The sequence below is a fragment of the Pogoniulus pusillus genome, chromosome 18, assembly GCF_015220805.1.
Source record: "Pogoniulus pusillus isolate bPogPus1 chromosome 18, bPogPus1.pri, whole genome shotgun sequence".
Taxonomy (NCBI): Eukaryota; Metazoa; Chordata; class Aves; order Piciformes; family Lybiidae; genus Pogoniulus; species Pogoniulus pusillus.
In genome coordinates, this window is record NC_087281.1 from 8,821,338 (window position 1) to 8,953,652 (window position 132,315).

The 132,315-nt window shown below is 47.7% G+C and overlaps 1 protein-coding gene across 8 annotated transcripts; it reads right to left on the reverse strand.

Annotated features, from left to right (window-relative positions):
- Positions 1-31,598: 31,598 nt before the first annotated feature.
- On the reverse strand, positions 31,599-108,437 carry LOC135183393 (uncharacterized). Of its 8 annotated transcripts, none has more exons than XM_064158341.1 (5): positions 108,320-108,437; positions 75,552-75,627; positions 73,794-74,284; positions 55,212-55,265; positions 31,599-31,744 (listed from the first exon to the last, which is right to left on the reverse strand). In XM_064158341.1, exons 1-5 carry the CDS (start codon positions 108,395-108,397, stop codon positions 31,637-31,639), a joined length of 807 nt encoding a protein of 268 aa, XP_064014411.1. In that variant the 5' UTR covers positions 108,398-108,437; the 3' UTR covers positions 31,599-31,636. The 8 variants fall into 8 exon arrangements, with proteins under 8 accessions (XP_064014411.1, XP_064014409.1, XP_064014410.1 ...); XM_064158339.1 differs by lacking the exon at positions 31,599-31,744 and adding an exon at positions 34,166-36,476; XM_064158340.1 differs by lacking the exons at positions 31,599-31,744; positions 108,320-108,437 and adding exons at positions 34,166-36,476; positions 94,995-95,544.
- Between the last annotated feature and the right edge of the window lie 23,878 nt (positions 108,438-132,315).

Consider the following 132,315-nt stretch of genomic DNA (forward strand, 5'->3'; position numbering starts at 1 on the left):
CAGACATCACTATTTTTCTTTCTACAGCCAAGGATCTATTTTCTCACATTACAATCTTCCAATTAGTCTCAAACCAGAACAACAACTTAAAACTTGCTGGGTGGTTGTTTTTTTTACTTCTCAATGGGAAAAAAGCCTCCTGTTTTGAAAAAGAGAACTGTTTTCGCTTCTCCCTCATGAAGTTGCTGGAATACTTGGCTTAGACTGGAAATGGGAAGCATACATTTTTATAAAGGTGTGTTGTGGAGGCAGGGAAATTAATGTGGCCAAGTCAGGAATTTTATAGAAAAATAGAGTTATTTTGTTTTCCTGAAAACCTGCCCCCAAAGCTAGATACAGAAATTAATGTAGTTTTAATTATCTGATTCAGCTTGCTTTCAAATACACACCATGGGGACTTGAGAGGACAGCTTCACTACCATAAGCAGTCTAACAGGACAGTCTTGACAGCATGCTGGGTCTCCTCAACACCCTAAGGAAAAGGGTCTTATCCCACCACCCACCATTCTCTTTGTGTCACCTCCACATCAGCCTGATTTGCAAGGTCATCACTTTCCAGCTGCCCCTAGAGCTTGGTCATTTTACCTCCACACTGTTGCATTTCCTCTCCCAAGTCTTTCAAAACCACAGATTAAAGCAAGGAGCCTCCAGATGGAGCTCGTGGTGCACAGAACACACCGTACCTTGGGTTTGCTGTGCCTCTATGGCTATAGTCTCCCAGAGGAGCTTCCTCTTGGTTATCTAAGGAAAACTGAAGCTATATCTAACACTCTACCTTCGGCAATGGAAAGAACCGTGTGAATATATGCTGCTTCAAAGTGTTCAAAGGAGCAGAACATCTGTTTGGTTTCCTACTCATCTGACTGGGTTACAGCATTGTAAGAAGCTATAGACACAGATCACAGAATCATAGAATGTCAGGGGCTGGAAGGGACCTCAAAAGCTCATCCAGTCCACCCCCCCTGCCAGAGCAGGATCACCTAGACCAGATCACACAGGAATGTGTCCAGGCAGGTTTTGCATATCTCAAGAAGGAGACTCCACAACCCCCCTGAGCAGCCTGTTCCAGTGCTCTGTCACCCTCAGAGTGAAAAAAATTCCTCCTCATGGTTAAATTAAACTTCCTATGCTACAGCTTCCACCCTTTGCCCCTTGTGCTGTCACTGGGCATCACTGAGCAGAGCCTGGCTCCAGCCTCCTGGCACTCACCCTGCACATCTTTCTAAACATTGATGAGGTCACCTCTCAGTCTCCTCTTCTCCAAGCAGCACAGCCCCAGCTCCCTCAGTCTCTCCCTGTAAGAGAGATCATAGATTCATAGAATCAACCTGGTTGGAAGAGCCCTCCAAGATCCTCTTAATCATCTGTGTGGCTCTGTGCTGGACTCTCTTAAGCAGTTCTGTAGGCCATCCTACAGCCAGCTCACAAGCCTCCTGCAGCATTCAAGATGAGATTGTTTAAAGCTGCAGTTTCCTGCACAGAGTGCACCAGTAGTTGGTATTTTCTTTGCAACATGTGTTTACCTCATTATCAAACTTACTTTCCACTGCCACAAAACTTCCATTTCTGTTTTCACCTAATAAATGCTGTTAAATTTATGGGGCATCAATGCCCTAAGGCCCACGAGCACCTAATATTTGGGCAGCTGACTGCAAGATATTTGGGGCTGCAGTTCTATATGCATGAAGCAGAATGTACTTTGATACCTGTGTAGCAACACATTCTGCTTTCCTGGGGCACAGGATCACACTCAGCATAGCCATAGATGTGTTGCAGGGGGAATGGGATTACTTTTTACATTCTGAAAATAGAGAGCTGTCTTAGCAGTGCTTGGTTCCTTTTTCAAAGGGAATGAAGTAAGATGTGAGGAATATTCTTTGAAACAGAGGAAGGATCTTTGTACTAACCCAATTTTCCTAATTATGCTTTTAAATCATGGAAGTGCTTTGCTGTGTGCATTCCTTGAGTCAGAGGAAGGATCTTGACTATGCTTTTTAAATCATGGAAGTGTTTTGCTGTGTGGATGTGTATGCACACTTTCAGCCCTGAGTATAGTGCTCTGGTTTTCTGCTTCAACCTGTTAAACCACCTGAAACACAAATTCTGAATACAGTCCAGTGAAACTGCTGTCTTAAGGCATTCTGAGCGACTTGTCTGTTTGTGCTGAGTACCTGTTTCAAATCCAGTTTCTTCTAACACCTGGAAATGAGATATGCAGGCTACAAATAGCATATGATGAGTCCACCTGCAGGTGATTGCTCAAGGGAAGTCTAATTGAGATTAGGCTTATGCAACAACAGATCATGCTGGCTCAAGTGATGAGGGTACTTGGACACACTGTATAAGGCTCACAAGCTCCCCCAGACTCAAGGCAAAGGCACTGAGCCTCCTTTTTTTGTAGGCCTCCTGTTTATCACACAGTATCACAGTATCATCAGGGTTGGAAGAGACCTCACAGCTCATCAAGTCCAACCCTTTACCACAGAGCTCAAGGCTAGACCATGGCACCAAGTGCCACGTCCAATCTTGCCTTTTATACCCTAGTATATAGAATCATAGAATCATAGAATCAACCAGGTTGGAAGAGACCTCCAAGATCATCCAGTCCAACCTAGCACCCAGCCTTATCCAATCAACTAGACCATGGCACTAAGTGCCTCATCCAGTCTTTTCTTGAAGACCCCCAGGGACGGTGCCTCCACCACCTCCCTGGGCAGCCCATTCCAATGCCAATCACTCTCTCTGTGAAGAACTTCTTCCTAACATCCAGCCTATACCTACCCTGGCACAACTTGAGACTGTGTCCCCTTGTTCTATTGCTGGTTGCCTGGGAGAAGAGGTCACCCCCAATCTGGCTACAATGCCCCTTCAGGTAGTTGTAGACAGTAATAAGATCACCCCTGAGCCTCCTCTTCTCCAGGCTAAACAGGCCCAGCTCCCTCAACCTCTCCTCATAGGATTTGTGCTCCAGGCCCCTCACCAGCTTCATTGCCCTTCTCTGGACATGTTCCAGCACCTCAACATCTCTCTTGAATTGAGGGGCCCAGAACTGGACACAGTACTCAAGGTGTGGCCTGACCAGTGCTGAGTACAGGGGAAGAATAAAGATGTACTTGCAGAAGTCTCGACCATATGGTCGCTATGCAGTGTGCACAGTCCTTTGAAGGGTTTAAGTGCAGCACATGGACTCTTGACAAAAATTGATGCTTATGTGAATTGCAAAAATCCATAATGATTTCTGCAAGAGCTAATATGTGTTGTACAAGCAGAGCAGAGCAAGCTCCCAAGGGAAAGATTTACTCTCTGACTTCTTACACTTATGTCCAGGGTTAGGCAAGAGATTATTTTCTTCCCATGCAGAAGCAAGGGAATAGCAGACACCTTTTGAAGTTGTCTGCTGACAGCAGCTTTTCTTTGTTGAATTTGATCTTGTATCTTCTCTTTCACTAGGTTTAGTTTGCTGCTGCTGGCACACCTCTGTTCAGCCATTGCTTCTCCTCTACATTGAGTCCAGTTCAAGCTTCACTTATCCATATGGAACAGATCCAAATCGTGCTGAGCCTCCTCCTTTCTTCTTCATCATCATCATCATCATCCTATGAGGAGAGGCTGAGGGAGCTGGGGTTGTTTAGCCTGCAGAAGAGGAGGCTCAGGGCTGATCTCATTGCTGTCTACAACTACCTGAAGGGACATTGTAGCCAGGTGGGAGTTGGCCTCTTCTCCCAGGCAACCAGCAATAGAACAAGGGGACACAGTCTCAAGTTGTGCCGGGGTAGGTCTAGGCTGGATATTAGGAGGAAGTTGTTGCCAGAGAGAGTGATTGGCATTGGAATGGGCTGCCCAGGGAGGTGGTGGAGTCACCGTCCCTGGAGGTGTTCAAGAGAAGCCTGGATGAGGCACTTAGTGCCATGGTCTAGTTGAGTGGCTAGGGCTGGGTGCTAGGTTGGACTGGATGATCTTGGAGGTCTCTTCCACCCTGGTTGATTCTATGATTCTATGATTCTATCATCATCCTCAAACCCACCTTTACTCTACTTATATCCCAAAACATTCCCTTCATACTTCTCTCCCATTCCAGGAGTTGCACAAGTGGTTTTCCTCCAACAAGAGTTGGAGTTCACTGTAAACCAGCCTGAACAATTTTCTTCCTCCTCCAAGCAGAACCTGAATCTGTATTTTGAAATTTTGAGTGGGGCCTCCAGCCAAATATTAATTTGCTGGGTGTCTGTCTCCCAGCTGCTCCTTTCCTTTGGGAGCCTTTTTTTGGGAGGTCCACCCAAGGCAGAACAAAGTGGACAGTATGTCTAGCTAACCAGGATGTTGCCTGGTTCAGACCCAGCCCCAGTCTGAGTGTGTAGGCTGTGTGCTTACCCCTGCCAGGAGTCAGCTGAAGGGGATGGCTCACAAACTGACAGCTGTCCTATTTGCCACTCAAGCAGAGCTAAGCAGGCTGAGTTGGGAATGATCTGAGATTTGATCTTAAAAGTTTCTTCAGGGGGAAATGGCAGATTTGTAACCTTATGATAGGGTTGGATGATATTTCTTTGCAAAAAGCCAGAAGGAATACTGATGTGAAATAACTTATTCATCTCCTCATTTCCCCAACCATAAGGAACTAACTTCTCCATTTCCATTACACCTCTTCAACAAACAGCAATCCAGACTGCTCCATAACATCAAGGCAATAACATCCTAATTGCTCTTACATGCTAGTGTAATTATAATGGGCTCTGTGGTGAAAAGCTTATTTATTTTCAGTGTTGAAAGCCCAGCTGTAAGTACACAGACCTTCTCTGTGCTTCCTCCTGAAACAGCTCTCTTGACATCTCAGGTGTTTCAGCACAAAACAGATGAAGCTGTTTCTCTCTCCATATTAGCAGGTTTGACTAAGAAGAGTCATCTGCCCTTGTGAAGCAGTCAGACAAGGAGACATGCTGTAAATCACAGAATTGTCAGGGTTGAAAGGGACCTCAAAGTTCATCCAGCTCCAACTCCCCTGCCATGGGCAGGGACACCTTCACACTAGATCAGGTTGCTTAGAGCCACATCTAGCCTGACCTTAAACACTTCCAGGAATGGGGCTTCCACCATCTCCCCTGGGCAATCTGTTCCAGTGTCTCACCACCCTTATGGTGAAGAACTTTTTCCTGGCATCCAATCTAAATCTACACTCCCCTAGCTTGGATCCATTCCCCCTAGTCCTATCACTACATAACATAGTAAAAAGTCCCTCATCAGCTTTCTTGTAGCCCACTTCAGATACTGGAAGGCCACGATAAGTTCTTCTCAGAGCCTTCTCCTCTACAGACTGAATAAGCCCAACTCTATCAGTCTGTTTCCATAGGAGAGGAGCTTCAGCCCTCTGATCAACCTTGTGGCCCTTCTCTGGACATATTCCAGCATGTCCATATCATTCCTGTCATAGGGACTCTACAACTGGACACAGTACTCCAGGTGAGGTCTCACAAGAGTGATGTAGAGCGGAAAAACCATCTCCCTCAACCTGCTGGCCACACTTCTCTTATAAATGCAGCCCAGGATACAGTTGGCTCTCTGGGCTGCGAGTTTACACCGGCAGCTCCTGTTGAGCTTCTTATCCACTAGCTCCCCCAAGTCCTTTTCTTCAGGACTGCCCTCAAGCCAGTCACTGCCCAGCCTGTATCAGTGTCTGGCGTTGCCCTGACTCAGGTGCAGGACCTTGCATTTGGTCTTGTTGAACTTGATGAGATTGGCTTGGGCATACTGCTCCAGCCTGTCAAAGGTCCCTCTGGATGAGATCCCTTCCCTGTGAAATGCTGATGCTCTGCAGATTCTCTTCTGCTGCTCGGAGCACATTGAGAGGTATTAAACAGTTTAGGCTCATGCCCAAGCAGAACCAACTTCCTGAGGTTGAGTCCTGACTCACTCCCAACCTCTAACTTTCTTAACGGCATTTGCCTCTTACTGCCCAAGCTGCCCAGCAGTAAAAAGTGGCTAATTTCACAGAAGTACAGCTGTACTCAAGGGCTGGAATCTTGATCTCTCTGGAAGACACTGGCAAAGGTCTAGGACTTCTGAGAAGTGCTTTGTTGGTGTAGACTGAAAGGTGCCATCCTTCTGAGGATGTTTGAGGGTGGAAGAGCAGAGTATGACAGGATCTCTTCTGTGCAGGGAAAGGCAGAATTCATAGAATCATAGAATCAAACAGGTTGGAAGAGACCTCCAAGATCATCCAGTCCAACCTAGCACCCAGCCCTAGACAGACCATGGCACTAAGTACCTCATCCAGGCTTTGCTTGAAGATCTCCAGGGATGGTGACTCCACCACCTCCCTGGGCAGCCCATTTCAATGCCAATCACTCTCTCTGCCAACAACTTCCTCCTAACATCCAGCCTAGACTTTCCCCAGAACAATTTGAGACTGTGTCCCCTTGTTCTATTGGTAGTTCCCTGAGAGAAGAGACCAACCCCCACCTGGCTACAGCCTCCCTTCAATCTGTCCTTGAAATTACTATAGAAAAGCTTCCTAGATATGTGGATGGGCTGCTGAGACATAGCAAATGGACAGTACATACAATTCTATCATGCCAGAAAGTTACCCTGCTTAGCTGTTGTGGCACCTGTGTAATTAAAATCCTGCCTCAGATTAGGCCTAAGTTGTTCACCAAAGACAAAAGTGAAGACGTGCTCTTTTGACAACACAGAGCAAAGGTTAATGTTTACAGCTCTGGCTGTATGGTTGCTTTCATCTTGGGAGACAAGCATGGATGAATAAAAATACCTCTGACATCCACTATGGAGACAGCTGGCTGGGTGGTCCACAAGCACAGATAGTTTAATCTCTTTTACACTCTTATCAGAAATAGTTTCTATGTTTGCAAGCATTTGCCATATATTTCTTCCTAATCATCTTTCCACAGCTAGATCACAGCCGCTGTGGTTCTGTGCAGGGACAGACTGACTAAGAAATCTGGAGTGGCTTCCCTAGCAAGAAGATTGCTTCACAATCAAGCAGCTTTTTTGCCTCCATGCTGGGAGATAAATTTGGCTTCATTTTGCATATGGCAGTAAGCCCAAGATACATGCTGCTATGCCCAAGAAAGTCCCATATCCAGCAGCATTTTACAATGGCTTTTCTCCAGTCCTGTAGGGCTGAGCTGTGGTGGCTATAGAGAGAGAGAGATGCAGAGTAACTACAAACAATATTGCTATCCTGTTTAAAAGTGGTATATAATCTACAGCAAATCAGAGTGCATTACTATCTCTTGCCTTGTTCTCTATCTGGATTTAGCTGAAATGTGTCACAACTGTAGAGTTAACCCAAACTGTTTTAATAATCGATCATAGAATCAACCAGGTTGGAAGAGACCTCCAAGATCAGCCAGTCCAACCTAGCACCCAGTCCTAGCCACTCAACTAGACCACGGCACTAAGTGCCTCATCCAATCTTTTCTTGGACACCTGCAGGGACGGTGACTCCACCACCTCCATGGGCAGCCCATTCCAATGCCAATCACTCTCTCTGTGAACAACTTCCTCCTAACATCCAGCCTGTACTTCCCCCACGTTGTCTTTGTCTTTACTAGCTGCAAAGAATTGTGGTTCTTGCTCTATTTAGTATTTAGTAATGACACAGCCTGGTTCGGCAAGAGAGCAGGACCCAGGCTAGCTCAGCTGAAACGCGCTTTCTCGCAGCCTTTTTTCTCCTCTTTTCTTGAGGCTCTCTCGCTCTGAGGAGCCCAGAGGGAGGCAGGGAGCGGCAAGCAGGCGCTAAGTGCTCGCAGGAAGGTGAGTCAGAGGGCGGTGCCTGGCGAGCGGCACATTTAAACGAGGAGCGGCAGAGGCGAAGCTAGTTGTCTCTGCTGAGCCCAGCGCGCGCCGCTGGTAAAAAAAAAAAAAAAAAAAAAAAAAAAAAAAAAAAAAAAAAACCCACCACAGCTAACAACTCGCAGCAGACCTTCAGGATAGCAGACATGGTTCGAACTAGGTCCAAGCTGTATAATACTTGTAAAACTGTGGGCACCCAAACAGAGCCCACCTGTAGGAGTGCAGGCGTCCAGACGTCTGGATGTGAGGAGTGCTGGAGCCTGGCACTCGACACAGGCAATGGCTGCATTAGGTGTGAGCAGATTGATTGTCTGCTTACCCTGGTGGCTGAACTCAAGGGAGAGGTGGAACGACTGAAGGCTGAAAGGGAAGGTACAAAAGAGCAACATGCTCTGCAGTCCCCCTTGCCAGAGGGAGACGAACAGAGCAACCAAGAAGAATGGATGCAGGTGCCTGCCAGAAGGGGCAAGGGAAAACCCTTCCAGCCATCTTCACATCCCCAGCTGCCCTTACATAACAGATATAGGGCGCTAGAGGTTGAGGATGAGGTGATCCTGGAGCAGGCAGAAGCATCACCAGCTGGGAGGGCAACTCAGTTGCCCCCTCGCATCAGAACAAGTACCCAGAAGAAAAAGAGGAGGGTAATTGTTATTGGTGATTCCCTTCTGCAGGGAACAGAGGGCCCCATATGCCGACCAGACCCCTTCCACAGGGAGGTCTGCTGCCTCCCTGGAGCCCAGGTCAGGGATGTTACCAGGAGGCTGCCTACTGTAGTGCAGCCCTCTGATTACTATCCCTTATTAGTTATACAGGCAGGGAATGATGAGATTAATAACAGAGGGCTAAAAGCTATCAAAAGGGACTTTAAGACACTGGGGAAAGCAGTTGAGGGAGCAGGGGCACAGGTAATCTTTTCATCTATACCCTTAGTCACAGGCTGGAATACAGAGAAGAATAAGAAAGCATATTTGATGAACAAGTGGCTCAGAGGTTGGTGCATCCAACATAACTTTGGATTCTTTGATATTGGGGAACTTCATCTTGCCACAGGTCTGCAATCAGCAGATGGGACACAACTATCACAGAAGGGGAGAAGGACCCTGGCACATGAGCTGGCTGGGCTTGTTGAGAGGGCTTTAAACTAGAATGGAAGGGGGAGGGGGTTAAACATGACAGCACCAGAGATAAATCAAAGGGAATTGAGGAAGGTAGGCTAGAGCTAGGAGTAAAAGCAGCAGCCCAGCTGAAGTGCATGTACACTAATGCACGCAGTATGGGTAACAAACAAGAGGAGCTGGAAGCTCTGGTGCTGGAGGGAAACTATGATATTGTCGCCATCACTGAAACATGGTGGGATGGCTCACATGATTGGTGTGCTGTAATCAATGGCTACAGACTCTTCAGGAGAGACAGGCAAGGGAGAAAGGGCGGGGGAGTGGCTCTGTATATTAGGGATGCTCTGGATGTCATGGAGGTAGAAATCAGGGATGATCAAGTTGAGTCATTATGGGTGAGACTTAAGGCGAAGGCCAACAAGGCTGATATCCTGGTTGGAGTCTGTTACAGACCACCCAACCAGGAAGAAGAGGTTGATTTATTACTCTTTAAGCAACTGGAGGCTGCCTCAAGATCACCTGCCCTTGTTCTGGTGGGCGACTTTAACCTACCAGACATCTGCTGGGACTTAAACACTGCAGAGAAGAAGCAGTCTAGAAGGTTTCTGCAATGTGTGGAAGACAACTTCCTATCCCAGCTGTTACGTGAGCCTACCAGGGGGGCAGCCCTGCTTGACCTGCTGCTCACAAATAGAGAGGGGCTGGTAGGGGATGTGGTGGTTGGAGGCTGCCTGGGGTCCAGTGACCATGAAATTATAGAGTTTTCAATACGTGGAGAAACCAGGAGGGGCATCAACAGAACCTCCACACTGGACTTCCGAAGGGCAGACTTCAGCCTATTTAAGGAACTAATTCAGAAAGTTCCTTGGGAAATAGCCCTTAGAAACAAAGGGGTCCAGGAAGGTTGGACCTGCTTCAAGAAAGAACTCCTGCAGGCACAGGAGCAGGCAGTGCCACTGAGCCGGAAGATGAGCCGACGAGGGAGGCAGCCAGGCTGGATGGGCAGGGAGCTGCTGAAGGAATTAAAGATTAAAAAGAGAGTGTATCACCTTTGGAAAAGAGGGGAGGTGTCCCAGGAGAAGTTCAAGGAGGTTGCTAGGTCTTGTAGAGGAAAAATTAGAGAGGCAAAAGCCCACTTGGAGCTCAGGCTGGCCACAGCTGCCAAGGAAAATAAAAAGTGTTTCTTTAAATATATGAATAGCAAGAGAAGGGCCAAGGACAACCTCCAGTCCTTGTTAGATAGAGAGGGGAATAGAGTGACAAAGGATGAGGAAAAGGCAGAGGTGCTTAACACCTTCTTTGCCTCAATCTTCACTAGTGGGACAGGTTGTCTCCAGGACAGCTGGACTCCTGAAGTGGTGGATGGAGTCAGGGACCAGTACAGTCCCCCTCTAATCCATGAGGAAGCAGTAAGGGATCTGCTAAGTCACTTGGATCCTCACAAGTCCATGGGACCGGATGGGATCCACCCTAGGGTGCTGAGAGAGCTGGCAGCTGAGCTGGCCAAGCCACTCTCCATCATTTATCAGCAGTCCTGGCTCACTGGAGAGGTCCCTGAAGACTGGAAACTGGCCAATGTGATTCCCATACACAAGAAGGGTCATAAGGAGGAGCCAGAAAACTACAGACCTGTGAGCCTGACCTCAGTGCCAGGCAAGGTCATGGAACAGGTCATCTTGGGTGCCATCACAAAGCACCTACAGGATAGCCAAGGGATCAGGCCCAGCCAGCATGGGTTTAGGAAGGGCAGGTCCTGCCTCACCAACCTGATCTCCTTTTATGATCAGGTTACCCGCCTGGTGAATGTGGGGAAGGCTGTGGATGTAGTCTACTTGGACTTCAGCAAAGCCTTTGACACTGTCTGCCACAAGAAGCTCCTAGCCAAGCTGGCAGCTCATGGTTTGGACAGATTCACTCTGTGCTGGATCAAGAACTGGCTGGATGGCAGAGCTCAGAGAGTGGTGGTGAATGGTGCCACGTCCAGTTGGCAGCCAGTCACAAGTGGTGTTCCCCAAGGATCAGTGCTGGGCCCAGTCCTGTTCAATATCTTTATTGATGATCTGGACGAGGGCATTGAGTCCAGCATCAGTAAGTTTGCAGATGACACCAAGCTAGGAGCAGGTGTTGATCTGTTGGAAGGTAGGAGAGCCCTGCAGAGGGACCTGGACAGGCTGGATGGGTGGGCAGAGGCCAATGAGATGAGATTTAACAAGGCCAAGTGCAGGGTTCTGCACTTTGGCCACAATAACCCCAAGCAGCGCTATAGGCTGGGGACTGAGTGGCTGGAGAGCAGCCAGGAGGAAAGGGACCTGGGGGTACTGATAGATAGTAAGCTGAAGATGAGCCAGCAGTGTGCCCAGGTGGCCAAGAGAGCCAATGGCATCCTGGCCTGCATCAGGAACAGTGTGGCCAGCAGGACAAGGGAGGTTATTCTTCCCCTGTACTCAGCACTGGTCAGGCCACACCTTGAGTACTGTGTCCAGTTCTGGGCCCCTCAATTCAAGAAAGATGTTGAGGTACTGGAACATGTCCAGAGAAGGGCAACAAAGCTGGTGAGGGGCCTGGAACACAAATCCTATGAGGAGAGGTTGAGAGAACTGGGCCTGTTTAGCCTGGAGAAGAGGAGGCTCAGGGGTGATCTTATTACTGTCTACAACTACCTGAAGGGACATTGTAGCCAGGTGGGGGTTGGCCTCTTCTCCCAGTTAACCAGCAATAGAACAAGGGGACACAGTCTCAAGTTGTGCCAGGGTAGGTATAGGCTGGATGTTAGGAAGAAGTTTTTCACAGAGAGAGTGATTTCCCATTGGAATGGGCTGCCCAGGGAGGTGGTGGAGGCACCGTCCCTGGGGGTCTTCAAGAAAAGACTGGATGAGGCACTCAGTGCCATGGTCTAGTTGACTGGCTAGGGCTGGGTGATAGGTTGGACTGGATGATCTTTGAGGTCTCTTCCAACCTGGTTGATTCTATGATTCTATGATTCTATGATCATGTTTAAAGAGGGGAGAATTGTCATATCCCAAGCTATGAGGGAGGAATGTGTCAAAATGATACAACAGAACTGGAGCTCTACAACAGCAAGAGGAACAAAATGCTAGGTCTTTTCTGAAGCCACTCAGAGTTTTCTATAAATAGGAATAGCTATGCTGGGCCAGACTAAGGCTCTGCTTAGCTTGCTAGCTCTTGGATACAAACACTCTGTGTTTGTACACTTACATACACATGCATGTGTGTATGTACATATACACATATACATGTGTATGTCAGACTGTCCTCAGACATGCTCAGTGGTAGTACAGAGGCAACAGACACAAGCTGTGGCAAGAAAAATTCCAATTAGATATTGGGGAAAATTCATCACACCTGGAGGGGCTCAGAACTCAACTGGACAAGGGCTTGAGCAATCTGGCTCGAGCAGTCCAGCTGGCTTTCTGCAGATTAAACATAATCACTGCTAGAAATGTTTGCCAGCCTGAATTATTCCAATTCAGACAGAGATAGACACGGATATATATTAGACAGATATAGACATAGATGATATAGGTATAGATATAGCTTGAGAGCAGTCCTCAAGAGGAGAGGGACTGGGGGGTGCTGCTGGATGAGAAGCTCAATATGAGCTGTCAGTGTGCTCTTACAGCCCAGAAAGCCAACCAGAGCCTGGGCTGCATCAAGAGCAGTGTGGGCAGCAGGTTGAGGGAAGTGATCCTCCCCCCATACTCTGCAGCAATGGTGAGACTCTACCTAGAGTACTGCATCCAGTTCTGGAGCCCCTATTACAAGAGGGATATGGATGTGCTGGAAGGGGTCCAGAGAAGGGCCATGAGGATGATTAGAGGGATGGAGCTGCTCTGCTGTGAAGAGAAACTGAGGGAGTTGGAGCTGTTCAGTCTGAAGAGGAGATGGCTCCAAGGTGACCTTACTGTGACCTTTCAGTATCTTAAACGAGGCCTACAAGAAAGCTGGGGAGGGACTCTTTAGGCTGTCAGGTAGTGATAGGACAGGGGGGAATGGGACAAAGCCAGAAATGGGTAGATTCAGACTGGATGTTAGAAGTTCTTCACCATGAGGGTGGTGAGACCCTGGAACAGGTCACCTGGGGGGTGGTGGAAGCCCCATCCCTGGATGTGTTTAAGGCCAGGCTGGATGAGGCTCTAGACTGCCTGATCTAGTGTGAGGTGTGTCTGCCCATGGCAAGGGAGTTGGAACTAGATGATCCTCATGGTCCCTTCCAACCCTGATTCTATGATGTAAATTCAGGTACAGATGTAGGCATAGGCAGATAGATACATACCTACATAGCCACACATGCATATACACACAGACATTTGGTACACTCCCTCTTCGTATCCTACGTGGAAAGGGTGACTTAACCTGTTGCATTGCTGTCCAGGCTTCTCAGTGCAAGAGAGAGGACACTTTGGCCATGATGCTCCAGACATGCACGGCCAGCAGCGTTACTGGTGCGAGCGCCAGCGAAGCGCTCGTTCCCGCTGAGCAGCAGTCCCAGCATGGGCCATTCTCATGAAAGACTTTACCAGATTTGACTCACAACTGTAACTTAGCAAAAGTGTACTATAAAATCAGATGTCTGTGACCAGCTAGGCTGCTGGATCTTTCTTTTGTGAGGCTGTTTGGCCAGCACATGAGGATGGTTGTTGCGCAACTGAAAGATCAGCTATTTGGGGCAATTAGGACCCTTCTTCTGTAAGAACTGATAGCATGAAGTGAGTGCTGTGTGTGAGGGAGTGAGCAGGCTGTTGGCCCTTAAACTTGGGGGTTAGTTCTTGCTTTGGTCCTATTACCTTTTGCACAGAAAGAGTTTATTTCTGCATTCCCTTCAACCTAAACCAATTCATAGCTCGTCCTTCCCCTTGTGAGTGGGTGTGAAGCTCCTATTTCAGAATCCTTTAAATAACCAGACCCAATTTCACCCTCATAAATTTGATCTCCAGCAGACATCCTCTTACTAAATAAGCAAATATTTTTCCTAAAACCAGTTTGCCTTATTCCTAAGTTGACCTTTTGTTAACAAAACATGAAGATATTATCATGATTGGAAACACTTCTCTCAGGCCCATAAACTACACAAACAAAAAGAGGAGAAGAGGGGAAAGGCTGGAGCTTAAAAAAAACTCGGTTTGGAAATGTCAGCTGGGCAACCAACAGTGTGAATCATAAAACAGAGTGAAAGAGGCAGAGAAATGATGTGTGAGTAGTGACTGCAATGAAAAAGCTGGTAATTCATTGTACGTGTAACAAAACTCTCCATTCAGCTGGGAAACTATTTCACTTACACGGCCAGGGGTTTTCCACACAGCAAGCTGGCTTCAGATGGCACAGCCTCCTCAGGCAAGCCAGGGTGGAAGGAAGATGCTAGGGTACCTTGCAGAGGTCCTCAACTCATGAACTGCCACTAATGGCTCTCAAAGGCCAGGAACACCAGGGATTCATGGGGGCCCTCCTCCAACCCAGCTGTGGCTACCAGCCTGGTAGACAATTTTTATTTGCCACAGGTGATGAAGCAGCTTCTCCAAGGAGCCTGTCACCTTCTTTTGCCAGGGAAATTAAAGGTAAGAAGTGTTTGCTCTTCATTCTCCCAAAAGGAATTATCCTAGCAATGGATGCCAGTCCTGTGGTTTCTTCTAGATGTCCTCCACAGTATCACAGTATCACAGTATTATCAGGGTTGGAAGAGACCTCACAGATCATCAAGTCCAACCCTTTACCACAGAAGTCCAACCCTTTACTCCAGAGATCCTCCAGACATCACTGGCCCACAGAGGTTCAAGGGAATGAGTTTGACCCAAGCATTAGCAGGACCCCAAAGTAGGCAAGTGCAGTTGGTAGGCACAAGGCTGGTCTCTGGTTTTCTCCTTCGAGTCCAAGCCCAAGCAGGCGTCAAGTGAAGTGAGTAGATAGGCACAGCCTGTTCAAACAAGCTGCTTCATAATCCAACAAGTAAAGATCTCTCCAGAAGCTGAAAAATGCTGTTTCTATGACTTTGGCAGTTTTATTGAGAGGAAAGACCCAGAGCAAGCACAAGAAAAATGGTTCAGTAAACTTGAGTGGCATAATTCCTGCTAGGAAAAGCTTGCTACTCATCACACAAGTCTGCAACAGCAGCAGGAAAGGATGACCTATCTCAGTGACCTCTCTTGGGTTTGCCCTTTCACAGCTGATTCAAACTCTTCTCATCACAGCAGCACTACTGAGTCAAGAGGCCATGTGGACTGGTAATTATGTAGTGCTGGGGAACCAGAGAGGACATCACCCACCACCAAAAGAGATGGGAGTTAGCTAGTCTCTGATAGATCTTTTCCTTGCCCACTGCCAACACACCAGGCTTCTGGATCAGCCAACAGCTGTTGAGACTTCCTTTTCCCTGTGATACTGACAGGGTTGAATAAACCAAACAAGAACTTTTGGTGAACATGAGAGTCCAGTGCAGAATGTGAACTCCTGGAGCAATCTGTGTTTCATGTCTCTGCAGGGAGCCATCCTCTCCTGAGCCTTGCTTATGACTTGTACCCTCCCTTCTAGTGGCACATACTTGCTTTGAAATACACACACATCAGGCATCATCAGTCATACCACAGCAAGTGAAGGAGAAGGAAAGTACTGAAGTCCATTGTGGAGTTGGATTAGGTCTACTTCATAAGCAGAAGCTGCTCACTTGTAGAGAAGTGTCACAAGGAAGAGATGAGTGGGAAGCCATGGGGGCAGGCAGACAGGTGGCTGAGCCTGGAGAAGAGGAGGCTCAGGGATGACCTCATTGCTGTCTACAACTACCTGAAAGGAGGCTGTAGCCAGATGGGAGTCAGTCTCTTCTCCCAGGCAACCAGCAACAGAAGAAGGGGACACAGTCTCAAGTTGTGCCTGGGGAGGCTTGATAGGCAGAACCCACCATAGCTCCCAAAACATCCTCAACGCCCCACCCTTTGGCCATGCCAACTTCTCCACACACAGTCCTTCAGGCAGCTCCTTTGCAGCCATGTTTGAGGACTGAGATGGCATTTCTTCAGCCAGGTCCATTTTCAAAGTATCCCTGAGATGATATTTGACTGGGGCTTTCTCCACTCCTGCTCCCCACAGGCCTCTGTGGTGTCTCTGGGGATTCAGGGAGGTCAGAGCTCAGTGAATTAGAGAGCTGGCAAAAAGTTACTAACGGAGTCCTTGTGACCAGTCCACCTCCCACTGCAGAAGGGAAGTGGGGTCTGCACCTCCTGCCTCACTTGGTCCAGGTAACTGCACTCTGCTTTCCAGCTAGACCAAAGCATTTGGTTAATATCCAAGTTCACTCCTGTGTTTCCCAGACAGGGCAAAGGTTAGGCACTTGGAGTGAAGTATCCACTCCGCACCTTCCTCCCAAAGTACACACTCTACAAACATGCTTGCTCTTTCTTTTACCCCCTCCCTCCAAACACAACATGCATTCTCTCTCTTTTGCCTCCTTTTTCTGTTGTCTACCTCCCTTGAGTGTAGCTTTATCAGTACTAGCAGCATTGTCTTCTCTCCTGGTCCTCCCTCCTCTCCTCTCTCACTGCCAATTGCACAGATCACTCAGCTATGCACCTAGCAGGAGCTGGCCATCCTTAGGTCTCTTTAGTTAGAATGACCTTTCATTAGCTGCCCAGAGACATGCTGGAAGCACATTGCAGGCTGTTTTTCAGTGGTCAGACACTTTGATGGTGCCTTGGCATGAAGGTTGTCATAAATCAACAGGAGCAGTCTGAAAAATAAAGTAGTGCCAAATGCTGGAGATCTTAAGCTCAGCATGCAGGCAGGAGGGAGGTGGAACTTTCCAGTGTCAGAAGAACATTTTCCTTCATGTCCTCCAGCCTTTTGCTGAAGGAAGTGCTTATTTATTCCATGTCTCTGCATCACAGAATCATAGAATCAGTCAGGGTTGGAAAACACCACAAGGATCATCTAGTTTCAACTCCCCTGCCATGGGCAGGCACACCTCATACTAGACCAAGCTGTTCAGAGCCTCATCCAGGCTGGCCTTAAACACCTCCAGGGATGGAGCTTCCACCACCTCCCTGAACAACCTGTTCCAGGGTCTCACTGTCTTCATGCTGAAGAACTTCTTCCTAACATCCAGTCTGAATCTACCCATTTCTAGCTTTGTTCCATTCCCCCCAGTCCTATCACTACCTGACAGCCTAAAGAGTCCCTCCCCAGCTTTCTTGTAGGCCTCGTTTAAGATACTGAAAGGTCACAGTAAGGTCACCTTGGAGCCATCTCCTCTCCAGACTGAACAGCCCCAACTCCCTCAATTTCTCCTCACAGCAGAGCAGCTCCATCCCTCTGATCATCCTCATGGCCCTTCTCTGGACCCCTTCCAGCACATCCATATCCCTCTTGTAACATGGGCTCCAGAACTGGATGCAGTACTCCAGGGGGGTTCTCACCAGTATGGAGTAGAGGGGGAGGGTCACTTCCCTCGACCTGCTGGCCACACTTCTCCTGATGCAGCCCAGGCTCTGGTTGGCTTTCTGGGCTGCAAGAACACACTGACAGCTCATACTGAGCTTCTCATCCAGCAGCACCCCCAAGTCCCTCTCCTCAGGGCTGCTCTCCAGCCACTCACTGCCCAGCCTGCATTGGTGCTTAGGACTGCCTGGACTCAGATGCAGCACCCTGCACTTGGTTTAGAAGGTCTGTTGCCCCTTCCTGCCTGACTATCTCAGTGGATATTCATGCATTCTCAGAAGTAATTTCACCACAAAACCAACCATCATTTTCTGCCTTGTAGAGAATTCCCTGAGCAGCCTGCTCTGGTCAGTTTTCTTCTTTAATCAGAGGACAGCATGAATGGAAAGGACCTGCTGGCCTGTATCAGGTCCTTTGCAAACACAGGCAACTAGGTCATAAAATCTCTGCAGACAATCATAGAATCATAGAATCATAGAATCAACCAGGGTGGAAGCGACCTCCAAGATCATCCAGTCCAACCTAGCACCCAGCCCTAGCCACTCAACCAGACCATGGCACTAAGTGCCTCATCCAGGCTTTTCCTGAACACCTCCAGGGACGGTGACTCCACCACCTCCCTGGGCAGCCCATTCCAATGCCAATCACTCTCTCTGCCAACAACTTCCTCTTAACATCCAGCCTAGACTTCCCCTGGCACAACTTCAGACTGTGTCCCCTTGTTCTCTTGCTGGTTGCCTGGGAGAAGAGACCAACCCCACCTGGCTACAACCTCCCTTCAGGTAGTTGTAGACAGCAATGAGGTCCCCCCTGAGCCTCCTCTTCTGCAGGCTGCACACCCCCAGCTCCCTCAGCCTCTCCTCATAGGGTTTGTGTTCCAGGCCCCTCACCAGCTTCTTTACCCTTCTCTGGAGACTTTCCAGCACCTCAACATCTCTCTTGAATTGAGGGCCCCAGAACTGGACACAGCACTCAAGATGTGGCCTGACCAGTGCTGAGTACAGGGGCAGAATAACCTCCCTTGTCCTGCTGGCCACACTGTTCCTGATACAGTCCAGGATGGTCTATCCTGTTCCTGATACAAGCCAGGAGGCCTATCCTTAGCTCCATGGAGCTATTCTGGGGAATGTTTGGATAGCAAGACTAATATTTATATCAAGCATGGACCAAACTCAGGTTTCATTTCTGGTTTGGCATTTCCTGAGCCCAGTCCCAACAACACATGAAATCTCTCAAGCTGCAGGCTTGCATTTTACACTCTGTCTTATGTGAGTGTGTGCCTCCAACCAGGCTGTCTTGGCATTCTGCAGTGTTGAAATAAGAAGCTGCATTTAGCTGAAAGGACTCACATGTGTCACCCACTGAATGGGTCCCAAAGTGTAACATGCTACAGAAAGGTTTCCAGAAACCAGCTGGGGTCCTGCTGAGAAGCAGCCACCTCTGAACATATTGCAGCACTCCCTGAATGGCTTCCAACGGTGCGAGAGCTTCATTTGTGAGACTCCTGAGGAAACTGCACCCAGTTGGTACTGCAAAAGAGGGACTTTAAGGCATGCACAGCCTAATTATTCCCACTGGGAATTGACAAAACCAGTGAGGGCTGCTGTGAAGTAAGAAAACATACAAATAAATGCTGTAGAATATCTACTGCTGTATGTGGCCAGAACTTTGATGTTCCCATCTCCTCCTGAGCACAGCTCTCCCTCCATGAGCCTCCCAGGCCCTCCAAGTGCCACAAGAGAGCACCCACCAGGCTGGGGGCACACTCAAATGCCACCAAGCAACCACAAGCTATTTGGCTGCCTGCTATTGGAGCACAGACCTGCACTCTGACAGAGAAAGATGCCTCAGGGGTAAGCCATCAGGTAAGGGTTTGAAAGGTGTAAGTTTTGCTTACAACATGCTATCAGCAAATCACTTACAGTTGGGTAGTCATTCAGGTACTGAGTTCTCCTGGATTCAACTGGGAGTTGGATGTCTAAATACTTCATCTGTAAAATACAGATAACAGCACCTCCAATTTTCAGAGTTTGAGGAGACAGAAACTCTACCTGGTGACATGGGCAACACTGGCAGACACCAGGAGCTCCTGAGCCAGGACTAGAGTCAGAGGCTTAGTGCCAGCATGCTGCTTCCACCTTGCTGTCCAAAGGACTTCCCAGCAATATCCACAAACCACAAGGCTTTATGTTTGGGTAACTGTCTGCTTTTGCAGAGGTCCTGCTGCAGTTAGCCAAAGACAGCCATCACTGGGCTAGCAGACTGCAAAGGCCATGGAAATCACTCATCTATAGACTGTCCAGGATAGACAGCATGGATTTAGCAAAGGGAAATCTTGCTTGACTGACCTGATAGCCTTCTACAAAGGCATGACCAAGTGGATAGAAGAAGGGAGAGCAGTGGATATCAGTATCTTGACTTCAGCAAGGCTTTTGATCCTGTCTCACATAACAGCCTTGTAGGTAAACTCAAGAAAAGTGGATTAGATGGTTGGACTGTGAGGTGAACTGGTCACTGCCTTCACAACAGAGTTCAGAGAGTTGTGACCAGTGGCAGAGAGTCCACTCAGAAGCTTGTGGCCAGTGCTGTTCCTGTGTAGCCTGGCTTAGGTGATCCTGCTCTGGCAGGGGGCTTGGGCTTGATGATCTCTGGAGGTGTTTTCCAACGCCTAACATTCTGTGATTCCCAGGCTTTCCCACCACCCTCTGGGCTCTCCAAAACATCTTCTGGTGTCACCAGAGTTTGAGAAGACCTGGAAAGCAACACCTGGATCAGATCTAGGCTTCACTGATACATAAAACGTTCTTTTTTTCACTAATTCAAAGTCTTCTCTTCCTAAAGTACAAAGCAAAACATAGCAAAGAGCTCTGGGGGAGGCTGGGCCTGGAAAAGGCTCAAAAGAATCTAATCTTGTCTGCAGTGTGGTTTTGTTTTATATTGTCTTTTGGATATGCCTTTGCTCCAGATGTCAGCAGCAGAAGTAAGCCACCCAGCTGTGGGTGACAGAGCAGCTGGAGAGGCAGTTGGGCTGCCACAAGCATGCTGATCAGCTGGAGTGGGCACCCTGTGCCAAGGCAGCATCACCCTCTCTCTCTCGCACCCATGGCAGCACCCTGGCTTTGCTGACATGCAGCACTACAGACTACAGACTGGGGACAGAGTGGCTGGAGGGAGTTCCAGGCAGAGGGAACTGGGGGTACTGGTTGACAGCTGACTGAACATGAGGCAGCAGTGTGCCCAGGTGGCCAAAGAGGCCAATGGCATCCTGGCCTGTACCAGGAACAGTGTGGCCAGCAGGACCAGGGAAGTCATTCTGCCCCTGTACTCAGCACTGGTCAGGCCACACCTTGAGTGCTGTGTCCCATTCTGGGCTCCTCAATTCAAGATCACAGTGCCATGAACGAACTTCTCTCTTCCCACAGAACTGGTGGAAATAGCTCAGTGCAGTCAAGTAAAGGTGAAAAGAAGCTGTATTCCCATGCGTCTCATCTGTGCCCATGCTCTTTCCTTTCACACCCCATCAGCGCCCCAGCCACACTGCAGAAGGGATGACTAGAGACTGCCTGCTTGAGATGTGCTTCTCCAGCCTCAGCCCAAAGGTCTGTTGGGAAAGGTCAGTGTACAAGGTCTAACTGAGGGCTGAAGCTCTGGGAAACCCCCTGCAGGAATCCAGACAGAGGGTTTCCTTGGCAGTGTGGGTACATGCCATGCCTGCCTGTAGGCACCATCACAGCCAGCACCTGGGCACATCCTTGCCAGGGACATGTCAGCCCCACCTTGCCAGTCAGGTGGACACCACTGCTCAGACTCTGGACTGCATTGCATGAGCAACTGAGTAGAATCCAGATGACTGCTCCTTTCTTTAATATCTGTGTCAGCAAAGTAGACTTAATTTCTTTGTCATGTGTTGAGTAGATGACTTTGCTCTAAGCAGAGAGGAGCTGTGGGGAGACAGGCAGCCAATGGCTGAGATTAAACAGTACCTTCAGTAATAAAAGGGAAGCAGATTTGCCTGTAATGAGTATTTGTTTCCAAGAGCCATGCCTGGATAATCTCAGTTTCTACCTAAGAGATAGCAGAATTGTCAGGACATATGCCATGTGGCCACACAAGAAAACACAGGATTGACCCCTGGGCTCTTAGGAACAGTTGGAAGGAGGAGGGGAAAGCATTAGCAAGGGAAAAGAAAACAATAAAACCCAAATCCCTACAGCAAACAAATGTAAGAGGTCCTCAGTAATTTACACACCTAACCCTCTTCCTATTTTTGTCCATTTTTAATCAACAACAAATATCTCTGGACTGTGCTGAGGTAATAAATCTGGGCCCCTTTGAAGACCTTGGGCAGCATTGCAACCACAACACTCTTTATACACTGAACACTTTAGGGATTCACTTTCCCTTTGATCTGCAGCGTGGCACCCTCCTTGTGCACGCCAATGCACATACACAGCCTGCTGAACCCACCGTGCTGTGTCCTGTTGTTCCCCTGCCACCAGGGATGGACATCAGAGAGGTCATAGCTGGGTGTAATGCACAATATACAGCCCTGCAGAGATGCAAATCTGAGCAAAGCCTTTCTGGTAAAAAGAACATGATAAAAGATGTGACTACTCCAGAATCAGAGAACAGCAGAGTTTAAGGCCACAGTGGAAGAATTAATTGATCAGTCATGGGGGCAGGAAGTGGTTGTAAGCAAAGTTAGAGTTTGTTTATCTGTAAAGCACAGTGAGAGAAAAGAAACTTTATGGCCTGACATCTTTCTTGATGCATCATATCTCTCTCCTACCCCCAGGGACTGGCAGTGGGGTCATGTCCATGAGATCTACTATGGCTCTGAACTAGCAGAGCAAGTGAGGGCAATAGCTATTTGTCATCCTTTGTGTAAGCCTGCTCTGAACAACTTGCCTGTGGGTTTCACAAACAAGTGTTGACAGTGAAAAAATAACGAGGCACCAATCACTTTGCCACTCTAGTAGCTGTACATCTAAGTCCATGTGTCTCCCACCACCATCAGGCTGAAGGGATGCAAAGTACTCAGGAACCACATGCTACTCATCAGTGCCCCTGCATACAGTGCCAGTTAGGCTACACTTTGAGTACTGAGTCCAGTTCTGGCCCCTCCATTTAAGAGGGATGTGGAGGTGCTTGAACATGTCCAGAGAAGGGCACCAAGGCTGGTGAGGGGGCTGGAGCACAGCCCTATGAGGAGCAGCTAAGGACACTGGGGGTGTTCAGCCTGGAGAAGAGGAGGCTCAGGGGAGACCTCACTGCTGTCTACAATCATCTGAAAGGAGGTTGTAGCCAGCTGGGGGTTGGTCTCTTCTCTCAGGCACCCAGTGACAGAACAAGAGGACACAGCCTCAAACTGCACCAGGGCAGGTTTAGGCTGGACATTGGGAAGACATTCTTCACAGAAAGAGTGACTGGCATTGGAATGGGCTGCCCCAGGGAGGTAGTAGAGTCACCACCCCTGGAGGTGTTTAAGAGGAGGGTGGATGAGGCACTTAGTGCCATAGTTTAGTTAGTTAGAAGGGTTAGGTGATAGGTTGGACCTGATGATCCTAGAGGTCTTTTCCAATCTCGTTGATTCTGTGGTTCTGTGCATCACCCATGTACTGCCCAAATACAGATCTCCTGGGCCTGCAGTATAGTTTAGCAAGCATGTTTGGTCTCTAAGCACAGCAATTTGGGGCAAGAAATAAAGAAGTCCACAGCTCAGAGAAGCAAGCAACATCCAATGTGAGAGGAATGCCCAGCCCATACTTGTATTTCCCGCTCATGGTGATGTGAAATCCCTATTCTATCAGATCAGTCTCCAGTGCCAGGAGGATGGAGCCAGGCTCTGCTCAGTGATGCCCAGTGACAGGACAAGGGGCAAAGGGTGGAAGCTGAGGCACAGGAAGTTTAATTTTACCTGGAACAGGCTACCCAGGGTGGGTTGTGGAGTCTCCTTCTCAAGATATTCAAAACCTGCCTGGACGTGTTCCTGTGTGATCTGCTCTAAGTGATCCTGCTCTGGCAGGGGGGTTGGACTGGAAGAGCTTTCGAGGTCCCTTCTGGCCCCTGACATTCTGTGAGCACACCATGAAAGGAGAGGCACATCTGGGCTGGATTACAGGATGGTGCAGTGGCTTTCATAGCTACAAATTCCTGCATATGTTTCTGAGCAGGATGTATATATTCATACATCAAAATACAGAGCCCCCAGAGTTGAGGGCCCTCCTGTATGAGTTGGTCTTGTGTGCTCCCTCTTTGGAGGGCTCAGCTACAGAGACCATGGCAGGCTGGGGTCAGTGGGAGGAGATGCTCTGGGCTGCTGACAACCATCTCTCTCACTGGGCATGGAGAATTGCTTTCTTTAGACAGCAGAGCCCAAACAGAGAGATACACCTTTGAGGAGTGGGTAGAATGCTGCCATTTACTGGCACATTACAGCCACATAGACACTGACTTGGCATAGATAAGGACTGTGAAGAACACAAGGGAGAAAGCAATGAGGCTCAGAGAAAGTCCACAGTGATCAAAAAAAGTTATATCAGATTCACACCAGTTAGTAAACCAAAAGTTGCAGTCTGCTCTCCCCAGCAGTAGTTTAGCACAGCTTCAGATTTTACACCACAATCACCAACCCCAGGATCTGCTCTGTTTAGTTTTAGAAACAACCTCTTTCTCTCAAAAATATCTTCTTTATCCATCCGTGGGTTGAGAAAAAGAGGCAATGACGTGTGGATGGAAAAGCAACAAAAGAAGAACTAAATGAAAACTAAAATGCAGCAAGGCTCCAAATAATGTACAGATGTCTCTCCTCTGCTTCCCCCCATCCTGCTTCTCCATGGTCAGCTGTAAATATTTATCTGGCAGGCTGCAGTGAAAGGCATGGCTGAAAACACTTCATCACCATTTCAGTGTGGCTGCCCTCCAGAGTGCCCCCAACTTGGGAGATGGTAGGTTTTTTTCCCTGCAGCCTTGTTAGAGGAAGGTATCTTGGGCCTTATGAAGGCAGACAGGCACTTTCAAAAGCAATTCATAACGTCTCCAGAATGGGCTGCACTTTTCTTCTTCTTTGGAATTCTTTTCTTTCTTTCTGAAGAGTCTGAGATTCTTTTTTTACCCTGAAGGGAAGGAGGTGGGCAAGCCCTGCCACCCCAAGACCACCAGCCTGGTGCTGATTGCCATAGAGAAGTGAAGGGGGAGGGATGTGAAGTTGCACTGCATCAGACAGGAGCTCTGGGAAACCTTCCCCCGAAGCTAAGGGATCGTTGTAGTTCTGTGGTTCACCCCATTGTGTTTCACAAGTGCTGCTGAGGCATGGCCCCATCTCTCCTGGCAAGGATGGCTGTCTCTAGGGAAGAGTGTAGTAGATCCTGTGGGGGCTTAGCTCTCCTTAGTAGAAATTTGGGATAAATAGAAGCATTCCCAGAACCTGGCAACTGTAGGGGCTTTGGCTTTGAGAAACACCACTGACCTAGGGGGTCCTGTGCAGCAATAGGCTGCCTACAAAATCAGGAGCAAATTCCATGGAGACAGAGGTAAGTGAGGCTCGCTTCCTGGCTTTCACTCCTGTGGCAAGCCTGCCCTTCTGGCTCCAGCTTCTCAACAAGGCTATTAGGAAAATGTCCCCACTTGTTCCTGCTGTGGCAAGGGACCATGGGATTCTCTGGGACCAGCATCTCTTCCTCTTATGGCAGGCTTTTCCAAAAAGCTCTGTTTGCTTCGCCCAGAACGGACTGTGTATGTGCCTGAGGTGCAGCAAAAGGAGGAGCAGTGCCTTCACACTGCCCAGACCCAAAGTAGCTCAGTGATAAGCAGGAGATAGCAAGGAAACATGAGAGGGAGCTGAGCCTTTGGATAAAGTCCATGCAGTGTTAGAGGTCAGTTGAATCACAGAATGTTTGAGGTTGGAAGGGACCTTCAGAGATCATCAAATCCAACCCCCCTACCAAAACCAGGATCACCTAAGGTAGTCCAAACAAGAATGCATCCAGGCAGGTTTTGAAAGTCTCAAGAGAAGGAGACTCCACAATCCCTCTGAGCCTCTTCCAGGTCTCTGTCACCCTCACTGTAAAGAATTTTCTCCTCATGTCGAGGTGAAAACTTCTGTGTTCAAGTTTGTATCAGTTGTTCCTTATTACTGTGCACCACTGAAAAGAGATTGGCCCCATCCACCCCTCAGATATTTATAGACATTGATCAGATTCCCTCTCAGTCTTCTCTTCTCCAGACTAAACAGCCCCAGGTTCATAGTATCATAGTATCATCAGGGTTGGAAGAGACCTCACAGATCATCAAGTCCAACCCTTTACCACAGAAGGTTCCTCAGTCTCTCTCCACAGGGGAGATGCAGCATCATCGTGGCTCTCTGTTGGACTCTCTCCAGAAGATCCATGTCTCTCTTGAATTGAGGAGCCCAAAACTGGACACAATACACCAGGTGTGGTGTCACCAGGGCAGAGCAGAGGGGGAGAAGAACCTCCCTAGCTCTGCTGGACACACTTTTCTTGATGCACCCCAGGATACCATTGCTCCCCTTGGCCACAAGGGTACATTGCTGTCCCACGGAGAACTTGCTGTTCACCAGGACTCCAAGGTCGTTTCTCCAGGGAGCTGCTCTCCAGTAGGGCAGCTGTACTGGTGCCTGCTGTTATTCCTCCCACGGTGCAGGACCCTGCATTTGTCTTTATTGATCTTCATGAGGTTTGCTGTCACCCAGCTCTCCAGCCTGTGCAGATCTCATTGGAAGGCAGCACAGGCTGATGGCTGACACACTGCTGAATGAACTGTCCTGTGGCCAAGGCTGGACAGTCAGAGCCCCCCTATACCCTGCACTGAGGGCATCTAAGAGTTGGGAATTCTGGAAACAAATACCTTGTTTATGGACAAATGACCTTGGGAGTTAAGGAAATGCACCCTGCACCTTGGAGAGAAGATACTCCTTGCAGTGAGACCATCAAGATAGACTCTGGAGATGCAGGGCAAAGTCTTCATCCAACAGAGTTTCTCTAAGGACATAAATGATTTGTGTACTGTGGTCCACGTTTCAGAGCCAATGGAAGAACCTTTCCTCTGTGCACTGCCACTGCAGTGCAAAAAGCAGCAAGAAAATTCAGTACTTGGGTATGCAGAAGAAGTAAAATCCTCTTTACCTTGCATATGGTGCTGTTCCCCAGAGGCAATCACAGAGCTATAGCTTGTAGAGCAGCAGAGTGATGAGAGCCCCAGGACCACCACTGGAGATAGAAAGGTTATGAACCGTACAGGCTGCTCAGAGTTCTCTGTAACCCAGCTTCTGCATGTCCTCTCTGCTTTACAACAATGATGCAGCACCTCCCTTTCTCTTGCCTTTGCTGCAGGGAAGGAAGCTCCCCTAATTGCTTCAAATCCTCTCTGCTCTATTTATATTTGATTTTACCCAGTGGTTTCAAGCAATACTGATCCTGAATGACTGCTGATGTAGAGCTGTACACTAACATCTGCTTTGAAGGAGTTGTGTGGGGGTCTGTTTGGATAACATTACACAGGGCAGAGAGGATTTGGCTTTATAATGATCCAGTCAATACAAGGTTCTTCTTCACAGACAGAGCCATGTGGCCACAACTATTTTCCTATCTGTGTATACAATGCCAAGCTAATGTGTATCTTTCCACAGCCCTTGTGTTGGGTCCTTGCCTTAGCTACTGACTGACAGAGTTTCCCACTTGAAAAATTGTCTGTAGCTCCCCTTGCTTCAGCCAGGTTGCAGTTGAAACCTTGATAACCTCTGCCCTACCTGAAAAAGGGATCTTTCTTTTCCTGCTTGATGGAAGTATCTGCAGCAGGCATCACTGCTGGCACCCTGGCATTCAGAGGCCAGCAGAGAAAGCTGGCATGACTTGCTCTGTCTAGGCAGAGCAGAGTGGGGAACACCTGCACCTTTCTCTGAGCACACAGAAAACTCATCATGACTAAAGCAAGCTGATGCCTTCTCTCTCTGCTGTTACAAGGACAGAAGCATAGCTTGATCTGTGTGGTGTAGTGGGTGGAGGGCAGGAGGAGCACGGAAAGTAGACAGATGGCTACACAGCCAGCCCCATTACTACCAGAATAAATTGGGTAAATCACAGGCTAAGCAGTTGCTTTCCCTGTGGTAGAAGAGGAGCTGACACCACGATTGGAAATTAGCAGCATCTCAGAGGCAATCATAGCTGGGAAGCTTGCTGTGCTGGGAAGCTCTGCTCAACTGGGTGTTGCACTTGGACTGTATTACTACTGCACTTTAAACCACAGGAACAAAATGTCTGGGATATGCTAATGACACCAGGAGAAACAGAAGCATTTTGATTTGGTAGTAATTGCTGTAATTATTTGCTACCAGAGCAGACACAAATGTAATGTAATGGATCTGACTATTTATCAGCATTCAACACAAGAAAGAAAACAGTGCTGGTAAATAGCAGAGGGTTTGGTTTTAGGGAACTGTTCAAAGCCAGGAAAGGACAAAAAGTGTCTCTTCAAAACAGGGCCTGTGGAGGCTCTGTGCTGCAGATCTGACAAAGGCTTTCATGACTCAGAAGAGCTGTATATGGTTGAGGCTTTGCCCTGGTATATTTGGCTTGGATGCATTGACTGGGCCAGGTTTGCTGAGCAGCCTTCTGTTGGGCTAGACTCTCACAGACATCTTGCCAAATGTCACCCATTGGCAAGGAAACCATCCAGAGTGTAATGCTCTGGCTATCCTGTTTGGAAAATTTTGGCAAAGACACTTGAACAGTTTCCAGGACTGCCACGTGACTTTGTCTGCACAAAAACCTTCTTGCTGCTGACACTGAAGGCTGAAACAAGGTGTCCAAGAAAGAAAATGATGATGATAAAACTTGTTACAGACAATAAAGTGCACCAAGACTCCATCACCAAAGCCTCTGTACTGGCTCACTGCAAGGTCTTAGAGAAACCTGAAGCCATCACAAGGGGGTGAAGAAACAGGGAAGGCCTGGGAAAAAAATCACAATCAGGTGGAGGAGAAGCATGACATGGAGGCCAGGGGAAAAGAGGACTAGGCCAATGGCATCCTGGCCTGGATTAGGAACAGTGTGGCCAGTAGGACAAGGGAGGTTATGGTCAGGCCACACCTTGAGTGCTGTGTCCAGTTCTGGGCTCCTCAATTCAAGAGAGATGTTGAGGTGCTGGAACATGTCCAGGGAAGGGCAACAAGGCTGGTGAGGGGCCTGGAACACAAATGCTATGAGGAGAGGCTGAGGGAGCTGGGGGTGTGCAGCCTGCAGAAGAGGAGGCTCAGGGGTGACCTCATTGCTGTCTACAACTACCTGAGAGGAGGTTGTAGCCAGGTGGGGGTTGGTCTCTTCTCCCAGGCAACCAGCAACAGAACAAGGGGACACAGTCTCAAGTGGTGCCAGAGGAAGTACAGGCTGGATGTTAGGAGGAAGTTCTTCACAGAGAGAGTGATTGGCATTGGAATGGGCTGCCCAGGGAGGTGGTGGAGTCACCATCCCTGGAGGTGTTCAAGCAAAGCCTGGATGAGGCACGTGGTGCCATGATCTAGTTGAGTGGCTAGGGCTGGGTGCTAGGTTGGACTGGCTGATCTTGGCGGTCTCTTCCAACCTGGTTGATTCTATGAAATACCACTTGTGGTGAATATACTTCTTGTCCACTAGATGGACTCAAAGGAGCTCCTTTCTGTTTGTGGCAGAAGGCAACAGTGAATATTTACTCATGAAATTATTATCTCCCAACTCATAGGGCCAGCCACAGCTTCAGACAGTACCCAAATGCTTTCAGGGAATTCTGTTACTGCCAGCAGCTTAGACTTTGGATTCTTCCCAGGCTTCTGGGGAAAGGAGGCAGACAATCTCTGACCTTGTCCTCTGGCTCCTCTGGACAGTCTGTGTATGCAAGACTTCCCATCTTGGCAGGAGACTTTTAGGTGTAGGAAGAATGTCTTGCACTGCGCAGTCTCAGCACAATGTCACACTGGCTGTGCAGGCTGATTGTGAGGGGGCACTGAGAGCCTGTTTGTGGTAAACTTCCTGGCAGTTTCCAGGCAGTTAGGATGCACAGAGGCAGTAAGCAACAGCAGCAGGCAACAGCAGGCACAAATACAATGGCAGAGTGCATTGTGTTTACCTGCGTATCTTCTTTTATCAATGTAGCCAAGACTAATGGGCCTTTGGACACAGAATAGCCAATCAGAATGGCAGTTAGTCAAGCCTGGACCTATTAAGTGAAGTTGTAGGCTTGCTTTACCCAAACTTGGGAAAAGCATAGGCCTTGCACAAGGCAGGCACAAGCTAAGCGTGTGTACCTTGTTTAGCACAGGAGCAAAACAAGTCTGGGTGGGCCAGAGTCCTTAGACTCAGTGGCTCCAGGCTCTTTGTCCTCTTTCCTGAGGTTGCTTCTCCCCAAAACAGAAGGAGAGAAAGCAGAAAAACATGCCTGAGTGAGCCAGGACATGTATAAGCCTGTATCAGCCTACCAGGCCTACCGTGACAACATGCAAGCAGTGCTGGCCAACTCACCAACAGTCCAGCAGGCACTGGACTAGATGTGGTCAGCCACAAAACAGAAGACAGATCTTTGGGTTCCTTATGTGTCTAGAGCTATCAGCACATCCTGCTGTGGGTTAACTGAAAACATGTGGTCAAGTTCTGCCAGGCTGGCATGTAGCTACAGCCAGAGCTAGCTCTCAAAGCATCTGCATCTTCCTTTCCTCACCTCTTTCCTTGAGTAAGCTCACTAACATCTAGCTCAGGAAATGGTGCAATACCAGCATGCTTAAACATTCTCCTTGTCACTGATGTCACTTCTCCCACAGAGCCTTGCAGTTTCAGCTGCATTCTCTTTGGCTTGCTCACTCCCAGGCAAGGGTTACCAATCACTGGAAGGCATTTGCCTTCCTTATGTGTTCCTACATACCAAAAATACCTTTACATGTATAGTATACACAAAACAGTCCTCAAACCAAATTCACTTTGTCCTACAGCACATGGACATCAGCCTGCCACCCAGGTACAGACTTGACCTTCTTTGGAAACCCAAGCCCAGGCTATGCCCTTGTGACCAGCCTCTGCACGTAGCAACCACAGTTCAGGTTCAGGCTGGCTCTGAGAAGAGACATGATGAATGTCAGGCAGCTCTGATGTCCTCCTAGCAAGGCCTCAGCATCCACATGCTGAGAGAAGATGTGATCTGTAGAACGTCCACTTGCAGTCACGCAAATAGACCAGAGAGCAGTCCAGGCTTTAAACTGCTCCACAAACTACTCCATTACTCCAGCAGCTCAATAAATGCACCAGGCCACCCCTGACCTCAGGATGAGAGATACAAGGAGCAACAGTCCGCTCATGCCTTGTGCCACAGAGAAAGGCTTAGAAAAGTAAATGCAATGGGCAGGCATGGCAGGCAGTGCTGCTGTGACAGGGTGGTTGCTGGTGCATATGCCTGTCTTGAACTCTGGCAGCAGTGGGCTCTGCCACAGATTAAAATGAGATGGCAACGGCACAGAGCATCCCATCCCAGAAAATCCTCTCCTACCTCACCCCCTTGCTCAAAGGAAGGTGGCATTTGCGCATGTAGAGTTTCCTAGGGAGTCATTTTTTCTTCTCCCCTTCAGGTCTGAAGCTGTGCAAACACCAGTCACAGCACCCTGTGGCACGGCACAACCTCCCTCTCTGTACACATCTGCCACCGGTTGTTTGTTTTGAACCTGCCACCTGCTACTTTTATTTGATGTCCATGAAGCTCTTGCCTGAGAACGAAAAGTCTACAACCAGTCTCTGTTTTGTAATGAGGTAAGTTTGTTTTGACTCGCTGTTGTCCAGGTGCCTGCCTCTTTTCAATTCAATGGTAAAAGTTCCCAAGTGCCTCAAGGACACAGATCAGGCACTGGTAATATTTCCTTCACTTTTCCTGAACACTGCTAGTGTGATGCATTGCAAAAGTCTGCCAGCTGTTAGCACAAATGGCAGAGACTGCAGCAAGAGCAGAGAGATACTCACTGCCCTTTGCCTTGGCATATGAAACGCACCTGTACAACCTCTGTGCATCACCCTCTGCATGTCTGGACAATACAAGAAGAGCCAGCCTTGTGCTCTGCCTACAAAGGCACTGACCAAGGCTCAGGGTGCACATACAACAGCTCACTCTGCAGCTGCAAGCTTGCTTCCCTTCTATGGGATTTTTGTTTTAGTAAGGCCAGAGCATTAACATAATTAATTTACTTTAAGAAGCCTAAACAGTCCCACTTGGATCATAAAGAAACTGAGGCCAAAGTCCTCAGACAATTACCTCTCACTGTTCACCCTCCTGCAGATGGTTGACATGAGTTCACTGTGTCTGGGCTGCACCTTGGTACAACAGTTCTCCTTTCCTTCTGCTCTGAAGGGAAATGCCTGCACACAGAATCATAGAATCAACCAGGTTGGAAGAGACCTCCAAGATCAGCCAGTCCAACCTAGCACCCAGCCTTAGCCACTCAACCAGACCATGGCACTAAGTGCCTTATCCAGGCTTTGCTTGAACACCTCCAGGGATGGTGACTCCACCACCTCCCTGGGCAGCCCATTCCAATGCCAATCACTCTCTCTGGCAACAACTTCCTCCTAACATCCAGCCTGTACTTCCTCTGGCACCACTTGAGACTGTGTCCCCTTGTTCTGTTGCTGGTTGCCTGGGAGAAGAGACCAACCCCACCTGGCTACAACCTCCCTTCAGGTAGTTGTAGACAGCAATGAGGTCCCCCCTGAGCCTCCTCTTCTCCAGGCTGCACACCCCCAGCTCCCTCAGCCTCTCCTCACAGGGTTTGTGTTCCAGGCCCTTCACCAGCTTCATTGCCCTTCTCTGGACACTTCCAGCACCTCAACATCCCTCTTGAATTGAGGGGCCCACAACTGGACACAGGACTCAAGGTGTGGCCTGACCAGTGCTGAGTACAGGGAAAGAATAACCTCCCTTGTCCTACTGGCCACACTGTTCCTGATGCAGGCCAGGATGCCATTGGCTCTCTTGGCCACCTGGGCACACTGCTGCCTCATCTTCAGCCTACTATCTACCAGTACCCCCAGGTCCCTCTCTGCCTAGCTGCTCTCCAGCCACTCTGTCCCCAGTCTGTAGCTCTGCTTGAGGTTGTTGTGGCCGAAGTGCAGAAGTCCTGAGGCACCTATGCTCAAGCTGACTGTGCTCACAAAGTGCCTCAGACACACCGTGGCCAGCAGCCCTACATGCTCCAACAGTGGAAGGAGTGTCACACAGGTGTCTTGGAAGCCACAGTGGTGAACAGCCTTGCACTGATGTGTGCCAGAGGCAGCAGGGTGCAGTGACAACAGCAAGGAACAGCCTTCAGACAACCACATCTCAGCTCTTGTTTCCCTGGTTTCTTCTGACAGCTTCTGCAGTGGTGTTTGGCAAACTCTTCCCTCCATGCCAGGGTTTGGCACCCAAATGAGACCAATGTCCTTACTCCCTTTTAAGCTGTAGTTACCAGTGTGGCTGACAACTACCTCATAAGATTTTCCAGAGCACCACTAAACCTGCTTGCTTTAGCTTCATTCATCACATTTCATGGTGTATCATTGCACTTTACCACCAAAAATGCCCCATTTTGTTGTTTTGGAAGAAACATCACAGAGAAAAGCAACTCTGTACAGGAAATACAAGAGCAGAGGGCTTGGGGAATCCAGCAAGTCCACCTTACAACCCTTGCAAAACAGGCTAAGGCAAATTAACAATAAGCTGCAGCTGACAGAAGGGAGGATTTCAAGATAAGAGATATGGCAGGAAGCCTAGACGCGATCAGAGCTTGGAGGGAAGAGCAGAAAAGGCTTTCTGGGATTGAGACTAGGTATGACTGGTAAGGGAATTTAAGGTACTATCTCCTGAGTAGCCTTGGAAAAGGCTTTGTTCCATTCCCCCCCAGCCCTATCACTACCTGACAGCCTAAAGAGTCCCTCTGCAGCTTTCTTGTAGGCCCCCTTAACATACTGAAAGGCCACAATAAGGTAACCTCAGAGCTTTCTCCTCTCCAGACTGAGCAGCCCAAACTCCCTTAGTCTCTCCTCATTAGCAGAGGTGCTCCAGCCCTCTGATTGTCCTCGTGGACATGTTCCAGCACATCCATAGCACTCTTGTAATAGCAGCTCCTATTAGATAGGATGTTGGTTAAGATACAGATGCTAGGTTAAGATATAGATGCTAGGAGTGTGGGGGAGAGACAGGAATTAGCTCAAGGGGGATGTACGTTAGAAATAGCTGAGTTTGAGCTCTTAAAGCAAAACCCAGAGGAAGGAGTGAGTTAGAGTTACGAGATGGAGGAGCTTGAGTGCTCTGGCTGTAAGCAAAAAGGCTGCTGAGAATCTTGGGACAGAGATCTAAGACTCACTGAAGCAAAAATTAAGCCAAAGACCACCTATGTGGTCACCTACCCTTTTCTTTTGAGAGGATGGAGACAGTGAGCCAGGTCACATTCAACCCCCGAGCAACAGGCAAGTCACTCAAAAGCCAAAGCACCTTCTTCATGAGGAAGCAGCAGTGAGGGTCAATATACCATACCAAGACTAGGCACACAGGGAGCAGCTGCAGGGGAAGTTGCTCTTCCCCACAAAGAGCCTAATGTTTGTTTTAGCAATCTCTTGCTAGTTTCTTTTCCAAGTATTCTTCTTTTTGCAGACATGGCCTGGGGTTCAGAAGCCCTTGGGACTGGGAGTGCTGTGTCCAGCTCACTCTGATGTGTGCCCCCTTCTATGCCCCTGCCCACAAACACCCAGAAGAGCAGCAGGTGAGAGCCAGCAGAGGTGTGAACAGAGCAGCTGCTACACTTTATTTCATTCTTGCTTTTTTATTGTTTTTTTTCCTTCTGATTGAAAAAGAAAATAAAGATTGAAGTTACAAAAAAGTACTAGAAGGCAACAATACTGGTTAGGCTATCCATGTTCCCTATGCCCACCCAGGGGAAGGCAGTCTGCTGCACCTACAGGCTGGCTGAAACAGCTCTGGGGCCAAGCTCTTCAGCAGCTCTTGCTGAGCAGAGCCTCGGGGCACGGGAGCACTGCACCATCCATCTGCACTGGGAATGTGTCGCTTCAGACAGACACTAAGCTACAGCTGTCCCTTCTGAGCACAGGGATTTGGGCTGAAGAGGCAGTCCTGCACTGGTCACCTTGATCTGGCAACAGTTAAAAAGCCAAGATATGCCATCAAAACAAGATAAGCAGAGCTTCCACAGTGGCAGGAGAAATTAGAAGAGGAATCTGCATCCCTCAGAAGAGACTTCTTGCAGGGAGCTACAATGCTCTACCAAAAGGTACATCACCAGCAAGCACAAGAGACCCCCTGGAGGCAATGTTAGTGCAGGGGGCGAGTCCAGCTGTGATGGTCTGATGCTAAATAGCTGGCAGAGCTGGGGCAGCATCAGGACAAATGTCCTCTCACCACCTTGCCCAGCTGCTCTGCCTGAGTGAAAGGTAATTAGGGAGGGAAGAGGATAGGGCTAGAGGATTCAGGCCTACAGGCCTACACAGCTTTTGGGTTTTCCCTAAAGATCTCTGTCAAGAGCACAGAAAGCACTAGTAAATGCTGGTTCACTGTGTGGCCTTCTTGTGGCAGCTGGACTGGCCATTGGTCACATCCAAAAGGTGGCACCAAAGACCTCCAACACTGGAGCAGACATATATATATACATATGCATTTATCTTACTCATAGTTGCTCCTCTTGATCCAAACAAGAAGTAAATTACCTGCTCCCCCTCACACTCAGCCAGATACAAGCTCAAGATGGAGAACACCTAGACAAGTGTTGCTCTTTCCACCAGCAGTAAAGGGAAATGCCTTGACCCTCTGCCTCACCAAGAGAGGTTAGTGCTTGTTCTACCACTAGCTGTTACCTTGCAGCACAAAACACAAACTCCCTCCCTGTTTCTCCCACCAACAGGTGGCCACAAAAGAGACCTCTTCCTCCCACTCCATGCTCCATCTGGAAATGCTGTTCCACTGACACAGGAATAGTCCAGCTGAATTCAACCAGCAGCACAGTAGGAGAGTGGAAAGCTTGCTGGAGGTACTAGATTTGACTGAGTTTGGTGATACCAGTTCACTTCAGAGTTGCATTAGGGAGGCAGGGCGTTGGGACAACGCTATGGAGAAGTGCTGCATATCCTAGAACACAGCCAGGCTCAGCAGAGACGAGGCCCAAGAGCACACAGTTATCTCCACGTTCTCTCTGACGATGCTGAGAACTGAGGATGGTTGCTGCTTTTTTTTTGATGACTGAACACAGACCTTCCACTCCAGAACTGTACTCTAACCCCTGACCTACAAGTGGGAAGCTCATCCTCTAAGATGGGATTGGCAAGAGATGCGTATGACTGAGCTGCCAGCAGACCAGCTGGAACATGCAGCTAGGTGTGCCAGTTATCTCCTCCCACTTCCCTTTCCCAGGGTCTTCCACTCAAGAGAGCCTGAAGTGAATGTCATTACCACAATCTCAGACAAGGGTCTTCTTACTGCAGGCAGAACTGAACAGCCTCTGTCTCCACTCCTGAGTTCAATTCTGAGTGGGAGAAGTATCAGGTCTGTAGCAAAGCACTGCAGACCCAGGTATACTTAGGAAACTGACTGAACTTGGTTTCACACCCTGGTCACTTATCCCTGCTGCTATGGAAACCATGCTAGCCTCTGAACCCCTCAAGGATATCTTCAGCTACTACCATCCCTGGGTTGGACACTGCCTTGGTGGCTGCCCTTCCAGTTAGTCTGTGGACCTGACTGGTTTGTTTTGCCCTGAAAGACAAAAATCTCTCCCTTTGCCACTATTCAGATATGGCAATGGTATGAAAACAGGCACTGCTGCAAAGCCATATGCTTTCTGCTGCCAGAGAGGTCATACTGCAAATGTGTCATTGTCTCCTCCTCTCACCAATCCCCTTGAGCATCACCACCTCCCCTTTTCCATGCCAGGCAGGTGGTTGGTTGATAGTTCCTGAGTTCTTTGGAGAAACTCCTTCAGTAGGCACACGACGGTTCTTCCACTGGAGCGATCGGGCTCAGTGGCTTCAAGGTGCTGAGGGAACGGAAGGCAAAGGTGGATGGATCATACACAAAGTGGGGTGGAGGGCAGCCTCCAGTGATGCTCTGCAGGGGGATGAAAAGAAGGACAAAGTCAATGCTTGTACATGCTGCAAACAGCAGACTTCCTGCATCAAGTGCTTTGTCACAACTCTCTCTGGTACAATTACACCTCCTAAACTGGACAGTCATAGAATCAAGTGGGTTGGAAGAGACCTCCAAGATCATCCACTCCAACCTAGCACCCACCCTTAGCCACTCAACTAGACCATGGCACTAAGTGCCTCATCCAGTCTTTTCTTGAACACCTCCAGGGATGGTGCCTCCACCACCTCCCTGGGCAGCCCATTCCAATGCCAATCACTCTCTGCCAACAACTTCCTCCTAACATCCAGCCTAGACCTCCCCAGCACAACTTGAGACTGTGTTCCCTTGTTCTATTGCTGGTTGCCTGGGAGAAGAGACCAACCTCCACCTGGCTACAGCCTCCCTTCAAGTAGTTGTAGACAGCAATGAGGTCTGCCCTGAGCCTCCTCCAGGCTAAACAACCCCAGCTCCCTCAGCCTCTCCTCACAGGGCTGTGTTCCAAGCCCCTCACCAGCTTTGTCTCCCTTCTCTGGACACCTTCCAGCATCTCAACATCTCTCTTGAATTGAGGGGCCCAGAACTGGACACAGCACTCAAGGTGTGGCCTGACCAGTGCTGAGGACAGGGGCAGAATAACCTCCCTTGTCCACACTGTTCCTGATCCAGGCCAGGATGCCATTGGCTCTCTTGGCCACCCGGGCACACTGCTGCCTCATCTTCAGCTACTATCTACCAGCAACCCCAGGCAACTCTCTGCCAGTCTGCTCTCCAGCCACTCTGTCCCCAGCCTGTAGCACTGCTTGGGGTTGTGGCCAAAGTGCAGAACTCTGCCCATGGCCTTGTTAAATCTCATCCCATTGGCCTCTGCCCACCCATCCAGCCTGGCAAGGTCCCTCTGCAGGACTCTCCTACCTTCCAACAGCTCCACACCTGCTCCTAGCTTGGTGTCATCTGCAAACTTACTGATGCTGGACTCAATCCCCTCATCCAGATCAATAAAGATATTGAACAAGACTGGGCCCAGCACTGATCCTTGGGGCACACCACTAGTGACAGCTGCCAACTGGATGTGGCACCATTTACCACCACTCTCTGGGCCCAGCCCTCCAGCCAGTTCTTGACCCAGCACAGAGTGAATCTGTCCAAGCTACAAGTTGCCAGCTTTGCCAGGAGCTTGTTGTGGCAGAAGGTGTCAAAGGCTTTGCTGCAGTCCAGGTAGACTACATCCACAGCCTACCCCACATTCACCAGGTGGGTAACTTGATTGTATAAGGAGATCAGCCATGCTTGTACTTCCAGCAAGTGGCACTAGCACAAGCAGTGAAGTGCTTTGCTCACATCCTTGCTTCTATCCTTCAAGAAAAAAACCAAAGCTTGCATGACCCCCAACCCATTCCAGGACTGAGGCTCCTGGGATCCACATGACCAGGACCCATGGCACTTGTAGCCAGTATCCATGACACATTTGGAATCCCAGAGTCAGAATAGCATCACTGACAGAAGGTATCATGTAGAAAAGCTGAATTCAGATCCACTTGGCCTTTAAGGAGGATCTGCTACACTTGTAGAGCAGAGAGATAAACCACATTGTCTCTGAAGACTCATTCTTCAGTCCTATTTTTCAACAGCTCCCCAGTAAGGATTTACAAATCATCCCTTCTTAAAGTCCCAGACACACTGAAACTCTCCAGATTTTTGGCTCCAGACTCCACAGTTCAATGAGGAACGGCTGAGAGACGCTTAGAGGAAAAGATCCCACTTGAAAGCCTCACAGCCTGCTTTGTACCATGGCTAACAAAGACAGCCCTCTCTTCTTTTGCTCCTAGTGTTCACAGTACAATCAGAGCAGATTCAGGGTAAAGACACCAGCAATGTCCTTGCACTCCCTGCATTGCATGACAGGACAGCAATGTTGTTCCCCACTAGGCTGTACTGGGACCTGTGGATCCCAGAGGAAACACAAAGCCACAGAAGTGATTCCAAAAGTATTTTCCTTTTGTTTACCAAGAACTTGGCTTCATTTCTTTCCTTATACAAGCAGAAGCAGCAGTTGGGCAGTTGTTTCACAGGCACTGTTTGGCCAGGAGAGGTGGTCTCACTGCTCTGTGGGCCAGCAGAGTACTCATGATCCTGCAGAGTTAATTCTCCAGGAACAGGTAACCTACTGTGTGCCACATGCTGGAAGGTTCAGCAGCTTGTGAAACTTGTGCAGATGTCCCCTTCCCTCATCTCATTGCCATCAATGCTGGGAAGGGCTTTACCATTGGTTTCATGGTGTTAGAAAGGAAAGAAAAAACACAGTAAGAGATCTGGCCTGGGCTCTGGTGTTTTGTGCCTCTTTTAGGCATTTCCCATCAAGGTTCATGGTTTCCCTTGTTCAGGCTGCACTAAGGAATTGTTCCTCAAGGCTCCTGGGTGATAGGTTGGACTGGATGATCTTGGAGGTCTCTTCCAACCTGGTTGATTCAATGATTCTATGATTCAGGCTGACTTTAGTGTACACTTTCAGTATCTTAAAGAGGGCCTACAAGAAAGCTGGGGAGGGACTCTTTAGGCTGTCAGGTAGTGATAGGACTGGGGGGAATGGAACAAAGCTAGAAATGGGTAGATTCAGACTGGATGTTAGGAAGAAGTTCTTCAGCATGAAGACAGTGAGACCCTGGAACAGGTTGCCCAGGGAGGTGGAGAAAGCCCCATCCCTGAAGGTGTTTAAGGCCAGGCTGGATGAGGCTCTATACAGTCTGATCTAGTGTGAGGTGTCCCTGCCCATGGCAGTGGGGTTGGAACAGGATGATCCTTGTGAGTCCTTCCAACCCTGACTGATTCTACGATGCTAAATGGGCTTTTTAGAAACAATTACCAATTCTGCTGTCTCCTCTAAGGCAGAAATTCATCCTAGCACTTCAAAGTCCAGTCTATCAAACAGCTGCAATCACATAGCAGCACAGCAAGGTGATAATTTGATGCCATCTGCCTCTGTCATGGCTAAGTTCTAACACATCATCACAGGCCAAGAGCATGCAACTCTCCCCAGAAATGCACCCAAACTGTCACATCAAATCAGACAGCTACAGAAGTGTCCAAGCCAGGCTCTGGGCACTGTAGTGACTGCAGCAGGATCTGGAAGCCTCTGCCTCCAGGATCTTGGTCACAGCTGAGGTGCATGTGACAACCTCTCATATCAGGGCCTTTTTAAAAGCCAGCATGGGCAGCATGTTGCTGCCTAGTTGGTACCTCCTCTGCAAATTAAGATGGGCACTTGAGAATAGAAAGTGCCAACATGGTGCTTGGCATCAAGCTGTGGCTGGAGTTTCAGCCAGCAAATCATGCCCTGCTGCATCCCCCTGACACCTTGGTCAGCAGCATAAGAAATAAGAAAGGCAGATTTAAGGGCCTTTACTCAATAGCCACCTGCTGTGGGGTTATATATGGTGTGTGCTCTGGCAAGCCTCAGAGCTGGAGGGTAACATAGCAACCCCTATTCAAAGCTAAGGGACAGAATAAATCAGCACAATTGTCTTTCTGCAGAGCAGAGAAGGTCCCCTGCCAGTGCCAAGAGGGAATGGGAACAAAGAACCTGGCAGTCCCCTCCATTTTGAAATGCCAGACAGGATTAGGGAAAGCAGCTGAAGCAGTTAATTTCTGGTGGATGGCAGATGGAGAAGACGCTGCAGAAAGACAGGTCCAGAGGACAGACAAAAGTCATATACAAAGCTCATCAGGCTTTGGGTGAGAAGGTGGCCTGGGGTTCCTCTCTGAGCCTTCTTCTGGGGCCAAAGGATGAGGAAGATGCCTTCCCAGGACACCACAAGTGAGATGGCCACAAAACAAGGGCAGGGGTGAAGGACAGGGACATGGGAAGATACAAGGATTCATGAGTGGTGAGGCAGCTGCAAGTAAGACTCAAACTGCACCCAGCCCTGCCTCTTCATCACAGCGGCTCTCAAGCAGCCACAAGACAATGACTGAGCTTTCAACAGTGCAGCTAAACAGGCAAGGGCAGGGTGAGAATGGCCCTGTGTCCAACTGTAGGCAGTGACAGGAGAGGCAGCTGTGTGACTGCCCTCATTAATGGAAACACCCTGACCAATCCACAGTCATTTCTCACCCTGAGCAGTACATGTCTTGTACCTAACTCCACAACTGAGAGGACAGTACCTCTGCGAGCGGTCTTGCTGGAGGAAAGAAGGAGCACCAGCACCAAGTCACTCCGCTGTTTTTGATGAGGAACATGTTTTGTCTGGAGCTCCTAACCTGCTCCAGATCTGGCTTAGACCACACCACCATTTGGGATCACAGCATGCGGTGGTCTGGCTCTGACGAGAAGCACAAGGCAAAGCTCTGTAGATGCATCCCCAGAAAGAAGATGGATAGGGCTGTCTGCCAGACAAGGAAACACGTTCCTCCCACCCAGTTGCTCGGACCAGCTGCCTTCCTGTAATCCAGGCAAATGCCCTAGCTGCCTTGCCCTTCCCCCTGGCTACCTAGCACCAGCCTACAGTGCTTTCGCTAAGGAAGCCCATTAGAGGTACTGCTACTGAAGCAGGCCCCCAGAAGGCTTGCCACAAACCTGCCTGACAGCCCTTGCTGAGCCACCCCAGGCCAGCTCCTGCAAAGCCTCCCTGGAGCACAAACACTTCATGCTCAGCATTAAAGGCTGATGCATTCACTCTAATGGCATTCAGGCAGCTGCGCAGCTCACACAAAATGGAGCCTAATATGGGCCATGCACTAGAGGCAATCATTAACTAGAGCCCTCAATTTGTTGAGCAACGTGTTTACACAGCTGGAGGATGGCCTGAGATACGAGCACTCAGCTGCTGGCAGGAGGACACACACGCTTGGATGCACACTCTGTCACACACAGCCACGTTCGCTGGTGCGTGCTCACCTGCTCTCCCAGTACACATGCACTTGCCTGCTTACTTGTCCACGTCCCTCTGTGCATGCACAGGCCTCCTCCTGACTTGCAGATTGCAAAGAGAGCTGTACCTCTTCATATACACCTTGTAACTCAAACCAAGCAGCACCTGAGCTCCAACAGCATTCAGGAGACAATCCAAAGGAGCACAGCTCATCTCTGGCTCGTACAGCTACCCTGAGCAGGAGGCAGTTTCCTATGCCTAGGCACTCACCTATGCACTCTGCAAACCTCTCCTGGAGCCACTATTTGCATCATCACCATTAAGTACAGGTGGTAAGTGAGTGACTAGTCTTGAAGCCCATCAGAAGGACATTAACAAAGATGCACACCTGAAGATGGTACAGACAGCGACTGGATGCAGGTGTCTAAAAGACTAATGAGATTAAACACCACAGGAAGAAAAAATGCAGAGTTTCAATCATATCAGGAGCCCTCAGAAAACAGAAATGGGCAACTACTCCAACACAAATATGTTACAGGTGGATGGATGACCTCATTGCTCAGGTGTAACCTCATTGCTGTCTACAACTACCTGAAGGGACATTGTAGCCAGGTGGGGGTTGGCCTCTTCTCCCAGGCAACCAGCAATAGAACAAGGGGACACAGTCTCAAGTTGTGCCAGGGGAAGTCTAGGCTGGATGTTAGGAGGAAGCTGTTGGCAGAGAGAGTGATTGGCATTGGAATGGGCTGCCCAGGGAGGTGGTGGAGTCACTGTCCCTGGAGGTGTTCAAGAAAAGCCTGGATGAGGCACTTAGTGCCATGGTCTCGTTTACTGGCTAGGGCTGGGTGCTAGGTTGGACTGGATGATCTTGAAGGTCTCTTCCAACCTGGTTGATTTTGTGATGGTTCAGCAAGGAAGTAGCACATGGAAAGAAGACAGACAGGTGAAGAATAAATCTGCTAACAGAAAGCCTCCTTCCTCTTAGAAACCTGTCCCTTAACGCTACAGAGTCTGGGGAAACATCCCAAGTGCGGACTGTGAACTAACTCCCTTTTGGACACAGGACTCGACAGACGTACAGCTCTCTCCTTTAGAGCAGCAAGCACAGCTTCGAGCGTGCTTGCAGCTGCAGGAACGCAAATCCCCACAGGAGGGCGGACACGAAGTTGCCTAACGCAAAGTCTTAGAAGGGGCGACACAAAACTAAGCCCTGTTTAATACCCCCTTTCAGAAGCGCTCTAGTATCCTCATGTGATTCACATCAATCGGGTCACCTCCCGTGCTCTGCCACCCTGGCTCCTCCTCAGGGACAAGCCGGCACAGGAGTCCCTTCTTTCCTACTCTATGGCCCCGACAGTTGGGAAACTCTGCTCAGCTCTGCTTAAAGGATGCATGCCTCTCAGTGGTGGGTGAAATGATCCCTTTGCAGTCTGCAGACTCACTTGTTAAGTCTTCGGGGATGAAAGGCACCATGTAATTGCAAGTTGTAAAGGCACATCCGATTCCCACCACCACCCCGCGTGGAAAGGAATAAATCCCAAGAAGAGCCTTGGCAAAGACAGATGTCTGCCCACAACGCCTGTTTGCAAGGCAGCTGCCGTGCCCAGGAGAGGACAGACCCAGAGGCAGTAGTGATATTCAGGCAGGGCACAGAGTAAAGGCTGTCAAACTCCACAGTGGAGTACTGCAGGTATCTGCTTTTAATATCGCTTTGTCCTCCTTCCACTCGCTCCTACCAAGTGGTTAGAAAAGGCATCGGTGACACTTCAACTTGGATGTGTGAAACCACCATCTGTGAGCAAGGGAAGGAGACCTTCACGCCTGCTCCCAGCTACGTTTGTAATTTCAGACAGTCCTTGCCAAACTCCTCTCCATCACCCGTGCACCAGTTTCTCCTGCGAATCATAGAATCAAGCAGGTTGGAAGAGACCTCCAAGATCATCCAGTCCAACCTAGCACCCAGCCCTAGCCACTCAACCAGACCATGGCACTAAGTGCCTCAGCCAGGCTTTGCTTCAACACCTCCAGGAACAGGGACTCCACCACCTCCCTGGGCAGCCCATTCCAATGCCAATCACACTCTCTGTGAAGAACTTCCTCCTAACATCCAGCCTAGACCTCCCCTGGCACAACTTGAGACTGTGTCCCCTTGTTGTGTTGCTGGTTGCCTGGGAGAAGAGACCAACTCCCACCTGGGTACAGCCTCCCTTCAGGTAGTTGTAGACAGCATTCAGGTAGTTGTAGACATGCATACACCAATCTGTACCTGGGATGAGCTCATTAACAAGTAGGTGCTGCGACCCTCCGACGAGGGGCGATTTCCTTTCAGCTACAGCATTACTTCAGGCAGTTTTCAGCAAATAGCCACTAACAAGCAGCATCAGCTCCTCCAGTGGAGCAGCAATTCACATTTAACTGCTTCTTCATTAACTCCAACAGGGCCTCTGACAATTTATTCCACTCACAGGCTTGGAGTGGCTCAAAGAATAACTTTTCAAGAGCACACCCCTTCTCTCCTCAAAGTCTCTCCTCCAGCTTTAGGTTCATGTGCAGTTCAATTCCAGGGGGTAGCTAAGAGACAGATCACCACAGAACATTTAAAAGTCTACTCTTCTGCCTTCTCTTCCAAGAAAAAGAAAGATCAGCTCCAAGTGCTGGGGGATGACAGGGAACACAAAGCATTTAGCAGTGTTTCCCTCACCCTTCCCTAAGTGACTGAAAGGCTTGTCTTTCTCCATCATGGTAAGGCTGCCTTATGCTTACTTCCTTCTGTGTAACCACAGTGCAAAAAGCAGCTCAGTAGCTTACAAACAAATCCTTTCTCTGAAAGGAAAAAAATATATACTACTATTAAAAAAAATCTATCAATACATTTGCAAATGTGCACACAGAGTTGGCAGAGGGCAACTACCAGACTTAAAGAGGTGCCTCCAGACAGCCAACATGGAACTTCTTTGGAAAGCACTTCAAAGGGCCTGGCATATGCTTGCTGATCGCTTGCCCAAAAGCAGAGATAGGCCAGTTTCAGCTATGGGTCCTTGCTGGCACCAGCATGATATGTCCTGCTTTTCCTCTCTCTCACACATCTTTGAGATGAGTCTTTGTGCAAGCTGACAGCAGGCTTTGATTTTGCCTGCCTGACAATCAGAAGGAAGGAGACTGCATGATGAAAAGGGGCGGATGGAACATTTGGAGAGGCAGGTTTTGTCAGTGCCCCCTAGCCAACTTGAGGAACTCGCTGCTCTAGGGGTCCAGTGAAGATCATGCTCTGAAGGCTACATAAATCTTAAAAAGTGAACCCATATCCCTCTACTAGCAAGCTGTGTCTAGCTCTTGCTTTCTCTCCTTCTGAAACAAAGGCCTGCTTCCCTGCACACAGCTACGGCTGTGTGTGCACACACCACTGGGTCTGTGGGTATCTGAGAGCAGGAGTAGCTCCAAGAAAACACAGACACAGGCAAGGCACAACCTCACTCTAGATCCCTCAACTACATCCAAGTGGAGTCCTGAGAAGTTTTGATCTGTACACGACAGAGACTACCTTGTCTTCTCCATCCTCCTCACTTACCCCTTTCCAACCCTCCTTGTGTGGCCGGAACACCCTCCATCCAGAGAGACTGTAGCCAGCTGACCTCTTGGTCCTCCCTTTGAGCCAGGAACTTCAGACCCACAAAGCCAGCACATGGAGCATACTTGGGCATATGCAGCTTCCAGACCAGGGCAACCCAATTCCCTCTGGGCAGGCAGGCTGGCACAGAGCAGCAGGCTGCTTTCAACTTAGAGGGAACCCAAATTAAAACTGCAAAGTTGAGTATTAATCACCCTGGCATGAGCAGGCTGCAAACACATGCTGACACAGTGCACTTGCCTCTGGATAAACCACCCCTGCCATGGAAGCCAAGCGCAGGAAGTGGGTGCATTAGGGGAGAGGTGTGTGGGGGAAAGAGGATTACGACTCCGGGGACTGGGAGAGGGAATCAGTGCCAGGTTCCCACAGCCACGTGAACAGAGGGGAGCAGGGAGAAACCACGAGTGGGTCTGAACGCAATGGTAAGATGTGCCTGACCTGCTGTCTTGAACTTGGAGCTCCGACAGAAGAAGATGGCAGAGCTGCTGTGACCATCTGCCATATGCTACCCCTCTCCCACTGCTCCATCACCCAGGTGTGACCCAAAAGTCACCAAATCTGTCCTCCTCTGTGAATCATGCCTTCCCACTCTCCAGCTCTTTGAGCCACGGCCACCACCATCACCGAGGGCTGCCCCAGGAGCAGCACCTCAGTCGTAACTCCTTTCTATCCCTCTGCACCCCATCCCCCTTTTAAATCAGACAACTCACATCAGACAGCAAAGCAAGGGCAGTGCTGAAAATAGGATGCCAGCCTCCTGACTCAGCAGCTACTCACTACTTTCATGGTGCTGTCTGGATTGCAGACTTCTTGTTTATTCCACAATGTCTATTCTGCAAGCATTTACATGATTTGACTGATGCAAGGACATAGATGGGAGGAATTCATGAGAAGCAGGCAGCAGTAAAAACTCTTTTCTCTAAGGAAACAGGAGAGAGATACAAGAGTCCCTCTACTGGTTGCTAAGGACAAGCTGAAGGCTAGCTAGCCTATGCCACGAAATCCAGTAAAAGCAACGCTAAACAAAACAGTGTCTGGAGCCAGATGTCTGGGATAGTTGTAACTGTTAACAGAGGCATTCCCACCGTGGCTGAGAGAGTTGGGGTTAGATAAGTTTGGAGAAGAGAAGGCTCCAAGGAGACTTTATTGTAGCCTTCCAATATCTGAAGGAGGTCTACTAGAAAGCTGATGAGGGACTTTTTGGGTGCCAGGTAGTGATAGGACTAGGGGGGATGGAGCAAAGCTAGAAATGGGTAGATTGAGATTAGATGTTAGGAAGAAGCTCTTCACCATGAGGGTGGTGAGATAATGGAACAGGCTGCCCAGGGAGGTGGTAAAGGCCCTATTCCTAGATGGTTTTTAAGGCCACCTCTGGGCAACCTGATCTAGTTGAAAGTGTCCCTGCTCATGACAGGGGTGTTGAAACTAGATGATCCTTGAGGTCCCTTCCAACCCTGACAATTCTGAGATTCTGTGAATCCTTCCCTACACTGAGGACACTCTGGACAGTCTTTGTAAGTAATTACTCAGATCAAGGGCTGGGGTTCTCCACCAGAAGACAAGAGCCCACCTGGGAAACCAGAATGCTAAAATCTTCACAAAGGTCTCTGCTCAGCAAATAACCTAAGGATGCAACTGTTTTGCATTTGTTTGGGTTTAGGCACTTGATTACGTACCAAAGACAACCAGGAGTGTTCAACAGTTGCAAATTGCAGTTTGGGATCTCTGCAGAGCTGTTTGGACTTCGTGATATGGTATGAATAAGGTCACAGCTTAAAGGATGTGGTTTGAAGATCCCTGTCCAGACTTTAGTTCTCATTATACTGTCTCCAAGCAAGTCACATTCTCTGCTGCTTTCTCAATTTAACTTGCTCTGAAACTGCAATCATGATATTTATCTGCCTCTGGGATGTTATGTGTAGCAATGCTTGCATAGCACCTTGGAAGCCTTTCAAAGTTTCCTCAGTTTTTAAGAAACTTTACTTTGTGCTGTGCAGCCAGAACCAGAAGCTTGCACCAATGCTGCTCCATCACCTAGTATGCTTTGCATTTGTGAATAGCAAAGTCAGCTGACAAAAAGGCTCAGGCCATGTATGTCCTGCTCAGCTTCAAGCTGAAAAGGTCCCTTACTGTAGGAGAAGGAAATCCAGCACGTTTCTGCAGTGACTTTTTAGGATGCAGACTGTTGTGGAGGGCCTGTAGGCCCAAAAATAGGCTTATTTCTGCCTTGTCCTGCCTGGACATGTTTTTCTGCCCACACCAGAGGTAAGCACATAACGAGTACAAAGGGGCACAACAGACCTGGTGCCATGAAGTCTGGCCTGCCCAGGGCCCCTGATTGTGTAAGGTGGTTGTGTAAGCCCCCACACGCCCAGCTCGTGCCTGCCTAGTGTAAGGCCCCTGTGATTGCTATATTTGGGAAGTCCAGGCCTGTGGCTTTTGCCTGTTATGGTAAGGTTTGGCTGACTGCCAACCTGATTGGTCATTCTAGTGGCCAAGGGGCCGTTAATCTCAGCTCACATTTAATAAATGGGGGTACACAGGTAAACAATGTGCTTGCTCCCCCACATTGCTTGCCTGCCTGCGTACTCACTTGCAGAGCTCACTTAAGCCTGCCTGTATATATGTGGAGCTCAGACTCCATGCACCCTACTGCATGCCTGCTGCCTTATCACTGCCTGGTAAGCGCCACTGCTGCTCAGTTACCAGGAAGCAGACCCCAACTGTCTGCACATGATTGGCCTGAGTAGCCAGCATGAGACTGTGCTCAGACTGCACAGCATTGTACTGCCTCTGCACCTGAGATCCTGACGATGAAGTCAGCAGCACAAGGTCAGAGACTTCCTTTCCCCTGAAGCCAGAGGATTCCAGCCTTGACGTCCACAGGCAGATTGGACACCAGTATAGGCTGTGACGTAGCCCCGGAGGGTGATTGATAACTAACCAAAACTTGTGAGTAAATGCATTGCTGCCTCTGTCATTTCTGTTGCCTCCTGCCATAGAGCAGAAAGAGCTTTCAGCCCACCCTTGCTGGGCAAGCAGTATACTGATCCCAAGCGGCATTAAGCCATGGGGAAAATCCTCTCTCTGATAGTTTGAATGTATGCCAGGTATTAACAAGTTACTGTTTGAGATATTCCCAAAATGTCCTCCATGACCGTGTAGATCCATGTTAACATTAAATTCAGTGGCTGGGGTGGTGAGAGTTCAGAATATTGAAGTTAATAAAGATATATGTTTTTATGGAATACCCTCTCACATCAATTAATTTCTCCCCTCCGCCACAATCAGCATAGGTGGCAGAATACCCCTCCGTGACACAGATACAAGAGATAAGAGAGAGGGCAGTGATTCCAGGGATCTGGCCCCTGCCCAAGCAGAAGGTGTCCTCAATATCAGTAAGATCAAGACAAGAGCACTGTGGTTCATCTTCCAATTTAAAATGCTTACTTTTACTTTTACGTAGCAGAAAACATCTCTCTGATCAGTCAGGTTATCAGATTGGCCTTACTCCTTCTCTGATCAGCCAGGTCATCAGATTGGCCTTACTCCCTCTCTACTTGCCTTAACAAGAGCTCTTGAAAGACCCAAGGGCTTGCCAGTTATGTCTTCTACACACCTACTGCTGCTGCTGAGAAGCCCAGCTCCACTAATTCCATTCAGATTCTATGCAGGAGTTTGAGAAGGAAGAACAACAACAGTATAGGTGATGTAACCCTCATCTCAAGAGGGCTTGGACAGCTGAAGACTTGTGGTACTACAGAAAGCCTGGAAGATAGGTCTCTGCATTCAGAGTTGACTATAGCTGCCCAAGCCTGGTCCAGTGCAGAGGCACTTACACCCTGCGAACATGTGCATGAAGTCATCCTCCTTCCAACAACAAGGAAACGTCTCACAGTACCAGCAAGAGTGCTCTGGATGCTGAAATACCCACAGGTGTGTATCCCTTACCCACAGCCTAGTACCTTGCTTCCAGTTACAGACATCACACTAGGAGACACTTAGAGGCAGCAGCAACCAGGTCCTCACAAGCATACTCCCCACCTCATTGTGCAACACCCACGTATGCCCATATCCACGCCTCAGCTTGCACTAACATGTGTTATGCTACATGAATCTATTATGCACAAATCCATACTTCATACACAGCCTGCCACCTCCAATTGATCTCTGCCTGCAGAGGCTGATTGTTCTGTTTCATCTCCTTTCCTGGAAGGGAACAACAGGAAAGGTTTTTTTTAAACTATGTATTTTTTTAATGTTATTTTCTCTTCACTGCAGGCCCTGACCTCTCACAGCTCATTCACAGAAACATTTCAAACGTGACTGACCTGCTGCATATTTGCACATCTTCTGCCTAGGCTCTTTCACTTGTCATATCACAGTCTCACCAGCCCACTCAAGAACAACTGCTGAGCAAGTGGAAAGGCTATGGCCTAACATCACCTGATTTGACCTGTGTGAAGCTGAAGCACAGGAAACAAGAAGGTGGTGCCACTTTTGGGTTAAAACAGCACATGGAAAAGCAAAACCCAGCCTAAGTTACCTTCTTGAGAAAAACTCCTAGGAACCACAAACACTTCCTAGGGCTGAAACTGCTCCTGTGCCAGAGAGTAGTGAAGACTCTGCCCTTCCATTTTACCTTCCCATGGGAGACTTTTCCAGCATAAGAGGAAGGAAGAGTTCAGATGATACATAAATGCCTCGCTGTATGTCCTGACATGCCAGTAAAGCCCCAAGATGTCATAGCAACCAAAGTATCAGTGAGGAGGAAGGTACTTTTCAATGTACATGTTCCCTCACAGCCACAGCAGACACTGTTCCCAGCAAGAACAGTGCAATAAGGCTTTACTGATGTTACTATCAGGTCATTGCCATCATTCCCTCCTGGATGAAGCAGATAAGCATAATCCTTTCTCCTTCATGTGATCCAGCAGCAGGAGAAATGGGCGGAGGAAGCAGAGTTCCTCTGCTTCAAACTCCCAGCATAAACTATCAGGTATTCTGCCTGCCCCTCAAATCAGTTCACTCACTGTGTCTCTAACCAGCTTTACACTGTCTGGATGTCACTGCCCGCCTCAGTTCAGGAAGAGACTGCACGGTCTTCACCTATGCCAAAACAGGAGCACTCACACTTCAGGGTTTTCAGGGGTACAGCAACACGAGCAAACAATGTTTCCTGTTCACAGGATCACACAGGATGTCAGGGGGTGGAAGGGCCCCAAAGAGACCATCGAGTCCAACTCCCCTGCCACAGCAGAGCCATACAATCTAGCCCAGGTCACACAGGAACATATACAGACAGGCCTCGAAAGTCTCCAGAGAAGGAGACTGCACAACCTCTCTGGAGAGCCTGTGCCAGTGCCTGTGACCCTTACAGTAAAGAAGTTTCCCCTTGTGTTGAAGTGGAACCTTCTGTGCTGCAGCTTACATCCATTGCTCCTTGTCCTATCACAGGGAGCAAGTGAGCAGAGCCTGTCCCCTCATTCCTGACCCCCAGCCCTCAGACATTTATAGACATTTATTAAATTCCCTCTCAGTCGTCTCTTTTCCAGACTAAAAAGCCCCAGGTCCCTCAGCCTCTCCTCATCAGGCACTGCTCCAGTCCCCACATCATCCTCATAGCCCTCCACTGGACCCTTTCCAGTAGATCCCTGTCCCTCCTGAACTGGGGAGCCCAAAACTGAATGCAGTACTCAAGATGAGGTCACGCCAGGGCAGAGTAGAGGGGGAGGAGAACCTCCCTTGATCTGCTGGACACACTCTTCTTAATACACCCCAGGATCCCATTGGCCTTCTTGGCCACAAGGGCACATGGCTGTGCCATGGGTAACTTGTTATCCATCAGGGCCCCCAGATCCCTCTCCACAGGGCTGCTCTCCAGCAGATCACCTCCCAGCCTGAACTGGTGCAGTTTATTATTGCTCCCCAGATGCAGGACTCTGCACTTGTCTTTGTTGGACTTCATTTGGTTCCTCTGTGTCCAGCTCTTCAGCCCATCCAAGTCTCACTGGATGGCCACAGTGCCTTCAGCTGTATCCACCAAGCCTCCCAGTTTGGTGTCATTAGCAAACTTGCTGAGCAGACACTGTCTGTCTGTCTCCTCATCAATATCATTGATGAAGATGCTGAACAGCACCGGACCCAGCACTGATCCCTGTGGGACTCCACTAGTTACAGCTCTCCAGCTGGATCTGGCACCACTGATCACCACTCTTTGAACTCTATTTTGTAACCAGTTCCTAATCCCCCTCACTGCCTGCTCAGACACACAGCTGACTGGTTTCTCCTGTATAAGATCATCCACTCAATTGCTATCAGAGATCCATCCTTCCTTCCACCCTCACTACAATGCAAAGTTCCAACACTGACCCTGTGTCCTCTGAGCCTCAGCAATAGAATGCCACACCTCTCACCTTGCCTGCTATCATTGTTTACAAAAGGCCACATTCAGTTTGGCCTCAGAATGGCCCTCCCAAGTGAATTAAGGTTGCTAGTGTGCTCCAAATCCATTACTGAGTGTTGGACAAGAGTCAGAAATCACAGAATGGTTGACATTAGCAGGCACCTCTACAGAGGGGTTCAACCCCCCTCCTCAGAACAGGGCAGCAAAAACATGTTGCCCAAAACAGTGTCCTGGCATGTTTTGAATATCTCCATGGATAAAGACTCCACAATTTCTCTGGGCAACCTGAATTTCTTGCGTTTCAACTTGTGCCAATTACCCCTTGTCCTGCTGCTGGGCAACACAGAGAAGGAACTCAGTGCCAAGCATGTCTCACTGGCTGGGTTGAAGGTTCTCTTTATATGATGAGAGCACAACATCTTTTAGAAGTATTGGCCCCTCTTCAATTGCTTCCAGAGCTGAGGCACTTTGGCAAGGTATTCTCCTCCCAAGGACCCACTGCCTCCTTTCCAAGTCGAGTATGCAAAAGTGAGCACTCCTTTGAAAAATGGAAGCAAAAACTGCTCCTTTTCCTAACAGCTCTGAACCACGACAGCCCAACAAGAGATCATGAAGTGCCTTATCACCATGGGAAGCACACAAGTGCCTCAGGTACAATGTGCTGTCCCAGCTGGGCAAGGCTGGCCAGAGAAGCATGGATTCTGTGCCATCTGTCAGATGGGTGTACTCTCAGCTTCCACTGTTTATTTTAGCACACACTGACATGGGCTCAGTAGGCAGCAAAGGGATAATTCTACCTCTCAGATTCTTCAGAGACACAAAGGTAAGCCACAGTAATGAGCTCAAGGTGTCAGGGAAAAGCCACCCCACTGAGACATTGCTCAAATTCCAGGGACCAAGCACTGGAAATAGCTGCAGCCCAGGGACAGCAAAAAAACATTGGGCAGGAATAAAGAAAGGTGATCAACAAGTTGCTCTAAAACACTGCTGCAGTGTTATACTGCCAGCAGGCCTAAAGAGCAGGCACAGACTGGAGAGAGCTGGAGAGGCACTGAAGGAGAAAGTTCCACTGAAAACAATCCAGACAAGAGCACAAGATAATGCATACTCCTGACAGGATTAATTGTTCTGTCAGAAGTATCAGGTCATTATGGGGCTGCTGGAACGCCAGACTGAAGTACTCTAGCAGAGGGCATATAAGGAGTTAGAATCATAGAATCAGTCAGGATTGGAAGGGACCACTAGGATCATCTGGCTTCAACCTCCCTGCCATGGGCAGGGACACCTCACACTAGATCAAGCTGTGTAGAGCCTCATCCAGCCTGGCCTTAAACACCTCCAGGGATGGGGCTTCCACCACCTCCCTGGGCAACCCATTCCAGGGTCTCACCACCCTCATGGTGAAGAACTTCTTCCTTACATCCAGTCTGAACCTACCCATTTCTAGCTTTGCTCCATTCCCCCTAGTCCTATCACTACCTAACAGCCTAAAGAGTCCCTCCCCAGCTTTCTTGTAGCCCTCTCAAGACACTGAAAGGCAATAGTAAAGTCAACTGGGAGCCTTCTCTCCAGACTGAACAGCCCCAACTCCCTCAGTTTCTCCTTACAGGAAAGGTGCTCCAGCCCTCTGATCATCCTCATGGCCCTTCTCTGGACACCTTCCAGCACATTCATATCCTTCTTGTAATAGTGGCTCCAGAAGTGGATGCAGCACTCCAGGTGGGGTCTGACCAGTGCTGAGCAGAGGAGGGGGAATCACTTCCCTCGACCTGCTGGCCACACTTCTCTTGGAGAAATACAGCACAGCTCTGCACAAGGCTCCATCCAAATCTACCTGCTCCTTCTCCTCTCAAATTTCAAATTCACCCACAATGCTGTGAGAGGCAGGGGCACTAACAGCATGCTCATAAGCAGTAGCACTTCTGGGTATACAAAGGCATCAGTCCTATCTCCTGCTGAGCAAGGTATAAACCCTGAAGGATTCTGCCATTCATCCCTCTTGCAAAGCTGTAATTACTGCAGTGAAAGTAGCAGCTTTATCACCAAGGACATCAGTCTTCTTCCCCCTGGCCTGATTTATCATGTGTATCACAAACATGAAGGATTGTACAGGGCTTAGTGGACCAAGGCATTTGTTTTGGCTGAGGTATGCAAGGTCACACACACCTCTCTCGCAGCACTGGTTAAAAGAAAGTTAAGGTACCCACAAAGCAGACAAGTGTTGGCTGAAGAGTCAGGGGATGGGATACTAAAAGACAAAGACTTAGAGGTGCAAACAGCACAAGCAGAATTGAGCAAACCTACAACACCATCTAAGCAATCCACCTCTCATCTGCCACCATTCAGTCCCACATGTTACACACTTCTGCAGATTCCAGGGCACCATGTAGGTAGAGTCCCATTTCTGCAGCTATCTACCAGTACCTCTTCACTTCTACTGACCACTACCTGGACCTGAGACATTTGACTCTATCCCACACGACAGCCTGGTCACCAATCAGGAAAAACAGGGACTTGATGGGTGGAACACTGCTGGATGGTCAGATGCAGAGAGTGGTGATCAAGGTTACAATGTCCACCTGGAGACCAGGGACAAATGGCATCCCTCAGAGGTCAGTTCTGGGACCACTGCTGTTTAACATCTTTATCAGTGATATGGACAGAGCAGTTGAGTGCACCCACAGCAAGTTTGCAGACGACACCAAGCTGTGTGGCACAGTCAACTTGCTAGAGAGAAGGGATCCATCCAGAGGGACCTGGATAGGCTGGAGAGTGGGCCCAGGCCAACCTCATGAAATTCAACAAGGCCAAGTGTAAGGTCCTGCCCAGTCTCAAGCACAAACATAGGCTGTGTGGTGAATGACTGAGAGCAACTCTGAGGAGAAGGATCTGGAGGTCTGGGTTGATGAAAAGCTCAACATGATCCAGCAGTTCCCAGACAGGAACCGTGTGCTGGGTTGCAGTAAGAGCAGTGTGGCCAGCAGGGCAAGGGAGGGGATTCTGCCCCTTTACTCTGCTCTCATCAGACCCCATCTGGAGTACTGTGTGCAGTTCTGGAGCTTCCAACACAAAAAGGACATGGAACTGTTAGAGTGAGTCCAGAGAGGCCATGAAGATGCTCAGAGGGCTGGAGCAGATCTGCTATGAGGACAGGCTACGAGAGTTGGGGCTCTTCAGCCTTGAGAAGAGAAGGGTTTGAGGAGACCTTGTAGTAGCCTTCCAGTATCTGAAGAGGGCCTACAACAAGGCTGGAGAGGTCTTGTAATGGGTTTAAATTGGCAGAGACGAGACTTAAACTATATGTTAGGAAGAAGTTCTTTACAGTGAGGGTGGTGAGACACTGGCACAGGTTGCCCACAAAGACTGTAAATTCTCCCTCCCTGGAGGTGTTCAAGGCCAGGTTGGATGAGGCCTTGAGCAACCTGCTCTAGTGGGAGGTGTCCCTGCCTATGGCAGGGGGTTGGAACTGGATGATATTCCAGGTCCCTTCCAACCTAAACCATTCTATGATTTATTACTTCAGATCAGCACTTCCTTGGGTCAAGAAGGATGGAAATGACATCTCTGTATGAACTTACAGGAGGGGAGGCAGACTTTAACTCCAGGAAAGCTTTGAACCTGTGGTGTCCTAAACAGAAAAGCCAAACTGAATTGCAACTATAGTCTATACTTCAGACTAGCAACTTCTGTTACGCAGCTGATCAAGCCACAGGAAAACTCCATAAATAGTCTGGGCACAGATGTTAAAAGAGAATCCAGCACATTTAGACATATGTGGAAAGCTGAAGGAACTGCTGCTGAAAAGGGGAACTTACATGGATTTTAATAACTCTAGTCTTCGTTCCACAGCTCTTCTTAAGCAGCATTTTCTGAAAGAGAAACAGAATCCAGGGATTAGTGCAGTAGCACAAGGGAACAGAAAGAGGGATACTGTAGGGAATCTCTTTTCATCAGCACTTAATTAGCAAACAAGATGGAAGGGTGCTGAAGCAAAATATGAAAGACTAAGAATTACCAGAGGTGGCTACCAAGTAATCAAGTTGAGACTGTTCTACCCAACTTGTACAGTCTCTCCTAGCAGTAGCTGATTCCTTGGGTTTTGAAATAGTGTACAAGAAATCCCACAGAGATACAACAACAACCTAAAAGGAGGCTTCTTCCTAATTTCTGTCACTTAGTCGTTAGACTTTGCCCTAAAGCAGGTGAGTTCTCTAGTTTTTATGAAGAAAAATAATCATAGAATCAAGCAGGTTGGAAGAGACCTCCAAGATCATCCAGTCCAACCTAGCACCCAGCCCTAGCCAATCAACCAGACCATGGCACTAAGTGCCTCAGCCAGGCTTTGCTTGAACACCTCCAGGATAAGGGACTCCACCACCTCCCTGGGCAGCCCATTCCAATGCCAATCACTCTCTTTGCCAACAACTTCCTCCTAACATCCAGACTAGACCTCCCCTGGCACAACTTGAGACTGCATTCCCTTGTTCTATCGCTGGTTGCCTGGCAGAAGAGACCAACTCCCACCTGGCTACAGCCTCCCTTCAGGTAGTTGTAGACAGCAATGAGGTCCCCCCTGAGCCTCCTCTTCTCCAGGCTGCACACCCCCAGCTCCCTCAGCCTCTCCTCATAGGGTTTGTGTTCCAGGCCTTTCACCAGCTTGGTTGCCCTTCTCTGGACACATTCCAGCACAATCTATTTCATGTAAATGCCTCCATTATTCAACAGTTATTTTCATTATTTATTTAGAATTCAAAACCAAGGTAGGAAGCACCTGCTCACAGGCATAAAATCCTTTGCCATACACTGGAAGAGACATTAAAGTTGTCACAGCATATGAACCACACCACTTTGCAAACACAAAACAGCAACTACTGTGTAACAACAGAAATAGACAGGTGGGCTGAATATCTATCCCAGTTCTGAGGCACTTCTTTGAAAGTTGGCAAGTGAATGAAATCACTTTCCCATTAAACAAATTCCCCAAAAAACCCAACTCAAAGTAGAAAGAAGTCTTTAAGACAACACTTCATCTATTTAAATAACATTTTTCCTAGTGAAAAAACTGGTGATGGAGGTGTCAGGAAAACTTCTCCATAAGCTTTTGAAAGAAAGAGATTTTCCTAGCTCCTGTTTTCTACACTTTGGAAAGTTTTGTGAAGTGCAGGAAAACTCTTCCCCTCCCATGCTTTAGGAAAGCAACTGAAGTGTTTTTCATATCAAGTTCCTTACACAGAAGACTTGTGGAAAGGCATCCAACCAATTTACCAATATGGATGGTAAATAGTGAGATCTCTCTCCTCCCTCTCCCCTTTTGCTTGTTGCCTTCCTGCTTTTTTTCAGAAGAAGACAAGTTAAAAATAACACAGTAAAGGAAGTCCTGAGAACTCATTTAAAAAAACAAGCAAACAAAAAACCCCACAACAATAACACAAACAATGTCCCCCCCCAGAAAAAAACAAACCGACAAAGGGAACTGCTGGACTGAATTAACCCAATCCCAGGCTGCCCAATTAAGTAATTCCTGCAAAATAAGATGGGGCTGCATTCCCAGTCAGGCTGCAGGGCAGCCAGTTATTTGTAAGGCTGGTGTTCATTGTGAGGTTACTGCTTCACACAGTGAGGCAGCCATAACCACACAGCGAAAAGACTGAAGAGCAGGGAGAACTTGGTGGAGCTGACACACCCCAGGGTGCAGGGATGGGCTAAGTGAGGAGTTGTGAGGTCTTGTGAAGTTTTCATCTCACCATAAGCTTTTCTTGGACTGCTGTGAGGTGTTGGCTGGTGGGGACATGAAAGGGTAAGCTAGATCCCTTAAGCTCCCAGCCCATCAGTGGCATAGAATGCACAAGACAGAGCAGGGTCGAGCAACGAGAATCAGGACTCTGGATTTCATGCTCCATCCGTTAGAGGAAGAGCCCTGTTCCAGGGGGACATATCCTGCCACGTTCTGTTTGACCACAAGCTCCATGACTTCAGGCAAGATTCTCAACTTATCCAGCCTGCTATATGGCTGAGCTTTGCAATAGTACCTCAGCTGAACTTCCAAGGCTGGAGTGAAACCAAATTCCTCCATGCCTCAGTAGCACAGCAGGGGCCTCTACTGGACAGTGTAAAGTATCTTTAAGCAATTCTGTTGGCCAGGGAGCAAGTACACCACCTTTACAGTACAATCCAGCAGGTTCCAGTGGCTAGGGAGCTCCCTTCCACAGATCCCAAAGAACTCCATCGAGGTGCAACAACAAAATATTATTTCCCAAGTGCAAATTAGCAGAGGCAGCAAGGCCTTAGATTTACTCATCTTAGCTTTCTACTAAAGCACAAAGAACAACAGAAGCAGAAGTTACAAGGCTATGACCAAGACTGACTGAAAAGTTTGAACTGGCCTGTGGGTGGATGGACAACCAGCCAGATTCCACCAAGAGAAAGTCAAGTACTCAGCTGTACCTCAGATTCCAGGCATCTGGCAGAAAACAGAGGTGCTCTTTTAATGATGCTGTTTCAGTAAGTGCTAACCATAAAGCTCTTAATATTATTTACACTATTGTTGCATTTCAAAACAGTTGCATTGTGCAGCAAGAGCAGAACTCCCTACATAATCCCTGATGTGCTGCTTGAGCTTGGCAGCAAAATGAAGACATGACATCCTCTCATCCACAGACTGTAGACCTGGACCACAGACTTCAGCAGAGGAAACTCTGCAATGGCTAGAGCTTCCTACATCCACTTAGACTGGAAGCAGAGCAAGACTGTTAGTGCTGTAGTCTTCTAGCTTCATTATAAGGGTCCAAGACCATCAGAGACAAAACAAAGAGAGGGAGCACCATTCAAATGATCATGCAGCTGAGCATGAATAGCAGAAGGCCAGTTACCAAATCTTATTATATTTAAACAAACTGATTTCATCCTCCAGCCACACACTCCCTGCTTTATAAAAACTCAGTCAAGCATCTTTGCATAGTTTTTCCATCTCTCAGTTCTCCCTTTCCTTGCCATAACTGAGCACAGACTTTTGGACAGGGAAGCTAAAATGCAGCGCTGCCTAGCAACAGCCAGGGACTTTCCACAGCAGCTTCTCTTCATCCTCTCTGGAGACCTCCGTGTCATAAGCCAGCCATCAGACACAGGAACTCACTGACTCCTACTTACATAGATTCAAGGCAGAGATGAAATAACATTGATTTGGCTATGTGACTTGCAGTAGCCTAAGGCAGGGAGAATGGCCTGTAAGAAAGCTCACAATCAGTTTAGAGTAAACCTGGGATTATTCCTAACTACTATGGCAAGCTGGAAGTGCTGTTTTATTTCCTTACTTTTTTGGGAGCCCTGTACAAGAAGAGAAGAGAGAGATATGCTGATGGCCATGGAGAATATTTGTAGCAGAGCTAAGAATAAACCTTGGAGTTTGGTTTCTGAGACTCTTATTTCCACCTGCCCAAAAGGAAATGGAAGAAAGAGACAGCATCTGTGTTCTGCCTTCCCTATTTCCATTAAAAAGTCCCTCCTGCTGGTGACCAACAAAATCACTGGCATCAAAGCTGAACCCTACAGCTTGGGAGCACTATTATTAGTATGAAGCAAAGTTTATTTCATGATGTGTGGAGGCTTCTACTGAAAAGAAGGAAATTACATGACTAAGGAAACGTGGAAAGTCTTTTTGAGGACACAAGAGCTACACCTCACACTAGAAATAAGGCCAAACTGGAAGATTTTAAGGCTAAACATCCAGAAAATTCAGTACAAATCAGCAGGCTCCATGGAGTGTTACATACTGGTATACCATCAGCTTGCTGTCTGCAGCATTTTGCAGGGATTTTCACTTCTTTAATAAAAAATATTTCAAATTTTAAAAGAAGTCTGTGGTGAATAACAGTGCTGTAACTGAACTGAAAAAAACCCAGACCTACAGGAGAACTTCAAGTGGGCCAGAACCCTCCTTTTCAGGAGTTATGCCAAGGACACTCCTCAGAAGGGCAGGAGCACTATGACTGAAGTCATGGAGGTGTCTGCCACTTGTTTATCTCTCTTGACAGGATACAGAGATTCAAGCATTAACAAAGAGTCTCATCTCCATGAGTCTTGGTTTACTTCCATGCTGTTAACCCCATCAAGCCAGTTTTCCAGTTGCCCAGAGTCTTCCAGGAAGAAGGCAGATGAAGCTTGAATGCCTATCACAGAAAACAGATAAAGAAACGGAGAGAGCACCTGGCTTTGTTTCCCAGAAAATGAGCCCAGGGAAGAAACGTTACAAGCTGAGGAGAAGCTGCACCCCAGTCACAGCAGAAGGCTGATCACAGAATCAAGCAGGTTGAAAGAGACCTCCAAGATCATCCAGTCCAACCTAGCACCCAGCCCTAGCCACTCATCTAGACCATGGCACTAAGTGCCTCATCCAGCCTTTGTTTGAATACCTCCAGGGACAGTGCCTCCACCACCTCCCTGGGCAGCCCATTCCAATGCCAATCACTCTCTCTGGCAGCAACTTCCTCCTAACATCCAGACTGGACCTCCCCAGCACCACTTCAGACTGTGTCCCCTTGTTCTGTTGCTGGTTGTCTGGGAGAAGAGACCAACCCCCACCTGGCTACAGCCTCCCTTCAGGTAGTTGTAGACAGCAATGAGGTCACCCCTGAGCCTCCTCTTCTGCAGGCTGCACACCCCCAGCTCCCTCAGCCTCTCCTCACAGGGTTTGTGTTCCAGGCCCCTCATCAGCTTTGTTGCCCTTCTCTGGACACGTTCCAGTATCTCAACACCTCTCTTGAATTGAGGAGCCCAGAACTGGACTCAAGATGTGGCCTGACCAGTGCTAAGTACAAGGGCAGAAGAACTTCCCTTGTCCTGCCGGCTGCACTATTCCTGATACAGGCCAGGATGCCATTGGCCTCCTTGGCCACCTGGGCACAACATTGGCTCAGGTCTCTCTCTGCCTGGCTGCTCTCCAATCACCCTGTCCCCGGCCTCTCCAGTCACTCTGTCCCCCCTGCTCTAGCAGGGGGTTGGACTTGATGATCTCCTTGGGTCATTTCCAACCTCTAACATCCTGTGAGCCTGTGACCAGAAGCTTGGCTTCCTGGGGCTCACCATGAATTTTTCCCTCTACAATTCTGAGGACATTCAGAAGACTCTTTTTATGGTCAGCAGCTTGTTCTCCTGTAGTGCTGCATGGGGCTATTGTGGCCAAAGTGCAGAACCCAGCACTTGGCCTTGTTAAAACTCGCAGCACTGGACTGTGCCCATCTATCCAGCCTGTCCAGGTCCCTCTGCAGAGCCCTCCTGCCCTCTAACATATCAACACATTCTCCCAACTTGGTGTCAACTGTAAGCATCCCCTCGGCCAGATCAGCTATATCACTGCAGAGTGGGACCAGGCTGCTGGGCCTGGTCAATGGCTGCTACAGAGGAGTGTGAGCTAAATCTTGTCCAGCCAGGTCTGCCACCTAGCAGTGCACTTTGAAGCCCCACTGCTCTCAATGTCCAGAGAGAAGATAAAACTGTTAACATTGCAAGCTGCTTTTTGGTGCTCTCTGTTACTATCACACTAGAGCCACAGTTACTGAAGACACAGCCACCTACTTACACAGACACTCTAAGCAAACACTGCCTGTCTGTAGGTGACTGCAGTCCTCTGCTGCCTTTGTGGCATATGGTCTCTGGATACCCTCTGGACCTGTGAAGAAGCCACGTTTCCCTAGGCACAGATACAATAGCCCAGATTTGCCATGCCCCTTTCACCACTAGCACTTGGATTTGAATTTGGAGATGGAGGAAGTGAACGCTCTGTATGGAGTATCTCTGGCTCAGCAGCCACTGAGTCTAAGTCTGCTGGTCTGCAGGGAACATCTGATAGCTCGTATGTTCACTCCCTGCCATTCCCAAATCCTTTGCTGAGTTTTCTTTGAGGCCTGGAAAAAACACAAAGCACTGTGTGTAGGAAACAGACCCGACCAAAAACTCCAGCACCTGTGGAGCAACAAAAACAAGCAGAGGGGCAGGATTCATTCATTCTCTATCACTCATCTGCACATGCCAAAATTACCAAAGTTCAACTGCTCAGCTTGCCCCTCCTGCTCAGCAGAGCCTGGAAAGAGAGGAGGAGTGGCATGAAGGGACAGGAGGTCTAGTTTCACAGCTGGCAGGCATGGTAAAAGCTTACAAGGCTTTTAATTCAGGCTTGCCAATGTGACTGTTTCCTCCCTTCATTTCTGGCCTTGGCTCCAAAGCTGTCCACAGGGAGCATCCAGTCTAGCCTTAAGTATCATCTGATATCTCTTACAGTTTGTCTCCCTTCTGCAGTCCCAGCTTGTGACTATTAACCAAGGTCCTGACTCAGACATGACTCCAGAGCCTCCCCTCCCCACAGGCTTTGTGCTTCCACACAGCCTCCTGCACTTTATTCTGCTGCCCCACAGTACTGCTGCTGCAGCATACAGGAGATGGCAGTGCCAAGGGCTTGAAATAAGTAGACACTTCCACCATTTGCTGCTTAAACACTGCCACCAAGCACACCATGAAGGGCTTAAGATTTTAGCACAAGTCAGGTTAATAGATCAGTACAAGTCATGCAAAAGAGTAAACAGTTTCCCTTTAAGTAGAGAGACCCATCGAGGGCTCTGAAAGTCACTCAGCTGTACACCCTGGGAAAGAAGAAGAAGAAAGAAAAAAGAGTCAGTGAAAGCTGTCAGCTGTGAGGGTACAGGGACACAAAGAAAGGAATCCACAAATGGCTGATCCAAATCCAAAGGACACAGGTGCTTCCACCAGTGTGTGCCAGATTACCTTTGTATCATCCTCAGCTAACTGGAAAAACTACAAGACACTCTGCAGGCTCTCTGCAGCTCACAAGGCCTCATGCATACTAACCAGAAAGTGAACAGCCAAGCATCCATGACAACAGATTCCCAGGAGACACTGCATACTTGCCCAGGTTTGCCCTGGCAGAAGAAAGAGCAGCTGTAGACATGGAAAGCAAAGACAAAAAAAACCCAAGCAACAGCTCAAATTTGTTTCAAGTATAGTTTTTGGAGCCAATTTATTAATGGGTTTGAGCCAGTCTGAATGTTTTAGATGTTGATATCAAGTATTTATGTTTTAAAGGATTACTTCTTGGCCCTGAATACCATTTCTCAGCCCAAGAGCCTGTCCTACAGAGTACAGCTAGCATAGGTGACTTTCTCAAGAGGTATAAACCCCACACAAACTCTACCTAATTCATTACAGAAAACATCCAGTGGAGATCAAAGGGTTTGTCTGGGGAGAATCTGGAATAAGCACCTTTCTTTTTTCCCCCCACATTCTTAGCCAAAGAATGGGTCTTAGTGGGGATTCTCAAAAAAAAAACACCCAAACACAACAGACAAGGGAGGTTATTCTGCCCCTGTCAGGCCACAACTCCAGTGCTGTGTCCAGTTCTGGGCACCTCAATTCAAGAGAGATGTTGAGATACTGGAAGGTGTCCAGAGAAGGGCAACCAAGCTGGTGAGGGGCCTGGAACACAAACCCTATGAGGAGAGGCTGAGGGAGCTGGGGGTGCGCAGAGCCTGGAGAAGAGGAGGCTCAGAGGGGACCTCATTGCTGTCTACAACTACCTGAAGGGAGGTTGTAGGCAGGTGGGGATTGATCTCTTCTCCCAGGCAAGCAGCAACAGAACAAGGGGAAGCAGTCTCAAGTTGTGCCAGGGGAGGTCTAGTCTGGATGTTAGGAGGAAGTTGCTGGCAAAGAGAATGATTGGCACTGGAATGGGCTGCCCAGGGAGGTGGTGGAGGCACCATCCCTGGAGGTCTTCAAGAAAAGACTGGATTTGGAACTTAATGCCAGGGTCTATTTGATTGGCTAGGGCTGGGTGCTAGGTTGGACTGGATGATCTTGGAGGTCTCTTCCAACCTGCTTGATTCTGTGATTCTCTTCTCTTCTCTACACTGAACAACCCCAGCTCCCTCAGCCTATCCTCACAGCAGATGTGTTTCAACCATCTTTTTGGCCCTCCAAGAGCTCTGTGTCCTTCTTACGACGGGGATACCCAGAACTGGACACAGTATTTGAGGTGAGGCTCACAAGAATAGTGTATTATTTAATATTCATGCCATATTTACATTTGAGGGTGCTTCAATGCCTTGGGTGCTTGCATCTGGAATGCAAGTGAGCAATTCTATCAACTCCATACAGAGCTTTAAGCAGCAAGTTAAGCAAAATAGGCAAGGCTTATAGTTGCAGCAGTAGTTACTGCTCCTTTCTAACCCTACCAGCAGCCACATCAGGAGATAATCAGACTTTTTCAGCTTCTTGTGGTTTACAATTTCAATCCTCTCTAGGGTATTGCCATAGAATGTTTAGCCTAACTAGTCAGAGTCTGCAAAACACAGACCAGAAGAATTAGCACATCAAAACCATCACACTTCTTGTAGCAGTCAGAGCTGACAAGAACATTAAGTGTATTATGAAGAGGTACAAGAATACTAAGATGTCATACTAGAAGTCTATCTGCTCAAAAAAAAACCCAACATTTTCCAAGAGCACCATTTCTGCTGCTCCTAATTACACTCATTCCTCTGGCAACACTTAGAAACTAATAGTGCTGGTCTTGTTATTCAGGGGATGAGAAGAAATTACGTGACATCAAAAACAAATTAAGAGGTTGATTTGGAAGCACAGCAAACTCAGAATTACAATGAAAATCCAATTGCAATAGCAATTAGAGCTCTGAACAAAGCACTACAGCTTAGGTTTCAAGGCTTACATGAAGGTATGCTCAATGTGCAGTCTTATCTAGCCAAGTACACGTTGTGCTCTGTCTTCTCTGCACATACAGCAAACAAGAGCAGTAACACACTTTCCTGAACAAATCCAGGGCATTCCCTGACCTTTGACAGCTTCCCCAGCTGCAAACCACATCAGCTGTAACAAGTTGTGCTAGTTTGAAGCAGGCTAGAATGTTTTGGTGAGAAGAACTAGATTACAGGCTGTGGAAAGAAAACAGTGGTGATGTCTACTTCACTCACAGGCTTGCTGAGATGTGCAGGAACAAGAAATAAAAACATTAGATAAATGCTTGGCACCACTCTCACTCAGGCTGCTGGCTGAGCTGCATCGCTCTAACCTCACCCTCCATTTTGGGCTAACCCACTTTGCTTCCTAACCTCTGGCTGAACCTCCATTCTTCCTTGGGACTGGGGTAAGGGGAAGGTGAAGGAGTGGTTGAGAGCCCCTCCTGGGGACTCAGGTTTCTGGGAGGGCTGTTGTGTTTCTGTATTACCTTTTCCCTTGTCTATTTCTGTCTATGACTGTATATACTGTAAATATCTGCTTGTATATTGTGCTAGCTGTAAATATAAGCTTCATTCAATTTCCAGAGCTGGCTGAGTCTAGTCCGGGTGATTTCCAAAGTGGGGTGGGGAGGGAACACCCAAACCATCACACAAGTACCAAGTCTACAGCAGTAAGAAGATGAGACATCTGACTGGCTCCATTTAAAGATGTTTCTGACACGCTACAAACTGCACAGCCCCACTAGCTTTGCAATTTAGAAAACTTCTTAAATGGTTCCCTATTTCTTAACCATGACCTTATTGTGACCATCCACTATCTTAAGACAGCCTGCAAGAAAGCTGAGGAGGGACTCTTTAGGCTGTCAGGTAGTGATAGGACCAGGAGGAATGGTGCAGAGCTAGAAATGGGTAGATTCAGATTGGACAGTAGGAGGGACTCCTTCACCATGAGGGTGGTGAGACTCTGGAATGGATTACACAGGGAGTTGGTGGAAGCCTCATCCCTGGAGGTGTTTAAGGCCAGGCTGGATAAGGTTCTAGACTGCTTAATCTAGTGTGAGGTGTCCCTGCTCATGGCAGTGGGGTTGGAACTAGATGATCCTTGTGGTGCCTTCTAATCCTGACAGTTTGATTCTATCATTATGCCCTAACACCACAGCACCAGACAGGAGTGTCAGATGAGCTTCTGAAGTGATACACAAGGTTGAGAGGTATGCAATTCAAGAGTTCATCCTTTGTGTAAGTGCTCAACCTATTTTTTCCCTAACCAAATGTGAGAAGATGGAATCATAGCTTGGCAGGATATGCTACAATTTTAAAAACACATGCCCATTTAGCATAAGCATGACCACAACTTCTAATTGATACTAAGCTCTTAACACTCCAGAGGATCTGCAGTTTTCCAAGTTCATTCCTAGAGAAATCACTTTACATGAGCAAAGAAAGTCCAACAGGAGACTGAGAAGATCATTTTCAATTAGGAAAACCAACAAACTTAACTGAGATTCTCTTAAGTATCTTCATTCCTGCCTTTTAAAATTCACCTGTGGCATCCAGGACACCTATGACTCTGAAACCTTGAGTGGAGAACAATTTTAGCTAATTGGTCTTGGCATGGAGAAAAAGAGTTCATCTCTGATTCATTGATTGTTATTTCCTCAAAATCAACTGCTCCTCAATAATAAATGTGTATCTGAGAACACAGTTCTAGAGAAGAGCTCTGGTTTAACTCAGTCTTCGTCTACGTAAGAAGTAGATGCTTCTATTGAGGGCTTCCTCTTGCGAGATGAGCTGTGGACCAATGCCCAAAACTCCTATTCACATCAACAGGCTGAAAGAAAGCAGAAGCAGAGCCCAGCAGTACAGTTCTTGTGTAAGCCAACAATGGAGAGGCTATTCAGAGCTAAGGCAGAAAACCTGCACTGAAGTCCAGCCCACACCAAGGACAGCCAGGCTGGTAGCCATGCCAAACCTCGTTTCAAAACACACTGTTTCCTACAGCATTTACTCTAGTTGTGGACTTGGCCTTACAAGCTTAGACAGCTTCTGTCTATTGAAGATTAATGGCTGCCACATTTTCAAGCCTCGGATATGCTCTGGAAGAAGCTGCTCTCATTCACTCTGCTGTGGCAAAACTGGAGCACAAGTGCCCAGCACCAACAGTTCGGTCTGCTCCATCACACACCCACCCTGTTTCTGCCACTTCAGATCCACACTACCACCTCCCTCCTTTCTCACTCACAGGCAGTGCCCTATGAGGGAGCTACACAGTGCAAAGCACACCTGCATCACCTATCAAACACCAGTGCCAAGCCATGCTAGACAAGGAAGTTGCCCTGCCTTAGAAAATAGTGCCAGTGAAAGGCAAAGGCAAAAAAGGAATATCTTGTTTTCCATTCCTTCCTACTGTTGTTTTCTGTAGTGCTTTAAACAAGTTTCTTACTCTCTGACTTTTAAGCAGTAGAGGCCCCTGTTATCTTGTGGGTGCTGGCTTCCAAGAGATTGGTCACTTGTGCAAGTGCTTAAGCTGTGACTTCAACACTTAGTAGTGGTGGTGTATGAACCAAAGAAAAAAGCCTAACCTCTAGGTCAAAGCCTGAAATGAGCAGAAGAGATAGCCAGAAAAGCAAGCAAGAAGCTGCCATGACCATCAGACGCTCTCTGAGCTACCCAAGGAGTAGGTTCTGAATAGGCATTTACCCTTTCCAGTTTCCTCAAGATCACCTCACTGATACCCTGAAGTAGCAAAGTGTAAAGTTTTCTCCTTTTCAGAGGTTGCTACCTTAAGCAAAAGATGTAACCTGCAGGCCTGAAAAGAGATCCTTTCATCTGCAGACCAAATACAGCACGGGCAGTGATGGCATATGGCAAAGCTGCCTGCAAACTCCTTTTCTCCCTAGGCAACGATGAGATATTTGTATCATAACGAGCCACATGCTGAGGCAGGAGTGGGAAGGGCCAACTCAACAGCTACAATGGACCCAACCCAAGCAGCCCAGTCCAGATACACCAAGGCTGGGCAAAGCAAGGACAGCACTGCAGAGAAGGTCCTGACTTTTCAGGTCTTGCTGATATAAACAGCTTACAGCAAAACTTTTTGATCTGCCAGGCCCTCAAGGCTACTTGGGCTGAATTCACAGAGTGGGAAAGAAAATGTAGCAGGATTACCCTTCTGCACTGTAATGTGTCAAAACATTAAACAAAACAAAGTGTCCTTTGGAAAGTCTCCTTCAAAAAGAAACTGCAACAGCCAACACAAGAGAGAACAGGGATGTCCTTTGGAAAGTCTCCTTCAAAAAGAAACTGCAACAGCCAACACAAGAGAGAACAGGGATGTGCTGCAGGATGACTATCCTTGGACAGCCACCCTTAAGGGATCCAACCTGCAACAGCCAACACAAGGGAGAACAGGGATGTGCTGCAGGATGACTGTCCTTGGGACAGCCACCCTTAAGGGATCCAACCCATCATCCAGTTGGTGACTGCTGTTCATCTCACTTGAAACCACATTCTAACCAGTTGAGATGCTGCTGCAGTTAGGATCTCCAGGTTTTGCCAGGTGATTTTTGTGTGGCCTGCTGGTGATGAGCCAAAAATCACTGCTAGTAGGTACGGGAGACTGGCTTTCCCTTTTACTAGTTTATTATGGATTATTTCCCCTTGTCTTTTAAGAGAAAAAGGCTGGATGTCAAGACATCAATCTTACCCATTCACATGCAGAGATTCTGACAGGCACTTTCAGGTGCAGCACTTTCTTTTGTTCCTCCAAATTTTCTCCCTCCAGACACACCTCCATGTTAGAGTCACACCAAAAGCAGTCATGGCCTGGCATAGACTTGCACACCAATTCAGTCTGTATTTCAGCCATGTACAGAGAACAGACTCTCCAGAAAAGCTGGATGGTGATTATTAGTGGCTCCAAGTGCCCTGTAAAAGGCTAATGGACACCAAAACGCCCTCTGAACATCAAGGAAGCACTTTTCAGGATGCCCAAGCACTGCCACAAGTTGCTCAGGAAGGTTGCAGAGCCTCCACCCTAGGCAATATTAAAAAGTTATCTGGCCACAGTCCTAGGGAACTGGCTCCAGGTGACCCTGCTTGAGCAGAACAGTTCCCTTCCAACCACATTCTGAAAGCATCCTCTGACCTGTGACAAAGACCTTGAAAGTTTAGGGATAGGACTAGATTATCCTACCTGCCTTGCCCTTGGTGTTCACAGCTGGCACCATGGAAGCAGATGAGCCTTACCATCAGTGAAGTGAATCACAGCCAACTCATTTGCCTCCTTCAGGAAAGGAGCAAAAATCATTACCCTTTCCAGGAAGCACTTAAGCCAAGTTCCACATGGGTCACTGCTCTTACACTCCAATTCATCTAGCTCCACCAGCACCAATGTGCTATCACTACAGCATGTTTTGCATGGATTAGATAGCCACCCAGGGAACAGAGACAGAGATATCTGCTGCCTGGCAGTTATCACCAACTTGGGCAGGGTGAGGTCCCTCATCCCTACCCTTCCTAGTGGATATCTGCCTCCCAGATGGCACCCTTCCTTCATATTCCCCCTCTCTCTCTGCCACTGTCAAGACTACAAATGCCTTAATCAGTAAAACAGACATCATCTGGGTGGCACTGGGCCAAAAAGTCTTTGTAACAGGCATCATACCAGAAGAGAACATCTCCTCAACTCCCCTAAAGGCACAAAGAACAATAAATACACTTCTAAAATGCTCCATCACCCACTCATGGGGCCTGTGTCTCAAGCTGCAGGCCCTCCTGTCACAGAGCTAAAACCTTGCAGGCAAGTAGACTGGACTAACCTAATCTATCATGTTCAGCCTCAAATCTTCTCATGCTAGGATTGCCTCGCATCAGCCTGGCACAGCATTTGTTCTGCTGGCTGCCTCAGTGCCAAGTGCTGACAGGGGTGAGACACACAGAGGCTTCTGGGCAGAAGGAACAGCTGTTGTAGAGTATTTCTGGGGCTGAAAATAAAAGCAAAATTGCAAGAAGTTACTAGAAGCAAGACTTCTCATCCTATAATGGTGCAAGTGGCTTCTGCAACAGTTTCCTTAACTCTATTGCTTCAACAAGTGCTCTAGTGCACCCTGGGACAAAGAATTTCTATGGCCCAACTTTTACACCTGAGAAAGACAAGCTCTGGCACAGGGCCCCTTAGGAAATAGTGTGAGACATTGCATTCAGGCCCCTGAACTCCACACAGTCACTCTGGAGATCAAGGGCCAGGCCAGAGGCTGATGAAACTTTCAGCAGCACCAGGTTTTCCATCACCAAGAAAAGCTCTGATGGGCAAACATATGATAACAATTTTTAGGAAGTGACAAGGCCTGGATTCACATTGGAGATCAAGAGGTGAAAAGGTCCTATGAGCTCACACATTCTCTATCCAGAAGCTATTTGTCAAGCCCTGGAGAGGCAGGCAAAGCCCAGCTGTGCTAAGGATATGGAAATCTCACCCTGGAGCCAATAGCAGCCCAAAGTCCAGACCCCAGCACACCAGAGGCCACACACTGGTCCTTGGTTATATGTTGCAAGTGACGTCCCACAGCCTTTATTGATCAAATACCATCCCAACAGAAAGCTCTCAGTGTTGATTGCCCTACTAGACTCAGTCCAAACAAAATGCCAGCATTAAAAAATATTCAGAAGAGCAATTGTTTGGCTTGATACTACACAGCTAAGCTCAGATAAACATTCATGCTCACTTTCAGTGTCAAGACAAAGGTGCGCTCACTCATCATGCACTGAAACTACTCACACGACAAATGGGTGCAGTATCTGCAGTGATAAATCCAAATGTTAACACAACATGTTTTTCTCTTCTGTGGTGGTCTTTCTCATCCTAGCAACAAAAAGCATTTTGAGGAATGCATTAGGGCTCCCTAAGACAACACTATTGATATTATCTACTCACATACGCAGGCAAACCACAGCAGAAAGGTTTCACAATTTGCTCAGAACTACCTAACGACTTTGCAGCGTAACTGTAAATATGCTCAGGTACCCAAACTCCCTGCATTGTACTTTAAAATGATACTTTCTTACCACTCACCCACACAAATGAGGACAGATTCAACCCAAAGCTAGTCTCCTCCAAGAGATCACTTACGGTCTCTCACCCTGAAAATGCTATACTCTGACTTCTCAAGCTGTTGAAAGTAATTTCAAAGAGGCTCCAGGCAGTCTCACTGAACAGCACAGGAGGATGGACACTTTTTACTTCCTTTCTATTTACACAACATGCCAAGATCAATTAGTCTCATTCCCTAGGAATAAGATCAGCAGTTCCAATGAGTATTTATTGGAAGGAAGCCCTTCTGGACTTCCTTAAACTTTAACCTACTCCTACATTCTTGGTGCCCTCGTGTCAAGCCATCAAAGGATGTCCCTGCTCTCCTTAACTCTGTGCTCTTAATAGGCCAAACCCCCCAGATCTGCTGAAGTTAACAGGGTGGCAGCAGCCACAGCCTTTCTAGGAGATGCATAGGCTTCATTAAATAGCAAGCGGCTGGCAGCAGAGCCCAAGGCTGTCCAAGGACCACGATTAAGGGGTGGCTGGGACAGGGCATTCACTGCAGCAACACTAGTGTCTGCACAAGCCAGGGTATTTCCACTCAATTAGGGGAAAGAAAGGAAGAAGCCTTCTGAGCTAATTTTCTAGTCCTTTGGAGAAGTGAAGGAAAGCATGCACTGAATTGCCCTCTCTCAGCTTCAATAGAGAAGAGCCCCAGTGGCCAACTGACCAGCCAGCTGGGGTGGGAAATATGCCCACCAACTCTTCCAACTCACTGCTGGGGCACAAAAGGGCAGAATCATACTGCTCTGTGAAGCTGGAAATGCATGGCCTGGCATCTAAGCACCACGAGGCCTTTCAAACTTGCCTCTATGCAGCCTCTCCTGCTGAGAGAGGCTGAACTGAAAGGCCTAGGTGAGGAAGATTTTACTTTATCCACACGCCATAGAGGCAGAAGCACAGGAATTCCTTAACCCCTTAGAAGCACTTAGATTGCCCCAAACCCACCTGTGCCTCTCAAATTTGCTCCCCTTCCTTACCAAAAGGCATCAAATCACTGGAACGTGGGAAGACACTTAGACACTGCATGCCACTGCCCCAAACCCACCTGTGTCTCTCAAATTTGCTCCCCTTCCTCACCAAAAGGCATCAAATCACTGGAACATGGGAAGACACTTAGACACTGCATGCCACTGCCCCCAAACCCACCTGTGTCTCTCAAATTTGCTCTCCTTCCTTACCAAAAGGCTCCAAATCATTGGAACATTGGAAGACACTTAGACACTGCATGCCACTGCCCCAAACCCACCTGTGTCTCTCAAATTTGCTCCCCTTCCTTACCAAAAGGCATCAAATCACTGGAACATGGGAAGACACTTAGACACTGCATGCCACTGCCCCCAAACCCACCTGTGTCTCTCAAATTTGCTCTCCTTCCTTACCAAAAGGCTCCAAATCATTGGAACATGGGAAGACACTTAGACACTGCATGCCACTGATACACATGGCTGTTCTGCAAGACAAGCTTTGCCTGTTCAACTCTAAGAATAGTTTAAGCATGACAACACAGCACAGAGCCACTCCACAATTTTCCAAAGCAAGCAAGAAATCATCACAAAACTTGAAGATGTTACTGGTTAAAATTAACAAATTAAACCCATAAATTCAATACTAATAACCAAACACTGTTAAAATATTCATGCTGCATCTCTCTTTGTATGCTTCTCCTCTGTCCTGAACCCCCCAAAAGGGGTACATTTCTGTTTTACACTAAAACCACTAACTACAGAGCCTCTCTTTATAACAGGGATTCCACAACCCAGCAGTGTTAATAACAACTACAGTAAAAATGTTGTTTAAAAGGAAAAAAAAAATCACCCCCCTATCTCCACTCCAGATTTACAAGTCTTTGGCAAAAATCTTTCCCACAATTAATCCAGAAGTGCAGAGAGTAGACAGATGAAGCAGCAGATAATTTTCACAAGGTTTCCCAGGAAAAAAAAAAGCATGACTGTTAAGGAAGCTTACTTAAGTCAGCCTCTAAGCTTCACACCACAGTCTCAAAAACACTGTTAAAAGGAACTTTAGGCAGAGCAAGTAGATGCTATGACTGGGACAGAAATCAGGTGACAAACTTGGGCCAAAAGTGGCTTTATTTACTCACATGGCTCTGTTTACTCACATGCATTCCAGGGTGAAAAAGGAAGAAAATAAAGGGGGAAAAAACAGACCAGGCACTGGCTCACCAACTTTCTTCCCCTCTCATTAAGATGTGAGACTAATTAAAGTCTATAAGTAGAAGATTTGAGTGACATGAAATGCAAGAATATTCTGGGAATAAATACTTAGCTAGAGGGGCAAAGAGGGGATAAGGGAAAAGCGTACAGAGATGACCAAGCTCTGTGTTACGTATTCATGGGACACACACTCACAGCAGGACTGAGAACAAGCAGTAATGTAATAAAGAAAAGGAGAGGTGACACTTCCAAAGATCTTGGAAAAATTAATACATATTCCTTTCTTCTACTGCCTCTTGTAGTCTTAAAGGTGTTGTAAATGAGGTTAAAACTACACCAAGTACACACAGCAGTATTTTTCCCTAATGAAATCCAGCACTGAAAATAACTAACTGCAATTTACCAGGGTTAAACAGATGACTGCAGATACTCTTTCAAACTGACTCTACATCAGTGCAAGAAAAACAAATAACAAAGAGTGAACTGAAATACTAGCTCTACAGGAATGCCTGCTAGAAGAGAGGCACCAGATGGGCATGGCACACACTCCTCTGCTACTATGCATGCCCCATTTCCCAGCCTCTGCAGAGGTGAGGCAACTTCCTCACATTTACATACCTCAACTTCAGACCTCCACAAAAATTCTGCAAAGACACCTCAGCCTAAGGAGATCACCAAGAGTGGAAACTCTTATCAAGCTTACAACTTCCATGACAAAGTTGTTGCTTTATATACACCCAGGGAAATAATTTATTCTGGAGTCAATGGCATGGGTCAGACCACGGCATCAGGAGTAGCTTGACAAAAGTGAACTCCAGTGACTTTTTTCCTGTGTTAAGCACAGCACCCTGTAGAGGTGCTGCCTTCCTAAGAGGATGTCCTGTTTCTTAAGTACGTGTTCTAGTTACAGTCTTCTCAGCAGAGGGACTTACAGACTAGCAAAAGTTTGCTACTGTTAACATGGATAAGAACCCCGCTTAGAATCATAGAATCAAGCAGGTTGGAAGAGACCTCCAAGATCATCCAGTCCAACCTAGCACCCAGCCCTAGCCAGTCAACTAGACCATAGCACTAAGTGCCTCATCCACTCTTTTCTTGAACACCACCAGGGACGGTGACTCCACCACCTTCCTGGGCAGCCCATTCCAGTGAGCCACTCAACTTGCAGCAGCTTGACCTCCTGTCAAGAGACATATCTACACTTAGGCCTAGTTCACTCTAGACAGACAGCAAGAGTATGGCCCTGAAGACATGATCACAAGAAGCAACCCTGTATTAGTGACTTGCCCTCAGTAACTCTTCTCTGTCTTTGCTCACAGCACCATCTCTCAAGTCATACTGCTCTTCTCACATGAAGCTCCACCTTACCTGCTGCATTTTTTCAAGGTCAAGGCTGGGCCTGCTGACCTTATCCATGTATCCTTGTCGGTGTCTCTTACAGGGCATAACTTGCTCAAGGCCTGCCCCAACACTTGTGAAGATTAAAGGCCTGGAGGCTGGGCTCCGCACCAGGGGCTGGAGTCTCTTGGGAGGGGAGGCACTGAACAGCACAGGGCTGGGGCTAGCATGCAGCCCATCAGCCCGCTCTGTCCCAGGCTGGAAGGACATTGTGCACAAGTTCTTCACTTCTTCGTCGCTGGAGGAGGTGTTGTTGCTGTCTCCGCAGCAAGCAAGCCTGCTGACCTGGGACCACTTCCGCTTCTCAGCGGCAAACTCCCGGTTGATGCGCTCCAGCTCCTCTTCTGAGCTGTGGCGGTCAAGGCTGGCACGGAAGAGGGCTCGAACCTTGCAGCATTGGTTCTCCTGGTTCTGGAGCTGGTTGGTGGCCAAGGGAGTCAAGGTACAATTTCTTCTTCTCTCTGGTAGGAGGAGGAAATAGAGGAGTGGCAGAGCAGATCCGTCTCTCATACACTAACAAACTGGGCCTGCTTTCTCCTCACCTCTTTTATCTCTTCCCAGGTAAACTTCTGAGCTGTTTTTCCACCTTTTCATTCCCAGAAAAAATCCTCCTGGCTTAATGTTTCCCTTTGGAAGTTTCTAGACCTCTTTTTAGCCCAGACTCCTGGAGATCCTCTCACAAACTGTCACCTGAAGTCTAGCTGCAGAATAAAAGCATGTACCTGCCACCCACCTCATCCCTTCACCACGGTCTTGCAAATCTCTTGTTAAGCACTTGCCTCTAACCAAATGCTGTAAGCTCCAGTGACCAGCTCCCAGGGCAGGGGAGGCAAGTTAAGTCACATTATTCCAAGCCCCATGTCTGTAGCTCAAATAGAGATGTGGTTTCTGGAGGTTGAATTCCCCTTTCTATTACAGGGCACATCATACAAGAAAGCACACCTTCAGCCACAAGCTGGACACGTTCTACCTTGTTCTGCTGAGCTATTTCTGTGTTAAACTGTCTCTGTGTTAAGCATGTGGAGCAGGGATTTGAATTTTGACAGGACATGTTCTGTGGGTCAGAAATTTAACTTCTGTTTTTGCATAAGAATCCAATGGAATTTGGCTAAACAACAATAAAACACAGGGGATGCACAAATGGCAGAGACTTAGCATAGCTCAGCAAACACATTTACTACAGGTTTCAGCAGCAGCTCTAAGCTGTTTCATACCAGGTCAAAAATTAATAGCAGAGCACCTGTCTCATCTGTCAATGACCCTCAGCTAGACTCAAAAATAGGGCTGCCCCAAACCAACAGTAGAGGAGAAAGAAAGCAAGCTAAGCAAGCAATGCATCTAGGGGAAAGAGGAAAGTGAAGGTCAAAACTCAAAATGACAGGCAAGAGGAAAAACAGAACAAAGACAATGCAGGTGCTAAGCATGGAACAGAAGACAATTTTTTAGTTCCAACACTGCTGCTGGTCCAGCTGCATCTTTATGTGTCTGCAGCACTGGGGCCTTATCTTGTGGTTAACAACATCTACCTCTGGTAAGGCACATGCCAGCTGCTGTGTTTGATAACATCAGCTTCTCCCTGGGAGGTCTCAAAAACTTAAATATGGCTGATTTAACACATCTGGTTGTGTACATGGAGGACAATAAGGAAGGCACTTTCAAGAGGACAACTGAAAAGCGAAGTGGACTTCAGCTGTAGCATCCCAGGAACCTCCTATCTTGTCCTATTACCTCTGTCAATCTGAGCGAGTTCCTGGTTCTCTCCTTCAGAGTCATCACTGTCCTCATCACTTTGTGGGTAGGAGATCTAGGGGACAAGGAGAAAGAAAAGGTTTCATCGTGAACACTGCACATTACCCTTGCTGTTGTCCAAGTCACTTCCCCCCTCTCCCCTTTTCATATAACTTGTAGGCATCCACTCTTACCTACCATACACACAGCAACAGCACCTCTTCATCTACCAGTCTCAAACTCCCATCATATCCTCTTACTTGCACTTGCTAACTTTCCCCAGGCACAAAGAACATATATTTCCCTCAGCAAGTCTGCAGATGACACCAAGCTGCATGGCACAGTCAACTTGCTAGAGGGAAAGGATTCATCCACCAGGACCTGGACAGGTGGACCCAGGCCAACCTCATGGAATTCAACAAGGCCAAGTGTAAAGTCCTGCACCTGGGTCAGCACAATCCCAAGCACAAACACAGGCTGGGTGGAGAATGGCTGGAGAATAGCCCTGAGGAAAAGGACCTGGGGGTCTGGGTGGATGAAGAGCTCAACATGAGCCAGCAGTGTGCACACAGCCCAGACAGCAACTGTGTGCTGGGCTGCAGCAAGAGCAGTGTGGCCAGCAGGGCAAGGGAGGGGACTCTGCCCCTTTACTCTGCTCTTCTCACACCCCACCTGGAGTACTGTGTGCAGCTCTGGAGCGCCCAACACAAGAAGGATATGGAACTGCAGGAGCAAGTACAAAGGAGGCCATGAAGATGATCAGAGGGCTGCAGCAGCTCTGCTATGAGGACAGACTATGAGTTGGGGCTCTTCAGCCTGGAAAAGAGAAGGCTTCAAAGAGACCTGGTAGTGGCCTTCCAGTATCTGAAGAGGGCCTACAGAAAGGCTGGGGAAGGACAACTTACAAGGTCTTGTAATGACAGAACAAGGGGTAATGGGTTTAAACTGGCAGAGAGGAGGTTTAAACTATATGTTAGGAAGAAGTTCTTTACAATGAGGGTGGTGAAATACTGGAACAGGTTGCCCAGGGAGGTTGTGGCTGCTCCCTCCCTGGAGATGTTCAAGGCCAGATTGGACGAGGCCTTGAGCAACCTGCTCTAGTGGGAGGTGTCCCTGCCTATGGCAGGGGGTTGGAACTGGATCATCTTTGAGGTCTCTTCCAACCTAAACCATTCTGTGACTCCCTTAGCTTCCCAGACACACAGCTTATAACCACCGTGCCATACCATGTCTGCATCACGTGGGCAAGTGAATCTCCAAAACCCAAAGTAAATACACATCTGGTCAACAGCTCTATTATCTTGCAAGACACCCACACATGGAAGTGGCATGTTCACTTCAGCCTTCCTGTGCATGTACCCACACTTCTCCCTTGAAGGCACACACAGATAAGCCAAAGATCAGACTCATCTTGCTTTCTCAGAGGACAACTCTAAAAAATGTACTGGAAACAGAAGCAGCAGGACTTTGCAGAAATGCAGACAACACCACCACCAGCAAACACTCCTACAGTACCACTGAGTCCTCTTAAATGCTCCAAGGGTAATGAGTTCATATGCTTTGTCTAACAGCAATTTCCAGGAACATTTGCTCTGGACCAAGACACTTGTATACTCAATTACTCAAAACATGTTCTAACACTGAACAAACTTGGTAGTTTTCTCCTGAGAAGGGTTGAGAAATCTGAAACTGAACTTATGCTACCACCCTCCAGGGGTCTATTTGAGGGCTTTGTTCCCCCTAAAGCACATGGGCACCTTTTTTTTCCTCCTTTTTTTAAGGCTACCTTTTGCCTTTTTATATTTACACTGCCCTTTAAGAAGTCAGAAAATATTTTCCTTCTTTGCTAGTCATTAAACTGCTTTCCCAACTGACAAATTATGAACAGGGAAAGTGGCACTTCTGAAGTAAATGTCAGGGGTTCTCCTTCCCATTGTAACTATAATTTTCTTGAACATATTCACACACATGCATCATTTAATAAAGGCAGCTGGCACTGAGGAGCACTGCCAAATGAACAGGCATCTAGTTGTCCCTAGAACAGGTATAATACATAATACCTTGTTTGTGCCACAGTGGCTCATTGAGGGGACAGCTGACACTGAGGTGCCATTGTGCTAGCTGCTGCACAGACAGACAGTGGTGCTGTCTTCACTACAAAAGCTAAAGCTCCAATTCTAAACCAAGAGGTACTGACTTCAGTCTGTGGCTTATTCTCACATAAAAACCTTCCATTCAGATGTGGCAGGGTTTTCAGTGAGGTTTAACAGTTCTGTGAGGGAAAGCTATCAGTTCTAGGTTTTGTACCACATAAATGTCAATGACGTCCAACCCATGCAGGTCAAAGAGCTACTGCAAAACATCACTGGCTTGAGAGGCTTAAGAGTTGGACTTGGGTCAGGGACTGACATTTTGAAGATCTTTGTGTCTACTGGTCTGAAATACTCCTTTCTGTACAAAGTCAACTTTATTACCCTCTAGTCTCATATGGGTAAGATTCTTATTCACATGAACAGAGAACTCACTTCATTTGAGGAGATGACTCTGCTTTGCTAAGTCTTCCCCAGACTCAAACAGCCCAATACTAATCTCCTGTGAGCTGCCTCAAACACTTCTCCAGAAGCTTTGTTGAGAGCACCTGTGGGAAATATCTTTCAAATGAAAAGATACTGAGTCTGTGGATTTGGTCCCATAGGATATTCCAAAGAAATTAAAGTGGTAGGACAACAAGAAAGCCTTATTGGAAAGCAGAGGCTCCCAGAATCTCACTAACCTTACTTGCTCAACCTGCTCTTCTCACTTGCTCCCTGGGATAGGACAAGAAGCAATGGATGTAAACTGCAGCACAGGAGGTTTCACCTCAACACAAGGGGGAACTTCTTTACTGTAAAGATCACGGAGCACTGGCACAGGCTCCCCAGGGAGGTTGCGGAGTCTCCTTCTGTGGAGACTTTCAAAGCCTGTCTGAATGTGTTCCTGTGTGACCTGAGCTAGATTGTATGGTCCTGCTGTGGCAGGGAGTTTGAATTCAATGATCTCTTTGGGTCTCTTCCAACCCCTGAACCATCCACCATGGAAAAGTAAGCACCAACTCTTTAACTGACTATATTTTTTACAAGCAATGTACTAAGTTCTAGTGGGAGATGTCCCTGCCTATGGCAGAGGGTTGGAACTGGATGATCTTTGAGGTCCCTTCCAATCTAAACCATTCTATAATTGTAAGTGCTAAGCCACTCTAACACCCACCTTTCCTTTTGGAAGAAGAACATACCAGTAGCATGTTTCTCTCCACACTCAGACTGTTTCTCCCACTATTCAAAATGACATCACTGTACTCTTGTTATAGACAACACCCTCAGAAACTGGAGTTTTCATAATACACATCACAGGCCACCTGTTAAAAAAGCCTTGGACTCCAGCGATTGTGCATTGTGTGTGACTGAAATAAACAGAGTATAAGACTTAGGAATCACATTGTCTCTGATGTCCCATGACCTGTGCTGTGTGTCAGAATGCCTCTCATCTCCCACTGTGTGGGTTACGTACGTACACATAGCCTCCTGCTTGGTCTTCACATTTTTCACTTGGAAACATCATCATTTTCATTCCATCTGCCACTTCACAAGGTCTTCTATTTTAGTATTGTCACATTCTCTTTGTATTAGTAAATCCTTCCACAAATTATATCCTGGTTGTGGGAACTGAAGTCTCCCAAGCTTCTGTGTATGAGACCCTATCTCCCACATTGCCTAAGAACTATTGTTCATAGCAGACTAACATCTTGCAGAGTTGAAATTTTACACATGAAACCCCTTCCCATAATATACCACACAACAAAGACCAATGAGAGATCAAAACCAGGATTGTCTGTTAGTAAGGATAACAAGAGACCATAAAGATACAGGGAATCAAAGACTAAAGCTCTGACTAGCTGGAAAGAAGTGCTCTCTCCCCTGACTCTTCCCAGGCTTTAATAGTAACACTTTCCTGTCTTCAAAAGCATTCCTCTAAACATAGCAGTATTGCATTCAAGCCTCTCTTGCACAGTCCCTGTCTTACATTAGCCACAGATTTACTTCTGTCTGAGGCAGCCCTGTTTTCCTCTAAGTCAGAACTGGGACACTGCTATAGCAGAAAACTTGACCTCCATGTCAAAGATCTCACTATTATCACGGCTTCATCCACAGCACAGAAATCACAGAGCTGCCCAGCTTGGAACACACCTCTTGGTATCACCTGGGCCAAGCAGAGTCAGTTAAAACAAAATGCCCCAAACCGTGCCCACTATACTTGGAATAGAATCAACCAGGTTGGAAGAGACCTCAGAGATCATCCAGTCCAACCTAGCACCCAGCCCTAGCCAATCAACTAGACCATGGCACTAAGTGCCTCAGCCAGGCTTTGATTGAACACCTCCAGGGGCAGCCACTCCACCACCTCCCTGGGCAGCCCATTCCAATGCCAATCACTCTCTCTGCCAACAACTTCCTCCTAACATCCAACCTATATTTCCCCTGGCACAACTTGAGACTGTGTCCCCTTGTACTGTTGCTGGCTGCCTGAGAGAAGAGACCAACCCCCACCTGGCTACAGCCTCCCTTCAGGTAGCTGTAGACAGTAATGAGGTCACCCCTGAGCCTCCTCTTCTCCAGGCTCTGTACACCCCCAGCTCCCTCAGCCTCTCCTCACAGGGTTTGTGTTCCAGGCCCCTCACCAGCTTTGTCATCCTTCTCTGGACATGTTCCAGCACCTCAACTTAATGTGCAAAAGTAAAGAAAACAAAGTCTCTAATTCACACAGAAGTGTGAATATTTATAAGCTGTGGCACAAAAGCCAGAAAGAAAAGGACAGGTGCCCATCCACTCCTCAGCCCTTCTGTAGTAAATGCATCTGATGAGGAGCTCTGTCTCATACCTGGGTCCTTCAGCTCTGGCACCAGACATGCCTTCTGTCAGGCTAAGGACTCCTACTAAGCCAGATGGACTCATAGACAAGCTTCCCCACACATTTCATTTTGTATCAATCTTTGGTAAGGAAAGAAAGGCTTGCACAGAGTAAGCAGATGGTACTCACCAATAATCGAGCACAAAGCTTGTACCTTTGAGGAGCATTTACTACGAAGGAAAAGCTGGCAGGTAAGAAAAATCTAAAGACAGGAAAGTCTTTGTCTTTCTCATCACACTACTGCTTATCAATTGAGTAATGATAGCTAGCTGCAGCCAGAATTGCCCAGGTACTAAAGCCTGAAGTACTAAAATACACCAGACAATATTAACCCCCACTCTGTTAAAGTGAGTTCTTGCATATGGAAGAGAAATTAGTCTGTTATATAATCCAAAGTAATTGCACCAACAATCGCCTCAGATCATACAAAAGGCAAGGGAATCTCACTCTTAAGACAGAACAAATCTCTCACAGAAGGTTTCACTCATGTCTACATTATCCTAATAAAAGTGTTGGTTTGGTGCAGTGGAGGAGTCTGTGCAACAGGAGCAGGGAAGTTACAACTAACCATAGGCAAACCTTAATTCCCAGCTTGAATGCACATAGGTATCATTCCCAATCTCCCCCCAAGAAGGGAGGGAGTTTACCTCCAGGAAGGTGACTTGGTAATCCTGAGGGTCTTTTCCAACCTGGATATTTCTGTGACTTCTCCAATATAGGCCAATGCTTCCTGTGCTGCCACATATAAGCCTCATTCACCTTTGCTCTGGGACTCGAGGGAATCTCTGCACCTAAGCAAAACCTTCTTCCAAGAGCCCCAGAAAAGGCACTTTGCTGAGCTGATCTCACTCACTGGTTTCTGGCACAAAAGCAGAATGGAATGATGAGCTCACCAATGACTACTGATAGCTCTGCTATGGGGAACATGTTTCCATTTCTTCAGGCTGGAGAATTAAAACCAGTGCTCCCTTACCTTTCCTCACCATGCTACCTACAGAGCAGCTGCTAAAGATACAGACATATTACAGCACACAGCTCTGCTAGTGGCTCTGGAACACAAACCCTATAAGGAGAGGCTGAGGGAGCTGGGGGTGTTCAGCCTGGAGAAGAGGAGGCTCAGGGCAGACCTCATTGCTGTCTACAACTACCTGAAGGGAAGCTGTAGCCAGGTGGGGGTTGGTCTCTTCTCCCAGACAACCAGCAATAGAACAAGGGGACACAGTCTCAAGTTGTGCTGGGGGAAGTCTAGGCTGGGTGTTAGGAGGAAGTTCTTCCCAGAGGGAGTGATTGGCATTGGAATGGGCTGCCCAGAGAGGTGGTGGAGTCACCATCCCTGGAGGTGTTGAAGAAAAGCCTGGATGAGGCACTTAGTGCCATGGTCTAGTTGACTGGATAGGGCTCAGTACTAGGTTGGACTGGATGATCTTGGAGGTCTCTTCCAACCTGGTTGATTCTCTGATTCTGTGATTCTCTTCTCCATCTCAACTGCTCAGCTTTAGCAAAAACATCTAACTAAATTTCTCCAGCATTATTTTGCCAAGACAACAATTGCTGCAGTTGCCATGGGACACTGATCTCGAATCAGTGAGATGCCGACCTCTCAATAGGAAACTCTGAATTAGAGTAGGAAAATTAAGGAGATTGAGACCTTGAAAGGCAGTTTTGAGCCACAAAACATGAAGAAGGAAGGAATGAGTCAAACAGATCTTCAAATTAACATCTAACTCCTCTTTCAAGTTCTTCATATTACAGGGACAATTCTTGCTAGCAAAACAGGCTGTTAGGATTGCTCTCTCTTTAAGAAAAGCAGCAGAGCTGGAGACAAAGTTCAGTTCAGTCTTCAAACACTCACAAGCGAGACACGGCTGCCCAAACTAGATTTGGGTTTTACAGCTGGGTTCCTTCAACAGCAAAACTTACAGTCAGGACAGCTCTAGTTTGGAAAACCTTTCTAAACTATTTTTTCCCCCACTGTTGTTATTACTATTTTCCTTTTTAATTTTAAAAACAGCTCTGCCTTCAAAATCCTTTCCTCCTTTGCTTGCAAATGGCTACAATTCAAACCCAGGGTTCATAACCCTTGAACATTGTCCAGTTTCACAGAGCAGCTGTCTGGGTGACTCAGTGAAAGTAGTGATGGTCCAGTGAGACACAGCACTCCAAGGCCCTTGTTTTCCATGCCTGTCCCGTGCTAAAGACAGCAAAACTTCTATTTCTGTAGGAATGCTGCATGTTTAGTCAGACATGACCTTCATTATGGGCCTTGATTCTACTGAACTGTGATGGTTTCAGGGTTGTGAAGGAAGCAGAGTCACTATGCAGGCAAGTCCACAACATTTGAACAGTACAGGTGGCCACTTCTGTTGAACACTTACACAGATACAGGCAAACATAGCAACTTGCACCCTCAGGATGCACGTGGTGGGAGTCACTAATCAGAGTGAACTTAATTTCCAGAGGCATGGGCTTAAATTGGTTTATGTAGATCTTGGAAGGGAAACACTAGGCTTACACAGAGTAGTAAGGACATGAGTGGTAAGTAGGTGCAAGAAGGCACATGTGTAGTCTTCTGTAATTCCATGAACAAACATATGAGTTATTCATATACTGTTTGCATGGCAAGGATATTTCTCATCTGCCGAGAAGTTACAACTGTGGCCAAACCTGACCAGAACTACAGAGGTGACAGGGCACTGCCCTAGACCTGAACACCCTCATTTGCAAATGGAGTGAATCAGAAGAGCCTGTGCAGATACAGTGCATTAGGGCTGGCTTCAGCACTGGTCAAAACACATTTCAGACAAAACTCACAGAGCACAGCTGGGCTCTGCACCCTCTTACCTGAACCACATCAGTTTTCTTGTAACAGCCAAAGTCTGCACCTGACCTCAGGGGTAAAATCAGCAGCCCAGCAGAAGTGCATGTACACAGTATGAGCAACAAGCAGGGTGAGCTGGAAGTCTTGCTGCAACAGGAAGGCTACAATGCGATAATGTGATTGCCATCACAGAGACGTGGTGGGATGCATGGCACGACTGGAAGGCTACAATGGATGGATACAGGTTTTTCAGGGAAGGGAGAGGGAAAAGGGGTGGAGGGGTGTCTCTATATGTTAGGAAAGCTCTTGATGCCATGGAGCTTGTGACTAATGATGAGCAGGTTGAGTGCCTATGGGTAAAACTCTGATCATCCAGTCCAACCTAGCACCCAGCCCTAGCCACTCAACTAGACCACGGCATTAAGTGCCTCAGCCAGGCTTTGACTGAACACCTCCAGGGACAGCCACTCCACCACCTCCCTGGGCAGCCCATTCCAATGCCAATCACTCTCTCTGCCAACAACTTCCTCCTAACATCCAGCCTAGACTTCCCCCAGCACAACCTGAGACTGTGTCCCCTTGTTCTATTGCTGCTTGCCTGGGAGAAGAGACCAACCCCCACCTGGCTACAGCCTCCCTTCAGGGAGTTGTAGACAGCAATGAGGTCTGCCCTGAGCCTCCTCTTCTTCAGGCTGAACACCCCCAGCTCCCTCAGCTTCTCCTCAAAGGGCTTGCACCCCAGGATACCATCGGCCTTCTTGGCCACAAAGGTACATTGATGTCCCAGGGATAACTTCTTATCTACCAGGACTCCCAGGTCCTTCTCCACCTGCACAAAACATACACACAAGGTATTTTTTTACTGAGTTTTGTTACTGGTGGCTTTGCTGATGTGACAAAGAGAATTGTGATTAATTCATATTGAAGTTTCAAGGATTCTCTTGGAAGACTATCATTCACCTGTTAGCTTTCTCATCCTTTGTAGGGAGAAAGCATATTACATACATGGTTCAGAAGGGAAAACAATAGTAAAATGTAAGCATCCATCAGAAAAAAACCAGCAACTTACAAAATAGTCATGCTGCAAATAGACCCCTTTGGAAAAGGAGTCAAATCCCCTGTCAGCTCACCACCTTACCCTGGCTCACACCCGGCAGGAGCAGTGCTATTCAGCAGTGGTGACACTACAAAGCACAGCAGTTCAGAAAGATGAGGAGCCTGAAAGATTAAAGACCTTCATTACAGAGGCCTCATCCATTTTCCATTAAGATGCAGGAACTTAACTGCATCTGCAATTTACAGCCCATCTGCTGTGGAATCTCAGCTCTAAACACAGAATTAAGGCAGAACTATTTATCACAGGCTGACACTATTCTCAGACATAAGGGGAAGACAGTGCAAAGGACACCTAGAAGCAAAGAGACACCTACAGCATAGTTAAATCTTACCTGTAATGCTTGTACATACTGAGGGGAGGACTTGAGATTACTGCTTTAACCAGTGCCAACCACTCCTGCTTTGGCCACAGGGATTTAAACCCACCCCTCCTGATTCACACACTTTCTCCACTTGCCTAGCTCAGTTCTTACATTACTGTGATGAGAAGAGGTCCTTCTGCACAGGCCAGCTTGTTCACAGCAACTCTCCAGCACTGCATGGGTTCCCTCCACCACATAAGTACAGCTGACAGCAGCTGGCATAAACAACACATCAGGTAACAGATTTTCCAGTCCTTCCTCAAAAGGCCCTTCCAACTGTCACTGCCCTGAGATAGTTCATTAGCTGAGGAGAAGTCACCTCTGTTGGGAGATCTCACTCCACACTCACCTCTGCTCAGCCATAAAGAACTACATTAGCCAGATTTGCAAACACAAGGAACAATGCCTTACAGTCAGGCTGGAAAATGCATTTGGAACACATGAGACATTTCAGGCTTCTCCTCCTCTAAAAATCCCACATTAACCCTTCTGAGTGCAAGCAGAGGTGAGCTGTTTCCACGTCTCTAGATTTACACTAAACTTCTCATGATTTATTACAGAGCAAGCCAGTAATTTAAGGTAGTCTTCCCAAGACCTTCTCTTTGACCCTTCCACAGGTACTTTTAAAGTAGGGCTACACTGAAACTTGCAATGGCTCCCACTGCACCAGATCCCTTTCTTGGTAGGTACTGTGCAATTCCAAGTGGTTCCTAGCTGGAAGAATCTGGCCAAAGTGGTGGTCTCTTCACTCCACACATGAAGGGATGGGCTGGAGATGAGTGGCACAAAACCAGAATTTGAATGCTTACTCTTTTCTCCAACACAAGATGGAGGAAGTGAAACTAGCAAGAGAAGTTCTAAACAAGCAACAGGTGATCCTTCAGCACAGTGTAGTTAAGATGTGAAACTGTTTGTCACAGATATTCTGGATACAAAGACCCTACATAGATCGGGTGGAGGAAGAGGACAAGTCCAGGTAAAAAAACACACCACTGCACAGACAGCAGTTCTGTCTCAAGAAGTTCAAGACCAAACTATGAGCTTTTCTTAATCTTGCCTAAGTGCTCAACTCCAGCACATGCAGGAGACAGGATGCCAGAGGCCAGGGCAAACAGACTCTGGGTCTAACACAGCATAAGTGCACTTTAGAGCCATTCATGCAAACAGGTCACATAGGACATTCATTCACTTGCAACATCACAGTGCCAGGGGATACACAGAACAACACCCAACAATGTTTTTCCATCCAACTCACTTCACCTGCCTCACTCACAGCTACTAAAAGTGCCCAAGCATTACATATCAAATCTGTGCCCTCACAGACCATATGAGGAGCAAGACAGGCAAAAAACTGCATCACCCTTCTCAAAGTATCAGAGGGGCATTCCAAGAAGGACTTGTTCTGTCTGAGCCAGAATAAAGGGTTTTCCATGAACAAAAGTATAAAACTGGAAGCTGCTGATTTTTTTTTATCCCTCTAAGTTATTTCACTTCATACACTCCACAACAAAAACTATTCTTGCCTGTTAATAAGCTTCTGGCCAAAATCTCTTTGGAACAGCACAAAAAAGGAGTCCATACAGAGTCTGGCTGCAGACAACTGTCTGAAACAAGCACTAAGCTTTGTGTGTAATCATTGGTCAATAGGATATGGAGAGATTGTTTTATTTTCCCAGCTTACATCCAGACACACTCTCAGCAAACTGAGGATCTAGCTGATTTTCTGGCACCTTTCCTCAAGACTGGAAAGTCCCCATTCCACCAAAGGAAATTTTCTTCTCAACTTATGCCCATATAGAGTTTGGCAGATTGTGGCCTCTGATGCCAAGAAGTAAGGATATCACTTAAAAAGCAGCCTGCATCATGGAAACAACGTGACCCCCTTAGGAAGGAGTAAATTCTGACAGATTTCTGAACAGAATGAGTGTGAAGGGACAGGATCTTTATGCCACTGGCAATTTGAATTCTGTGATCTTGAAATCTGAAGCTCAAAACCAGGTCTGTAGCCCAGTCAAGTCAATCAATCAGCTGTCCAAGGCCAATCAACAGTCTGTTTCCTAGAAATATCAGAACTAAGGTCTGCCTACTCTTGTTGTGGACATTAATGAATATTGAGGTATGCAGGAGTACTGTCCCAAGGCATCTTTTGTCCCTTCATAAATCTAAATTGAGATAAGGACCATCTACCTTGTAAGGCAGGCAACAAACCTTAGGCCAACTCACCCCTGCAATAAGACACATGACTTAGGAATCCAGTGCCTGAACCTAGGTGTCCTGAGGAGGTTTTTTCCTCCTTTTTCAGAAGGTATTTTACATCCTGAACTGTTATGGGCTGATGTTGGAATGAGGCTTGGGAGGTGGCCCCAGGCAAACCTGTAAAGGGCTTTTCTCAGGTGTTTGTTGTGTACAAGTGCCAACCATCTCACTCGTGTCAATCCCACACAGTGGCAACTCATCTGAGGAAAGCAATCTACAGCCTCACTACCAGGGGTACCTCCCCAGGTCTGACCACATTTCACTGATAACGCTCATTTGGCAAGTGCACATCAGTGGGGCGCAGGCATTGATCTGTGTTCCTAGAACCACAGCTCATGCCTTGGCAAGCTGAAGGGGGCTCTGTCAGCAGGACATTGTTTCTACAGTGAGCCTAGGTGGTGGGCTGGCTGGCTAAGAGTGCTGGATGAGGAGAGGGCTGGGGTTGAAAATAGACTGGTCCACACCAGGTGTTTATAAAGTTGATAGTTATTAGCAGAACCTTCTTTGGGCTTTTAGCTCCTGCCACCCCAAGATGACATTCTACCATGCTAATCCACAACAATCAGAAAGACCCAGGATTTGGATTGAAACACATACAGCTACAAGGCAGCTTGGTTCAAACCTTTCAAGCAAGACACTTTCTTACATCCAGGTCCAGTGGATAGCTCTCCCAAGTGTTCCCAGTATTTCCCCTCCCTTCCATGAAGCCATTGAGGCTGGACTAGAGAGACCACCATGCAAGATATTTACATGTACCCACCCACATAAGATATTCTGTTGTAGCATTCCCATTCTGCTAGATAACTTTCAAAGACAGAACAGCAACAGTTCACTTAATTGAGCACTTAGTGTGCTGTAGTACCTATACAGGAGGAAAAAAAGATTACTAACCACCTAAGCTCTGGACCCCCTACCTCAGCCCTCCCAGAGATGCTCCAGCCTTAAAATGCCTTTTCTACTACTGACCAATTCAGTATGATGTATACACTGAGGTACACACCAAACTAGGCAGGGAGGGGTTTGTAACAGATGTGAAAAGCAAGAACATCCCAAGAGAGGGGAGAAATGCCCAGAGGAAACCTAAGCTGTTCACCTGCAAGGGGTGACTAAGCCCATCTACAGAAGCTTTCCTTTAACTGAGCTTCACCTGTGTGCTGTGTTGCCACAGCTTGGGCAAGCCTGTGCCCAGACCAGCACAGAGACAGCTCTTCATCTGTCACACTGGCCCACGTGTCATTTGCATCGACTTCTAGGCCTGGGTTACAGCAGAGTTCATACTGCACAGGGAGTGCTTTCTGTGCAGATAAAGGTCACAACTAATTGGCTTTTCTCTAAATCCTAGCCTGGGTGCTCACACTGAGCAGCTGCCGATGCCAATACCTATTCAGGCTCAGCTTAGCAGGCTGACTGCTGGTCAATGGTGGTGTGAGGGCTAACAGGCCCTGCCTACAGCCACATACAGCAGAAAAACACACAAGTGCATGCATACCTGTGATGTTGGTTGCTAGGAAGAACTGGGTCACCTAGCAAGACAAATCCCACTGAACAGAACAGGAGCTCCAGAAAAACGGGTGGGAATAAGAGGCTGGCACTGCCCACACTGCAAGTAGGAGTGTATTTCCCACTGAAAGGGAATATAGTCCTTGGTTTCAATACTGAGGCATCCCAACAACACTTCTGTGCCAACAAGCACGTTCAAGGAACAGAGAGAAGTTGGTCAGACTGGCATGCTGCAGTAGAGTACTGACTGCCCATTCACCACTCCACAGAGATGTCCTAAGTGGATGAAAGTCTTGCTTTTTGCTTAAGACAAAGTGAGCCTACTCTTCTGCAAAGTTTATGACTTGAAAAGATTGTGCTCTCAGTCTGCCTCCTATTATCATTTAAAATATAGACTACTTTCCTGTTCAGGACAGCTTTTAGCATCCCAAATAGTGCAAACTCAGAAACTCTAAGGCTGTGCATGACAGCAGGAAATTAAGTAGAACTGCACCGTGCAGCAAAGCTTAAAATTAATGTATCTGCTTTAATTTAATGAAAAAAAAAAGTTAAACACATTTAATAAAATGCATTAAATGTTCAGAATTCAAATAAAAAACAAGAACTGGCAAATACAAGCAGAAGTGTGAGATTTCATAATAGCACTGGGGAGGATAGATTATAGTTCTTAAATCTAGCCTATATTTCCTATCAGTCATAAAGGAGGCCAGCTGACAGGATGGCTCACTGAACTACCCCAACGTCAATAAACTTCACATTATGCAATAACTGCTACTCTGCTGAAGTCTAGCTCTCTGGAATTAAGTCATTACAGGGGATTATCGATGCTGGATGTTCACACAGGAAACATGACAATCCTTGAAGAGTCAGACCCTGGAAGTCAAGTAAGAGAGAACTGCAAACCTATTATTTCACAATGCCTGAGGCAGAAGTCTCAAAACTTTAGGGTTTCCAAGTGGTTGGGATAGCCTATTCTATTTTTTGCCTTGGCCAAGTATCTATCTCAGCATTTCTAACATAACTTTAGTCCAAATTATCACAAGCATAAGTTTAGGCACATTCATAGGTATTCCAATAAGCAAAACTGTACTGACACTCATGTAAGTGCTTATGCCCCTCCTGAGTGAAATTAAGACAAACCAGAAGTATCTAACATTACCAGGTGTTAATCAGGAAGAAAAGATGTAAAAGAATCATAGAATCATAGAATCAAGCAGGTTGGAAGAGACCTCCAAGATCATCCAGTCCAACCTAGCACCCAGCCCTAGCCACTCAACTACACCATGGCACCGAGAGCCTCATCCAGTCTTTTTATGAACACCTCCAGGGACAGTGCCTCCACCACCTCCCTGGGCAGCCCATTCCAATGCCAATCACTCTCTCTGCCAACAACTTCCTCCTAACATCCAGCCTACACCTACCCCGGCACAACTTGAGAAGAGATTCCTCTAGCCCTAGAAGAATGAACTTGTTTGGTAGGATGTGCCCAAAAAAAACGCCACACATGAAGGACAGAAAACCTTCAGATATCACAGGAGATAAAGTTACTTTTTCACCATGCTGAGCTGTCTTCAGCCAGCCTCAAGACCAGAAAAGAAGGAAATTAATTCATCCTCATTTATACAGAGCAGGAGCTCTTACACAGATCTTTGAAAACACACCCACTGTACATCATTAATAGAAATGTTACTCTACTCTTATGGTTTGAAGAGAAAAAAATAATAATGAAGTCACACACTACTCGTGGTTCTGCAGAATAAACAGCTGCTACAAAGACAGTGACTCAGAATTCACTGCCAGCATGACTGAGGTTCCCTTTGCACAGCCAGCTGAACGCCCTTCGTACAGCAAAGACAGAGATGATTTACCAGCCAGCTTATGAGGTCTAGCCAGCCCAGAGTCACACAGCTGATTCCAGATGCTAGCAGAAAATGACTGCCATGACCTGCTGATCCCCAGCACTACATACCCTTGCATCTTGTGTGTGTGTGTATGTGAAGAGAGTAGACAGAGGCTTTGTTAGTGCCTAACCCCCAGTTCCCTTGTAATGAAACATAAGCATAAAATTAAGTAGAAGTGTAGTTCTCTGTCACCAGAACAGACTCACATATGACTTAACTTCATTGATCAACATAAGGAAAGGGGAGACATGTCTTAATTACCTCTGCCCAGGACAAAAAGCAATCTGCCAAGTACACAGGCAATTTAACAACTTTTGCAGATAAGAACATCAATTGACTTCCCTCCAAAGCTATGTGTGTCAACGGCAAATTGCCACTCTTAAAGCGCTCCATTTCTTTCAGCTACGTGTTCCAGCCAGTTAATTTTTTAACTCACTGTAACCCAACAGTTTCATTCTGATAACACTTAGAGCCATTAATTATGGGCTTAGTTTGACTGGCAATGTATGGACTTGTTCCAAGCAGATGCTCCCTGCCCCAAGGAGCTTCCTCATAAGAAAAGCTTAGAAAATAGACACCTACACTTTAACCACTACACAATCATGCAAGGGCACAAGAGTTGAAAGGGGACTTGGAAGAAAGAAATTTGTGCAAGAAAGCTCTTCTCCAAGCTGCAGGGAGGAACATGACGTTTCATCTTGTGATGGTTTGGGTGTACCCCACCCCCCCACACTTCAGAAATCACCCAGACTAGACTCAGCCAGCTCTGGAAATATGAATGAAGCTTTTATTTACAGCTGGCACAATATACAAGCAGATATTTACAGTATATACAGTTATAGACAGAAATAGACAAGGGAAAAAGGTAATACAGAAACACAACAGCCCTCCCAGAAACCTGAGTCCCCAGGAGGGGCTCTCAACCACCCCTTCACCTTCCCCCTACCCGTCTCAACCTTACTCCAGTCCCAAGGAAGAATGGAGGTTCAGCCAAGGGGTTAGGAAGCAAAGTGGATTAGCCCAAAATGGATGGTGAGGTTAGAGAGATGCAGCTCAGCCAGCAGCCCAAGTGAGAGTGCTGCTGAGTGTTTATCTATGTTTTCACTTATGTTTTTATACATCTCAGTAAGCCTATGAGGGAAGTAGACATCACTCTTGTTTTCATTTCACAGCTATGATCTAGTCCTTCTCACCAAAACATTCTAGCTAGCTTCAAACTAGCACACATCTGCAGAGACCTCACCGAGTCAGTTGGAGGGTACTTCTCAAGGCTCCATCACATAAACCCATGTGCAACCCCAAGACAGGCATTTTTAAAAGCTCCTTGAATAATTAGGCTTATAGCTCAGGAAAGGCTTCTCAGGGCTACTAATCCAAAATGATAAAGGAATTTTAAAAACTGTAGTAGGCTTCAACACTGGACAACTAATGAAAAAAAAAAAATCAGGCCTTGAGTTACAGGTCTCACTCACTCTCCTTGTTTGAAGGACTACACTACAGTATGGGACAAACCCCTGCTCCCACTGTTCTCTCCTGCTCCACAAAGTCCACTCTGGTACAGAGTCAGCTGCTAGCTGTTGTCAAAGATGAGCCCCTAACTTGTAGGGGCAGATCTGCATTTGGCTCTCAATTTCTAGCTGTCAGCCAAAAACTGCAGGTTTCTGAATACATCCTAATCTCTAGCCAATAACATCAGATTGCTGAAGCAAGAAGAGGAAGAGCAGGCCAAGACACCAGGCTGCAATTCAGAGTATCCTCTTGGATTTAGCCGCAGTAACTGAAGGACTATAAACCAAAGGGCTGGACTACGAGCTGCAACGGCTTAGGAGTGGACACACAGTCCCCTAAGCACCCGCACTACAGAGGTGCAAGTGTCCAGTGCTGCCACAGCACAAGCCTTCTAAGACTAAGGGTTCAAAATTGAATCCAAACTGCCCCACTTCATAGCCTAGACACACCAAAAGCTGCTGGCAGCACACACTAACCCAACAGCAGGCAAGATGTCAGTCAATCCCTTTCCTCCCATTATGGTGACTTCTGGTGGAAGGGTAACAAAGGGACACTAACTCCCTCAGCAAGACCAGCATGAACCAGCAGGCCTCTTGAGTCAAAGCCCTCTAAGTAGCCTTAGTTGTCTGTCTAAACACCAGTTTCAGCAGAGAAAAGAAGAAAAGCTCATTACATCACCACCCAAAGCTTGCATATTTCCTGGTTTCACTTAACAGGAGGCAACAGCAACCTCTCAGCTCCTCCAAGTCAAAGCAAACCAGAAAGACCTATCACAGTGACACTGAAGAAATTCTGGACACAGAGTACCAAGATGAGATCTGTAGACAGCGTACAGAAAATTAATTGTGAAAAATATTCCCAAAGCTTGGCTGCTGATTCAAGCAAAACATCTCCCAGGGCTAGAGGAAGGAGTTGACAGTTTACCTAAAGACAGTCTCCCACAACTTTGCCTAATGGCAGCACTGCTGCAGGCTAGAAACACAAGAGTAGCCCTGCTCTCCCTTGAATTTGGGAACCTCCAACAAAAGTCAAAGTGCAAGAGTAACAAAGGAGCAGTGCAGTTAAGCACAGTCTTTAAAGCTTTGAAAGCTCTTGGCTGGGGTGATGGATGCAGATCAGTTTAGTTTTTATTCATCAAAACTGATTGCCCATTCTCCACTCTACTACAGACCTGATTTTATGCTCACATCTAACATGTCACTAGGTTTCAGTGACAACAGAGTGGACCTTTTGGGTAACATACATGCCAGAACATGCACAGACCTGCACAGATGCAGACCCATGTGAGGAAGTCGAGAAGGCAGAAATCCAGTCTGCACCTCGTAGCCCCATGTCACCTGAAGGCAGTATAGGGGGATGGTACAGGACATTTGGCCTCCTCACAAGGTCCATGGCACAGGAAGCTCCTGCACCAACTCACCACTTTTGACATCTATCTCAAGTCTACACCTGCCAGGAGATGTGACCCAATACCTAAGACACAGAGAGCACCACATGCTAAGCTGTTAGTATGCTGGTACAAGTCTTAACTAAGATCAGGCAGCTGTGCATGGTCCCCAAAGGCATACAAAATGTATATAAACCCAGAGTTTGAAAGTCTGGATTTCAGCCCATACACATGTGTACCAGTCATTGTATCACTCACTGCAGTAGGCTACAATGACACCGCTGATGTTCTATGCATTAGTCTTGCAAGAAACAGTCTTGGGTCTCTCTTCTCTGTCGAGTCTGTAAAAATGCAGACCACCTGTTTGCAGCACAAAATCTTGACACTATTATAAACAAAATGGCTGCAGATACCCACTACTGGTGGTTTTCCTGCATGCATCCAACCATCCTGAAGGCTGTATATACCCCTGAAAGCTCCTTCCAGTGCTTCTCACAGCTTCACAAGCTGATGCTCCAAGAGACAAACAATAATGCCAAAAAGAGGGCCCAGAAAAAGTGTTCAAAAAAACCTCCCACGGCCCCTGCAGATATTTGGCACTGAATGGGTCCACTACATTGCCCTCGGTTAAAAAATAAACCCAAATCTTTCTCTCCCAGAAAGCCACAGAACATGCAAACCCTGCAGGACACCGCAAACTTGAAGAAATATTAGCACTTTTCTACCAAATTGCCATCAGCCTGCCCAGAGTGACTGTGCAGAAGCACAGCCACACAGCAATCCCCCTCTAACACATACAAAAGACTCCACTAGAGTCTGGTATATGGATTCCCAGCCCCCCACAAGGGCTGCTACTTTTCCCAGATCCTTTCTTTGATTTGGGGCCAGGAATTGCACCTTCCACAGTACTGATGCCAATCCAGGGTAATTCTGTTGATTTCAAGGAGTATCCCTTGTTTCAAAACACTTTTGCCAAAACAGAATCTGATCTTTTTTTTGTAACTCTTTCAATTGTGACTCCATTTCTACCCTGTTGCATGTGGCTCAAAAAGTCTTCCTTTCACTTAGCAGAAAGGGCTTAGATATTCCTTATCCCGCACCTGTGTTGTTTTTCTTTCAAGCATTAAGAAGGGATGTAGGCAGAATCTGGAAAGCCATGGGTCAATGCAGTGAGCCAAACTGCAAACTTCACCTTGGATTCCAGCCTTCAGGAGCAGAAGGAAGAGAAATGCAAATAAGAAGCTGAAAAGTATTTTAGGCAAATCATGTTTGTATAGCACCTAGCACAGTGGGTTCTAGCCTGGCAAGGACTGCGAGGCTACAGACCGCACCTACAAAGGGAACTAGACAAGCAAATGCCTGTGTAGTTAAGTGTGAACCCCGTTAAAGTAAATACTTCTAAAGAACAGCTACATCTACCTATATCCACCGTTCTGTATCCACCTACTGAACTACGCTGCTTAACTCCGAGAATAAAGAACAGGACTTCTGCACCAGGAATACAGTCTAGGCCAGCTCCTACTGAGCACACTGGCTGAGAGGAAACTGGCCCAGCATAACAAACACTGCAAGTTACAAGCTTCTCAAGGCCTCGTTATTAGTTACCTGAGGGGTGCAAAAAACAACCGAAGCGAAACCAGCTGCTCTTACCTTTAGCTGGAAAGGCTGGATTTCGCTCAAACTCTGGTTCCTCAGCTTTTTAGTGAGGATCTTCAGCATGGTACAAATCCGAGGAGCCAGGAAGGGGTTAAGCACGCAGACTCGCAGGCATCTACATCTGCCGAGCCACAGCCGCTACACTCGGAGGAGCCCCACAACGCGTGCATCCAGCACCCCCAGGTACACAGCCGCTGCGGGGGAGCTCCGCTTCCAGAGGCGCCCCTCTCTCGTCCGCCACCGCACTCTGCCTCACGGCCCTCCGCGGCAGAAAGAAGAGGGGATCTTTTTCCCAAGCCTAAGGAATAAACACCAAACTTCCTTCGCTTTCCACCCCCTCCCCGGTTACGCTTCGGCACGGAGGGAGGTACCAACTGGCAGCGTGCTGCAGCGGACAGGACACACTCGGCGCGGCGCGTTCGTCGCGAGGCGGCAGGGCGCCCTGCTTCATGGCAGCACTGAGCGCCGACTACGCTGAGCCCGGCCGGCGGCAGCCCCAGGCGCGCATCGCGCCCCGCCGCCGCACGGCACCGCCGCCGCACGGCACCGCCACCCCGGGCGCTTCTGGCGACGGGGAACTCGCAGCGCCCGGCGCGGCAGCCGCGGCGCCCATTGGCCGGCCGGGCCGGGCGGGGCGGGGCCTCTGCTTAAAGGGGCCGTGCGCGCTGGCGCCGCCTCCGCAGCCCGCCGGGCCCGGAGGAGGCGGAGGGCGTCCGCTGCAGGAGCGCAGAAGGCTCTGCACAGGCGGCCTTCCCTGGGCTCCCGACCCGGGCAGGCTCTGACCGGGATGTGGCGGACGGACGGACAGCTGCTTCTGCTGCACCACATCCTGGCTCAGAGCCTGCTCAGGCCAGGAAGGTAACAGGATGCTCTGACCCATCTGTCCGTTTCCCAGCCTCAGAGCAGAGACCCATAGTAACTCGTGCGCCCTATCTCGAGTCCTTTCGTCACCGCAAACGCAAGCGCTGGGCCAGGACGGCACCGCGTCCTGCTGCACCAGGTGCGCTCAGACACCAGCTCAGTGCTCCACTTCCACAGCTTGTCCTCCAGCACCTCCCTCGCCAAACAGTCGGGAAAGTTATCAGAGACTGATACACCTCGAGCCACTTCGAACCCGCAGGAAGCTACTGACACGTTTGCCAGCACTAACAAAGGGCTTTCAGCCACTGCCAACTCCATGTCAATGCCCCGTGTCTAGGTGAAAGGTCCCCTTTTTTGTCAATTACCAGTCTCTTGGGGCCAGCAGAGCCTTTTATCCCGACCTTCCTCCTGGGACGTGCTGGGAAGACTTGAGAGGTCTCTGTTGTTTAGGAATTTCAGAGGAACACAGACTGTTTTATGTATTGGTTCCTTGTTCTCAGCCAGCACACCCCTAACAAGGTAAAGTAAGGGCTCTCCTAAAATGCTGACTGCAGAAAAGGAAGGGAACACCTTGGTTGCAGGGGAAAGGGCTTCAGTTCATCTGCAGTTAGCCAAGTATTTTTTTCTTGAAGGGGTACAACAGACACAGCCTGAGCCAGAAAACAGCATTTCTGCTTTTCAGATCGTGCCTCCTTAGAAAATGCCTGCAGTAGGAAACTAGCTCATCTGTTAAAACATACTTGCTCCATGAGTTCTGCACACTGTGGACCTATTTTCACCTATTTCCTCCCTACCCAGTTCACACTGAATTGAAATCATCCACGAATCTTAGGACTGTAAGTAAGCCACCATAGGTTGTTACAGGAACCTCTGGTTTCCTTGTTGTATAAGAAAAGAAAAGCAGAGAGTATTGCACATTACAGATCACTATTCCAGTGTCCTGCCTCCAACAGGAGAGAGTAAAATGCCAGAGGAAAGCTGAAACCCTCCATACAGATCATAGAATCAACCAGATATATAGCAATACAGCTAATGTTAGGTAAGAATAACTCCTGATCCCTAACCCATATTCAAGGAACATCCTGAAGCACAGCAACTGAGAACTTACAGGTTTTTTCCCTCATGAATGTCACTTAAGAACATTCTTCCCTTTTTTATTTTTTTTTTTTCTTTTTCATATAAAGCCAAATTCCCCAGGCCCTTATTCATTCCTTCTTCTGTCACTGGAGCTGCTGTCTTTCCTCTTAATGCTCCGTAGGATATGACTCACAAACCGCACTCAAACTACTGAAAATTATTGCTTTACTATATTTGAGCTCTCTGGGTTCACACATTGGGACAGGAACATGCCAGGGCCTAGTTGTTTGCCTCAGGACAGATGAAGCTGAAAAAGCTCTCTAAAAGCCAAGACTAGAACCTGCCTTCCCATTTGCCATACCTCACAGGCTTTACCTGAATTCACACCATCCTGCTATGGGCCCAGAACCACAGCAGTGGCCACAGTCTGGTGGTGGGTTCATGCCAAGCTACCTAACCTGCTCCAGGGCTAGTGCTGGTCACAAGAAGAAGCAAAAGCAAGTCCAAATAAGGCTGTGTCATGGCCCTCGTCATGCAAAAGAAACCCACTATAATTCTGTGTAGTAACTCTGTTTCTTCAGCCTTTGCCTACACATTTCTGAAGACAACTGCAGAGCAGCTATTTCTTTCTTGCTTTGTATTTCATATAAACAGAATAGTCAGGAAGGCCAATGTCAAGTACACCCAGGGTTTTTGGGGGTCACATTATACACAGCTGCTCTCAGTGTTTCCTCAGACTGCATAGCCATGACCATCTGTTACAGCAGGCTCAGGAGAAACAGTCCCAGGTTCCTCCCCAGCTAACCTTGCACCTCACGTTGGTAAATACTGTGGCCTACTTCTCTTGCTTCACAGCTGCAATTCCAGGAGCAACTGGCAGATTATAAGCTCTCCACTGACCAGCAGCATCCAGCATCTCCTCCAAATGAGGCATGGTGACATTCTGCTGCAGCCAGCAACAAGCAGTTTAGCAGACTCCAAGAGAAAAAGAATTCCTCATAGAAAGAAGAGCTGCAACCTGCAGATGCAACTCTTGTCCTATGTGATCCCTGCCCCAAAGATGAGGTTTTACATGCTAGATGGGTTTCCAGTAGACAAGTCACACTGCTGCACCATATACCAGAAATAAAGCTTCCTGAGAGATCTGGAGGTGTTGCTCCTCCACACAGGTTGCAGAACACTACCCAACAACTTCTGTCCAAGGACAGCAACATTTTTTTCCAGGGTAACAGTATTATTAGCAAAGAAGAAAAGCAAAACAAATTACTTGAGTTGCTGAAAGTCCCTGAAGAAAGCTGTGGAAGATGCAAGAATAGAAATTATAACACCTGGCCTCTCGCTGTATGCTCCCAGGCTGTAATCTAGCCTGTTACTAGCTCACACTGCTGGAGCAATGCAATTTCAGTGGTTTCACTTTCCAGACATCTCATGTACTCACTCTGCCTTGGTTTTGATTCCTGGGTTTCTCATCCTGGAGTTTTGATCTGCCTGCTGAGATCATACTAACTTCAAATCTCAAGCCTAGTCCAAGTTCCCTTTGGTGACATGATAACCAAATGAAAAATGCATCACATAACATTTAAGGTAAGCCCACACACCTGATCCATCATTGCTGGAAGATCTCTTTAAATTCCTCGTGGTTAGATCAGGAGCAGAAGGGAGACAAGTGCCAAGTTTCCCCTGCAATAGCAAATGGCATTGTGGTGACAAGGAAAGGGCAGGGACTGTGAGCTGACCCAGACTCCTGGTTCACTTCCATAATACCCACATACTCCTGCCTGCTGCTGCCATGGGGAAGACATCCTTGGAGAACTGCCTTTGCTCTTGGTGTGCCTCATCTTATTCTCCCTCATAAACTGTGGGAATCCTGGCCAAACAGTACAACGCAGGCAGGAGGAGTGAAGACAGTGCAGCAAAAATTAGTTTAGTGCAGATTCCTCCTGACCTGTGCTTCCTGTTGTGCTCAGACGACAATCTAACACCTTTTGCAGTTTATCCTGACCTGTGCACCACTGACTCCACAAGATGCGTGTGGGTGCCGAAGGCAGGCCCAGCCAAGGTTTCTCCTAAGGAGAGATAGGCTATTTTCACCCTTTAAAGTCCCATGGGGATTTGCTCGGCCCCCCTTCAAGCCTCTCCTCAACCTCCCTTGCCATGGCCAGGTCGTGCTGCGGCTGTGCAGACGCTGGTCTGAACGCTCCGATGCTGAAGGCAAAAGGGCCAGGGGAGAGGTTCGAGTGCCACCTACTGGGCATCGCCTCTCATTACACCAAGGGAGACGAGCTAGAAACCCAGCCATTCCCTCTCTCTCATAGAATCATAGAATCAACCAGGTTGGAAGAGACCTCCAAGATCATCCAGGCCAACCTAGCACCCAGCCCTAGCCAGTCAACTAGACCATGGCACTAAGTGCCTCATCCAGGCTTTTCTTGAAGACCCCCAGGGACGGTGCCTCCACCACCTCCCTGGGCAGCCCATTCCAATGGGAAATCACTCTCTCTGTGAAGAACTTCTTCCTAATATCCAGATCCCTAGCTGGGTCACTGAAGCTACAGCCAGTGCCACGCACGGAAGGTGCATTTGTCTGCTCAAAGAGAATAGTAAGGCACAGATAGGATGAAAGCTTGGAGGGAGATGTGGGCTTAAAATCAGGCACACCTTGAGTGCTGCCACACAGTTGGGCTGTCCAATGTCTCAACCACAGTTCAATGGAAGTGGATAAAAGCAGTTCACAAAAATAATGAGAATTGTTCCCAGAACAGCATGACTGACAAAATAGGCAAGGACACCAAGCTCTGCTCCTGAGCCACCAGTCCCAAGTGCCCACCAGGGCATTTCTTTGTCCCAAGTGTACAAACTGCAGAGCTCATAGGCTCCTCCAGACAAAATCATCTGACTTTGTGCTATGTCTGCCCTAACAGAAAACAGCTAAGGGTGAGTCCCCACTCCAGAAACCATAAACACCCGATGATTGAGCTGCAGGGGTGAAGGTGCAGTGCATGCAAGCGCTTTCCAAGCTCTGGATGTGTGGTCTTTTTACTAAGAGTAAGCAGTTGGGAAACATCCCACATGAGGTTACAGAGAAGCCCTTCGCTAAGGCTATACACAAAGGTGATAACTGACCACTTACTTGCCTTGATGGCTACGAAGTTCTCCAGAACTAAGCCAGATGGTGTCATGAAAACACTTTGGACATTCAGAAAGCACGAGAAAGGCTTTTGGACAGAGATGGCTGAAACTGACACCTGTCTGTGGTCTTTTAGATACATTTCTTTTTAGGCACATCTGCAAGATGAACTACCTAGTATATACATTTTTACAGATGCAGTTTTCAGCTGCCACCAACAAAAATCAGAAGGAAATGGTGTTCAGAAATTGCTGATCTCTGATATTTGATAGAGAAACAATGACCATGGCATCATAGGCCAGGCAACAGCAGTAAGCAGAAGAGATGATCTACTTAACAGCACTGCTGGGGAGACCCATCCATTATAATAACTCTCTTGCTGCCCATTCCCTCTCCACAAATTGCTGGGGCCAGTTGAAAAGCCAGTGTAATACCCAAGAAGAACAAGATTACCATAGCTGTTTACACTGTGCTTCATTATCTGGTACTGTAGACATTTGTTCCTCTGCAAATGAGGCTGCAAGAGACCCTCTGACACCCATTGGTAATGGACTGCTTGCACAGTACTCACAGGGCCAACAGTTTAGCCTGATCAACCAGAAGTAAGTCTGGTTCCTCAGAAAAACAAAGGAAGAGAAACAATTTCTATTTTAGGTAACACCTAAATCCTGTAGAATAGGAACCATCTCACCTGGAACAGGATATCTGATGAGTTTTTGTCCTTCAAATACTGCAATTCATTCACACTGCTTCCTTTCCAAACTCCTTCACTATAACAGTCCTCAGCTGGGATCACATAGCAGTTCTGAGCCCTGCCATGTAGCTAGCCAGCAGCAGTCAGTCCAAAGAGAAAATAAACATCCAGTCCATGCATCCTACCCCCACAGAGATGGCAAATGAACTCATCAGCTGCCTCAGACTTGAGGTCTTTAGGCCAAAGACAAGAAATCTCCAATTCCTCTGCTTAGGAGGATAGCATGAGAGAGAAAGGACCTGAGTTCCTACAAAAGTGGGAAACTTCTTAGGCAAAAGTGCTAGGAAATTAACATACTGTCTTTGCAGAGGAAGGGGGGAAATATTATTGTGGTTGCTAGATTGATGGGCTCCCAACTACCCTTCCACCTTCTCCCACTCCCCTACCTTACCCCAGACATTGCCTTGCACCCCAAGGAAGAATGGAGGATCAGGCAGGGGTATTAGGAAGCAAGTGGATTAATCAGAGAGATGGAAGGTAAAGTTAGAAAGAAAAATGCAGCCCAGAGCTCGGGCAGTGCCCAAACTGCCTTATCTATGTTTATACTCTTGTTCTTATACCTCTCAGCAAGCCCATGAGTGAAGTAGACATCACCCTTGTTTCTCTTTCACAGCCTGTAATCTAGTTCTTCTTACCAAAACATTCTAGCTAGCTTCGAACTAGCACAGAGGTGCTGTCAGAAGAGGGGAATCTGCCAGGTCCACGGACACTCAACAGCCAGTCTGCTTCCTGCCTTGCAAAGCTCCCCTGGAGTGGGGCTGGCTAACTATCTCTGTAAAAAGCCCTTCGTGTGCCTGGCACTTCTGTTGGCTGTATTAGATACCACTCGTCCCCAGAGGGCACAAGAGACCACGGTTTTACCTCCGCACCACATCACCCTTTCCAACAGATCACTGTCAAGAGAAGAGATAGTGGTCTGCAGTGGTTCTTGGTTTTCCCATCTGTGCTTCTCTCTGTTATGGGCTGAGGGCAGAACCGAGACCACCACACGGCAGCAATGACCTGCTTTATGCTGACAGGCACACAGGCAAGCCAGTAGGCTGAAGATGAGGCAGCAGTGTGCCCAGGTGGCCAAGAGAGCCAATGGCATACTGGCCTGCATCAGGAACAGTGTGGCCAGTAGGACAAGGGAGGTTATTCTTCCCCTGTGCTCAGCACTGGTCAGGCCACACCTTGAGTGTTGTGTCCATTTCTGGGCCTCTCAATTCAAGAGAGATGTTGAGGTGCTGGAACATGTCCAGAGAAGGGCAACAAAGCTGGTGAGGGGCCTGGAACACAAATCCTAAGAGGAGAGGCTGAGGGAGCTGGGGGTGTTTAGCCTGCAGAAGAGAAGGCTCAGGAGGGACCTCATTGCTGTCTACAACTACCTGAAGGGAGCTTGCAGCCAGGTGGGGTTGGTCTCTTCTCTCAGGCAACCACCAATAGAACAAGGGGACAGAGTCTCAAGCTGTGCCAGGGGAAGTCTAGGCTGGATGTTAGGAGGAAGTTGTTGGCAGAGAGAGTGATTGGCATTGGAATGGGCTGCCCAGGGAGGTGGTGGAGTCACTGTCCCTGGAGGTGTTCAAGAAAAGCCTGGATGAGGCACTTAGTGCCATGGTCTAGCTGACTGGACAGGACTGGGTGCTAGGTTGGACTGGATGATCTTGGAGGTCTCTTCCAACCTGGTTGATTCTATGATTCTCTGATTCTATGATTCGAGCTGCACCGACCAAAGGTGCGTGGGTGTGTCACAAGGGCAGCCAGGTCCCAGACTGCACACTCCCTCGCCTGTGCTTAAGCCTAAGGGAGAACAGAAAAACAAAAGGAAAGGATCTGGCCCTGCCTCCCAATTCCACCCTGGGATGTCTGGGTGCATGAGAGACGGACACTAGATCCTGACACAAGTGACACCTCACCAGCAGTCCTCTAGCTTTCAAAGGAGAGCAAAAGCATGGCCAACTGAGTCTGACTGTATTTAGAAGAGGCAATGCAGAAACAAGTTCTCTTGGCCTTCTTTTCCACACCACAGCCAGCATTCCTGGAGACATTAATGAGTCCTGTCGTGGAGCCTGGTTTTGAAAAGCCTCTCCTCCTTCTCAGCCTGATCTACACAGCTGTATTCTGGCTGCCCCTCAGATGGGTAGTGGGCCCAAATACATAGCATCAACCCCCCCAAATTAACCATGTCTAACAGGTGGAAGACTCACATAGCTGTGGAGTGCATTGCAAGAAAGACAGAACAGACAGGTCAGATCTTAATCCCTAGCCCTCTCCTTCTCTCTCTTGTCATCTCTACTTCTGGAAAGTCTGCCAAATTTGCTGTCTCTATGGCAGACACCCATCATACTTGGAAACAAATGGTCTTTCAACATACTTCTGCCCAGGATCACAGGATGTCAGGGGTTATAAGAGACCCAAAGAGATCATTGAATTCAAACTCCTTGCCACAGCAGGACCATACAATCTAGCTTAGCTCACAGAGGAACAGATCCAGATAGGTCTTGAAAGTCTCCACAGAAGAAGACTGCACAACCTCTCTGGCGAGCCTGTTCCAGTGCTCTGGAAGCCTTACAGTAAAGAAGTTTCCCCTTGTGTTGAAGTGGAACCGTCTGTGCTGCAGCTTACACCCATTGCTCCTTGTCCTATCACAGGGAGCAAGTGAACAGAGTCTGTCCCCCCACCCCTCAGATATTTATAAACATTTATCAAATCCCCTCTCAGTCGTCTCTTTTCCAGACTAAGAAGCCCCAGGTCCCTCAGCCTCTCATCAGGCACTGCTCCAGTTCTCTAATCATCCTCATAGCCCTCCACTGGTCCTTCTCCAGCAGATCCCTGTCCCTCTTAAACTGGGGAGCCCAAAACTGAATGCAGTACTCAAGATGGGGTCTCAGCAGGGCAGAGTAGAGGGGGAGGAGAACCTCCCTTGATCTGCTGGACACACTCTTCTTAATACACCCCAGGATCCCATTGGCCTTCTTGGCCACAAGGGCACATTGCTGTGCCATGGGTAACTTGTTATCCACCAGCACTCCCAGGTCCCTCTCCACAGGACTGCTCTCCAGCAGATCACCTCCCAGCCTGGACTGGTGCAGTTTGTTATTCCTCCCCAGATGCAGGACTCTGCACTTGTCCTTGATGAACCTCATTTGGTTCTTTTGTGCCCCAACTCTCCAGTCTGTCCAGGTCTCACTGGATGGCTGCACAGCCTTCAGCTGTGTCAGCCAAGCCTCCCTGTTTGGTGGCATCTGCAAACTTGCTGAGCAGACATCCTGTCCCAGTTACCATACTGAATCACAATAACAGTGTCAGAGCTCCCCCAACATCTGTTTGCACATTGAGTGGGCTGTGGCTAGATGGCTGGATACTCAAGTCACATACTGCATTGCATAGTGGTGGTCCCACCAGATCAACCAGACTTGCACAGGTAAGGATACATCACTGTTCATCTCAGCCCTGGTCTGATGCTAATGTGGTGGATGCATTGACAGAAATCAAACTCAAGCTATGGCAAGAGTTAGGCTAAGAGGATAATACCCAGAAGGAGTTTTGAGAAAGAGCTATAATTAGACCAGACAGATGGGTCAGGAAAAGTATGCAGCTTGCACCATTGTAATTAGCAGCTTTACCAAAGAAATTTTGTTCCTTCATATCAATGCAGCTTTGCTGCCTATCATTCAGAGACTTTTCTGTGCTGTTCTTCAAGAGACATGAAAAGCTAAAAAGCTCAAGTATATTCATGTAGTGGAAACTTGTTAGCACCATTCCCAAGGGAACTTATACCAGGAGGATCAGTATAACTCAATAGCACTTGCAGGGGTATTCCCTTGCAGAATCTAGCCATCCCCTCCATAACTTCATACAGCAAAATTAGTTTAATCTTTAAATCTCCAGGTTCTACCTGAAGGCAAAAGAAGCTGTTTTGTACAAAGTCAAATGAAAATCAGGATTTGAAAGAACACTGGTTTGTATGGTTTTGTTTTCTCCTCACATTTTATGCGACTTTCTACCTAAAAGTATTATGAATGTCAGACAAACAGAGTTCACTGTTATATACCACTGATATAAAGTCACTGATAATGCAACTGTGTAATTACAACCCACTCTACCTTCCACCAGGCATCTGCTATTTAGGGGAAACACCAGTCACTAACACCAGAAGGCAAGGCTTTTTTTGCTAAGGTGGTAGGAGATTTAAAGGATCAAGGCCCACATCCACAAAAAAAACACAAGGTCCCATAAAATGGATCTTGAGAGAAATGAAGTATCTAAGCCCAGGCATGCAACCCTTAAAACCCTGTCTAATCCCTTGGGCTCCTAGACTATGTCTATAACAGTAAATTAAACGTGCCCAGGACTGTTCTCTGGCACAGAATGGCTTGCACCCAAAACATTAAACTCTTTTATCCTTCAAGCAAGGCATTTGGATCCAAGTGGTTGTTGGGAATGGCCCCCGGCCCACACTAACTCCCTCAGTCATGCCTGGGAATTGTTTGGGAGAGTGTTAACTGACACAGCCCAAACCCATGGCAAGCATAAATTACCAGCAATCAGGTATTAATTTGATAGGTAAAGAGTTGTAGTGCCCCAGAGCATTTGCTGATACAGACATAACCCTCAATTCCAGTAGTGCACACTCAGTATCTATATATATTTACATACTATCAGTATGTACACATCTATGTGGAATATTATGCACTTACAAGGCTAAAGTTTGGTCTGTACAGGAAGGATTTCTTGGCAGGAGTATAATAGGTGTTTACCACAGAATCACGTTCACAGACATTCCCTCATCCACTGGGTGGCCATGTTGTAGAAGCTGGTCAGATCAGTGAAGCAGGACCTGCATTTGGTAAACTCATGCTGACCGATCATCCAGTTGTCTTGTACATGCTGCATGGTGCTTCACCAGCACCAAAGTTAAACTGACAAGTCCTGTAGTATTTGAGATCCTCTTTCTGCTCCTTCTTGTAGATGGGTGTCACACTAACTAACTTCCAGTCTGCTGGGAGCCCCCTGGGCAGCCATGACTACTGAAAAACGGTGGAAGGTGGCCTGATGAGCACCTCTGCCAGCTCACTCACAACTCTGGGGTGGGTTCCATTTGGTCCCATAGACTTGTATACTTCCACTGAGATGGTAGAACCAGGGTCCTCACTGTCCTGACAGGGCATAAATCTAGCTTAGCCACTGCCCCTCCTCCTGGGGTTGCAGGGTCCAAGAGTTGAGGTAAGGAGCAGACAAAATCACAAACACAGGCTGGGAGGCAAATAGCTGAGAGCAGCCCTGAGAAAAAGGACCTGGGGATCTTGGTTGATGAAAAGCTCAACATGAGCCTGCAGTGTGCGTGCAGCTGAACAGCAACCATGTCCTGGGCTGCAGCAAGAGCAGTGTGGCCAGCAGGGCAAGGGAGGGGATTCTGCCCCTTTGCTCTGCTCTACTCAGACCCCACCTGGAGTATTGTGTGCAGCTCTGGAGCCCCCAACACAAGAAGGACATCAAACTGTTGGAGTGAGTCCAGAGGAGGCCACAAAGATGCTCAGAGGGCTGCAGCAGCTCTCCTGTGAGGACAGGCTGAGAGAGTTGGGGCTCTTCAACCTGGAGAAAAGAAGGCTTTAAGGAGATCGTGTAGTAACCTTCCAGTATCTGAATGGGGCCCACAGGAAGGCTGGGGAGGGACTATTTACAAGGTCTTGTAATGACAGGACAAGGGGTAATGAGTTTAAACAGGCAGAGAGAAGATTCAAACTAGATGTTAGGAAGTTCTTTACAGTGAGGGTAGTGAAACACAGGCACAAGATGCCCAGGAAGGCTGTGGATGCTCCCTCCCTGGAATTGTAGAATAGCCTTCAAATCCCCACTGCGTGGCAGAGCTGAAGAATGGTGGGCTTTTTCAAATCATTCCCCTATGAAATATGTTCTGAAAGTTAAGCTGGACAATAGGCATAAGCATAATTTTTTTTTGGCCAATGAGTTTAAGTGTCCTGCCTCATGTGAGCTATACATACACTCCCAAAAAGGCAGTAGGCATGTGTTTGGGGCTGCACACAACACCTGAGACCATGGTGTTCAATTGCTACTCCTTAGGGCAGGCTTACTGGAGCCAACTGTGCTAGTTTGAAGCTAGGAGCTTGTTGTGGAAGACAGTGTCAAAGGCTTTGCTGCAGTCCAGGTAAACTACATCCACAGCCTGCCACCCATTCACCAGGTGGGTAACCTGATCATAAAAGATCTGCAGCATATCAGCTTTACAGCAACTCAGTTTCCCTCTCTTTCCCTCTGCCTTGGAATTACAATCCTGAGGGTAAAATACAATATAATCACAGGTATTGGAGTCATCTCTATACTGGTGAAATCTCTGAATGTGCTGAGTAATATTTGGGCTCGTTCTTGCTACGTCTCCATAAGCTATTAAGACTGCACTAGCCTTTTGCACTCACTCACCAAGCATGTTTGGTCAATCTTGTGACCACAGGCAGTACTGCCTGTTGTGCATATGTAGCATTCTCCTGTTTCTGCTTTCCTATCTTCTAAGTTTCCAAGTGCTTTAGACAGTTTCATTCTGCCTTTATAAATACCCTGTGTGTGAATGCTTGCTGTTGATCGAGAATCCGAATGAGATTCACGCGAGCTGGTGAATTTTTGTACTAATTAATAATAATTAATACTGTGATGGTTTGAGTGTCCCCTGCCCCCCACACACTTTGGGAATCACCCAGACTAGACTCAGCCAGCTCTGGAAATTGAATGAAGCTTATATTTACAGCTAGCTCAATGTACAAGCAGATATTTACAGTATATACAGCTATAGACAGAAATAGACAAGGGAAAAGGTAATACAAAAACACAACAGCCCTCCCAGAAACCTGAGTCCCCAGGAGGGGCTCCCAACCACCCTTCCACCTTCTCCCACCCCTCTCAACCTTATCCCAGTCCCAAGGAATAATGGAGGTTCAGCCAGGGGGTTAGGAAGCAAAGTGGATTAATCAGAGAGATGGCAGAGAGGCTAGAGAGAGAAATGCAGCTCAGGCAATGCCCCAAGAAGTGCCTTATCTACGTTTGGATTCTTGCTCTTATACATCTCAGCAAGCCTATGAGTGAGGGAGACATCACCCTTGTTTTCTCTTTCACAGTTTGCAATCTAGCTCTTCTCACAAAAACATTCTAGCCTGCTTCAAACTAGCACAAATACTTATACCAGAAAATTAATATTCAGATTTTGATATTAAAACATATCACTCACTAGCACACCATCCTACCAACAGCAGCTGTCCTGCTTTAAGCTCCCCAGAGACCTAAAGCCTAAAAGAACAATAATATATATAGGATGCCTCCCCCCCTTCCCCCTTTGGAAAGAAAAGAATCAGGTATAGAGTGTGAAAAGGGGTAAAACACCCAAAGAATCATCTTGCGCTGGTTTGGAAGTTAAAAGGGAAACTTTAGCAGTAAATAAAAGGTATTTAAGGCAAGGAGAGTTACAAAAAGGGTATAGGGAAGGAAAATGAATACAACATATATACATACACGAAACCAGATTGATGGCAATGGATTTGAGGTAGACTCAGGAGGTGGTTGTTCCACCACGTGGTTGGCTGGCCACATGGCAAAGCAGGAGCAGCTGGAACAGGGTGATGCTGTCAGGTGGAGCAGGGCAGAGAGAAGAGGAAGAAGTTCCTCTGCTTTTATAGGGGTCTAAACAGGAAGTGGGAGTGAGGGAACCATCACACCTGGGATCAGGTTCAAGACCACCCCCAGGCGGAGTCAGGAGTCAGGTTCAGACCACCTCCAGGAGGGGTTAACCCTTAACATTAACATACCTCCCCCAGACTTACCTGTAGCAGGCTCAGTTACATCCTGTTCCCCCTTTCAATTTAGTTTCAAGCTCTTTCGATGAATCCTGCTAATTCTTGCTCCAGAACTCTTTTCCTGATCCAAGACAGGTGTGTGCCATCTGTTGCCAGCAGGTCTGGTGTTGTGTATACCAAGCTGTGATTGACAAAACACAAAACAGCACTCAGAGCCAGGAACTGATTTGCTGACGACTCCTGTTAGCTCTCTCATCAATCTCTGCAGCTGGAGGGATGCAGTAGAATACAATTTGTGCGCCTGATCCCTTAATCAGATGCACCAAGGCCTTGAAGTCTCTCTTAATTGAGTGGCCACATCATTGTTCCCTGCTTGAAAAAACAAAAGTGGGTAACAATCTGCAGGGCTCACCAGGGTGGCAAGCTTTCTTGTCACATTCTTTAGCAAGGCCCCAGGGAGGTAGCGGAACTCCCTATTGTGATGGTTTGGGAGTTACCACAAACACACACACACTTAAGAAAATCACCCAGACAGATGGAAAATAAGGAATGAAGCTATATTTACAGCTTAGCACAATCTACAAGCAGATACACACAAATATATACAGTTATATACAAATTTAAAGTAACACAGAAACACAATATCCCTCCCAGAAACAATCAAAGTCCCCAGAAGGGCTCCCAACCCCCTTCCCCTTCCCTCTTTCCCTCCCTTCAGCAATAACCAGATCAACCCACATGATAAATTTGGAGAGCTAAGGTGAGATGTCAAAAAAAGAGACAACAAGGAGGTTAGAGGAAAAAGGGGTTAGGTGGATTAGAGAGTTAAAGGCAGAGTCAGCCAGAGACCAGACCACCAGAAAGAAGGCACAGCCCAAAGTAAGAGCTGAGCAGTGTGTGTGTGTCAAGTGCCTGTCTTATCTATATTTTGACTAGTTGTGTTTCTCAGCAGAAGAATGGTGATATAGGGTATTGATGGGGTTTCTTTTTTTTACTTTTTGGGTCTTTCTTTCTTGCTTGCTTTCTTCACACAGCTAAGGATTTAATTTCTCTCAGTAAAAATTAGCCACAAACCAGCACAGGTCTGGATTGCATACTGGGCCCTCTACACCCCACAGGAGAGAATCATCTGTCTGTTTTTCTGCAAAGAATCCATTTTGATGTGTAGCCTAGGATGGATTAGCCTGGTGGCACTTTTGGCCTGGGTGAATCATCTTCCTTGTTATTAGTTGGTTCCTCCTGTAGGACCCCATACCTGTTTTTCAAGGGTACCTGGTAGGGTGGGGAGGGATTTCTGGGAAGACACACACTTGCTGCATTGGTCAGGAACTTGTCAGTGTCACCTCTTGTCCTCTAAGTCACCATGTTAAGCCACAGATAGAGGATGGGGAGTCCTTTGTATCTGGAGCTGGAGCTGCCTGATGGGTTTATTTCAGAGTGGGTAGGGTGCAACTCCATTGATCAATCCCTTTCTCATAATCTAATAGTTCTGCTTATGCCCTATGTGTAAAGAAGCTCTTGTGCCTGGGCATACCTCCCACAGGCATGCTCACTGCTTCCATCTAACACCAGCCTAAGAAACAGGCATACTTTGCAGCCTGGTGCCTGGCTGGCAGCATGTTCCCAGGAGAGCTCTGTCTGGGAAGCTGCATCCAAGCTGGTGAATGCAGAGCCCAGGGACTTCATGGTCTTCTGCCAGGTGGTCACCATGTCAAGTTGCCCGGCTTTCAACACCCGCACACACAAGCTATGCCTTATTTGTCCAGTCTCTTCATCCACCCAGGGAGCCCACCCTGACCTGGTGCTCCCAGATGATGCTCTGGGTGACACCTACTCACTGCTTGTTTTCCCAGTTCCTGAAGTGCATCTTTTATGCCAGGGGTGATTCTGGCAAGTGGCCGTTGGCGTGCTCGTAGGTGCCTCTGCCACGGGCGATGCTGGCTCGGCCCACGCTACCTCAGCAGCCACTCACAAGTTGCTGGCCCCTAGCACAGGCAAGCTGCTTTCCTGCCTTTGAAAAGCCCCTGGCAGAGCTCTTTGCCGAGCCTTTTTGCCACGATTCCCTTGCCCACTGCAGGATGGCCTGCACTGGAGCTGGTCTCCTTGGCAGCTGGCCATTGGTGTGTTTGCGTCTCATCAAGGTCTTGCTGCTGCCTCTCCAGCGTGAATCATACTCGCTCTTGGTTATCCCTGCCCCTCTCCCAGCGGATTGTGGGAAGGGCAGGGGGTGAGGTCTGGGATATTTGAGTCAGGGAGCTCATTCTGTTCCTGGTCATTCCTGGGCTTAGAGCTCTCCCATTCTTTTACCTGCTGGCAGCTTTTGAGCTGGCTGAGCTGCTTGGGCAGAGGCATTTTGAGAAGCAAAGGTGCCTGTTTGAGGGAAGAGCTTCAGAGCTGTTCCCAGTTCAGTTGCATATGTAGTAGAAAGCACTCTGGTATGCAGCTTTTCGTTTCTGATAGGCAACTTTGCATTGAGCTGGTAGAATTAACAAGACAGCTTAAGGCTTGTTTTTTTCCTTTTCATTCTAGGCACATTGTATTTTCCTAGAATTTTTTACTTTGTTGAAGATGGAACTTTTCACACACCCATCCATCTTTTCACACAGTATTAGACATTTTTAGGAAGTTTTAGAAATTCCAGTGAGGGTTTAAGTGAAGTTTTAATGCTCACCTTGCTCAAAGAGAGCCTGAACCACTAGCTCTACCTGCTCCTCACACACTGCAGCCCTTCGGAGCTGGAAGCTGTTGCCCAGTCCTGTCTGCCTGACATCAGTCACATAATCTTTTTCAGAGGCATACCAGTGAGTCATTTTGTAGAGGACCACAGAGATGATGGGACTGGCATAGAAATAGTGAGACCATTCCTGTACACTTTGAATGTGCTCCAAATTAAAAGTATACTTTAATTTCATGTTGCATTACTAGCTGATTTTCTGTAAAACTGCTCCAGACAAGTCATGTGAAGGTATTATATATATATATATATATATATGTTTACAGGCTTAGCTTTCAGACCACTCCTCTTTATCCATGGATTGCATAGCACTCTGTCCCCCCAGTCATGATGATGTGATGGTCTTCAGTCATGAAGACAGAGCTGGTCTTGCTCAAGCTGCTCTTGACTTTTACAGCAATGAGCCTGAGATACAAAATCAGAGAAAGAAAAAAAAAACAGAGAAGAAAATGAAAAAGAGAAGAGAGGAGAGGAGAGGAGAGGAGAGGAGAGGAGAGGAGAGGAGAGGAGAGGAGAGGAGAGGAGAGGAGAGGAGAGGAGAGGAGAGGAGAGGAGAGGAGAGGAGAGGAACGGAACTTCTCGTTCCTATTAACTTATCCATATAGACATATAACATGTCCTTGTTCTTATAAAACATTGTGCATATCTTAGGTACTGGGGGCACAGACTCTAAACAGTCAGGGCAGCATCTGGTTATTGTTTCACTATACCAGAGGTATCTGAATCAACACGAGCTGTCTTAATACCTGACTCCGCATGGCGTTCAGCACTGGGACACTCGAGACACTTCTTTCTCCATGCAGTAGATTTTCCGTGCTAGCACGGCAGTCCCAACCTAGAAAGCTTGTTCAGCAGGACCCTGAAGCTGACTTGCCTGGCCCACAAGCCATGCTGATCCCTTTAAATCGGCAGAGGATATCTAATTGCCACTAGGAAAGCTAGAGCTTAGCACCAAGGCTTGTCTCCAAGGCGCCCGTGTGTGAGCAGGAGAGATGTCTTCAGAGCTGAAGACCTGAGCCAAAAGCCAGAGCAATACACTCTGCGGTTGATGCCGCTGAGTCAAAAGGAAATGACCCACTCCTAGATAGATAGCACTGCAGGAACTGCTGCAGGGATGGAGTCATACACATGCATCATCAGGCAAGGCACTCTCTAACTGAAAGCATCTGCAAACCCCTTCCGCTGAGGGGGTTCAAGCCAAGCCATGTCCCGTGAGGGCTCGGAGAGCCAAAGTGCCTGAAAGGAGAGCGCAGCCCGCTCTGACGGCAGCTTTCTGCCGACAGCCGGCGCGGAAGACCTTGCTCGTCCCTTAACGCAGACAAGGAGACCTTTTTCCTCGCGGAAAAAATCCCAAAGCAAACAATAAAACCCCACCAGCCAACCGAAAAACAAAAATACCCCAAAACCCAATCTTCGGGGCCTCTGAGCCGACGGCCGCCGGCCGGAGCTCCCGCGGGTCCTCCCCATTAGCGGCGCTCCGAGGCCGCTTCCCGTGCAGCGCCGGCCCGCGCCGGCAGGGGGCAGCAGAGGCGCGCGGTGCCCGCCAGAGGCGCTCGCGTCCGGCGGGGCGCGGCTCGCTGCCCGCCTCGGCCCCCGCCCGCTCCGGGGCCCGCCGCTCCCCGCCGGGCACTCCCCACCGCCGGCGGCAACAGCCGGCGCTCCTGGCGGCGCGGCGACGCGGCGTCAGCCTGGCGCGCCGCTGCGGGACGAGCAGTGGGGCTGTGCCCAGAGGCAGCTGCCCGGTGTCACCCATAGGTCCGCAGAGGGCTCTCGAGCTGCACGGCGTTGCAGGTCACCTCCAGACGGTACACCCACACCCCCCCGGAGGGAAACCTCTGTTCGACTTAAAACATCTCAGTCCCCTTCGAATGTGGTGGGGAAGGAGTATCTCCTTGTTTCCTGCCACAACGGTAGGGTGGTGGCACTGAACCTAGAGGGGTGCGGCTTTGCCAGCCCTTCTGCCTTACCCCGGGGTTTGGGTTTATGGCTGGTTGCCTTCACACACCCTTTTCTGAGCCTTCTTCAGTGCAATCCCTTCTTGTAACAGCTGGGACATCGAGGCCAGTTTCAAGACTGCATGTCCAAATCCCTGCCAAGATTTTCCCATTGTCACGGCTCACTGAGTTCCTTCCCCTTCCTCCACCCACAAAATCCTGCTGGGTTACTGGAAACACTACGGTCTTGATGCACCAGTGTCTTCGGGCCACCTATGGCAGAAACCAACTTTTCCAGGAAAGGCACTTCAGGCAGTCACAGTAATTCCTGATCTTGCTGCTTGCAGCTGCTTCTTCTCCCGTACTTGAAAAGGGTATCGCCTGTTTGGACAGTATAAGCTACCAGAGAGGGGAGAATGAATGGGGGGGGATGTTTCGGCAAACGTGTGTTCTCCAAACGCTGGGATGCAGCTCTGCTGGCCAGCCTGGTCCATATGAAAGCTACTCCAGCTGCTAACCCCATCATTTCGTGGTGAGCAGTCAGCAGGTGTGCCGACTGCCTTGAGTGTCGCCTCCTCCCTCACACCGTAGGAAATTGGGGAGGGGATGATGACACACCAACCAAAAAATAAACCCCAAACCCCTAGGGAAACGATGCTCTCTAAAACTCAGAACAAATCCATACAAATAAAAATGTCTGCATTACAGGGTGAGCTTCCATCTTCCAAATTCTTGGTCACATTTCTTCGTCTTTCTGAGCCTCATCATTTTCAGTATAGCAGCATCCTATGTACCTGTGCAGTGACTGAAGCACTATGATGAAGGTCACTACGTAGAGAGACACTTTAGTTACATGTTTAAAGTGACAACTGGATCTTTCTATGATTGTGACCTGAAGAAAAATCAGAGTGCTGATTACCTAGAGGTGGAAAACACTCCATTAACAAAGGCAATGAAGGCAGGACTCTGAGGTTTTTGTAGAGCCAGACTATTTTGTATTTCTGCAAAAAGCCAAGTCACTTTTAAATGCTTTGGCTCCCCATATTGCAAAATTGAGGGCAACCAGGCTGGTGAAGGGCCTGGAACACAAACCCTATGAGGAGAGGCTGAGGGAGCTGAGGGTGTGCAGCCTGGAGAAGAGGAGGCTCAGAGGGGGACCTCATCGCTGTCTACAACTACCTGAAGGAACATTGTACCCAGGTGGGGCTTGGTCTCTTCTGCCAGGCAACCAGCAACAGAACAAGGGGACACAGTCTCAAGTTGTGCTGGGGGATGTTAGGAGGAAGTTGTTGCCAGAGAGAGTGATTGGCATTGGAATGGGCTGCCCAGGGAGGTGGTGGAGTCACTGTCCCTGGAGGTGTTCAGGAAAAGCCTGGATGAGGCACTTAGTGCCATGGTCTGGTTGACTGGCTAGGGCTGGATGCTAGGTTGGACTGGATGATCTTGGAGGTCTCTTCCAACCTGGTTGATTCTATGATTCTCTATCTATCTATTGCACAGGAGTAATGTCAGTTTGTTTATAGAAATAACACTGATGAGGTTCTTAGAAGTCGCCAGATAAAGCATTTCACATAAGAACAGAGAACAAAGTAAATAGGACTGATTGCTTTATCATGAAGTAGCAAATATTTTTGTCCTTAGGACACTGCCAAATATAGGGCATGAACAGCCTTCTTTTACATTGTACCTTGCATTTGCTTGCTGAACATTCCCTGGTTAGGTATCTAATTTGCTGCTGAGTAGGACTCAGAGGACCTGTGTTATTGTCTTAGCACATCAGAGACAACCCGACAGAGAGTGACATGCAAAAATAACAACAACAGGAAAAAAAAAAGAGAAACAACCAGAAGCTTTCTTCTACCATCAAAGGTGTAGCAAAAGGAGCAAGGAAAGATGGCAAACCACAGAGTTTGCCCAACAAAGAGGCCAAAACAGGGGAGAGAAGCATCAAAAGCAGCCACAGGCATCTGAGAGGAAAGCACAGGTGAGTGGGAGGTAGACAATGCCATAATACAAAAATAAAGCCCCTGGCCCATTCGAGCACGTTGAGATTAAAGGGCAGGGGCCAGCCAGACTAACGACTCTTTTAGAGCTCTTCCCCAGGGAGCAAGGCACTGGGTGCTTTCTGTATATAATGAAAAGGCTTGAGGCACTTCTATTCATGCCAGCTCCCTTTATTACTTGTTCCTCAGTGAACTACAGTCTTCCCCACCATGATGGCTTTCCCAGCAGCCTCACCTGCACCCTTAAGGTGAGTGCTGCTTTCTTCTGCCCACAACAGCAGCAAAAGACAGCATCCACCACATACTCATCCCACCGGTGCCTGCCCTACCACACCTACTAAGGTACAAAATCTTGGTGCAACGTGCTAAACAGTTCCTTGTTTTGGCCACTGTGAGGACAAAAGCCACAGGGCTTTAGTCACTTCTGAGATGCTCTCTTTGCCCAGCAGAATGCCACTGACCCAATGCATGAGAACCATTAAGCAATGCTGCATAGCTGCATTGTATCTTCAGAAGCATAAGAGCACACAGCAAGCCAACTCTGTACGGTACTGTAGTGCAGAACTGAAAAGGCAGGTAGGAAATGTCCCTTCTCTCCATGACTTGAGCAAAGACATAACATGTGAGAATACCTTGATGTGGTTTTAAATGGCTTTTAAAACATTCATATCTCTGCTTACATTTCAGTCCCCTCCTCTGCGTCACAGCAGCATGGAACACACACACAGCCCATCAAAACCTGAGCATGACGTAGGTGTACTCAAAGCTCCTCCCTGGCAGAAACTCTTCAACAAGAAGTCATCCTCACAGCCATGCTTTTCATCTATAAAAAGGTTTGCTGCAGTTCTGACATAAGTGTGCACTGCTAGAACCTCAGGACTCTTCCTCATCTGAGAAGGCCTCACAGTATAAAAGCAGCCCCTGTGGTTGTCCTCTCCTCCACTGTGACACTAGATTTCACTAGTGCTGGTCTGTTCAAAGGTAGGAAAGCTCTGCAGATGGATCTGGACAACCTGGAATAATGGACTGAGGTCAGTTGCATGAGGTTTAACAAGGCCAAGTGCTGCGTCCTGCACTTGGGTCACAACAACCTCATGCAAAGCTGCATGCTTGGGGGCAGAGTGGCTGGAAAATTGCCTGTCAGAAAAGGACCTGGGATTGCTGTTTGTCAGCTGTTTGAGCATGAGCTAGCAGTGTGCTTATGTGGCCAAGAAGACCAACAACAGCAGGACAGGGAAGTGATCAGCACTGGTGAGGCTGCACCTTGAATGCTGTGCTCCTTTTGAGGCCCTCATTACAAGAAGGACATTGAGGTGCTGGAGTGTGTCCAGAGGACAACAAATCTAGTGAAGGTTCTAGACAACATGTCTTACGAAGAGTGGCTGAGGGAACCAAGATTGTTTGGTCTGGAAAGGAGGAGGCTGACGGGAGACCTCATTGCTCTCTACAACTAGCTGAAAGGAGACTGTAGTGAGGTGGGGGTTGGTCTCTTCCCCTTAGTATCAAGTGATAGAATGAGAGGAAATGGAATCAAGTTGCACCAGGGGAGGTTTAGATTTGATAACAGGAAAAAATTATCTACTGAAAGAGTGGCATTGGAACAGGCTGCCCAAGGAGGTGGTGGAATTACTGTCCCTGGAGGTGTTCAAAATGTGTAGAGGTGGCACTCAGGGACATGGTTTAGTGGCCAGGGTGGTGCTGGGTCAATTTTTGGACTCAGTGATCTTAGAGGTCTTTTCCAATCAAAATGGTTCTATGATTCTATTCTATATTTGCTAGTTGTGGAGAACTGGACTAGTGGCAGCCCCTGGACACCACACTGATGGTAGGGGTAAGGACAACCTATGAAAGGTGAGCAGTGCTGACAGCACTTCAGGCTGTTTGTTGGCTACAAGTACTTAAGGTGTGATCTAGCCCCATCTTTCTTGAAGAATCTGCACAAGACAGGAAGGATATAAGCCTGGTTTCCCCACAAGCTTGGATCACCAAGTCGATGGGAGAATGCTTTTGGTGTGAAGTGATGGGAAGAGCATAAATATCACAGTTGTTGTTTCTCCCGGCTTTAAGATTCACCAGGGAAAGCTGTTGCTTTCACTTTCCTAGATCTGAGGAGCTTGGCTTGACTCCAGAGACATGAAAGGTGCTGAACTGGGAGAGAGGGGAGGATCTTGTCATTAATAAAGGACCAGTTGCAAGTCTGGGGAAGGAGTCTATTCCATTATTAAGATATCTCCATTTCCTTCTGGGAATCCTTTGACCTGGATTAAGGGTCTGAGTTCAGTGTCATTCTTTAGGCAGGTAATTAAACAGGAGGGTGGTAGAGGAAGCAATCTGCTCAGTCTCTCCTTCCTGATCCTGTCTCCATTGACTTCTTGCATCATGAAACAGATGTCCTTACCTGTGCACAACCCTTACTTACTGACAAATGTTGGGAAACTGAAACTATTATGAAAAAGTCACCAAACTGCTAAAAACTGGCAGCATCTTCATCCCATCCAAACCATGACAGCCAGTTTGCTCTCTCCACTTCTTTCCATGACTGGGATAAAAACACAGGCAGCCCAGAATTTAATGCTTGCAACCTGGAGTAACTGAAATTGCATGTGGCCCAATTCCAACACTGCTATTGTGCAAGTCTGGGAAATGCACCAGTTCTCCTTGTGCTCTCCCTCTGCACCTCCTGAGTGAAACAAAACACCCATCCAGCAGCAAGCTGGCTTGTCTGAATGAATGGCTATAAAACAACCTGAGATCCACACAGGTCACTCAATGCCATTGTCATGAGTCTAACACTGGCTATTATCCCATCGTTCAGGAACAAGGGGCAAAAAGAGACTACATGAGGCAATAGCAGAATAACCTAGCCTCAGAGAGAGGTTTGGCATCATGCAGAAACCTAATAGTAACACAGACTAGACTTGAACCAGGCAATCTGGAGTTTCATAGACACCCTTTTAGATCCCAAGGCTGAGAGTCTTAAAAGCTTTAAGTACTTATATAACATCACCTGCCTGAAACTTAAATAACTTTGAAGAGCAGGGCCTTGAGATTAGCCTGCTAACCAGAAGAGCCTAACTCCATGCCACTAAGAACACCAGCCCTGATGTTTCACCTGATACTTGCAAAGAGGCAATTGAGGATTGAGAACCCACCTAGCTAATTAAAGTGGAGTAGTATCTTCCTTCACAGGGAGATATAATCAATGTTAATCTTTTGGGTGTACTACTAAATATCCAAAGGGCATGTTTGTTTTGCAATTTCTCTCTTCCTTAATGGCAGCTTTCCCCTACCCTGTGCAATCAGTCACCCTGCAATTCACAGCTATAAATATTTGGAGCTGTAGCATTTCAGTGTCTTTCACCTTGAGCTTCACTTCATCCATTATCCAGTGGTCCTTCGTGGCAGAGCTTCTGAGCCATTAAGCCAAAGAAGCTGTGAGCTCTGTGCAGACTTCTCTGGCTGTTGATGCCAAGCTGAATTGTATCAGGTACCTGAAGGTGTAGTATCAAATGAGAGCAAGCTTTTACTTTGGGTAAATTAGAGAGGATGCAAGCTGTTTGCCCAAACCACCGGAGACACCAGAGGTGTCCATCTGTGACTGAAGAAGATAGATTCAGCTAAGAGGCAGTAGAAAAGGAGACTGGGTAGACTGAAAAGAGGACAGGGACAAAGTGGTAATCAGGAGAAGGGCAAGGGGAAGCATAAGGCAGGGCAAGTTGAAGCAACAGAGGCAGTGGGGACAAGCAGGATATCTAGGGAGAAACAGTTTGAAATACAGGAGTGGAATGATTGCCAGTGTAGCCATGGCTTAGAGTCAGAGTTGAAGTTTAGCTGAAGAGCTAACTATGGAACAGTGGAGATCACATAGGAGAAGATGGCAGTTGTGGGTATGGATGGAAACTCTAGTTATAGAAATACTTAAATTCCTACCTGCCAAGTTCTAGCTGTGGAAGCAGTTTTGGGGTCGCTATAGAGTGGCCTTAACAAGGGACAAAAACATTCCAATGTTTTTTTACAGTGGGGCTCAAGAAATCTCCGACATTATGTCTGGAGAGGACATGCCTAACATGACTGGATAGGATGAAACTTTAACCTGGACTCTCCCTGGGTAAAAAGTCTGGGAGGCTTGGGGATAGTTGGTGAATAAACAGCTGAAGGAGGCAGCATTAGTGTTTCTGGGGGAAGAAAAGCAAGGAATCTGACTGGATTGAAGAAAAAACAGTGCTAGTACCACTGCTCATAGCTTCTTGGGCAGCTATATGCAAGCACTCTAGATGAAGCTGGCTTTGCTGCAGGCGTACAGCTAATGCCATTTTAATTTCTGATGTGTCACTAATGGAGAAAGATTTCACATGTATGTATTCAGTGTCACTAAAAATACTCCAGCAGTTGCGGGGGAAGGAAGATAGGGCCGACTGATGGGGGAGGGTGGGGAGGACCTGCACTTCTGCATGGACCAGCTGTGATTCTTGCAGCTTGGGATTTGCAAAGCCTGTGTCCCAGTAACTGCTGAGTATCCTCTGCCATGAAAACCTGCTGTCAAGTGTCATGCAAAATCAGGGGCACTGTGGGCAGAGGCTGTGAAAGACCCTTCTAAGTACAGCCTGGAGGATGGAAAGTAATTGCACTGCTACGACATTGCCTGTACATGGCAGGTTCTCACTAGAAACAAATACTGTTTCCCTGGTAATAAAGGAAAGGCTTCATCTGATTTCCCTCCAGATGAGTATGTTCAGTACAGCCAGTCCTTTTTCTGCTGCTAACGCTCACTCTGTTAGCTGTGAGTGGTCATCTGGCAAGTTTTAATCTATTGCACAAAGTCTGCAGCAAATATGGAGTAGGTCAGCTGATAGAGAAGTTGGGTACATAATTCTCTTTCTTCTCTTTCTGTATGGTGTAAAAACATGTCTCACTGGTTCCCATCTTCTGCTTCTCTCTTGTCTCTGCCTGGGGAGGCTTGGATCTGCAGTGGTAGGTAGCAGCCTTTTCTTTTCTTGCCCCAAAGCTGGATGCAGCTGTGATGCAGACTGTGCATGCTGTAGAGATCTGCTCCTGCTTCCAGCACTGTGTGACCTCAAAGGTAGACAACATGCTGGCAAGGAGACAACGGCTCCCTATATGCCCTTGGTAAACCTGCCCTGCCTTCCTTGGAATAACAGAAAGAGGATTTAATGCTTCCTGCACCAGGAGTGACTGTGATATCCTGACTTCTTTAACCCAAATGAGCTTACGGTCATAAAGCAATAGGAAGCTTCTGGGTTCACAGTGTGCAGCCCTGTCCCTGTGCTGGCTAACAAGAGGTGGGCTCAGACTGAAGCCTCACGAGCACCAGGGGAATTCAGATCTTGATTAGACAGTGCTTGGATGCTTTGGTGACTGGCACCTTGGAAATTACATAGATAGACAGAGCACAGTGGAAATAGATGGGACTTTGCAGCTTTGGCTCTTCTCTGCTAGTTAAAATTATTTAAGATGATGTTTCACATCACATTCAAGCTCCTGTGCAGATAGCAGAGGCAGAGAACAAGAGATCTCAGCCACCTAGGAGAGGATTATGTGGATATGACAATGTTCAAACCCACTGGGCTCTGCCATGCTGCATTATTTAAGCCCAGTAACCAAATTTAGTAAGCAGCCCCTGAGGCACTGAGAGAAGAACACAGCTTCCAGAACTCCTTCCCTGCAGTACTGTTGGCTTCCTCCCTTAAAGGAGCCACTGGCTTTTCTCTTCCTCTCTTGACCCCATCAGCCAGACCTGACCTCCTAGGCTGCTTCCATAGGAACTTTGCACAGGTGTAACACCTGACCCAGGTACAAGCCATCGCACACAGGGTGAAGCCATGAGAGGCCAGTGCAGAGTTGCTCACAAGGGGCAATCAAGAGCTACCCCAGCTCTGGGCCTTCAGGATGCAGGGCAGTGCAGTGGGGTGTGAGCTCAGGTATAGGCAGGCCAACCCTACAGCCAGTGCACGGCCAGGCTGGACTACTGGCTGCTCTCAGCTGTACCTCTGTACTAGATACCCACATGTGCTCAGGCTGCTAATGCTCCCTGCTTTGCAGGACCTGGTTCTCACCTTTCTGGGAGCTGTGCAGATCCACATATATCTATGCATGAATGTGCCTGCTGGTAAAGTGCGTGGACAAAAGCAGTTCTGGACATATGGGCAGGTTCAAACTTGTGAAGATCTCTTTTGGGTGAAGATTCCTCCTTGCCTCCCCCACCAGGTGCTGCCACTGGTGGAGAGAGGTGGGCTTAGCTCTACATTTCATTGGCTCTAGCCTTCCCTCAATTGCAGAGCCTTGTCACTGCTTCACAATGTTATGATGAGAAGCAATGGCACTTGTTAATTTTCAAAAGGACTAAGGCAAAAGGAGCCTGGGAGGCTCTTCAGCATCATCTCAGACTGCTGGTCACTGGGCTTGTGTTCACTGACCAGGTGCTATGCCACAGCAGGCCTTTGCCTTCCCAGTAGGACAGGTGTGTCCACATATATGGTCTAGCTGTCTGAAGCAATCTAAAGGAAGGAGATATTGGACAGAGTGAGTATTTAACCCGCACTGTGTCAAATGCAAACACATGTCCACTATGGCGTTTGTCATCACAGGGCACAATCTTGTACATACATTTGAGGCAAGGGAGCCTAAGCCCCTGCTGATTCTGACAGAGCAGCATTTACCTTGGCATGTGAAGGAGTCATTTCAGTAAAGCCTGAGCTCAGCCTCAGGGAGCCATGAAATATTGCTGAGACCTGCTGGTACCGCAGGTGACTCCTGCCACCACCCACCACGGCTATTAACTGCAAGGTGTGTCCTCTCCTGTGATGGGACGCTACAGCCTCTTCAAACTGTCTGCACCTCTTACCCTGGCCTTCTGCTCAGAGCCCTGGGGGGAGCAAGTGGGTGTTTACAAACACAGTCTTCTGAACTGTGTCTGGAATGGGAAAAAGGAGCAAGCCCAGCTGAAGAGCCCTGAGAGAATCTCATTGAATCCTGCGGGGAATGTCTTCCGGAGCTGCCTCTCTTGACCTAGATGAGCCACAGCTGAGCTGCCAGAACAAGGAAATGGAAGGCCAGCAGCTAGGACTCTCTTCAGGCAGTCAGGGCTTCTGCTGAGATGGACCTCTCTGGTTGCTACCATGGCAAGCAGCATACAGGAAGATTGATCATAAAGGACAGCTCGGCGAGGAAAGACTTTGAGGTTGCACGGATGGTATCAGCGTCTGCACAGCCACGAAATCTCTGCCATCTTGTGCCACTCCTGGATGCTGCACTGTGGGTATTCAGGACTGAATGGAGTTTTTAACTTATTGTTGATTTTGCAATACTCAGCCTGACCAGACTTGAAAATGGGTTATTTATCACATACCTTGGATGTCAGGACACATATGGCCCTGTTGTACCGGTGCCTCTAAGCTACCCCTACCCCACAGCCATTTTATCTGTAAACCACAGGCTCCTTCCTGGTACTCCTATTGTTCCAGTGACCATCAGAGCTGACACCAGCATTGGACTCTAGTGGACGGTCCCAGCAAGCAAGCAACACCCAGCATCACCTGAACCTTTCTTCTTCCCCAAGCCCTCAAGCCCAGTCAGTGATTCCACATGGACCCCCACCAAAGTGCCAGAGAGGATGGCAGTAGTGGCTGTCAGTCCTCAGAGACCCATCCTCATCCAGTACATTATGCCTAGCACATCAAAAGCCCATCAGCTGCTGGGTGGCTCCTGCTGCACACTGCTGGGTGTGACCCTTGAAAGCAGGGTGATTTTCTGTGAAGCCAACTTACTCAACTCCTTTCTGAGGTCTTGTCTCAAGGGGGAAATTCTCCAGCGTTGCTGTTGTGGGACAAGCTATTCTGCAATAACGTTTAAAATAGCTGCCCATGGGGACACAGTATGCTGGGAAAACAGTCATTTTATTCTGATGTGATCACTCCCATTCGTGAGCCTAGCTCTTTTCCCTCCCTGCCTTCCACTGGAAATTAGCTTGCTTCATTCAGCTGCAAGCTCTTTGCAGGCAAGGATTTGAGGGCTGTGGTTTGGCCTGTGACAGGGCAGATGCTCAGCTCTGTGGGCTGGTGTGCTCCTCTCCCTGCTTCAAAACAAATGGCAAAGCGTGCAAATGTGCAAAGCTAGCATGTAGCCTGTTACTGGGCAGGGATGTGACTCCTTAGCCTTCTCTGGGGACCTGCATGGAAACTGAGCTGTGAAAATAAAATAACGGTCCTGGTGAGAGCACTGTGAAGACTTCCAGCAGCTGTGACTAACATTAAAGCACTTGGCAAAGGGCTGCTCGCTCCTGCTCTCTCTGCCTCGCCCTCTCTCTGGAAACTACGGGAAGGGCAAAGCTGGAATCACTGTCTGGGAAAGGGGAGGATGAAGCACATGCAGATGTTTAGCCTGGGATTTCCTACAGCTATTGCTCAAATCGGGCAGACAAGAGCCACGTGCAGCATCTCTGAAAGTAACTCACAGGAAGGGAAAGGTGTGAGGCTGTTTGTGTGAAATACATACACCAGGGCTGGCTGAGGGCAGCTCACACTGCTGTTTCCTTGCTTGTTGAAGCAAGGCCCAAGGTTCTGACAGCAGCCTGCCACCACCCAAACTGCATGCTTTTGCTAGCAGAGATGCATCTGCAGCAGAAGCAAAGGAGATTTTCAGGATGGGCCGCTTAGCAGAGAGGGAAGGGGTGAGTGGGGGTGGAAGAGGATAAACCTGTAATGTTCCTCAACTGTGGTGCAGAAGCAGGACTGGATTTCCTCCTAGGACTCCAATTTACCTTGGCAGAGTTCTTATCAGTGCTCAAGCACCCATTCATTCATGGAAAGGGCCATCACTGCTTGGTGCACCGGGTCCCTCTTGGGGCCACAGGCACCATTCTTCTGCCCTAGACTGACGTGGTTACAACTTTTCCTTAGGGTTGACCCAGATGCAGCTGAAAGCCACAGAAAACAGAATCATGTAGTCACACTGTTCTCTGGCACAGGCAGGATAAGGCAGTTGCCTGTGGGAGAAACTACTTAGGGGCCAGAAATCTCATGATTACCTTTACACAGAAGCAGAGAGAAATCCCTTGTAGAGCAGTTGAGCTCTGTCCTGTCTCCTCTCTGCCACAATGCACATGCCACTGGTGTAAAACCCTTCTCAGCAGATGAGAACACCAGCAGAACACTGCTAAGCAGTAGCCTTCATTCATAGCCAAACCATCCTCTCTACAACACAAACCTCTCTGAGGAGGAGAGAGCAGGGAAATAGGACTTTTAAAGCAGTCTGCCCCACAAACCCTTACCCCAGTACTGTTTGCACTTAAGTCCAAACCCAGGAAAGTCAGCTTTTTTTTTTCCCTCTCAAGCAGTCAATAACTAACCTCTGGACCTGGCTGTTTATGAGACACAGAGAGAAAAATTCTAAAAGACAGCGACCAAGAGGACGTGGGTGCAGAGGGAGGAGGAAGGCAGGGAGGGGGAGAGGAGGGATACGTATGTCACAGCTTACCTCAGAGCCAGAATTAGAAGCTGGGTTGAAAAAATAAAATCACAGCAGGAAATAATGTGTGGCTTAAAATAGCAGCATCAAATGGGAGCGAGAATGGGGAGTGGGTGGCATTGAGGTTGCTGCTCTGTTCCTCCCTCAATGGCAGGGTGATTAATATGTCTATGCTACTTGTGTTTATGTAACAAAGGGCACTAAAGGCCAAAGCTGCATTCTCACTAACACTGCAGGGGAGTCAGTGAATCTTTTCTTCCCACCATAGCCTTCAGTAGGAGGATCTGCACTTGTGCTTCCTGCCCCAGAAACAACGAAAAAAAATAAACCCACAGCCCATGCTTTTGCACTGCACACACACTTACAGCTCTACGGCACGGCAGGGCAGCACAGAGACCTTTAAGGCTTTGAAGGCATTCTCCTGTCTCTTGGAGCTCCCCACACAAAAAGCCTGTTCCCAGAGCACACCTGTAAATGTGGTCAGGTTGTCTGTGGCTGGAGGCTGCACTGTAATAGCAGGCAAGGTACCACTGCATGTTGCTACACATTTTTCTTCTCTGTCTTTGCAATGCAATGAATCATAGATCTCTAAGATGGGTCATGCAGTCCATTTCCTTGCCAGCGCAGGACTGTTCCCAGCCATGTACTTAATCCCTCACGTTTCTCTTGGGAGACAGTGATTCAGACTGATCAGTCTGTTTCTCTACACACCTTGTATCCTGAGAACTGCATTAGAGACTGACAAGCACTCACGTGTTTTGGTAAGGAAAAGGATATTTCTCTTGGGTGCTTTAAAAGATATTCAATCTCACTGCATCACTGTTCACTGATGACGCTGATGTTACATAGCCAAGCAGCCAAGGGAGGTATTATGCTGCTTGTTTTTCAGACTGCTGCGAGCTCTTCTCTTCTAAGAAGCAGAACAGGCCTGCTCTGCAGTTGCAGAGAAAGGTGGGAAAGTGTCCCCAGCAAGCCCCAAGGGGTGTAGGAAGCTTGCATCTCAGTTGGTTATGCTCAGTACCTCCCACTTGTCTGAAAGGTGGTGTGCTGCTACAGCTCAGTGTTTGATTCCCTGAGAGCAAAGGCAAGAGCAAAGACCTTCTTTTATGTGCACAGACAGGATAAGCCTGAACCCTCTCACAGTCATTTCCCCTGTCAAAATACCTGTTTGCAAATACTTGGACATGCAAATAGCATATGGCCAAGTTTGTAGCATGATAAAAACCTGCTGCACAGGCCTGATTCTGATACTTTCTGACATCAGCAGGTATCTTTGACATACGTCAGGCTGTGCTGCTGTCAGAGGAAGGAGAATCTGCTGTCCCAGATCTGATGCAAATCTTCCCACAGGCAGAGCAGCACAATTTATTTAAGCATGGCATGCTGGTGGCTGCAGACAGAGATTACTCCCAGCAACCCCATCAACATGTATAACAACATGCTAGTGAAATCCAATCATGGTAAATATCTCCACCATGTTATCCCTCCAAGCAAATATAGTACCTGTATGGAAGAAATTCCTCAGAATGTTTCCTGTCTGGAGCTGGAGCTTGCCAGAGACTGAATTTCCTCTGAGGATACAGAGGGGAATGCAAAGCAAAGAAGCTAACAAGAAAATGAGATGATACATATTTGAACCTACTCTACAGAAATGCTTCTCAGCAAGCACATTCCCCCTCCCTCCCCCCCCCTAGTTTAAGTAAAAATGAAGCACTTAGATTTTAAAATATCAGCTGTGATATTTTTCTTAAGTATTTCTTATTTTTACTCTACTGCCTCCCTTTCTGCCTATTTTTTTCCAGCTGCAATTCTGTGACTTACACATCCTGAAAATCAAAGAGGTTGTTTTTGCCAATAGCAAAGTGCTATGCATCCTCTCAACCATCTGGAAATTGATTTTTTATTCTTCCCCTCTCCCAACCACACATGCACGTGCACACACACAACCAATTCTTTGTGTCTTGGAATCATTTCCCGCACCAAAGCTGATGGCCATGAAAAGAATTCAATAAAAAAGTTCCACAGGCATTAAGAGGCTGAGACAGAATAAACAAGGGTGACTTCCTGGGCACTAGTTCTCATCCAAACAGCCACCTCATGAGGAAGTGATGAATGCAATGGAGCATATGGTTCAGTGGTTAGAGATTAAGTTAAGGTTCCAGTGTTTTTGTCCTGGCTCTGCTACAAATCTCGTTGTCATTAAGAGCAACTTACCTACCTGCTTAGTGCTTTGGCCTCCCCAGCTGTAAATAGGGACACAGGTACTTTCTAACCTACATGATGATCAATGCATTCATGTTTGTAATGTGACCTAATCTCCAGAGAAGTAATCTAAAGGGGAAACAGCCATGATAGCTCTATTCTGAAACTGTCAAGCAGGACAGTCTGGAAGCCAGAGACTAGACTTGCTCATCTCTTGCCCAGAGGCAAATCCTAAGTGAGCTATGCCACCATGCTATCCGGATGACTGCAGGTCTGCAAGAGAAGAGACAAAGAGACAGAGCCACGCTGACTGGTACAAACATGCTTACGGTGTCCAGCTGAGAATGAGTAACAGCTGCTTGCTCATCATCCTGATTTCTGTCACTACTAGTGTTTTGAATGCTGAAGTGTCCCAGTACTGTGACTCAGGGCTGTGAGTCATGGACTGTATGTCTCTACCACATGGAATCACTCATTCGCTCTCTGGGATGATATTGCAGAAATCACAGATCATCTTGGGTCTCCTACAGCAGTAAATCTTGAGAATCATGGCATGTATTTACAAACACATCCAGAACAATGTCATCCTGTCTCCAGTCAGTGTCTGTCAGGAATATATATTGGAGATCAGCTCCGTATACTCACCTTCACCCAGTAACTCTAAAAGCAAAAGTAGAAGTCTATTCTCACTCCTGTGGACTTCTAACTCCTGTATCCTCAGACTAGACTAAATGGGATGTAATGCAGAGAGTATTCAACCTTTTGTTTTCCCTGCTTTTATGAGTCACATTTTTGGACCTGAAATGCTGACAACAGGCTGACACAATGCCTTTTGGCACCAGATCTGCCTCATCCTTGTTCAGGCTCTCCATCCTTCCTGCTAAGGAAGCTTTGATCTCATAACAGTCTCCTAACCTCAGTTTGGCTGAAATTAGCTGGATGCAGGGCTGCAGCAGAAGCCCTCTCTGAGCTGGCTAGCAAGACCTCTGAAAAGACACCAGATACTCCCAAACTATCTTCAAGACCTTGTGTGGACCACATACATTGCAGTGGACAGTTCTCCCATCTACAAACTGTGACAACAACCAGCTGCACATTGCAGTGGACAGTTCTCCCATCTACACACTGTGACAACAACCAGCTGCACATTGCAGTGGACAGTTCTCCCATCTACAAACTGTGACACCAACCAGCTGCACATTGCAGTGGACAGTTCTCCCATCTACACACTGTGACAACAACCAGCTGCACATTGCAGTGGACAGTTCTCCCATCTACAAACTGTGACACCAACCAGCTGCACATTGCAGTGGACAGTTCTCCCATCTACACACTGTGACAACAACCAACTGCACATTGCAGTGGACAGTTCTCCCATCTACACACTGTCACAACAACCAGCTGCACATTGCAGTGGACAGTTCTCCCATCTACACACTGTCACAACAACCAGCTGCACATTGCAGTGGACAGTTCTCCCATCTACACACTGTCACAACAACCAGCTGCACGTTGCAGTGGACAGTTCTCCCATCTACACACTGTGACAACAACCAGCTGCACATTCAGGAGCTCTTCTCCAGTTTATATAAATTCTCTGTTGACACAGGTGCAGCTGAAGTGGCCACCGCTTTCTGCTGGAATGAGGGAGCAGAGGCTCCCCTCAGCACTGAGGGGCAAAACTCTGAGTGATCTCACCGGCTGGGAACCTCCTGTGCTGCCTGCCTATACAGCACCTAATCAGTGAAGCAGAGACCTCACGCCGAGAAGTGTGGGACTTGCCAACACTCCTCTAGTGGCAGTGCAGTTTGCATTGCAAAAGAGTGTTTCTGTTGGCATATGCTGCTTTTCTGGATTAAGGCATGCCTGCTTTCGCAGGTATCTCCACAGAAAGGTGTTTCGCTGGTGGAAAGATGTGGTAAGGAATGAGTCTCCCTGCTTGCAGCCGGTCTGAATCCTTCCCCCCGCCCCCAGCAGATAAAAGACTGTGGTGGCACGCTGTCTGAGCGAGCTTTCGTGTGCCGACACAGGGTGACTCTGCTGGTACATCTGAACTAGTGCAGACAGCCACCGAGATTCCTATTGGGAAAGCGAACACAACGCTCCGAGCACAGGGACTCCCAAGCGATAGGAAGTGACTTCAGCACACCAGTTCCTCTATTCCCGTAACTCTGTGGGTTTGCCAATAATCCTCATTGTCCTTGCGAAGAAAGGAGAGCTTTTGCTAACTGATTACATCCCCCTTTCCTTACTGTGGTCAGCCAGTTGCTTCATGCCAGAAACAGCTGGTAGGATGGATAGATAAGCACACTTCTCAATGTATTTCCCTCTCTGCTGTAACCAGATCCATCCCTGCAGCCACCAGAAAGGAGTGAAACAACACTGAGCAGTTGTCTTGCCAGTACCAGTTTTCTAGAAACACTGACCCAGGGAGTCTTAATTTTCCCCACATCTTTGTACAAAATACTGCAGGTCTCCATGAAAGAAAGCAGGATGGTCCCAACCCTCCCTACCATCTCCCAACAACAGCCCATACCACAGCTCCACAATCCCTGCAGATGAAGCAGTTCATCTGGCAGACCAAGAAAATGCAGGACTCAAGACCTTGAGATACCAGGAGGCCAAGATAGCACCTCTCAGACAGCATCCATGTCCGGAACCATAGCAGGGGTGGGTCTAGCAGTGCAATCTGAGACCAGCTAAGAAACGCTCAAGACCAGACGCTTTGAGGACAAGCATGAATGCATTTGGAGTATCACCCTATTGTGATTAAAGCACTGTGCACCTTGAGTTCAGCATTTCTGGATAGCCTAAAGGCATTCTTCGAATGCAGTAGCACAGTTAAGCAATAAAAAGCTTCAGGATAACCTCTGTTCCAAGCACATCATCCTATTTTAAGCAGCACATCATGACAAAAGGCATCTCAGGCCAAATTTTTCTTCGATTTGAGTCACAGAAGTGACATCAGGGATGGAGTTAGCCCAGCTTTCTAAGTGACTAAAAGATGGCCAATTTTATTTATTTGTTTTTTCTTTTGTCTTTATTTTTTTCCCTGCACTGGTTCCTGGAATCAGGCTTGTAAACACAGCCCTTCCCTTGCTGTTAGCTCACACTGTGAGGTCGGTAGGGATGTTCAAATAGCATCTTCTCTGACCTTTGTGGTACTGAAACGATTGTTGTTCCTTTTTTGGAGGCTTCTGAGAAGGTCCCACAAGCTTCTGTCCCCCTATCTCCTGAACAGCATCTGCAGCATCCAACCACAGTCCCTCTGGAGGGCAGCGCGGCTCTCACAGTGACGACACCACACTCTTAATTTGTTCCAGCCTGTTTCACACTGACATTTAGCACTGACGTCATCAGCTGCCGAAATTTCATTGCTGCTGCTAAGAATAACAGCCCTTCTCATGCCTTACCTTACACCAAATAATTATTTGTTAATACGGTAGGGATCTAGGCTTATCTTTGCTGACACAAATCAGGTTCTGGTGGTTAAAAGAAGTGGGAACAAAGCACTGAAGATTCTTACATGTTCTGTCAGTCTGGGACAAAAACAAAACTAAAAAGCAAACAAACAAACAAAAAACAACCAGACCAAACCACAAAAAGCCGAGAGTGCATTGTTAAGTGATAAGAGCACTGTAAAAAATGAACAAGGAAAGTTCAGACTGTATCACAGTATCATCAGGGTTGGAAGAGACCTCACAGATCATCAAGTCCAACCCTTTACCACAGAGCTCAAGGCTAGACCATGGCACCAAGTGCCCCATCCAACCTTGCCTTGAATAGCCCCAGGGACGGCGACTCCACCACCTCCCCGGGCAGCCCACTCCAGTATCCTAAACTGGTTTAGTTTCAGGTTTTCTTGCTGGACAGTCCTAGGCACTGTGAATTGCTTTAATAGCCTAGGCTACAGTCTGCCCCACAAGTCCCTTACTGAGCCCCTTCTAAATTCACCAAGGCTTTGTACCTTGCATATTTGTGTCTGCTGGTGCAGTGTAGGCATAAAATACTGCCAAATCAGAATTACCCATTGGCTTTGGGGTCTGAACCAAATCCCACTGACTTCTGTGGGAGGATTTCTATTAACTTGAATGGGCATGGAATCAAACCTAAATTGGCAGTGCTGTGCACCCATTTGGCATAGTGTAGTTCTCTGCATAAGGTGGAGAATCAGGTCCAAATACACTGAGAAATGCTTTAATTAAGAGCATTAGTGAGGAGAGAGATATTTGTCATCATTAAGCTGAAAAACTGAATTTGTTCTGTACTTTTAATGGTCAGATTTTCAAAGACTAAAGGTCTAAAGATGAAGCTGAGCGCTTACAGAAAATATGTGAAGGGCAATCAGGTGCTAAAGAGACTTTCAAATCAATAGGTCTGTTCACTTATTTACACACTATCTGCATTTTCTGGCAGCCCTATAAATCTAACCATAAGTCATAAGGTGACCATTACCTGCAGCTGCCAGCCAGCTCTACTCACGGATTCCTGATCAGTACCCAGACTCTCAGAAGCACACTGAGCAGCAGCTGAGAGAAACTGGCACCAGGAGCACCAAATATTGGCATCTGCCCTCTATGGCCTCTCCTCACAGGAGACCAGCACCTCTGTCAACCACAGCAGCTCATCTGCAGTCCCTCCTGGTCAGAGGTGCCAAAGGCCTTTACAAATCAGAAACACAGATCTCCTGGAAAATGTTATTTTCAGCACTGCTGGGGAAGTCTGTGGCTAGCACAGCTTCCGCTCCAGAAGCAGACCTGAACCTAGATGAACCTAGCATCCGGTGGAAAAGAAAACTCTCAGAACTTCTGCTTCCCCATCAACTCTGAGGTCTGGCATAATTTCCTATGCTGCTGCTGGCCTTCTCGAGTGCCTTTTGCCACTGCTTGGTCTTTAGAAACTGCTGTGTTCATTATCTCCTCACGTCTCTACTGCAGAATAAGGGAATTCTTAGGAGCTGTCCCTTCTGATACATCTTTTGGTTTCTTGTCTGGAGTATTTTCCCTGTCTGTTGCTTTTCATTCACACTTAAGTGCTCAGCATAGTCCTTTTCTGGAAAGCACAGGGAGAGGGATCATGAGACATCACTGCTTTAAAATCCTAGAGGCCACAAAAGAGAAGATGAAAGCAGCATTGTTACACTAAGATGCCTTCCCCTTAAGTGCTGCAGGGAAAGAGATCCAGAAAATGTAGCTGCTACAGATGAAGGCAAAGAGAAAGTGAAAGAGTTGTTGAAGTCAGCCAAGCCTTGAAAATAAAAGACAGGAGCTATGAATGTCTCCTCCGGCCCCTGGCAGGCATTCTTGTTCAGTCTGAATTGGTCAGCAAGGTCACATGCTGCTGGACTGATCCAAGCATA

Coding starts and splice junctions, on each gene's coding strand:
- LOC135183393 (XM_064158339.1), bottom strand. CDS start 108,397: ATGTGGCCAGCCAACCACGTGGTGGAACAACCACCTCCTGAGTCTACC. Junction 75,628..108,319: donor TGCCATCAATCTGGTTTCGT/GTATGTATATAT, acceptor CTTGTCCCCTAG/ATCTCCTACCCACAAAGTGA. Junction 36,477..55,211: donor CTAGAGTTATTAAAATCCAT/GTAAGTTCCCCT, acceptor ATCCCCCTGCAG/AGCATCACTGGAGGCTGCCC.